The sequence below is a fragment of the Salmo salar genome, chromosome 01 (genome assembly GCF_965601325.2).
Source record: "Salmo salar chromosome 01, fSalSal1, whole genome shotgun sequence".
NCBI classification, from domain to species: Eukaryota; Metazoa; Chordata; class Actinopteri; order Salmoniformes; family Salmonidae; genus Salmo; species Salmo salar.
Genome location: NC_138291.1, coordinates 85,431,510 through 85,575,688, shown reverse-complemented (window position 1 = coordinate 85,575,688; position 144,179 = coordinate 85,431,510). Strand labels below are relative to the sequence as shown.

The window sequence follows — 144,179 nt, the reverse complement described above, 5'->3', positions numbered from 1 at the left end:
AGCAAGGATTAAAAAAAATAAGTATAAAAACCGAGATAACTGCATTATATAATAGCTAATAGCTTATTAGGCTAAATATTGACATCACTTTCATGTATAGTACCTTCAGAAAGAATTCACACCCCTTGACTTTTTCCACATTTTGTTGTGTTGCAGCCTGAATTTAAAATGTATTAAATCGAGATTTTTGGTCAATGGCCTACACACAATACCCCATAATGTCAAAGTGGAATTGTGCTTTTATACATTTTTACAAATTAATAAAAAAAATGAAAGCTGAAATGTCTTGAGTCAATAAGTATTCAACCTTTTTGTTAAGAAAAGCCTAAATAAGTTCAGGAGTAAAAATGTGCTTAGCAATTCACATAATAAATTGCATGGACTTGCTCTGTGTGCAATAGTGTTAAACGTGATTTTTGAATGACTACCTCATCTCTGTACCCCACCCACACAATTATCTGTAAGGTCCCTCAGTCGAGCAGTGAATTTCAAACACAGATTCAACCACAGAGAACAGGGAGGTTTTCCAATGCCTCGCAAAGAAGGGCACATATTGGTAGATGAGTAAAAATGTAAAAAAGCAGACATTGAATATTCCTTTGAGCAGGGTGAAGTTATTCATTAGACTTTGGATGGTGTATCACTACACCCAGTCACTAAAAAGATACAGGCGTCCTTCCTAACTCAGCTGTCAGAGAGGAAGGAAACAGCTCAGGGATTTCACAATGAGGCCAATGTCAACTTTAAAACAGTTGCAGAGTTGAATGCCTGTGATAGAAGAAAACTGAGGATAGAGCAACAATATTGTAGTTACTCCACAATACTAACCTAATTGACAGAGTGAAAAGAAGGAAGCCTATACAGAATATAAATATTCCAAAACATCCTGCATCCTGTTTGCAATAAGGCACTAAAGTAAAACTGCAAAAAAATGTGCAAAGAAATTAACTTTATGTCCTAAATACAAAGCGTTATGTTTGGGCCAAATTCAACACAACACATCACTGAGTACCACTCAATATTATGGCAGGTTATGTCAAGTTATGTCAGCTATTATAGCATATTATGACATTGTTATGAATGTGTCATAACATGTTATGACACTGAGTGTCAAGTAAAGTGTTACCCAGTTTGGACTTAAATCGGTTTGAAAATATATGGCAATAATTGAAAACCAACTTGACAGAGCTTGAAGAATAAAAAAAAAATATGTGCAATTATTGTACAATCCAGGTGTGCAAAGCTCTTCGAGACTTACCCAGAAAACTCTTACAGACTTACTCATAGGCCTAATTGCTCCCAAAGGTGATTTTAACTTGCATTGTCTCAGTAGTGATGAACACTTATGTAAAGAGAAATGTCTGTAATTGAATAAATTATTTGTATCAACCTTGGTTGAATGCACTGACTTAAAAAATATTATTTAAAAATACACTGCTCAAAAAAATAGGAACACTAAAATAACATCCTAGATCTGAATGAATGAAATAATCTTATTAAATACTTTTTTCTTTACATAGTTGAATGTGCTGACAACAAAATCACACAAAAATAATCAATGGAAATCCAATTTATCAACCCATGGAAGTCTGGATTTGGAGTCACACTCAAAATTAAAGTGGAAAACCACACTACAGGCTGATCCAACTTTGATGTAATGTCCTTAAAACAAGTCAAAATGAGGCTCAGTAGTGTGTGTGGCCTCCACGTGCCTGTATGACCTCCCTACAACGCCTGGGCATGCTCCTGATGAGGTGGCGGATGGACTCCTGAGGGACCTCCTCGCAGACCTGGACTAAAGCATCCGCCAACTCCTGGACAGTCTGTGGTGCAACGTGGCGTTGGTGGATGGAGCGAGACATGATGTCCCAGATGTGCTCAATTGGATTCAGGTCTGGGGAACGGGCGGGCCAGTCCATAGCATCAATGCCTTCCTCTTGCAGGAACTGCTGACACACTCCAGCCACATGAGGTCTAGCATTGTCTTGTATTAGGAGGAACCCAGGGCCAACCGCACCAGCATATGGTCTCACAAGGGGTCTGGGGATCTCATCTCGGTACCTAATGGCAGTCAGGCTACCTCTGGCGAGCACATGGAGGGCTGTGCGGCCCCCCAAAGAAATGCCACCCCACACCATGACTGACCCACCGCCAAACCGGTCATGCTGGAGGATGTTGCAGGCAGCAGAACGTTCTCCACGGAGTCTCCAGACTCTGTCACGTCTGTCACATGTGCTCAGTGTGAACCTGCTTTCATCTGTGAAGAGCACAGGGCGCCAGTGGCGAATTTGCCAATCTTGGTGTTCTCTGGCAAATGCCAAACGTCCTGCCCGGTGTTGGGCTGTAAGCACAACCCCCACCTTTGGACATCGGGCCCTCATACCACCCTCATGGAGTCTGTTTCTGACCGTTTGAGCAGACACATGCACATTTGTGGCCTGCTGGAGGTCATTTTACAGGGCTCTAGCAGTGCTCCTCCTGCTCCTCCTTGCACAAAGGCGGAGGTAGCGGTCCTGCTGCTGGGTTGTTGCCCTCCTACGGCCTCCTCCACGCCTCCTGATGTACTGGCCTGTCTCCTGGTAGCGCCTCCATGCTCTGGACACTACGCTGACAGACACAGCAAACCTTCTTGCCACAGCTCGCATTGATGTGCCATCCTGGATGAGCTGCACTACCTGAGCCACTTGTGTGGGTTGTAGACTCCGTCTCATGCTACCACTAGAGTGAAAGCACCGCCAGCATTCAAAAGTGACCAAAACATCAGCCAGGAAGCATAGGAACTGAGAAGTGGTCTGTGGTCACCACCTGCAGAACCACTCCTTTATTGGGGGTGTCTTGCTAATTGCCTATCATTTCCACCTGTTGTCAATTCCATTTGCACAACAGCATGTGAAATTTATTGTCAATCAGTGTTGCTTCCTAAGTGGACAGTTTGATTTCACAGAAGTGTGATTGACTTGGAGTTACATTGTGTTGTTTAAGTGTTCCCTTTATTTTTTTGAGCAGTATATATATATATATATATATATATATATATATATATATATATATATATATATATATATATATATATATATATATATATATATAATGTTCAGGGGAGCCCAATTGTAACGGCCATCAAAGGGAATAGACCAAGGCGCAGCGGGTTGAGTGCTCATTTTAACGTTTATTTTAATAAACTTGAACACGTAACAAAAACAAGAAAACGAATGACAGCTACACAGTTTTGCAGGCTAACCCTAGCAGTGCAAAAACAACTTCCCACAAGGGACAGGTGAAAACAGGGCTACCTAAGTATGACTCTCAATCAGCAACAACGATGTACAGCTGTTCCTGATTGAGAGCCATACCAGGCCAACACAAAGAAATACACAACATAGATATAGCATAGAAATACAAAACATAGAACACAACCAAAACCCCGGAATACTCTAAACAAACACCTCTCTACATAAACACATATATCAACACACCCCGAACCACATAAAACAAACACCCCCCTGCCACGTCCTGACCAAACTACAATAACAAATAACCCCTTTACTGGTCAGGACGTGACACCAATTGAGACCAGGGTCTCATTGACAATGGAGCCCTGAGAATAAACAACTCAGAAAATAAAAAACAAACTACAAGGTACAGTAGATACAGGCACACCACATCTCAACAACACAAATAAACCATCACAATCAACCACAACACCGATAAACCCTCACAATCAACCACAACCCTAATAAATCCCCACAATCAGCCACAACACTAATAAACCCTCGCAATCAACCACAACACTAATAAACCCTTGCAATCAACCACAACACTAATAAACCATCACGATCAACCACAACACTAATAAACCCCCAAAATCCACCAACACTAATAAACCATCACAATCATCCACAACACTAATTAACATCACAATCAACTACAACACTAATAAACCCCCAAAATACTAATAAACCATCACAATCATCAACAACACTAATGAACCCTCACAATCAAACACAACCCTAATAAACCCCCACAATCAACCACAACACTAATAAACCATCAGAACCAACAACAATACAAATAAACCATCACAATCAACCACAACCCTAATAAATCCCCACAATCAACTACAACACTAATAAACCCCCAAAATACTAATAAACCATCACAATCATCAACAACACTAATGAACCCTCACAATCAAACACAACCCTAATAAACCCCCACAATCAACCACAACACTAATAAACCATCAGAACCAACAACAATACAAATAAACCATCACAATCAACCACAACACTAAGAAACCTTCACAATCAACCACAACACTAATAAACCCTCGCAATCAACCACAACACTAATAAACCTTCACAATCAACCACAACACTAATAAACCATCAGAACCAACAACAATACAAATAAACCATCACAATCAACCACAACACTAAGAAACCTTCACAATCAACCACAACACTAACAAACCCTCGCAATCAACCACAACACTAATAAACCTTCACAATCAACCACAACACTAATAAACCATCAGAACCAACAACAATATAAATAAACCATCACAATCAACCACAACACTAAGAAACCTTCACAATCAACCACAACACTAATAAACCCTCGCAATCAACCACAACACTAATAAACCTTCACAATCAACCACAACACTAATAAACCCTCGCAATCAACCACAACACTAATAAACCTTCACAATCAACCACAACACTAATAAACCCTCGCAATAAACCACAACACTAATAAACCCTCGCAATCAACCAAAACACTAAGACACCCTCGCAATCAACCACAACACTAATAAACCCTCGCAATCAACCACAACACTAATAAACCCTTGCAATCAACATCAACACTAAGAAACCCTCGCAATCAACAACAACACTAAGAAACCCTCGGAATCAACAACAACACTAATAAACCCTCGCAATCAACCACAACACTAATAATCAAATCAAATGAAATTATATTGGTCACATACACATGGTTAGCAGATGTTAATGCGAGTGTAGTGAAACGCTTGTGCTTCTAGTTCCGACCATGCATTAATATCTAACAAGTAATCTAACAATTTCACAACAACTACCTTATACACACAAGTGTAAAGGAATGAATAAAAAGGAATGAATAAGAATATGTACATATAAATATATGGATCAGCAATGGCCGAACGGCATAGGCAAGATGCAGTAGATGGTATAGAGTACAGTATATGCATATGAGATGAGTAATGTAGGGTATGTAAACATTATATAAAGTCGCATTGTTTAAAGTGACTAGTGATACATTTATTACATCCAATTTTTTATTATTAAAGTGGCTAGAGATTTGAGTCAGTATGTTGGCAGCAGCCACTCAATGTTAGTGATGGCTGTTTAACAGTCTGATGGCATTGAGATAGAAGCTGTTTTTCAGTCTCTCAGTTACAGCTTTGATGCACCTGTACTGACCTCGCCTTCTGGATGATAGTGGGGTGAACAGGCAGTGGCTCGAGTGGTTGTTGTCGTTGATGATCTTTTTGGCCTTCCTGTGACATCGGGTGGTGTAGGTGTCCTGGAGGGCAGGTAGTTTGCCCCCGGTGATGCATTGTGCAAACCTCACTACACTCTGGAGAGCCTTCAGGTTGTGGTCGGAGCAGTTGCCGTACCAGGCAGTGATACAGCCGACAGGAATGCTCTCGATTGTGCATCTGTAAAAGTTTGTTAGTGTTTTTGGTGACAAGCCAAATTTCTTCAGCCTCCTGAGGTTGAAGAGGCGCTGTTGCGCCTTCTTCACCACGCTGTCTGTGTGGGTGGACCATTTCAGTTTGTCCGTGATGTGTACGCCGAGGAAATTAAAACTTTCCACCTTCTCCACTACTATCCCGTCAATGTGGATAAGGGGCTGCTCCCTCTGCTGTTTCCTGAAGTCCACGATTATCTCCTTTGTTTTGTTGACGTTGAGTGTGAGGTTATTTTCCTGACACCACACTCCGAGGGCCCTCACCTCCTCCCTGTAGGCCGTCTCGTCGTGGTTGGTAATCAAGCCTACCACTGTAGTGTCGTCTGCAAACTTGATGATTGAGTTGGATACGTGCATGGCCACATAGTCATGGGTGAATCAGGAGTACAGGAGAGGGCTGAGAACGCACCCGTATGGGGCCCCAGTGTTGAGGATCAGCGGGGTGGAGATGTTGTTTCCAACCCTCACCACCTGGGGGCGGCCCGTCAGAATGTCTAGGACCCAGTTGCACAGGGAGGGGTCGAAACCCAGGGTCTCAAGCTTAATGACGAGTTTGGAGTGGTGTTAAATGCTGAGCTGTAGTCGATGAACAGCATTCTTACATAGACTATCACAATCAACCATAACACTAATAAACCATCACAATCAACCACAACACTAATAAACCCCCAAAATACAAATAAACCACCACAATCAACTATAACACTAATAAACCATCACAATCAACAACAATACAAATAAAACCATCAAAATCAACCAAAACACTTTGTAATGCGATGCTACTGGCGGCAGAGAAGTCAGGCGCAGGAGAGCGGAAACTGATTTACAACGGTTGTGTTTAATAACCATAAATCACCGTCAACAGAATAAATACAATAAATGGGTGAAGCAAAACCCAGTAACTACCAGCATACCGTGCACAAGCACTACAACAAACAATTACGGACAAGGACATGGGGGGGGGGGGGACAAAGGGTTAAATACACAACATGTAATTGATGGAATTGGAACCAGCTAAGATGGAAGACAAGACAAAACCAATGGAAAATAAAAAATGGATGGCTAGAAGGTCGGTGACGTCGACCGCCGAACGCCGCCCGAACAAGGAGAGGGACCAACTTCGGCGGAAGTCGTGACACACTTGCAAACCTCAGTGAATTCATCCCTCATCATTGTTCTAAACTGCCCTATTGGCACCAGGGATTCCAGATTGCAAATTATTCCAAACATTTGGGGCATTGAAACTAAAGGCTGATTTACCTATGTTGGTAGTGACACGAGTGGCTGCTAAATGACCAAAATGTGAAAGTGAAATGTTTTACAGTGTAACCAATAACATAAAGGTCAACATATTAGGTCTATGGCAATGTCGCTTAACTTTATACTTCATGTTTAATGATTTGAAGAATTTGAATTGTTTCATTATTTTATTGTAGAATATGTCAAGGACTTACTTGAAGTCCAGTTCCTGATTTGTTGAGCAATTACGAAAACCATTGTCATCATATCCTGTTTTAGTTGACATTGATATTTTTTATAGCGATTAGGGAATGAGCGACGTTGACTTTGGCTTTATTCATTCTTGCTCACAGTTTACACAAACTGAAGATATGTAGAACTGACATAAACATTGCATACAAAATAGCATGAGAAAACTCTTGGAATACTGTACATAACACATGGCCAACATAATACAACATCTTAGAATACATAACACATGGCCAACATAATACAACATCTTAAATACATAACACATGGCCAACATAATACAACATCTTAAATACATAACACATGGCCAACATAATACAACATCTTAAATACATAACACATGGCCAACATAATACAACATCTTAAATACATAACACATGGCCAACATAATACAACATCTTAAATACATAACACATGGCCAACATAATACAACATCTTAAATACATAACACATGGCCAACATAATTCAACATCTTAAATACATAACACATGGCCAACATAATACAATATCTTAGAATACATAACACATGGCCAACATAATACAACATCTTAGAATACGTAACACATGGACAACATAATACAACATCTTAAATACATAATAGGGTACAGAACATTTCTCTTGATGGGATAACTGTATTGTATGAAAAAGGGCTTTTTAAAGAAGATGACTTTGAATAGGCATAAATCATTTAAGAGCTACAATGAGCTCTTCAGCCTATATTCTGGAATAATTTTCAGCATGGGACAGCTCCTGTAATAACACAGTTAAGTTTAACTTGTGCACTGGGGGGTGTTTTGGGAAATGGGTGTGACATCTTCTGCCATTGTTTTTATTATGCATCGTTAAAACACTTGTAACCCTAAATTCCATCGCTATCGGGAAACCAGGACCTGGGCCCGCATCCACAGTGTCTCAGAAAATGTCCTAGGAATCCTGTTAAAATCTGTTTGAAGACAACAACAAAAACCTTCAGCTTAGAGTAGGTTTTAGGATCATGTTTTGACAGTTTAATACCAGGTTTGTATCTTATATCATGCTTCCCTTTTTTGCATTCAAATGTACTATTTAAAAAAACGGAATCTATGGCATTATTTAGGATGCCTAAGACAGAAGCTTATACTATACTAAATAAAAAGAATTATTTGAACAGCAGTGCAGAAAGTGTGGTTTCACATAAAACAATTCTCTAAATAGTGTTTTCAACTAGATTCAACCTCATACCCTTGTGTCCCTGATTGTTCCATAGCTCCCTACTCTACCTGATACGCTACTGGTCAAGTGAAACTTTTTGTACAAAATCCTAAATATATTTGTAAGTATGGTGTCCAGTAAAGGCCAGTATTTGAAAGCAGCTTGTAATCGAAGAAAGCACCCCGTGATCAAATGAAGCTTCGGACGTCACATACTTCTGATGAAGTGATACATGCATCGGCACACTGCTTTGAAGTTAGCAGCTTAGCGATTTCAACGCATACCTCGGAGCTCTGGTATCAAACGTAACATCACTACTGCTAACACACTCGTCACTCCCGTTTAACAACTCTAAGGCCTAGAATAAACGCTATATAGAAATAATAACACTCAAATTGAAAAATCATGAAACTAAATAATATGGTTTTCTATCATCCTAATGGAGGTGTAGATTACCTCTCACATTCCAGTATTCAAACTTGGAAACAAGGCGGCATGGGATTTCTGTTAATGCAACTCCATGCAAGTAATGGCAATGTCCGCTTTAGGTATAATGCCAGGAGTCGCTTGTGGATTTAACAGCTCTAACTCAGTTCCACCTCTGACCCAGCCAAAACAACCGCTATGCGGATGTCGGCTAATTGGGATCTGATTAAATAGAGCATTTAATTGCTTTGGCACATTAGTCGTCAAGTCACTTTTACGCTGAACAAAAATATAAACGCAACATGCATGAATTTAAATAAATTCATTAGGCCCTAATCTATGGATTTCACATAACTGGGAATACAGATATGCATCTGTTGGTCACAGATATCTTTAAAAAAAGGTAGGGGCGTGGATCAGAAAACCAGTCAGTGTCTGGTGTGACCACCATTTGGCTTATGCTGTGCGACACATCTCCTTCGCATAGAGTTGATCAGGCTGTTGATTGTGGCCTGTGGAATTTTGTCCCACTCCTCTTCAATGGCTATGCGAAGTTGCTGGATATTGGCAGGAACTGGAACGCGCTGTCGTACACGGCAATGGGCTTCCCAAACATGCTCAATGTGTGACATGTCTGGTGAGTATTCAGGCCATGGAATAACAGGGACATTTTCAGCTTCCAGGAATTGTGCACAGATCCTTGTGACATGGAGCCATGCAGTATCATGCTGAAACATGAGGTGATGGTGGCGAATGAATGCCATGACAATGGGCCTCAGGATCTTGTCACGGTATTGCTGTACGTACAATTTGTCATTGAGAAAATGCTATTGTGTTCATTGTCCGTAGATTATGCATGCCCATACCATAACCCGACTGCCACCATGGGGCGCTCTGTTCACAACGTGGACATCAGCAAACTGCTCCCCCACACAACGCCATACCCGCTGTCTGCCATCTGCCCTGTACAGTTGAAACCAGGATTCAACCGTGAAGACCACATTTCTCCAGTGTGCCAGTGGCCATCAAAGGTAAGCATTTGCCCACTAAAGTTGGTTACAACACCAAACTGCAGTCAGGTCAAGACCCCTTTCGGTTGTGCAAACCCACAGTTTCATCAGCTGTCCAGGTGGCTGGTCTCAGATGATCCCGCTGATGAAGAAGCCCGATGTGGGAGTCATGGGATGGTGTGGTTACATGTGGTCTGCGATTGTGAGGCCAGTTGGATGTACTGCCAAATTCTCTAAAACAATGTTGGGTGGGGCTTATGGTAGAGAAATTAACATTCAATTCTCTGGCAACTGCTCTGGTGGACATTCCTGCAGTCAGCATGTGAATTGCACACTCCCTCAAAACTTGAGACATCTGTGGCATTGTGTTGAGTGACAAAACTGTACATTTTAGAGTGGCCTTTTATTGTGCCCAGCACAAGGTGCACCTGTGAAATGATCATGCTGTTTAATCAGATTATTTTTATGCCACACCTGTCAGGTGGATGGAAAGGTGAAATGCTCGTTAACAGGGATGTAAACAAATTTGTGAACAAAATTTGAGAGAAATAAGCTTTTTGTGCATATGGAACCTTTCTGGGATTTTATTTCAGCTCATGAAACATGGGACCAACATTTTACGTTGCATTTCTATTTTAGTTGAGTGTAACAATGTGATATTGCCCTCCAAATTGATCACTTTAATCATTATTTAGGTTATTTCAATAATCAAATGAAAAATGTGTGATTATTTTGTGTTTAGGCATATCATGTGAAATAGGCCTCGTGAAATCATTGTCAAAATTGCAAGAGATAGGCTGTTCCATGTAGGTCTATGGATTGATAATATAGAAATATCCAAATATTCTTTCAACAACTACAAAGCAATTGCATGTGGTGCAGGAACCACTGACTCACTGCCTTTTTCTATTATCAAGACACCTGCTGGTAACTCTTAACTGGTTAGGAGTTCTAATTATCTGTCGACTAGGTGGGACTCTTATGACTTATGACTTAAGAGACTTAATGCATAACTTTTACCGATATTACTAGGAGTAAAATGTCTCTATTCTCAGCATTTATGAACTTTTTTCTACCCTGATATGCTTTGTGATGCTGGGTTCCAATGCACCCAATGTATACTGCTCAAAAAAATAAAGGGAACACTTAAACAACACATCCTAGATCTGAATGATCTGAATACTTTTTTCTTTACATAGTTGAATGTGCTGACAACAAAATCACACAAAAATAATCAATGGAAATCCAATTTATCAACCCATGAAGGTCTGGATTTGGAGTCACACTCAAAATTAAAGTGGAAAACCACACTACAGGCTGATCCAACTTTGATGTAATGTCCTTAAAACAAGTCAAAATGAGGCTTAGTAGTGTGTGTGGCCTCCATGTGCCTGTATGACCTCCCTACAATACCTGGGCATGCTCCTGATGAGGTGGCGGATGGTCTCCTGAGGGATCTCCTCCCAGACCTGGACTAAAGCATCCGCCAACTCCTGGACAGTCTGTGGTGCAACGTGGCGTTGGTGGATGGAGCGAGACATGATGTCCCAGATGTGCTCAATTGGATTCAGGTCTGGGGAACGGGCGGGCCAGTCCATAGCATCAATGCCTTCCTCTTGCAGGAACTGCTGACACACTCCAGCCACATGAGGTCTAGCATTGACTTGCATTAGGAGGAACCCAGGGCCAACCGCAACAGCATATGGTCTCACAAGGGGTCTGAGGATCTCATCTCGGTACCTAATGGCAGTCAGGCTACCTCTGGTGAGCACATGGAGGGCTGTGCGGCCCCCCAAAGAAATGCCACCCCACACCATGACTGACCCACTGCCAAACCGGTCATGCTGGAGGATGTTGCAGGCAGCAGAACGTTCTCCACGGCGTCTCCAGACTCTGTCACGTCTGTCACGTGCTCAGTGTGAACCTGCTTTCATCTGTGAAGAGCGCCAGTGGCGAATTTGCCAATCTTGGTGTTCTCTGGCAAATGCCAAACGACCTGCACGGTCTTGGGCTGTAAGCACAACCCCCACCTGTGGACGTCGGGCCCTCATACCACCCTCATGGAGTCTGTTTCTGACCGTTTGAGGAGACACATGCACATTTGTGGCCTGCTGCAGGTCATTTTGCAGGGCTCTGGCAGTGCTCCTCCTGCTCCTCCTTGCACAAAGGCGGAGGTAGCGGTCCTGCTGCTGGGTTGTTGCCCTCCTACGACCTCCTCCACTTCTCCTGATGTACTGGCCTGTCTCCTGGTAGCGCCTCCATGCTCTGGACACTACGCTGACAGACACAGCAAACCTTCTTGCCACAGCTCGCATTGATGTGCCATCCTGGATGAGCTGCACTACCTGAGCCACTTGTGTGGGTTGTAGACTCCGTCTCATGCTACCACTAGAGTGAAAGCACCACCAGCATTCAAAAGTGACCAAAAGATCAGCCAGGAAGCATAGGAACTGAGAAGTGGTCTGGGGTCCCCACCTGCAGAACCACTCCTTTATTGGGGGTGTCTTGCTAATTGCCTATAATTTCCACCTGTTGTCTATTCCATTTGCACAACAGCATGTGAAATGTATTGTCAATCATTGTTGCTTCCTAAGTGGACAGTTTGATTTCACAAAAGTGTGATTGACTTGGAGTTACATTGTGTTGTTTAAGTGTTCCCTTTATTTTTTTGAGCAGTGTATTTAAATATTAGTATTTTAAAAAACACTTTTCAAATATATGCAAATACTTTCCAAGTGTATTTACAAATGCATTACTAAATAATGAACTACTTGTATTTTCCCAAAAATTATATCTAAAGACTTACTTCAAAATCTATGTGAAAGTAATTGAAATACCTTAAATACTGTATTGAAGCCAGGTCTGCCACCCAGTGAGAGGGAAGTGGTGATGTCACGCTTTTGGCCCCATAGAAGAATCTCATTCTATTGACCCAAGTTCAGAGGGGTTGGGTTAAATGCGTAAGACACATTTCTGTTGAATGCATTCAGTTGTACAACTGACTAGGTACCCCCTTTTCCTTTCCCTTGTGTTATTTGAGTCGTCTCTGACTGCTTACCAATTGATACACCTTACAGCTCTGTTATGAGACTGCCTATTTTCTTGAACTCGCTGATGCATAAATAGTTCATAGAGTTTATAAAGTTCTGGTCAGTCACTACTGTATATTTACTTGAGGCTTTTTGGCAGCCCTGTGAGGAAGCAGTTCATAATATGATGGACAAGTAGCAGCATCCTGAGAGCAATGCAGCAAACACGGGGCGAAGTAGAGTAGTCACCGACGTGTGGGTTGCTGGGTTTTTTGTGTCTGTTTGTTAGAGTAGAGAGAAGTCAGGTAGACTGCACACCAAAGCTACTCTCAAGCACAGCAGCAGTTCTCTGGTTTGGAAGCAGCCCAGCTATCCAGCCAGAATTACACTGCGGTTTTCTACACATAAAGTGGAGCGGTTCCACATTCTGGTGGGTGAATGTAATGAAAGGCTGACCGGGACATGATGTGGGGCAGAGAGGATGAAGAAGTGAGGGTGAAAGCGAAGGAGAGGGAAGAGAGAGGGAACAGTAATGGTCATGGGAGCAGCGGACATAGAGGACACTGCAAGGTTAGAAACAGGTCACATTATAATCAAATCAAATTTTATTGGTCACCTACACATGGTTAGCAGATGTTAATGCGAGTATAGCAAAATGCTTGTACTTCTAGTTCCGACAGTGCAGTAATATTTATAATATAATATCTAACAATTTCCCAACAACTACCTAATATACACAAATCTAAAGGGGTGAATGAGAACATGTACATCCCTCCATCATGATGTAACGATGGAGGGAAGGAGAGAGAAAGTAGAGAGAGAAGCAGATACACACAAAAAAAGAAGGGTTATTTGGGAAGGATGATGGGTTCTAGGGTTCTTTGGAAAGGATGATGGTTCTTTGTGGAACCATACTGATCCAAAGAGCACTTTGAGCTCTTCAATAGTTCTTTGAATTTCAAAAAAGGGCTATTTTTTTATTTTAGTTATAATCTAAATTTAGGGTCGTTATGCCATTAGAATATTATGGGGCGTGGTTTGCGCACAGCTCTTTTTGTGCAACTGAGTGAGAGTGCCATTCCAGTTTACCTAATCTGTTGTGTTATGCCATTATACATTATTTATGACTATGGCCACTAGTGGTGTCTTGTGGAAGACTCAAATATGGCCTTGTGTCAATTGAGATGCTACCACTAGTGATGGGGAAACGAAGCTTCTTGAAGCATTGAGACTTTCTAGTCAGTTCTGTCGGAAATAGGTTCATTACTCGAGGCTTGGATCAACACAGTGTACACTAGTGGCACCTGCTGGTCAAAAGAATTTAGAGCAGCCAAATGATTATAGATGACGTCCCACATGCCATAGCGCGTGTAAAGAATAGCCTTTTTGTCTTCTACCAAAGCAATACCGAACCAATCAGGTGGCTGTTCGACGAAACAAAGCTTTGGACGTCATTGATCACATGCTTCTGATAAAGTGATACAGGCATCGGCACACTACTTTGAAGTACACTTCTTAGCAATTTCGATGCATGCCTCGGAGCTCTGGTATCAAACGCAACATTACTAGCTACCACACCTGATTCAACTTGTAAATTAACACAATAATAAAACCTATGGAATTATTATTTACTCCCTTTTTCATGGTATCCAATTGTCAGTAGTTACTGTCTTGCCTCATTGCTACAACTCCCGCACAGACTCAGGAGAGGCGAAGGTCGAGAGCCATGTGTCCTCCGAAACACAACCAAGCCGCACTGCTTCTTAACCTGTTGGGTCTAGGGGGCAGCATTTGCACGTCTGGATAAAAAAAATGTACCCGATTTAATCTGGTTACTAATCCTACCCAGTAACTACAATATGCATATACTTATTATATATGGATAGAAAACACTCTAAAGTTTCCAAAACTGTTTGAATGGTGTCTGTGAGTATAACAGAAGTCATTTGGCAGGCAAAACCCTGAGACATTTTCTGACAGGAAGTGGATACCTGATGTGTTGTATTGACTTTAAACCTATCCCATTGAAAAACACAGGGGTTTAGGAATATTTTGGCACTTCCTATTGCTTCCACTAGATGTCACCAGCCTTTACAAAGTGTTTTGAGTCTTCTGGAGGGAGATCTGACCGAACAAGAGCCATGGAACGTTGATGTCCCATTAGACACCTGGCGCGCTAGTTCATGTTGGGTACCCTCGTTCCAATACGTTATAAAAGAGTATGCATTCGTCCACCTTGAATATTATTCATGTTCTGGTTAAAAAAGGCCCTAATGATTTATGCTATACAACGTTTGACATGTTTGAACGAACGGAAATATATTTTTTCCCCTCGTTCATGACGAGAAGTCCGGCTGGCTTACATCATGTGCTAACGAGACGGAGATTTTTGGACATAAATGATGAGCTTTTTTGAACAAAACTACATTCGTTATGGACCTGTGATACCTGGAAGTGACATCTGATGAAGAGAATCAAAGGTAATGGATTATTTACATAGTATTTTCGATTTTAGATCTCCCCAACATGACGTCTAGTCTGTATCGCAACGCGTATTTTTCTGGGCGCAGTGCTCAGATTATTGCAAAGTGTGATTTCCCAGTAAGGTTATTTTTAAATCTGGCAAGTTGATTGCGTTCAAAAGATGTAAATCTATAATTCTTTAAATGACAATATAATATTTTACCAATGTTTTCTAATTTTAATTATTTAATTTGTGACGCTGACTTGACTGCCGGTTATTGGAGGGAAACGATTTCCTCAACATCAATGCCATAGTAAAACGCTGTTTTTTGATATAAATATGAACTTGATAGAACTAAAAATGCATGCATTGTCTAACATAATGTCCTAGGAGTGTCATCTGATGGAGATTGTAAAAGGTTAGTGCATCATTTTAGCTGGTTTTATGGTTTTGGTGACCCTGTCTTTGACTTGACAAAACATTACACACAACTCTTGTAAATGTACTGTCCTAACATACTCTAAATTTATGCTTTCGCCGTAAAACCTTTTTGAAATCGTAAAACGTGGTTAGATTAAGGAGATGTTTATCTTTCAAATGGTGTAACATAGTTGTATTTTTGAAAAATTTGAATTTTGACATTTATTTGGATTCAAATTTGCCGCTCTTGAAATGCACCTGCTGTTGATGGAGTGCACCACGGGTGGCACGCTAGCGTCCCACCTAGCCCCAAGAGGTTAACACAGCACGCATCCAACCCAGAAGCAAGCCGCACCAATGTGTCAGAGGAAACACCATACACCTAGTGACCTGGTCAGCATGCACTGCACCCAGCCCACCACAGGAGTCACTAGTGCACAATGAGACAAGGATATCCCTGCTGGCCAAACCCTCCCTAATCCGGACGACGCTAGGCCAATTGTGCGCTGCCCCATGGGCCTCCCAGTCACGGCCAGCTGCGACAGAGCCTGGGCTCAGACCCAGACTCTGGGAGCCTTAGACCACTGCGCCACCCGGGAGGTGATAACATATGGAATTTTAACAATATAATATGGATAACCAGAAAAAATAACTTTGTATAGTTATTCAAAATGTTTTTTTTTTAGAACCTTTGACATTGAGAATGGTTCTTTATACAACCATTCTCCATCAAGATTCCATAAAGAATGATAAAAAAGGGTTGCTCTAGCACAAAAAAGGGTTGTAATGGTAGCAGAACCCTTGTTGGTGCTTTATAGAACCATAGGAAAGGGTTATTTATAGCATATTAAAGCTTCCATTTAGAATTGTATGAGCATGGTTCTTTATAGAACCTTCAAAAAATGGTTACATTCTGAAAACATTTAATATGAAATGGCACGACATAACAGATTAGATCAAATGGAATGAGACTCTCACAGTTGCACAAAAAGAGATATGCGTGAACCACGCCTCAAAATATTAGAATGAACTGCTGACCCTACTTTTTAATTATCACTATAAGAGGAAAGAACTCTTTTGTGAACTGCATCGAACAATTGAAGGGCTCAAAGGGTTCTTTGAGTCATTATGTTTCCACTTAGAACCATCACCTTTACCAAAGAACCCTTGAGAAAACCTTTTTTCTTAATATGTATTGGGAGTGTTTATCCTGTCTTGTTGCCCACACCTCATCCTGATGCTGCCCTCCTAACAGAACAGGACAGACCCCATGAAGAGTAAATGTAGCCTAGCCCACCAGCTAAGAGCTAAGAGCCCCAGTCTGCTCCCCCACCAAGAGTCTGGAATGCAAATAGTTTCCACTCACTTTTTCTATTCTGTTAGAATAATAATTAAAGGGGATGTTGTCAGTTAGGAGTGGTGAGTGGTCCTGATGGCTTCCTCTCTGATCTCAGCAGGACCATAATTGAGAAGAACCATCAGGTCAGACCACTCTCTGTAAAGAAGAGAGAAACACACTAACCCTGTTGTTGCACTGGAGTCCAATGGACTAGATAGTTCCAGTTCTGGAGTAAAAACAAAACATTTAGCAGTTACTATATACCGTCACAAAATGCAGCGACTAGGCCAGGGTATGCCTTTCATCGTCGGGGGACTACATTTCTTTCTGTTCTCTTTTTTTTATTTGGTGAGATCAATGTTTACACTTTCTATTATTGTTTATTATTTCATATGAATATTGATTTTTGGCCACACCCGGCCAGCTGTTTTATAACTATTGTTATGTCTCTTCTGCTGCATACTGTGCAGCAGTCATATCAGTCCATAGGCTGAGGGTCTGTTGTGAGAGAGCATCATGGACTACTTACTGCAAAGAACCAATTAGGGAGCTAGGGAGGGGTTCGCAAGTGCACTCAATTCAGACCCCTTGACTTTTTCCACATTTTGTTACGTTACAGCCTTATTCTAAAATGGATAGAATAAAAAAAGTCCTCAGCAATCTACACACAATACGCAACAATGACAAAGTGAAAATGTGGGCGGCAGGTAGCCTAGAGGTTAGAGTGTTGGGCCAGTAACCGAAAGGTTTCTAGATCGAATCTCTGAGCTGACAAGTTAAAAATATGTAATTCTGCCCCTGAACAAGGCAGTTAACCCACTGTTCCTAGGCTGTCATTGTAAATAAGAATTTGTTCTTAACTTTGCAAAAAACAGAAATACCTTATTTACATAAGTATTTCGACCCTTTGCTATGAGACTTGAAATTGAGCTCAGGTGCATCCTGTTCCCATTGATCCTTCTTGAGATGTTTCTACATCTTGTTTGGAGTCCACCTGTAATAAATTCAAATTGATTGGACATGGTTTGGAAAGGCACAGAACTGTCTATATAAGGTTCCAAAGTTGACAGTGCATGTCAAAGCAAAAACCAAGCAATGAAGTTGAAGGAATTGTCCGTAGAGCTTTAGACAGGACTGTGTGGAGGCACAGATCTGGGAAAGGGTACCAAAACATTTCTGCAGCATTGAAGGTCCCCAAGAACACAGTACCCTCCATCATTCTTAAATGGAAGAAGTTTGGAACCACCAAGACTCTTCCTAGAGCTGACCACATGGCCAAACTGAGCAATCGGGTGAGAAGGGACTTGGTCAGGGATGTGACCAAGAACCCGATGGTCACTCTGACAGAGCTCTAGAGTTCCTCTGTGGATATGAGAGAACCATCCAGAAGGACAACCTGCAGCACTCCACCAATCAGGCCTTTATGGTAGAGTGGCCAGACGGAAGCCACTCCTCAGTAAAATTAACATGACAGCCAACTTGGAGTTTGCCACAAGTCACCAAAAGGATGCTCAGACCATGATAAACAAGATTCTCTGGTCTGATGAAACCAAGATTGAACTCTTTGGCCTGAAAGCAAAACGTCAAGTCTGGAGGAAACCTGGCGCCATCCCTACGGTGAAGCATGGTGATGGCAGCATCATGCTGTGGGGATGTTTTTCAGCGGCAGGGACTGGGAGACTAGTCAGGATCAAGGGAAAGATGAACAGAGCAAAGTACAGAGAGATCCTTGATGAAAACCTGCTCTAGAGCGCCCAGGACCTCAGACTGGTGCGAAGGTTCACCTTTCAACAGGACTATGATCCATAAGCACACAGCCAAATCAATGCAGGAGTGGCTTCGGGACAAGTCTGGATGTCCTTGAGTGGCCCAGCCAGAGCCCGATCGAACATCTCTGGAGAGACCTGAAAATAGCTGTGCAGCAACACCCCCCATCCAACCTGAAAGAGCTGGAAAGGATCTGCAGAGATGAATGGGAGAAACTCCCCAAATACAGGTGTGCCAAGCTTGTAGGGTCATACCAAGAAGACTCGAGGCTGTAGTCACTGCCAATGGTGCTTCAACAAAGTACTGAGTAGAGGGTCTGAATACTTATGTAAATGTGATCTTTTCGTGTATTACATATTTTTTATAAACTTGCTGAAAATTTCTAAAAACCTGTTTTTGCTTTGTCATTATGGGGTATTGTGTGTAGATTGATGAGGAACAATTTAAAAATAAAGCTGTAATGTAAAAAATGTGGAAAAAGTCAAAGGATCTGAATACTTTCCAAAGGCACTGTGCCTGCAGTTGTCCCACCTAGATATCTTATTAGATGAACTCATCAAATGCAAGTCACTTTGGATAAGAGCATCTGCTAAATTACTTAAATGTCAATGTAGATGTAAAATAGATTCAGAAAACATAAGGAAGCAGCAGCAATGTGTTCATTCTTTCCAAACAGAGCAGACAGGGGTGATGCACTCCCTTTGGTATGGGGCCGGGGCCTGACAGGGCCGTTCAAAGGGAGGAGAGAATGGAGAGGTTCTGCTACTAGTTAGCATACATCTGCTGCTCCATGAGATGGACATGAGCCGCCCGGACCTCAGAGGCCACGCAGCGGGCAGACTAACGTTGAGAAATTAAATACAGAACAGCAGCCACTTACAGAAACACACAGACAGACAGATAGACACACACACACACACAGACAGACACCCACACAGTAAACATGGAAGACACAGGAGAAGCTAAACGAGAGCTGGTTGCATGTCTGGTTTCCCTAGCTTTATAAATTGTGAGAGGGGAGCCAAGATGTGTTGTTACCATGTGCCCCTGTACCACTCTATACATTTTACTCCCTAACACATAGTGAAGGAAGAGCTCCTTGCTTCATCCTACTTTCCTTATCTCTGAATCCCTGTCTCTTTCTCGCTCTTGTTTTGAACACTTTCAACATTTATTGGTCAGTTACATCACATTAATTTTCCTTTGTGCTCTCTCTCTCTCTCTCTCTCTCACATCATATTAATGTTCCTTTGTTCTCTTTCTTGTCTCTATTTTCTCACACTGCACATACTATAAGAGGAAGTTTGTGCTGAGAAGGTAAGTTTGACAGCACACAGCTCTTCGACTGGTGTTTTGACAAGGAAATTATACTCCAACTTTATGGAGTAAATTGTAGCAGCTGCCTCTTCTATTTCATTCATGTTCTCACAGTTCTAATATATTCTCTCTCTCTCTCTCTCTCCCCCGTCTCACATAGAAACACCCAGAGAAGAATGCACACACACGCACACACAAACACACACACGCACACATGCACGCACACACACGCACACACAAAACCTACAGTAGCAGGTCCCTTCAGACCCTCTTCTCTGACAGAGGTTCATCAATAACTCCAGTCTAAGAATACTTGCTTGATACCACACACTGAGGTATCAACCTGCCCTAGACCATGAAACACTGACACACACTTAGGTATCAGCCTACCCGCTAATAACTATTGAAACCATTTCAAGGCCATAAGTACGGCATTACATTATTTTACAGCAAATGTTCCAGTGTAAAAAAAACAAATAAATGTACATGCAGTGTTAAATCAGCACTCTGTTGATTTATGCGTCTGTGGACGCATATAGACACCAGAACAGCGTAAACTAATCCAATCAGTTAGTACGATTTTTAATAAAATGTTTGTTCAAGTTTAAAATGATTAGGTAGTCTACTCACAATGATCCTAACCCTGCCAGTCATTCTGGTTGCAGGTGAATAAAAATCCAATCGTTGGATATCTGTCACGCTTGTCGTCGGTTAAAGACGACCAAAACGCAGCAGGTATGTGAATGCTCATCTCGACGTTTTAATAAGTACCAAATGAACACCAAAATAACAAACAGGAATACGATCGACAAAAAACAGTCTGGCAAAGCATAAGGCTAACACAGAACAATCTCCCACAAATAACAAACACAAACACACCCTAATATATGGGACTCTCAATTAAAGGCAAATAGACAACACCTGCCTTCAACTGAGAGTCCCAACCCCAATTAACCAAACATAGAAACAGACACACTAGACTAAACATAGAATACATGAAAACCAAACAGTGCCCAAAAACCCCGGAATACTTAAATCAAATGCCCCTTCAACAAACACACCACCCCGAACCACATAAAACGAATACCCTCTGCCACGTCCTGACCAAACTACAATACCAAATAACCTTATACTGGCCAGGACGTGACAGTACCCCCCCCCCCCCCTTAAAGGTGCTAACCCCGGAAGCACCTTAACAAAAATAACCCCAAGCAACACCAAAAAAGAAAAATTCCCCCCTACTAAAGGGAGGGAACGGAGGGTGGCTGCCGTCAACGACGGCACTGTGCTACACCCCCCCTCCCCAACCCACCTATCTCTGGAGGTGGCTCCGGCTCTGGCCGTTCCAGGCTGTCGGGGTAATCTGGCAGTTCGGGGCGGTCTGGCAGCTCGGGACAGTCTGGGTAGTCTGGCAGCTCGGGACAGTCTGGCAGCTCGGGACAGTCTGGGTAGTCTGGCAGCTCGGGACAGTCTGGCAGCTCGGGACAGTCTGGGTAGTCTGGCAGCTCGGGACAGTCTGGCAGCTCGGGACAGTCTGGCAGCTCGGGACAGTCTGGCAGCTCGGGACAGTCTGGGTAGTCTGGCAGCTCAGGACAGTCTGGCAGCTCGGGACAGTCTGGGTAGTCTGGCAGCTCGGGACAGTCTGGCAGCTCGGGACAGTCTGGGTAGTCTGGCAGCTCGGGACAGTCTGGCAGCTCGGGACAGTCTGGGTAGTCTGGCAGCTCGGGACAGTCTGGCAGCTCGGGACAGTCTGGCAGCTCGGGACAGTCTGGCAGCTCGGGACAGTCTGGGTAGTCTGGCAGCTCGGGACAGTCTGGGTAGTCTGGCAGCTCGGGACAGTCTGGCAGCTCGGGACAGTCTGGGTAGTCTGGCAGCTCGGGACAGTCTGGCAGCTCGGGACAATCTGGGTAGTCTGGCAGCTCGGGACAGTCTGGCAGCTCGGGACAGTCTGGGTAGTCTGGCAGCTCGGGACAGTCTGGCAGCTCGGGACAGTCTGGGTAGTCTGGCAGCTCGGGACAGTCTGGCAGCTCGGGACAGTCTGGCAGCTCGGGACAGTCTGGCAGCTCGGGACAGTCTGGGTAGTCTGGCAGCTCGGGACAGTCTGGGTAGTCTGGCAGCTCGGGACAGTCTGGGTAGTCTGGCAGCTCGGGACAGTCTGGCAGCTCGGGACAGTCTGGGTAGTCTGGCAGCTCGGGACAGTCCGGCAGCTCGGGACGGTCTGGGCAGTCCGGCAGCTCGGGACGGTCTGGGCAGTCCGGCAGCTCGGGACGGTCTGGGCAGTCCGGCAGCTCGGGACGGTCTGGGCAGTCCGGCAGCTCGGGACGGTCTGGGCAGTCCGGCAGCTCGGGACGGCCTGGGCAGTCCGGCAGCTCGGAACGGCCTGGGCAGTCCGGCAGTTCGGGGCGGCCTGGCCACTCCGGCAGCTCGGGGCGGCCTGGCCACTCCGGCAGCTCGGGGCGGCCTGGCCACTCCGGCAGTTCGGGGCGGCCTGGCCACTCCGGCAGTTCGGGGCGGCCTGGCCACTCCGGCAGTTCGGGGCGGCCTGGCCACTCCGGCAGTTCGGCATTTCTGGGCGGTCGGGCCACTCCGGCATTTCAGGGCGGTCGGGCCACTCCGGCAGTTCAGGGCGGTCGGGCCACTCCGGCAGTTCAGGGCGGTCGGGCCACTCCGACAGTTCAGGGCGGTCGGGCCACTCCGGCAGTTCAGGGCGGTCGGGCCACTCCGGCAGTTCAGGGCGGTCTGGCCACTCCGGCAGTTCAGGGCGGTCTGGCCACTCCGGCAGTTCAGGGCGGTCTGGCCACTCCGGCAGTTCAGGGCGGTCTGGCGGGCAGCTCTGACGACTGTTGACTAGCGGGCAGCTCTGACGACTGTTGACTGGCGGGCAGCTCTGACGACTGTTGACTGGCGGGCAGCTCTGACGACTGTTGACTGGCGGGCAGCTCTGACGACTGTTGACTGGCGGGCAGCTCTGACGACTGTTGACTGGCGGGCAGCTCTGATGACTGTTGACTGGCGGGCAGCTCTGATGACTGTTGACTGGCGAGGCTGGGTTTACGCACTTGAAGGCTAGTGCGAGGAGCGGGAACAGGACGAGTCGGACTGGGTTGACGCACCTCCGGGTCCGCACGAGAGACAGGAGCTGGAAACCCAGGGCTATGGAGGCGCACAGTCGGTCTTGATCTTACCTCCTGCACAACCCGTCTTGGCTGGATGGAACTAGTAGCCCTGTACGAGCGGGGTGCTTGTACAGGGCAGACTGGGCTGTGCAGGGGCCTGATGGTAGCCATGCGTAGAGCGGGAGTTGGGTAGCCTGGTCCTCGGAGGCGTACCGGCGACCAGATGCGCTGCGCAGGCATCCTCCTACCAGGCTGGATGCCCGCTCTAGCACGGCACCTGCGAGGGGCTGGAATAACGCGCACCGGACTGTGCGTGCGTATGGGTGAGATAGTGCGCTCCTCAGCGAAACATGGCGCCCTCCACCCCATACGCTCCTCCATATAACCACGGGTAGTTGGCTCTTCCTATGCCTAGCCAAACTACCCGTGTGCCCCCCCCCCCAAAAAATTATTGGGGGTGCCTCTCGTGCTTCTCCCTCAGCGCGTCCATGGCCTCGTACCTCCGCCTCTCTGCCTTGGCTGCCTCAATTTCCCACTGCGGGCGGCGATAATCCCCAGCCTGGTGCCAAGGTCCGGCCCCGTCCAGAACTTCCTCCCAGGTCCATTTCTCCCGCCAGTCCAACTCGAAGTCCCTCTGCTCCTTCCTCTGCTGCTTGGTCCTTAGTTGGTGGGAGATTCTGTCACGCTTGTCGTCGGTTAAAGAGGACCAAAACGCAGCAGGTATGTGAATGCTCATCTCGACGTTTTAATAAGTACCAAATGAACACCAAAATAACAAACAGGAATACGATCGACAAAAAAACAGTCTGGCAAAGCATAAGGCTAACACAGAACAATCTCCCACAAATAACAAACACAAACACACCCTAATATATGGGACTCTCAATTAAAGGCAAATAGACAACACCTGCCTTCAACTGAGAGTCCCAACCCCAATTAACCAAACATAGAAACAGACACACTAGACTAAACATAGAATACATGAAAACCAAACAGTGCCCAAAAACCCCAGAATACTTAAATCAAATGCCCCTTCAACAAACACACCACCCCGAACCACATAAAACGAATACCCTCTGCCACGTCCTGACCAAACTACAATACCAATTAACCTTATACTGGCCAGGACGTGACAATATCCCAACCAGGATTTTTGGAAAAGCTGGGCGTTTTGGGAAAGTTGTTGGAATTTTCAACCCTATTTTCAGGCCTGGTGTTTCCTGCAGTATGAACTAGGGTACAAGTATGTGCTTATAACTAAAGGTACAAAGTGGTACCTTACTGGGTACCACTACAGTGACAAGTGTTTGTACCCCTTTAAGAACAAATCCAATCTGAGAGTGTAATACAATGGCCTGAAACTAAGTTTACAGGCCACATCTGGCCTGCACGTCCCATTACACTAGCTTGCAAGGTGATTTATAATTCCTATCAAATTCCAGCCAGAGTAGGGATATCCAACTTTTGGAATTTTTTTATCACCCGTAACCTTTATTCAGAATGACTTCCAGGGTTGGGACTAGGGTTGAATGGCGGGAACCCGGTTACCGAGATTTACCGGGATTTACCGCCCAAAACCACTCCCTTTTCCCGGAATAACTGTGAGAAACCGGTAAATTATGATAAATTATTTATATGAACAGCATGGTGTGAAATGGAACTGTTAAATTATATGCAATGTCTAAAGCTGGCTTCTATACTACCTCTGCATGATGAATCAACGCTCAAGGTGGGGACAGACAGCCCATCTCAGTATGGAGCGGAGGTCACAATGCATGTAGACTAATCATCTCATCATGGTAACTTTTTTCTTGTGACAGGTAGGCCTACATTTTCTGCAGCATAGACTATGCTACAGTAACATAAAGACAGAATGCGCGTCTAATTTATCCATCTCCATCTGGCTTTCAAGTGTCACCTTTAAAAAATGGTTTAATAGCCTTAATTTCTCAGAGCAAGAATAGACTGTTGAGTTTCAGAAGAAAGTCCTTTATTTCTTGCCATTTTGAGCCTGTAATCGAACCCACAAATGCTGATGCTCCAGATACTCATCTAGTCTACACAATGCCAGTTTTATTGCTTCTTTAATCAGAACAACAGTTTTCAGCTGTGCAAACATAATTGCAAAAGGGTTTTCTAATGATCAATTAGCCTTTTAAAGTGATAAACTTGGATTAGCTAACACAACGTGCCATTGGAACACAGGAGTGATGGGCCTCTGTACGCCTATGTAAATATTCCATTAAAAATCAGCCGTTTCCAGCTACAATAGTCATTTACAACGTTAACAATGTCTACACTGTATTTATGATCAATTTGATGTTATTTTAATGGACTTTTTTGTTGTTGCTTTTCTTTCAAAAACAAGGATATTTCTAAGTGACCCCAAACTTTAGAATCTATGGGCTTTTCTGTTTTGTGTTGTGCATTATGTACAGTAGACTATATCATGTACAGTATGTGTTTTGATAATGGCACAGTCATTTGGGCTTTTTTGGTCTTGGGCTTATTAAATGTCGTTAACGTAGGGCTAATAAAATGTATTTAATATATGGCTCATCAGGCTCCGGTAGCATCAGGTTTGAATTTTCATGCTGATCAAAGCCTGACATTTGTACCCTTTATAATGCTTTTGAATGGCACTTTTGGTTTTGGTGGGAAATACCAGGTTACCCAGGAGAAAAGTGATTTATTCTCAGGATGGAATATTTGTAAAATACAGAGGAAAATATTCAACCATAGTTGGGACATGTAAGGTATGAGACTATGTAAATAATTTAAACTGGAACAACCATTTCAGTAATGGGTGCAATAAAGCCAAGTAACATATTGGATTAGTTTAGAAAATGCTTGTAATTTATATTTGAGTTGCGTAAGATTAATTAATTAATTCATCAATACATGTACATGCACACACATAGATATTGAAACAAGCAATTCTAAAAATCAACCTGCAAGAGAGCATGCTGGGAAATAGGATAATGTTGAACGTGGTATTGGTTAATTAGTGATGTGTATGAGTTTCAGGCCTTCTGTATTAGGATAAAACTAGGCCCTCAAAATAAGGCCTTATGAAATGCATCTGGTATTGTGTTAGGCTCTTACCAAGCCAAGAAGTACATAACAATGGAGAGAGAGAGAGAGAGAGAGAGAGAGAGAGAGAGAGAGAGAGAGAGAGAGAGAGAGAGAGAGAGAGAGAGAGAGAGAGAGAGAGAGAGAGAGAGAGAGAGAGAGAGAGAGAGAGAGAGAGAGAGAGAGAGGCTTTCGTAAAAATGTAGTATTGATTTCCCATGGAATGCATCACGTCCAGTGGGCAGACAGACTCACACTTAAAGCAGTTTCAGGTTCATATAAAAAGGGATATGTTTTTCTATGTCATGTCTCATTTGCTTGTTCAACAATCAAAACCAAAACCCATTGTGCCCAATAATTGACTCCAGTCCTGTGTGTGTGTGTGCGTGCGTGTGCGTGCATGTGTGTTTTAGCGAGACAGCTGAATTGATTTACACAATGAAGTGTCTGTAATCATTGCAACAACCCCTATCAAAGCCTGAACGGAAGGCAAGGATTCAGTTACAATACCCCCAGCGTGCCTAATATTCCACCACCAAATCATGTGTCTGCGGCCTAACAAGAAACACAACCAAATAAGCTCTTTCATTCTCTCTAATGAGTCAGAATGCTTTATTCCTAACCCACCATGGCTTTCTACTGCTTTGTTCTAATGGGTTAGATTTACTGTTTTGGTGGTGAGTTCAAAGCCACAGCCGTAAATTCTTCATTTAGAAAAAGGACAAGAAGGTGAAGTGAACTTCCCTGTTACAGAGCTGAAATGTTTATATTTCTGTTTCTTTTATGGCTTCAGACGGATTAATAAGACAAGCACTGGAACTCCCTCAAAGCTCGGCCTTGACTGTTCTGGTCTGACTTCTTGCTAAACTTACCATGGAGAAAGAAAAATATGATGATGATTTGTTTATAAAAAGCTAAGGTTATAGCTAAAGGGCTTTTTGGACAGGCCTTTGAAACTCCTGGGGGCACAGAGGGAGGGCTGGTTTGGTAGGTGTGCTGACTGATCCTATCACCCAAGTCATAGCCAATCTAACCAGGGACATGACCTCAACCATACCTAAAACGACCAATATGTTGTAGCTAAACTAAACTAAATCTTTGTCTAACTAGCAGCACCCCAGATCTTCAAAACCAGTCACCAGCTCATGGTGAATCAACACTGGTCACACTGCAAGAGATACACTTTTCCATGACATGAAATAGCTATTTATATGCAACTTAATGTAATTTCCATGAGTGCCATTTATCATGGACTACAATATGACTGTGACTCTGAACTTCCCGGACAAAGATTGTGACGATACTGCTGGACCATATGGACCAGCAGAGCATGATAATAAACACTTTGTTACTCAATGTTTAGTTTTATTATATCAACACGTTTTAATGATTTAAACAGTGGACTGAAGTCACTGGACAACAAAGCAAATGTTTCTAAATGTTTTTTTAGATAGCCTACGATTTTACAAAACAACTCACCGGAGGCCAACATCTCTTATCAAAGTCTCAGTCTGTAGTGAGGTGTTTGCTGATGAGGTATGTGATAATTTTTATACAGGCTTTATAATCAGCAGCACATTAAATAGGGGCACTGATTTAGGAGTGTATCGTGTGATTTTAATAAATATTGTGCAAGCTAAGACAGGGTAATTAAATGATATAATGTGTGGGAGTAATGGGTGCAATTGTGGGAAAATATCATGGAAAATATTACAGGTAGTTGGAATCCGAGAGATATTGTTAGAATATATTGCACTCGTGATGACAACACGTCCAGAAAAACATGAAATCATGAAATCTCACCGCATAAACCACACAAACACACACACACACGTTTTGTCCTAATGAGTTGGTTTGGCTGGAGTTAAGTTACAGGCATGAGCGCACACTGGGACTTCACCCCAGAGAGAGCATGCCCAGCCCAACCCCAACTGTGTGTGTGTGCGTGTGTGCCTGTATGGGTGTGTGTGTGTGTGTGTGTGTGTGTGTGTGTGTGTGTGTGTGTGTGTGTGTGTGTGTGTGTGTGTGTGTGTGTGTGTGTGTGTGTGTGTGTACCCAGCCCGGCACCAACAGCTCCCGGGCTCAGTGATTTACAGTGTCATCCATCCAGGTTTGATTGATGGGACAGAGGTGACCACGTGGCCACAGTCTGGGTCATGGAACTCACCCAGGATCACAGGTCAGAAGTCTCTTTAACCCTCTCTCTCTGTATTTCTACTCTCTCTATTTATCTCTCTGTATTTCTGTCTGTCTCTCGCTCTCTATTTCTGTCTGTCTCTCTGCAACTGCCATATAATATGGCTGCCGCAGGGTATCAGAAGCCAAGGTGGAGAGTGAGAGAAGGAGGGAGAGGAAGAAAAATACAAAAAAGTGTGTGAGAGAGAGAGCAAGAGAGAGAAAGAGAGGAAATAAAAGGAAAGTGAGAGACAGAGAGAAAGGCAGTAGGGTGAGAGAGCTAGTAATTACATGCAGCTGCAGTGCTTAGTTGGGGGTATAAATCTGTAACCACATCAGAAATTATCCATAAAATTTACAGTTTAGGAAAACCATGTGTGTGGCTCCTTAACACTCTTTAACCTACAGAGGCCTATGTTACACTACACTGCCCCGGAAGAACTGGAGGTGGTTGGCAACCAGGACCTCTTATACACAGGCTACATGTAAAAACTACAAAATGAGGGTTCCTCAAAGGTTCTTTGGGAAGAGTGATGGGAAGAGTGATGGTTCTATGTACAACCATTATGACTCAAAGAACTGTAAGCTCTTCAATGGTTCTTTACAGTTCACAAAAGGGTTATTTGCTCATTTAGTGATAATTTTTAGAGGAGGTGGCTCATTAGAATATTTTGGGCTGGGGATTGTGCACCACACTTTTTGTGCAACCGTGAGTGAGAGTGTCATTCCAGTTTATCTAATGTGCTGTGTTATGCATTTTTAAAGATGAATATGGCCTGGACTGTTTTGTAAAAGATTTGCGGATGGCCTTGATTTGTGGATGGCCTTTCTTAATTCTCTCCTCACGGACCCCCAGCTGTTCCAGAGGTAGCTCACTTGATTCAACTTGTCAATTAACACAATAATAATACCTATAGACTTTTTCAATATATCATATTAAGTAATGACAATGTATTTTAAACTTCACGCAAAGTAAAATGCTTGTATAACCTAATACATGATTTTATCATTAGGAGTGGAAAAAAGGTGCTTGTACTTGAACATTGATAAGCCCACCAAAGACTGTGTTAACGGTAAGTAATCAAATAAAGACAACACTTGTAAAAGTCTATTTCAAACCATAGCCTGCTGAATTTGCAAGATAACTTTTCTTTCATTTTGATTTCAGCACAAATTAAAATGTGGCACTGACTCACCAATGGATTGATGTTGCGGCATTGTCTCAATGAATAGTTTGGCTTTCCAACTAACCATGCTGGGTTGTTTGGTTGACCCAATTTCTGGGTTGCAGGCGTTGGGTCACTTAGTTGGGTTATTTTCTTGAAAAACTTCTGGGTTATTGATGCTGGGTGCTGGGTTATTGGTGCTGGGTTATTGACATATGACCCAGCGGGTCAGATCAGAAGACTAGAGGCGTAGTTTAGTAGGGGCATGGCATTCAGACAGTTATTTTTAGCCACTCACGAGAGTAAATGTCATTCCTGTTCATCTATTATGTTGAATAGTTATCACGTTACTGTCAAAGATTGACATTTTTGTACCTTGTCTGAGTGTCTGGGTTCCTTAAAAGCCTAGGTAAATCCCATTGTTGGGATACAATAACACCTTATTATAATATGTAATAAATCATCTTATTATTATAGAGGAGCATGGTAAAAGAATTAAGGAAAATTTCAATTTGCAGTGTAAACTTAACATGAACAGGAATTACATTTACTCTCACAGGTGGCCAATAAGTGCTATCTGAAAGCCACACCCATAATAAGCCACACCTCCTGAAAATAACCTAAAGATTGTGTTAGAAAGACCCATCTGCTAGGTCAACCCAGCTTTTGAGAAGAAAATACCCAACTGATGGTTAAATTAATCCATGTTTAGGTAATCCCAATAACCCAACTTGTTATTCACGCATCCAACTGGCTGTGTCAAAATAACCTAGCGTGTGTCCTGTCCAATATTTACCCAGTGCTAGGTTACCAAATAACCCAAATTGGGTTGTTTTTAACCCAGCATTTTTTGGGGGGAGTGTTCTTCATGGCTCGTCCCAGGTCGTTCTGATTCTGGCCAGACCACCACACTGACTATAAAGTATTACAGCGTTACAATGTTACAGTCATTATGTCTACAGGGACCAGTCGCTGTATTGGCTTGTTTCCACACGATCTATGACTCTACCTTTCTCCCTGGCTTACTCTCGCTCAACAATACTCTCACTTTCCCTCTCCTTTTTTTCCTCTCACTCAACAATTCTCTCTCTCTCTCTCTCTCTCTCTCTCTCTCTCTCTGTCCCTTCTTCGCTCCCCCCTTTCTCTCCTCCCAGCTAAACATCCCTGTGTAGCAGATAGATCCAAGGCCCATAAATCTCATAGCCTTTCAGCACAGTCTCTTTATTGCCTTTCCCTCGACACACATCTCACTCCCACAGCCATGGCTTCTCCACATGTCCTCATCCTCTTCTCAGTTCATTGACTCAGCACTGCAGTTCAGGGCTTCCAAGAATGAGTTCAAGACAGCAGGGTATATTTTCTTCTCCTTTTACTTTTTAACCACTGTATTTCTGACCTGTCCACCAGTTGTCTGCAGTCAGCCAATACCATCCTGGCTTGGAGCCTGCCCTCCCTTCCTCTCCCCTACTTTGGCCTGGCCTGCATCCAGTCTTGCCCTGCCTCTGGTGACCTCTGACCTTGCTATGGGTCATTATGGGTCTTATTAAAATAAAAGAGTGAATGTCTTGAGATGAGAGCTCAGAGGATCTCATCTCACTCCATCCCAGTGCTGAGTAACCCAGTTTACCAGAGGTACTTAGACCAAGCGCATAGTCTTAATTACTATTATGTAATTCCTGAACCACAGCAGGGTTGGATGCAGGGCTATGCTTCCGTGTCTTTATGAATGATCCAGAGTTTGCTGTTACTGTCTTTTTCTGTCAGTTCCTACCACTACAACACTAATACCGTATCATAGTGAAGACATACAGCTCTAACTGGGGCTACTGTGCATTCCTCTCTACGCTCACCAAGTTGCATGACCAAACTGACCAAATTACCAAACCGTTGCTTCACTTGTTCTGGCCGTACCTCTCAAAGTCATGAATAAGCTCAGCGTCATACTACTGTACAGTATGTCTTGTGCATCTAAAGCAAATGTACTTAGCATGAGAAAAGGCAAATTCTGGAGATTATTTGTAGTTGTAGACACAGAGAAGGAGAAGAGTGGTCCTGTGTGTGTTTCCTGCCAGATGGTTTTTCTATAATTTTCTACTCGTTCCTCTGGTCCAGGCAGCAACTTTGGGACAGATACCTTTTTGATACTCAACTGGAGATAAGTATCTGATGTGGGTTTTTAATGATAAGCATCATGTCTCTGCAGTGGTACTGTAAGAGCTACTGCAGCTCAATTAAAGATGTAAAAGATATATGTAACCTCTCTCACCACAAGGCTCAGATGAATCAGCATGGGATTATCTGTGAAAAGAACATCTCAGTAAATTAACTTGTATGATATTCACTTGTTAGTTGAAAAACAAAAGGCTAGGGTTATTAATAATAGATATATTAAGGTTATGAATGATTGACTCAAAGAAAATACAACCACACACTGAATACAATTTCACTTGAATACATTATGAATAAAAAATGATCAGTTACACAAATACAATTATTCACAATGTAGAAATGAAAAACAGAACCCCCCCATCGGGTACTAGAGTGCACTCTTTAAACTCAGTCTAACTTTGGCGCACGTTGAAGCTCAATTCATGTGTGATTAAATGATTCAGCAAATGAATGGAAACCGAATGTTACTCACGGTACTGTAGAAAACCCCCTGAAACAATAATTCCAAGGCTGATGCCTATTTGTAATCCATGGTGGAAAATGCCCTGCATGCAACAGTAAATATGTCCAGTGTCACAATAGAAGTCATCAGGTTGTCTTGGAACAAAGCTGTCCTCTCGAGCTCTCGATCCGAGAAAAGCCAGGCTATTTCTTGATGAAGTGACGATTGCTGGTTATATTCTCCACAGCCGTACAGGTAAGTTCGACAGATAGATATTAAACTTTACTTTCTCTACACTTGAAACAAGTGAGTAAAATTAAGCAACAGTATTTTGCTAAATGGAATTTGTATCTTCACAGATGTAAAAGTTCCAGCTCAACAATGGTGTTCATCTCTTTTCTCTCCTCACATCTCGAGCTGTCATGAGTCCGAGTCACCGTCAACAGCGAACCCAAAGTTCACACAATTGGCCCAAAAATGTAAAAGGGCTTCTGACTGGCTAAACCAAACCAGGTTACTTTAGTTCACATCAACGTAAAGATCAAACTAATCAAGTAGACGGTATATTAGAGAATTCAACGCACAGGAATTTTCAAATGATTGACATGACGACTCTTTTGAAGTTTGCACATGTTAGGGCCTACATAAAGCTGTCCCAACAGCAGAGCTTTCTTTTCAGCACCATGGAGTGAATCCTTAACACCACTTGGTCATGTCCTTCATCGACAATTTTGACTACTTCTGGAATAGGCCTGGCTAATTTGTGGAAGACGGAATTCACCTGGGTGAAAATGGCTCCCGGCTGTTGTCATCAAACATTGGAAAGGTTCTTGGTCAACTAAATGGATGTGAAGACAATATTAGCATTGCATGTACGTCAGTTTTTACCATCTCCTCTTTGGTCACTGTGAGAGTTCCACATGTTGTATCTGAAAGTGGTGACATGCCAAATGGTGCCAACCGGAGAAATGTAATTTCTATTCCTACTTTATTTTATTTTCCTAGTAGGTATAATCCAATCTTTGAGTCTTCTGGTGTTCTGAAATCTCAAAGTAATCTGACTTGTATTGAAACTCCATATGAATTTAAATGCAGAAAAGGTTTGACAATTTTACTTCTTAATATTCGTAGTTTATTACCTAAAATAAACCATGTCAAGATCTGGGCCTCTCAGGCAGACCCTGATATTTTTATTGTATCTAATTTATAAATTCTGAGGTTGCTATGGATGGTTACAATGTGTTTGGGGCTGATAGGAAAGGCAAAGGTGGTGGTGTTGCTATTTACACAAAGAATATTATTTCTGTGTCTCTGTTAAAGGCTACCTCCATTCCTAAACAATTTGAATTGTTGGCTTTAAGTCTTCAGTTGGGTTCAAACTCAAAATAACAGTTATAGGAATCTATCGTCCACCCTCCGCCAAGAAGTGTGTACTAAACGAACTGACTGATTTAATTGCCATTTTTACTACTCCAGAGGTGTGGATAGCCGGAAATGTTTATCTTGCATGGGGAACGCAGGATGCCTACTGTTTAAATGATTAGTACAACATCTAAATTTGACCCAGCTGATTACAAAGACCATTCGTCCAAACTTAAAGGACCCTACGAAATCTACTTTGATTGACCTCATATTTACAGATACTCCAGAGAAATATGCTGGGAGTGGGGCTTTTTCTTTGGATATTAGTGACCACTGGCCCATTGTATGTGTCAGGGATATATGGATGCCTTGATCCAAACCGTGTTTTATCAACAAGAGGAATTTTAAACATTTCAATGAAAATGCCTTTTTTGTGACCTTTATTTTGGTGACTTTGACTGTATTGCATCTATACCTGACCCAAAGTTGGCTCTGAACCACTTCTCAAATGTTTTCAATTGTATTGTAGATAAACATGCTCCATTTAAAAAAACTGAGAAATAAAAATCTATCTTGCCCTTGGTTCAGTCTAGAGCTATCTGAAGTCATACACAACAGAGATGCTGCCTGGGTCAAAGCTAGATTCACAGACTCAGGCCCAGACTGGCGGTCTTTCAGGCGATTGAGAAAACTGTGTGTAAAACTAGTAAAAAAAGCTAAATCGGATTATTATGTTAATACACTATCTGAATGTACAGGGAACCCAGCTACATTTTGGAAAGCTATTAAATCACATTGTGTCTCCTCTTCTCTCCCCCAATAAATTGATTTAGATTCTGGCCTTATTACTGACAAAATTGATGTCATTAATGCAGGAATACCTGGGATAGGATAAAGTAATCCTTCTAACCCCCCCCTTAAAAGATTTAGATGCACTATTGTAAAGTGGTTGTTCCACTGGATATTATAAGGTGAATGCACCAATCTGTAAGTCGCTCTGGATAAGAGCGTCTGCTAAATGACTTAAATGTAAATGTAAATGTAATTTTATCACTGCGGGCTTTATATTTGAATATATTTGAAAAAAGTAGTTTGGATGTAGATGGTCAAAATCTATTGAATGATTCTGAAAATGCTGGTCAGGAGTTTTCTTTTCGGAAATTTACCGATAAAGAAGTCCTGGACGCTTTGTTAACATTAGACAAAAATAATCTGATAATTTGGAGCCTGGTCTGCTTAAGTGTGCAACTGCCTTTATTGCTGGCTCAGTAGCCCACATTTTTAATTTAACATTGTTATCGGGAAGTATTCCAAAAGCATGGAAATCCACATATGTGCTGCCAATCCATAAGGGTGGGGATACAAATGATCTTGACAACTATCACCCCATTTCAAGACTACCTTGTTTAGCTAAGATTTTTGAATCCTTGGTTAATGTACAACTTTGTTCCTTTTTATCTGATAAATTGTATTCTTAATGTAAACCAATCAGGGTTTAGGACAGGGCATAGTACTATCACAGCAACCACGCTAGTTGTTAACGATCTTGTCAATGCCTTGGATGCTAAAAAGAGCCGTGATGCCTTGTTTATTGACCTGTCAAAGGCATTCGACACTGTTGATCATTCTGTTTTGCTGAAGAAATTATCAAGAGTAGGCTTGGGATATACAGTCTGTTTATGGTTTTAGAATTATCTTAGCGACAGAACTCAGGCCATCTTGATGGGGTTAAAATGTGAATTTCTTGCGCTTCAAAAAGGTGTTCCTCAGGGTTCGAATTTGGGTCCATTATTGTTCACTTTGTATATTAATGACATAGAAAACACTGTTAATACTTGTAACATTGATCTCTATGCAGATGACACAGTTTTGTACTCCTGTGCCACCTCAGTGCAGCAGGCCATTCGTGAACTTCAGCATGACTTTGATTCAATTCAGAAATCACTTACAAATCTTAAATTAGTGTTAAATACAAGTAAAACCAAGCTCATGCTGTTCTCTAGGTCACAAAATATTGACCCTGAGGACCTGCATATTTGCGCTATAAATGGAGTCCAAATTGAGCTTGTTTCTCAATATAAGTATCTGGGTGTCTGGATTGATGACAAGTTTTCCTTTGTAACACATATTGAAAATCTGACAAAAAAGTTAAGATATTTAAGTTAAGATCCAAGATATTTTCTTTATATAGAAATAAATGATGCCTTAGTATTAAAAATAGGAGAAAGATTGTTCAAACAACGATTTGTATTGGATTTGGGAGACATTGTTTACATGCATGCGACAACCTCTGTTTTAAAACCCTTGGACACAGTCTATCATTCCACAATAAGTTTTATCACAGGGGACAATTTTAAAATTCATCATTGTGGTCTGTATAAAAATATCGGATGGACCTCTGCCTGTAAGAAGAGAGCGGCGTTCTCTTTCATTTATTTACAATTCAATCTTTCAGAAACTCCCTCTATATGTAGCATCATTAATTAAGAATCATAAGTTAACAAATCCATTCACAGGAATGGATAACACTAGAGATCCCTCCAGTCTCCACAGATTTGGGAAAATCTGTGTTTAGTTTTTTTGCCCCTAATTTGTGGAACAATATGCAGAGTTCACTAGAGTTAGAGTTGCTGGTGCCACTTAGGCAGTTTAAATAATTGATTGCGGACCTCTATGTAGTTGAATGTGATTGATTTTATTGAATATGTTAACTTTTGTTTATTGTGCTGAATTATATTGTTTTATACACATATTGTCACATCCTGACCAGTAAAAGAGGTTGTTTGTTATTGTAGTTTGGTCAGGGCGTGGCAGGGGGTGTTTGTTTTATGTGTTTCGGGGTTTTTGGTTTATGTTCTATGTTAAAATATTTCTATGTCCGTGTCTAGTTTTTCTATTTCTATGTTTAGGGTTTTTGTTTGACCTTCAATTGGAGGCAGCTGTTTCTTTTTGCCTCTGATTGGAGGTCCTATTTAGTAGAGGTTTTTCAACTTGTGTTTGTGGGTGGTTGTTTTCAGTCTAGTGTTTTGTACCTGACGGAACTGTTAAGCTGTCGTTCGTTTCTTGTTTTGTTTACGTGTTCAATAAAAGTAAAAAATGAGCACTCAACCTGCTGCGCCTTGGTCTACGCCCTTCGATGTCCTTTACGCATGTGTATGTTGTTTTAATATTCTGTTCTTATTGTAATGTGTACAGGGCTCTCTTGTAAAATAGATTTTTAATCTCAATATGACTCCCTGTTTAAATAAAGGTTTAAAAAACAACAGCACCTGGCTGTCATCGAAGCCTTGTCTGGCAGCGAAACAGTTAATTCAGACTAATTTACTGGCTTTTTAAAAAACATAGATGATATGGCTGACTTGCTTTAACAAATGTGGTTTCTACTGACAATTTAGATGTACAAACTATTGTACAAGGGAATGATGAGCACATAAGAGGCAATCCGTAATTTAGATTAAGACATTAATGAGCGATCGAAGATTGACGTAGTTAATATAACTATTTATTCAGCACTTTTGAAATGTACATGGACAGAATTCAGAACATGGAACGTTCTTACAATATTCTCCCTGTCCACCAACTCAGAACCGTAGGATAAATAATGGTGGCATATAAGCAGACGATGAAAGATCATATGACATTTCTCTAAAACAGGCTATAGACTACATGTGTGCCACCAACTCAGAACAGTAGGCTAAGATATGAGGGGAAAGGGACCCAATTATTAGGGTGAGGTACATGGGCTACTAACAGCTTACTACACAACATACACTTAGTATTACTTTCTTAGCTACAGTATACATACTGTATCTCCCTGGCATATTTGTTACGTGCCTCCTAGTAGGAGGGAGGTGCAGGAATCAGGAGCAGGAGAGCAAGGAAGTCCCAATGGCACAATCGTTTATTTAAGGAGTCCCAACTCAACAACAACATGGGGGGAAACACACCCAAACGAAGTCGCCACACACAGGGAAAGTAACGCAACACACGGAGGAGAAACCTCTACTCCTAAACACATTTCAAAATGATACAACTACTGTGTGAAAAAAAAACCCGTGGTGCAGACACGTGCCCCTCACAAAGTAACACAACCAAACAATCCCGCACAAAGACTAGCAGGCAGCAGAGGTAAATAAACCCACCGAAATCAACTAATGGGACACAGGTGTGACAAAACAGACAGACACAAATGAAAAGGAAAAATGGATCTGTGGCAGCTAGTAGGCCGGCGACGACGACCGCCGATCACCGCCCGAACAGGGAGAGGAGCCACCTTCGGTGGAAGTCGTGACAATATTACATAATTTATACAGCACCATACAATATATTTTTGCACTTGTTATGCTGTGCTCACTTGAACAGGAAGGTGGTGTGGCGGTCCTTCTTGTGGGCAAATTTTGTCATCAAAATTTGTCATCAAAGTCTGGCATTCTCTGGATTATGGTGCTTTCAAGACAACTGGGGAAAAAACAAGGTTGAATCATGACTTCAGATATTTTCAGTTCGTAGCTCTAGAAAGAGGCCTGAGTTCCCTACTTGGAATGCCAATGTATCCAACATTTTCTGGCCCATGGTGTTGCATGTGAATGTTTATCCTTTTAAGCTTGGAAAAGAGACCCTTAAACCTGGACTTGGACCACACACCCTCTCCAATGAATAGCAGGCTAGTGATTGCTTTTGCAATGCTTGCAGTTCACCACTGATTCCTTCCAAACCATTCATTGTTGAATTTGTGATTTCCAACTTGTTGTGTAAAGTTTATGTCCAATAGCCGATGAGCACAGATGCGTTTTATCTATAATTTATCTTCCTATGACAATGATTGAAAAGGATTTGCCAGTAGATTGTCGACTTGATTCATGATGATGACTGCTTGTTTAGCTAAGATTTTGTCCAATCAAGCTATGGTAGATATAACGTGATTTGACGTAATTTTATCTGTGGCCAATTACCTTGAGCCTTCTCGGATGGGCACTTTTGATGTAAATCTATGGCAGCACTCAAGGGGCTTGAACATTCTAGGACTCTGTAGATTTCTGCAGTGACGTAGTGTCCCATGAGTGACAGAACACTGAGCCAATCCCAGCGCAACTAGAGAATATTACCAATCCCTACGCTCTGTATTTCCCTCTGGCTGCCACACCATCACAGAAAGCACTGTGCTTGGCTGAAACACCTACATTTAGGAGCTGCCTTACTCAAGAATACAAAAAAGAGACTGTTTGTATGCTTCTTTATTTTTTTTTTACATTGTTTGCAAACTGATATGTGACATGTATTAATGCCAAAATAACATGCTAAACAAGCTTTGCCCCACCTGCCCTGAATGATGGGTTGCAACTGATTACATAATTTCATATGAACAAGTCCAGAGAAGAACACAGGGAAATAAATCCCACTAATGACACCATCAGGCAGAGAGCAATGTTTAACCGGCTGACAAATAAATTAAAGGGGTGCCTGCGACTACAGGTCCAATACAACCTGCATTCTCAGGCTGGGTTTGGTCAGAAACGTTGCTGGGTTGGGGTCAGAAATGACGTCTACTATGTTTGGCCACTGACATAATGCATCAGCCTGCTCACGTTTTAATGTCGGTGCACCTTTCCTAATTTTGCATGGGTACACTGGGAGATGGGGAAAAGATATATCAAAATGTGTCTTGATACAAATACAAGATACTCTAAAAACAAATGTATCCAATGTATCCAATGTATCAAACTAAAACACTATAAAAAATGGTGTAGAAAAGTATTTTGTATTTTGAAAATAGAAATTACAGGTCTTGAAATATATTGTTACAAATTACATTTGATTATAGTTCAGGCCAGTGTAACACAAATTCCAAAATACTAAAAAGTAATTCAAAAGTAATTAAATGCGTACACTACCGGTCAAAAGTTTTAGAACACCTACTCATTCAAGGGTTTTTCTTTATTTTTACTATTTTCTACATTGTAGAATAATAGTGAAGACATCAAAACTATGAAATAACACATATGGAATCATGTAGTAACCAAAAAAGTGTTAAACAAATCAAAATATATTTTATATTTGAAATTCTTCAAACAGCCACCCTTTGGCTTGATGACAGATTTGAACACTCTTGGCATTCTCTCAACCGACTTCACCTGGAATGCTTTTGCAACAGTCTTGAAGGAGTTTCCGCATATGCTGAGCACTTGTTGGCTGCTTTTCCTTCACTCTGTGGTCCGACTCATCCCAAACCATCTCAATTTGATTGTGGTCAGGGGATTGTGGAGGCCATGTCATCTGATGCAGCACTCCATCACTCTCCTTCTTGGTAAAATAGCCTTACACAGCCTGGAGGTGTGTTGGGTCATTGTCCTGTTGTCCCACTAATCCCAAACTAGATGGGATGGAGTATCGCTGCAGAATGCTGTGGTAGCCATGCTGGTTAAGTATGCCTTGAGTTCTAAATAAATCACAGACAGTGTCACCAGCAAAGTACCCCCACAGCATAACACCTCCTCCTCCATGCTTTACGGTGGGAAATACACATGCGGAGATCATCCATTCACCCACACCGTGTCTCATAAAGACCCGGCAGGTTGGAAACAAAAATCTCCAATTTGGACACCAGACCAAAGGACAAATTTCCACCAGTCTAATGTCCATTGCTCATGTTTCTTGACTCAAGCATCTCTTCTTCTTATTGGTGTCCTTTAGTAGTGGTTTCTTTGCAGCAATTCAACCATGAAGGCCTGATTCACGCAATCTCCTCTGAACAGTTTATGTTGAGATGTGTCTGCTACTTGAACTCTGTGAAGCATTTATTTGGGCTGCAATTTCTGAGGCTAGTAACTCTAATGAACTTGTCCTCTGCAGCAGAGGTAACTCTGCGTCTTCCATTCCTGTGGCGGTCCTTATATGAGCCAGTATCACCATTGCACTTGATGGTTTTTGTGACTGCACTGGAAGAAACTTTCAAAGTTCTTGACATTTTCTGGATTGACTGACCGTCATGTCTTAAAGTAATGCTGGACTGTCATTTTTCTTCGCTTATTTCAGCTGTTCTTGTCATAATATGGACTTGGTCTTTTACCAAATAGGGCTATCTTCTGTATACCTTGTCATAACAAAACTTATTGGCTCAAACGCATTAAGAAAGAAAGACATTTCACAAATTAACTTTTAAGAAGGCACACCAGTTAATTTAAATCATTCCAGGTGAATACCTCATGACGCTGGTTGTGAGAATGCCAAGAGTGTGCAAGGCTGTCATAAAGACAAAGAGTGGCTATTTGAAGAATGTCAAATATAAAACATATTTTGATTTGTTAATCACTTTTTTGGTAACTACATGATTTCATATGTGGTATTTCATAGATTTGATGTCTTCACTGCTATTCTAAAATGTAGAAAATAGTAAAAATAAAGAAAAAACGTTGAATGAGTAGGTGTTCTAAAACGTTTGACCCGATAGTGTATTTCAAATACAATACATGCTGCCCAGCTCTGGGTACATAAAAAATATCCCTTGAAGGGGACACCAGTCACACGGAGTTGGACTTTAAACCCAAGTATGCCCTCAAGTCAGTCATTGTTGAAGTGATGTTTAATGTACTACGAGAGTTTCCATCAGTATTGCACTTTCAGTCATGTCCGGTAAATAGTTGTCTGTGTGGCTACTGGACTATAATCTCAACCTAGCAGTTCACTGGCACAGCCGATGAACAGTAAGTGGTAGTTTTTCATCTATTTCTTTGTTGAAATGAGCTTTACAGTCTGGGCATTGACAGTGCTGGCTGTGGTGGTGGAGTGGGATCGAGTAAACCATGAAAGTACATATCTAGTGACATTGCAGCCTAAAAATGTTTCAAGGGGCTCTTTGCAGTTTTGGGTGTAAAAAACTAGTCAATACTATTTACTCTCCAAAGAGAGTAATTTATGGAGTAATTTCTGGTCACTCACATGCAAATTGACAGACATCGATGAGCATAGTCTCACGTTTGCCTCTCTTGCTCTGCTACATCTGTAGACATCACTGTTTGTGACACTATCACCAGTCTGAATGTCTTGGTAGCACTTTAGAATAACTTTCCATTGATATGCCACTAATAGATCATTTGTAGGGCATGTGTTCTGTCTTTCTCACTCTTGCACTGTCTCTCCATATTTAAAAAAACATTGTTTGTGAATGAGCAACAGGGTGAGCGTCATGCCTCATCAGGCAGTCTAAACAACGCCGCACAGCGCTGCGTTCCTAACTGATCACTGTGTTGGCTGCATGTCACAGACCTTTGAATACTATTTCCAGCAGCATATCACCCTGCATCCCACTGCTGGCTTGCTTCTGAAGCTAAGCAGGGTGGGTCCTGGTCAGTGCCTGAATGGAAGACCAGATGCTGCTGGAAGTGGTAATGGGGTGCCAGTAGGGAGCACTGCTTAAAGGATATAGCAACGCCCCAGTGAAGGAGACATTGTGTAGGGTGCTGTTTTTTTGGATAGGACATTAAAATGAGTGTGACTCCCTGTGGTCACTAGAGATCCCATGTAACTTATCGTAACAGTAGGGGTTTTAACTTCTTTGGGATAGGGGGCAGTATTTTCACGGCCGGATAAAAAACGTACCCGATTTAATCTGGTTACTACTCCTGCCCAGAAACTAGAATATGCATATAAGTAGTAGATTTGGATAGAAAACACTCTAAAGTTTCTAAAACTGTTTGAATGGTGTCTGTGAGTATAACATAACTCATATGGCAGGCCAAAACCTGAGAAGATTCCATACAGGAAGTGCCCTGTCCATGATGGTATGGGAATTTAGCCAGGACACCAGGCTTAACCTGTTGAGGAGTTATACTGCTACACCATCAAAAAGTTATACTGCTACACCATCGAGAGCATCCTGATCGGTTGCATCACCGACGGTATGGCAACTGCTCGGCATCCGACCATAAGGCGCTACAGAGGGTAGTGCGTACGGCCCAGTATGTCACTGGGGCCAAGCTTCTTGACATCCAGCACCTATATACTGTCAAAGACTGCAGTCACCCAAGACTATTCTCTCTGTTCCGCACGAAAAGACCTACCAAGCACCAAGTCTAGGTCCAAAAGGCTCCTTAACCTGTCTGGGCTAGGGGGCAGTATTTTCACGGTCGGATGAAAAATGTACCCAATTTAAACAGGTTACTACTCTGGCCCAGAAACTAGAATATGCATATTATTAGTAGATTTGGATAGGAAACACTCTGAAGTTTCTAAAACTGTTTGAATGGTGTCTGTGATTATAACAGAACTCATATGGCAGGCAAAAACCTGAGAAGATTCCAAGCAGGAAGTGAAAATGTTTTGAATTGTAGTTCTTCTTTTGATTCTCTATCGAAGCTACAGTGTCTGTGGGGTGACGTTGCACTTCCTAAGGCTTCCATTGGCTGTCTAAAGCCTTCAGAAAGTGGTTTGAGCATTTTCCTGTCACTGGGCAGATAATAGAAGCTCAGTTACTGAGTGGTCTGCCTGCCAACAAAGGGATTGGATATGCTCGGTCCCGCGAGCGCGCCCCTCCTTATTTTTCTTCTTGAATGAATATGCTATTGTCCGGTTGGAATATTATCGCAATTCTACGTTAAAAATACCATAAAGATTGATTTTAAACAGTGTTTGACATGCTTCTAAATAAGGTCATGGAACATTTTGACTTTTCGTCTCTCGTTCCGCTCTCGCATCATGCTTTTGGATAGTGACCTGAACGCACGACCAAAACGGAGGTATTTGGACATAAATATGGATTATTTGGAACAAAAACAACATTTCTTGTGGAAGTAGCAGTCCTGGGAGTGCATTCTGACGAAGACCAGCAAAGGTAATACAATATTTCTAATACTAATTCTGAGTTTAGGTTGCACCGAATTTGGCGGGTGTCTGAATAGCTCACCGTGATGGCTGAGCTATGTACTCAGAATATTGAAAAATGTATATATATTTTTTTTAAGCTATTTCAAAATCTGACAGTGGTTGCATAAAGGAGTAGTCTATCTATAATTGTTATGTATTTTGTTAACGTTTATGATGAGTATTTTTGTAAATTGATGTGCACATTCACCGGACGTTTTGGTGGGAATACATTTTCTGAACATACACGCCCCAATGTAAAATGCTGTTTTTGGATATAAATATGAACTTTATCGAAAAAAACATACATGTATTGTGTAACATAATGTCCTAGGAGTGTCATCTGATGAAGATCGTCAAAGGTTAGTGCTTCATTTAGCTGTGTTTTGGGTTTTATTGACACATGTCCTTGCTGGAAAATGGCTGTGTGATTATTTTTGTCTATGTACTCTCCTAACATAATCTAATGTTTTGCTTTCGGTGTAAAGCCTTTTTGAAATCGGACAATGTGGTTACATCAAGGAGACGTGTATCTTTAAAATGGTGTAAAAATAGTTGTATGTTTGAGAAAGTTGAATTACGACATTTTGTTGTTTTTGAATTTGCCGCCCTGATATTTCACTGGCTGTGTCCCGCAGGTGGGATTCTAGCGTCCCACCTAGCCCATAGAAGTTAACAGGTTCTACCCCCAAGCCATAAGACTGCTGAACAATGAATCAAATGGCCACCTGGACTATTTACATTGACCCCCCTCCCTTTTGTACACTGCTGCTACTCACTGTTTATTATCTATGCATAGTCACTTCACCCCCACCTACATATACAAATTACCTCGACTAACCTGTACCCCCACACATTGACTCGGCACATGTACCCCACTGTATATAGCCTCATTATCATTATTTTATTGTGTTACTTTATTTTAAAAAATTTACTTTCATATTTTTGAAAATATTTTCTTAACTCTATTTCTTGAACTGCATTGTTGATTAAGGGCTTGTAAGTAACCATTTCACGGTAAGGTCTACACATGTTGTATTTGGCACATGTGACAAATAAAATTTGATTTGATAAAATATTATATTTTCTCAGTCAACTTACCTTGTAAAAATTAGTTTTAATAAATAATAATCATAATAAATACATTTAGTGTTTGCTTTAGTCTACCTGGAGTGACATAGGGGTGGGCTTTGCTCTTCTGCAACCATTATATTAGTTCCATTGCACCAGGCAAGCTCAATCAAGCCCAGATACAGTATTTGAAATTATTTTGAATACTATTTGAACCCAGGTCTGGTGTGTTGTTAATGAGTATTCTCATCCACCACCATATAAATTAAAACAATTCCCTGAGCTCTGCTCTGACTTAACTGCATGGATGGAAAGCTCTCTCTCTCATCATAACAATCTCATGAAGAATTTCTAGTTCATGCTAAAGTACGTAGCATACTTTTTCAAAGTGTTCTGTGAATCTGCTGATTAGGGCTCCGTCCCAAATGGCACCTTATTTCCTGATATATTTCATTTGGGCCCTGGTCATAAGTAGTGCACTCTATAGAGAATAGAGTGCAATTTGGGTCATATACTTAGGGGTCGTTCCAATATGTCTAAACCAAGCTGGTACACTCCAAAGCCACAGAGACACTTAGAGTGAATGGTATTTTTAGTACAGCTGGGGCTGGAATCAGATCAGTTCAATTCAAGTATTTCCAAAATAGAGAGAGGGAGAGAGAAAAAAAAGTGGTGAAACTATTTTCGCCCGCTGCAACCAAACCGTTTACACAAACATTATGCACAGATGAAAGATCGGGATATGAAAATGTTGATCATATTTCTTCACACGACATTCTAAGAACAATAACTACTCAATGATGTAATATGTGTATAAAAAAAACAAGATGTAAAGAAAATGTAAAACTAAATTAGACAAACTCAAGAGACAAGTTTGAACCCAAGAGCGGTCCGGCCTTTTCAATTCAATTTCAATAACTGTGACAACACATGCCCCAGTCTTTTATTGAGATGCAGAAGAAGCTCTTTATACCTATATCCAACGGCTAGTAAACAGCAGTGCAAATGGATCTAGGAAATAGTGTTTTGTTGGTCAATTGCAGGCACTTAGATTTTATAGGTTCAAACTCTTAAGGGTGGCACCCATAAAATCAAGTGTTTACAAACCTTTTAAAACACATCATTTGTGATTAGAGTTAAATAGGTTAATATAGTTTGTTAAGTTGTTTGTTTAATTGTTGTTTATTAAATGCACTGTTAACCAAGAGGCTTTGAAATGAGCGCTGTTAGGCATACATTAATGACTTAATTCACCTGGTGATGTAAAGTATTAGGCCTACATTTTACAATACTATTACATAATGAATCATATGGTTACAACCAATGTTATTGATGGTTGTTGTTGGATGGAATAAATACAGACAAGAAACAGAAAACAAAACAATGGAAGCAAGAAGTAATAGAAGAACGAAACAGCAGGAACGAGATGTGAAACGCAACAGAACACAAAAGAAAACAGAAGCCTCAGAAGCTGATGCTTAAACGTAAACTTTTTAGAATGTAGCTCTTTTGTTGACGTAGTTTAACGTAATTGCACATGGTTAAAGGGTACATGTTTAGATGTTCACAATAGTTCACACCTGGCACATTTAGCCCTATCCTAACCTCATCAAGTGGCATTGATTATTTCCTGTAAAAATTCTCCATCAACCTGTCAAAGATCTTAAACTTTTTTATCACCAAACCAATGTAATTTCTTAAGATGGGTCAACTCAGCCACCAGAGGAATATATATTTAAACCTCCAAATTCAAGGTTTACTTTTGTTCCACTTTACTTGGTCTGTCTCAAGTGCAGAGTGCCAATATTGCGTGATCATTGCATCCTTTAGGTCATCTTAGACAAATCTCGTTTTCGCATATATCACTACAAAGTTTTTGCTTATCCGTTTAACATGCATCCATGTGCTTTTACTGAGAAAAAGTACATCAGCTGTCTCAATTTGTTTCCCAAAGTTGTTAATAAAGGTAACAAACAACAGGGAACCTAAAACGGATCCTTGTGGCACACCTGAGAACAACTCTACGGTGTCCGACTTACAACCAGCTTAACACACTGTGTTTCATTTGACATGTAGTTCACAAACCACTCCAGAGCATGACCAGTAATCTCAACACACTTTAATCTCTACACCAAGACAGTATAGTCCACATTGTCAAATGCCTTTGGCAAGTCTATGAATACAGACACACAATGCAGCTTCCTATCCAGGGCACAGTGAACATCATTCAAAACCTTCAACGTTTCCGTGACAAGGCTATGGCAAGATTTGAAACCTAATTGCATACCACTCAAAATATTGTTTTCCTGGAGGTAGGCCTTAAACTGCTTATTGATTAGGGACTCCAATACCTTTGTCAGAACAGACAACTTAGATATGGGCCGATAGTTATACAGTAGAGTGGGATCTCCTTGCAAAAGAGGTAGGACAAATGCTGATTTCCACAACCTGGGGATTACAATACATTCTAGGGTGAGGTTTAAAGTGCATGTTACGGGGGAGCAATGGTGTCTGCAGCTAATTGTATTAGGCAGGGGTCTAGCTCATCAGGGTCACAGGATTTTTTTAACATTAACAGCTAGCTAGCTGCAAACGAGTGGCTACTGTTACCTAACGCCTCTGTCCCGAACCAAGCACCAGCTATCCTTGAGGTAGCTTTGAGCTAGGCCCATATACCAGCTAATTCTAGTGCTACAATACCTCCTTTGCCAATTGGCCTGGACCCTTTATTGTCGACACGGAGCCCCGCCGATCCATCACGACTGGACTGCCGACGTGAATGTGGCATCAACAGGCTGTTCTGTTATGATGTCGCTGAAGAACCATCTACTAGCCCCGGCCAACTAGCTTTTCTGAACGCTGTGTCCCCTGCTCGCCTTGCGTAGTAGTGGCTACCGAACAGCACCCTGACTCACCTATTGCTGCTCTTTTGACCCTATGATCACTCGGCTACACAGCTGATGCTCCCTGGACTGTTTCAATAACACAGAACCTCATTTTTTTTACCTGTCGGCCCCAGCATCGAACTCAGGTCCTGTATGTACCTAACGGACCCGCTCTGCCCATTCATCGCCATTTAGCCGTTGATGTCTTAGCTCTCCTGATCAACACCTGTGAATGCTTTATGCCTTTCTCTAATGTCATTATGCCTTGTCTTCTGCTGTCTTGGCAAGTTTTTACTGTTTTATTTCACTGTAGAGCCTTCAGTCCCGCTCAAAATGCCTTAGATAGCTCTTTCATCCCATCCCACATACATGCGGAGACCTCACCTGGCCTAACTTGTCCCTCCAGAGACGAAACCTCTCTAATCGTCACTCAACGCCTAGGTTTACCTTCACTGGACTCACATCCTACCATACCCTTGTCTGTACATTATGCCTTGAATCTATTCTATCACACCCAGAAATCTGCTCCTTTTATTCTCTGTCCCCAAAGCACAAGATGACCAGTTCTTATACCCTTTATCCGTACCCTTATCCTACTCCACCTCTGTTCCTCTGGTGATGTAGAGGTTAACCCTGGCCCTGTAGCCCCCAGTTCCACTCCAATCCCCCAGGCGCGATAATTTGTTGACTTCTGTAACCGTAAAAGCCTTGGTTTCATGCATGTTATCAGAAGCCTCCTCCCTAAGTTTGTTTTATTCACTGCTTTAGCACACTCCGCCAACCCTGATGTCCTAGCCGTGTCTGAATTCTGGCTTAGGAAGGCCAACAAACATTCTGAAATTTCCATCCCCAACTACAACATTTTCCACCAAGATAGAACTGGAAGGATATTGACCTCATTCCGTCAGTAGAGGATGCCTGGTTATTCTTTAAAAGTTAGGAACCAATACACACAGGCAGTTAGGAAAGAAACGGGCGGGCCTCCTTCACTCATGCTGCCAAGCATACCCTTGTAAAACTGACTATCCTACCGATCCTTGACTTCGGCGATGTCATTTACAAAATAGCCTCCAACACTCTACTCAGCAAACTGGATGTAGTCTATCACAGTGCCATCCGTTTTGTCTCCAAAGCCCCATATGCCTCCCACCACTGCGACCTGTATGCTCTCTTTGTCTGGCCCTCGCTTCATATTCGTCGCCAAACACACTGGCTCCAGGTCATCTATAAGTCTTTGCTAGGTAAAGCCCCGCCTTATCTCAGCTCACTGGTCACCATAGCAGCACCCACCTGTAGCACACGCTCCAGCAGGTATATTTCACTGGTCACCCCCAAAGACAACTCCTCTTTGGGTGCCTTTCCTTTCAGTTCTCTGCTGTCAATGACTGGAACGAATTGCAAAAATCACTGAAGCTGGAGACTTATATTTCCATCACTAACTTTAAGCATCAGCTGTCAGAGCAGCTTACCGATCATTGCACCTGTACATAGCCCATCTGTAAATAGCCCACCCAACTACCTCATCCCCATATTGTTATTTATTTTTGTGCTCCTTTGCACCCCAGTATCTCTACTTGTACATTCATCTTCTGCACATCTATCACTCCAGTGTTTAATTGCTAAATTGTAGTTATTTTGCCACTATGGCCTATTTATTGCCTTATCTCCCTAATCTTACTACATTTGCACACACTGTATATATACTTTTCTATTGTGTTATTGACTGTACGTTTGTTTATCCCATGTGTAACTCTGTGTTGTTTGTGTCGCACTGCTTTGCTCTATCTTGGCCAGATCGCAGTTGTAAATGACTTGTTCTCAACTAGCCTACCTGGTTAAATAAAGGTAAAAACATTTTTTTTAAAAAGGCCTTCTGCTTACCCGACCTAGAATTCCCTGCAATCAGATGTATTACCTCCCAAGAGAATTCTCGTCAGTTATCGTCACAGCTCTGTACATTCCCCCTCAAGCAGACACCAAGGCGGCCCTCAAGGAACTTCACTCTCTATGTAAACTGGAAACCATATATCCTGAGGCTGCATTTATTGTAGCTGAGGATTTTAACAAATCAAATTTGAGAACAAGGCTATCTAAATTCTCTCAGCATATTGATTGCACTACGCGTGGGGGTAATACACTCGATCACTGCTACACTAACTTACGTGATGCATACAAATCCCTCCCCCGCACTCCCTTCTGCAAATCCAAACACAATGCCATCTTGCTCCTACCATCTTATAGACAGAAACTCAAACAGGATGTACCAGTGACTAGAACCATTCAACGCTGGTCTGACCAATCGGAATCCACGCTTAAAGATTGTTTTGACCACACAGACTGGGATATGTTTCCGGTCAGCCTCAGAGAACAACATCGATCTATATGCTGACTCGGTGAGTGAGTTGATAAAGAAGTGCATTGGACACATTGTACCCACTGTGACTATTAAAACCTCCCCTAACCAGTAACCATAGATGGATGGCGGCATTTGTGCAAAACTGAAAGCGCGAACCACCACATTTAACCATGGAAAGAGATCTGGGAATATGGCTGAATATAAACAGTGTAGTTATTCCCTCAACAAGGCAATCAAACAAGCGAAATGCCAGTACACAGACAAAGTGGAGTGGCAATTCAACGGCTCAGACATGTGACGTGTGTGGCAGGGTCCACAGGAAATCACAGACTATAAAAAGAAAACCAGCCACGTCACGGACACCGACGTCACACTTCCAGACATACTAAACACCTTCTTTGCCCGCTTTGAGGATAATACAGTGCCACCGTTGTGGCTCGCTAAGGACTCTCCTTCTCCGGAGAGTCCTTAGGAGGGGGGCTCTCCTTCTACATGGCCAACGTGAGCAAAACATTTAAACGTGTTAACCCACGCAAGGCTGCTGGCCCAGACGGCATCCATAGCCGCGTCCTCAGAGCATGCGCAGACCAGCTGGCTGGTGTGTTTATGGATATATTCAATCGCTCCCTATCCCAGTCTGCTGTCCCCACATGCTTCAAGATGGCCACCATTGTTCCTGTACCCAAGAAGGCAAAGATAACTGAACTAAATGACTACCGCCCCATAGCACTCACTTCTGTCATCATGAAGTGCTTTGATAGACTCGTCAAGGATCAAATCACCTCCACCTTACCGGCCACCCTAGACCCACCTCAGTTTGCATACCGCCACAAAAGGTCCACAGACGATGCAATCGCCATCACACTGCATACTGCCCTATCCTATCTGGACAAGAGGAATACCTACAGTTGAAGTCAGAAGTTTACATACACCTTAGCCAAATACATTTAAATTTAAACACATTTCCTGACATTTAATCCATTTAAACACTCCCTGTCTTAGGTCAGTTAGGATCACCACTTTATTTTAAGAATGTGAAATGTCAGAATAATAGTAGAGAGAATTATTTATTTTTGCTTTTGTTTCTTTCATCACATTCCCAGTGGGTCAGAAATGTACATAAACTCAATTAGTATGTGGTAGCATTGCCTTTAAATTGTTTAACTTGGGTCAAACGTTTCAGGTAGCCTTCCACAAGCTTCCCACATTAAGTTGGGTGAATTCCTCCTGACAGAGCTAGTGTAACTGAGTCAGGTTTGTAGGCCACCTTGCTCACACACGCTTTTTCAGTTCTGCCCACACATTTTCTATAGGTTTGAGGTCAGGGCTTTGTGATGGTCACTCCAATACCTTGGCTTTATTGTCCTTAAGCCATTTTGTCACAACTTTGGAAGTATGCTTGGGGTCATTGTCCATTTGGAAGAACCACTTGTGACCAATCTTTAACTTCCTGACTGATGTCATGAGATGTTGCTTCAATATATCCACGTAATTTTCCTCCCTCATGATGCCAGATATTTTGTGAAGTGCACCAGTCCCTCTTGCATCAAAGCACCCCCACAGCATGATGCTGCCACCCCCGTGCCTCACGGTTGGGCTGGTGTTCTTCGGCTTGAAAGCCACTCATTTTCCCTCCAAACATGACAATGGTCATTATGGCCAAACAGTTCTATTTTTGTTTCATCAGACCGGAGGACATTTCTCCAAAAAGTACGATCTTTGTCCCCATGTGCAGTTGCAAACCGTAGTCTGGCTTTGTTATGACGGTTTTGGAGCAGTAGCTTCTTCCTTGCTGAGCTGCCTTATGTCGATATAGGACTTGTTTTACTGTGGATATAGATCCTTTTGCACCTGTTTCCTCCAGCATCTTCACAAGGTCCTTTGCTGCTGTTCTGGGATTGATTTGCGCTTTTGCACCAAGGTACGTTCATCTCTAGGAGACAGAATGTGTCTCCTTCCTGAGCGGTATGACGGCTTCGTGGTCCCATGGTGTTTATACTTGCGTACTATTGTTTGTACAGATGAACGTGGTACCTTCAGGCATTTGGAAATTGCTCCCAAGGATGAACCAGACTTGTGGAGGTCTATAATCTTTTCTGAGGTCCTGGCTGATTTCTTTTGATTTTCCCATGATGTCAAGCAAAGAAGCACTGACTTTTAACCTGTTAGGGCTAGGGGGCAGTATTGACACGGCTGGATAAAAAATGTACCCGATTTAATCTGGTTACTACTCCTGCCCAGTAACTAGAATATGCATATAATTATTGGCTTTGGATAGAAAACACCCTAAAGTTTCTAAAACTGTTTGAATGGTGTCTGTGAGTATAACAGAACTCATATGGCAGGCAAAAACCTGAGAAGATTTCATGCAGGAAGTGGCCTGTCTGACAAGGTGTTGTTCTTCTTGTCTCTGTTTATTGAAGAGTGAGGATCTTAGCTGTAACGTGACACTTCCTACGGCTGCCATAGGCTCTCAGAAGGCGGCAAAATGCTGAATCGTGGCTTTGCAGGCTCTGGCTGAAAAAAAGTAGCGCGTTTGGGTAGTGGCTGGTTACAGTACTGTGAGACTCAGGCTCGTGCCCGCGTCGACTGAAAGCTTTGTTTTCTTTCCTCTGTTTAGCTAAATGGAGATTCCCGGTCGGAATATTATCGATTTTACGAGAAAAATGGCATAAAAATGGATTTTAAACAGCGGTTGACATGCTTCGAAGTACGGTAATGGAATATTTCGATTTTTTTGTCACGAATTGCGCCATGCGCGCGACCCTGATTTACCATTTCGGATAGTTTCTGGAACGCACGAACAAAACGCCGCTATTCGGATATAACGATGGATTATTTTGGACCAAACCAACATTTGTTATTGAAGTAACAGTCCTGGGAGTGCATTCTGACGAAGACAACAAAAGGTAATCAAACTTTTGTAATAGTAAATCTGATTTTGGTGAAGGCTAAACTTGCCGGGTGTCTAAATAGCTAGCCCGTGATGGCTGGGCTATGTACTTAGAATATTGCAAAATGTGCTTTCACCAAAAAGCTATTTTAAAATCGGACATATCGAGTGCATAGAGGAGTTCTGTATCTATAATTCTTAAAATAATTGTTATGCTTTTTGTGAACGTTTATCGTGAGTAATTTAGTAAATTGTTAGTAAATTCCCCGGAAGTTTGCGGGGGGTATGCTAGTTCTGAACGTCACATGCCAATGTAAAAAGCTGGTTTTTGATATAAATATGAACTTGATTGAAGAAAACATGCATGTATTGTATAACATAATGTCCTAGGGTTGTCATCTGATGAAGATCGTCAAAGGTTAGTGCTTCAATTAGCTGTGTTTTGGGTTTTTGTGACATATCTCCTTGCTTGGGAAATGGCTGTGTGGTTATTTTTGTCTATGTACTCTCCTAACATAATCTAATGTTTTGCTTTCGCTGTAAATCCTTTTTGAAATCGGACAATGTGGTTACATTAAGGAGAAGTGTATGTTTAAAATGGTGTAAAATAGTCGTATGTTTGAGAAATTGAAAATGTGACATTTTTGCTGTTTTGTATTTCGCGCCATGCTATTTCACTGGCTGTTTAATAGTGTGAGACGGTCATGTCCCACCTTGCCCAGAGAAGTTAAAGGATTTTGGGATATGAGTGATGGCCATATGACTTCCATATTCCAACCTGAGGATTCAACTGTGAAGATTTTCACAGACAGCGGTCCCAAACCCCTTTATCATGCAAAACTCAGGAGTTTTTCTCCTGTGCTGCGTATGAGAGAATGGCTTAAGATACAGCTAGCGCTCTGTCAAATTGAACAGGCCCTGAGTGGTACAACCATGCCAGGCTATGCCTTGGAAGAGCTTGTGTGGGGGCGCAATGATTTGAAAGCCATAAGGATCTCTTCAATGGCGTATAACCCCAACTCCAAAGTGACAATTTTAGCATGTGAACAATTTGATAGTACAAATGCGACGAAGTCTGTCAGTTCATATGTATTTTCCAAAGCCTGCAAGGATGTAAACTTTTTTATGCCAGTGTTTAGCTTTAAATAGATTGATTACCCCATATTCATAACCCTGGACAGTCTTTTCCAAAATCGTGAACAATTACGTCGCTGGCCGCTTCTATCCTTAAGACATACCCAGGATCTACATGCAAGACGTTTGATCTATCCATGGAGTGAAAACTTACGGAGCCTTGACGGATCGTGCAAGAGAGCATGTCTTGACGAGGGGGAATTGGAAACTGACGGGGGGTCAGGGACAACCCTATAACCGGGCCCTTTATCTGTAAGAAAGGAATAGTAATAATGTTAAGTAATTATAGCATGTTTAAAAAGGTCTGTACTAAATATTATGAATTAAATAAAGGGATTTAAAAGCTGAATCTCACCTTTAACGAAGGGACTCTGTCTTTTCGTTCTATCATCATGCCATCCGGAAAGACGTGTCCGTGCGCGGGGGGTGTGCGTGTGCGGGGCATGTATGTGTGTGTGTTTCAAAACAAAAAGAGGGTGGGGGTGTGTGTCTCTGCATGGGGCGTTTGAAACCAAAAAGGTGTGTGAGGCTGTTTAGGATTGTGTGTGCGTCTCTTCAATTGGGTTTGGCACTTTCGTTTTATTACCCCACAAGCCTTTCAAAATACGTATTTATCTCACCCCCAATGATGTGGGGGCTAAAATGTCAAACAACCCAGACAGAATATATCTCGTCTCGACAACCTCCTATAGTTTAAAACAAATGTTATTTCTAATCAGCGCCCCCAAGCTGTGCTATGAAGCATAAATGCAATACCGGCAGACAGAATATGTCGAGACACCCGCCTGTGGTTTTTTGGGGTCTCTAGACATTCTGGGGTACTATATGACCATTTTTGCATACAGGATGTCGCCCGAAAAAACGGCACCCCCGCTCTGTAAACTCATTACAGAATATCTCTCCTTAGAGCCACGACCGCGGAGCGAGGCTAGTGAAACAGATACTAGCCATTCTGTACGAACGGCAAAAGCGCAACTCCAGACACCAGGCCCAACATCCCAGAGGAGTTATTATCCCAGAACAGCTAAAAGATCATCTGTGAATCCGTCCTAATGGAGCTTTCTGAAGGTGAGTTAGTGAAAATAATATATTAGATTTGGAGGTATTTTCAAGGAATTGTATGTATATTACAATGTGATATTATTGTAATATTAAACAGGAGTTATATGTTTTTTTAAACCGGGGACAGCAATTTTTTAGGTAATATGTCAAATGCTCGTATTCTTATAAGTTAAAATGTATCTATTTCGTATAAATATAGGTTAATATTATATAACGTTTGCAGGTTATCAATCTTTTACCCAGTTGCTCCGGGGAATAAATTATTTGGAACAGCCTTCGTTAGAAGGGGATTCAGTGGAGCAAAATGCATGCAGCCAGTCCCCATCACACTATTGTCGATGTAAGTCCAATAATAAAATCCATAAGAATATTTATACATTAAAAACAAAAAGTGTGCACCCTATATTAAAAGCTATTTTTGTGTTTACAGCTGACAGACCGCAAAGAAGGATCACGGCTGCATTATGTACTCTGAACGACTACGGAGGAGACGATGCTATTCTCCCGTTCTGTACGAACGTTTTTTCAAACAATGCGGTGTTTTATGTGATGATACTTGATACTCTGAACGAACTGTTAGACACGGCAAGAGATTATGGCGAACCTCGTGATGTCTTACATTTGTACATTTGTGGAGATAGCATGCAAAACACTGTATCTCTTATTTTACCCAATGGCGAAGCAGATTTTGAACAATTTATAGCCCTGCTGGAACGACTTGTTCAATCACATTTATCTGTCATAGCCGATAGGACCCTCGAGCTTGTGGTGCAAATAATATGTCAACCCCTGGGTGGTGGGGGGCAGAGAAGGAAACTAGATAGCCTTATGCAATCAGAAATCATAAACAATAAAAGGGCATACCTCATAAACGTTCACAATCCCGGTAAAATAAGCTATGCTTTGCAATAGGCCTAGCACATTTACTCAACCCTGGATGTACGGATCTAGCGGCGTTACAAAAGGCTAGAGAGCTCCAAATGGCCGTGTGTCTAGGTATAGAGGATGCGGTGGCATTCTCTGACATAGTCAAATTTGAAAACTTTCTGAACATCAAGATTGTGGTTTTGTACCTAATGCAGCTCTCTTGAAATTCCAAAACACCCCAGAACCTCATCCTCAGATTCTGTACTTTTATGTGCAAAACGACTTTTATTATGCTATTACCAACATCACAGCGTTTTTAGGCGCACCATATGTGTCCAGCCTGTCATACAGGCTACACCCGAAAGGGGGGGGGGCACTCGTGCCGTTATAACTGTTCAGTATGTCTGGATGAAAATTGTCCGATGCATCCCTTAAACCTGACACCCTGTGCGGATTGTCACTGCACATGTCGTTTGGCCTACTGCTACGAAAAACACAAAATTGAAACATGCACCCCAAGGCCTGTAAATCTGTAAGCAGTTGTGACATTAACAAGAAATGTCCAAAATGTCAGTGCAATTACAACCTTAAAATAAACAGCCCTAAACCTCATGTGTGTGGAATCATACATTGCCCAATTTGTAAAGGGCCTTTGAAAAGCAGAGACGCTGAAGTGGTTCAAGAAGTGCCACACGAATGTTATATTCAGCCCTTGGCTGAATATGAACATTCAGAGAAATACATTTTTTATGATTTTGAGACTAATCAGCAATCAGGTGTTCATTTGCCTATTTTTGTATCTACCATGACTTTCAAGGGTGATACGTGGTCGGCAGAGGGGCCCAATTGTGCACTCCTCTTTCTAAAATACTTCAGAAAACCCCAGTACAGAAACTTCACGTTTATAGCGCACAATTCTAGAGCCTATGATTCATACCTTCTTTTGAATCCTCTGATACAGCAAGGCGTTGCACCCAGTGTCATAGCTCAAGGTAATAAAATCTTGTGTTTTGTAGACCCCGCCTTCAACCAGAGATACATTGACAGTTTAAGTTTCTTACCCATGAGATTGGCTCAAATGCCTGAGGCCTTGGGTTTTGAGAACTCTGTGAAATGCTGGTTTCCCCATTTTTCACATCTGAGGAGAATCTACATTGTATTGGATCTTATCCCAGATCCTAAATGTACGGGTGTGATCAGATGTCTCCCAAAGAGCGAGAGAGATTCATGACATGGTACGAGACAGTATGTCACAGCACTTTTGATTTCCACAAAGAGATGGAGTCATACTGTGACAACGATGTAGTTATACTTCGTGAAGGATGCCTCAGATTCAGAGAAGAGGTAATCAAAGAGGCAGGCATTGGTCCCTGGAGTTGTACAACTATTGCATCTGCATGCATGAGTACCTATCGTACACACTTTCTACCTACAGCATCTATAGCTATCCCCTCACCTGAAAACTACCGACGCCAATTCAAGTCATACTCTAGTGGTTCCATTCAGTGGTTGAAGTACTTGACCCAGGATAAAGACATTTTTATTCAACATGCTTTGAATAGGGGTGAGAAGGCGTTTGGGCCTTATCATGTAGATGGATACACACAGATTGACGGTGTTGAGACCGTGTTTGAGTACAACGGTTGTTTCTTCCACTGTTGTAAATATTGCTTTGTGCCACAGGCCATGTGTGTGACTTTTGGGGAAATGTGCCAAGAGTTTCAAGACAAATTGGAATCTTTACAGGCTACTTACGTGTTCAAAGTGAATGTGACGTGGGAGCATGAGTGGACCACACTCAAAAAGTCTGATCCTCATGTTTGAGCCTTCCTTTCCAGCTTTGACACACCAGAACCCTTGGAACCACGACAAGCCTTGTATGGAGGCCGTACCAATGCTTTGACATTGTGGTATGTAGCGCAACCCGACGAGACAATAGGATATGTAGATTTTACATCCCTTTATCCTCATGTAATGAGTTCCTCATGCTATCCTATGGGGCATCCTGAAATTATTCACCGCGACTTTGACTTACCCCAAAACTATTTTGGTCTGATCAAAGCAACTGTCTACCCTCCTAGGGGTTTGTTTATACCAGTGTTGCCTTACAAGGGACCTCAAGGAAAACTTTTCTTTCCCCTTTGTCACACCTGCAGTGAAAACAACAACCAGGAAAAGCCTTGTGACCACTCAGATCAAGAAAGAGCCCTGACAGGTGTATGGGTCACAGTTGAATTCTCTAAGGCTCTAGAGATGGGGTATCGTGTGGCCAAAATCTTTGAAGTGTGGAACTTTTCCAGGAAATCAGACACTCTTTAAAAAGAGTACATCAAGACCTTCTTGAGATGCAAGCAAATGGCTTCAGGCTATCCTGCATCGGTCACAGATCAAGAGAGCAAAGACAAGTACATTCAAGACTATCACGACAGAGAAGGCATACTTCTTGACCCTGACAGAATAGAGGTCAACAAAACCAAAATAAACGTGTCGAAATTGTACTTAAACTCTCTTTGGGGGATGCTTTCGTAGAGATGCAATATGCTAACAATGTTGATCATTAACCTGTCTGGGAACCTCGGACGCTTGCGTCCCACCCTAGTCAACAGCCAGTGGAATCGCGTCGCGCGAAATACAAATACCTCATAAATGCTATAACTTCAATTTCTCAAACATATGACTATTTTACACCATTTTATAGATACACCTCTCCTGAATCGAACCACGTTGTCCGATTTCAAAAAGGCTTTACAGCAAAAGCAAAACACTAGATTATGTTAGGAGAGTACCGTGCCAAAAAAATCACACTGCCATTTTCAAAGCAACTAGCATGCATCACAAATACCCAAAACACAGCTAAATGCAGCACTAACTTTGACATTGACAATCTTCATCAGATGACACTCCTAGGACATCATGTTACACAATACATGCATTTTTTGTTCGATAAAGTTCATATATAAAAGCAGCATTTTACATTGGTGCGTGACGTTCAGAAAATATTTTCCCTCAAATGCTTCCGGTGGATCAGCGCTAAAATTTACAAAATTACTATTCGAAAACATTGTTCAAATTTAATATTGTCATTCAAAGAATTATAGATTAACATCTCGTGAATGCAACCGCATTGCCAGATTTCAAAATAACTTTACTGGGAAATCACACTTTGCAATAAACGAGGTGGTATGCTCAGAAAAATAGGCTTGGCGATACATGTTAGCGCCATCTTGGAAACATCTAAAATCAAATATACTATTGTAAATATTCCCTTACCTTTGATTATCTTCATCAGAAGGCACTTCCAGGAATCCCAGGTCCACAACAAATGTAGTTTTGTTCGAAAAAGTTAATAATTTATGTTCCAATAGCTCCTTCTTGTTAGCGCATTCCGAAGGCTACTCATAATGTACGAGGTGCGCTGGACTTGTCGTCACGAATGTGCAAAAAATATATATTTACGTTCGTTCAAACATGTCAAACGTTGTATAACATAAATCTTTAGGGCCTTTTTCAACCAGAGCTTCAATAATATTCAAGGCGGACAATTGCATTGTCTTACTAAACGTTTCGGAACAAAAGGGTACCCATGGGCGCCCGCATCATAGTAGTAATGGCCCTCTATGACCAACTTTCCAAGCCTCTCTTTCGGTCAGTTTCTACCATAGAAGACTCGAACCACTTTGTAAAGACTGTTGACGTCTAGTGGAAGCCTTAGGAAGTGGTAAATGAATCCTAACTCACGGTGTGTTTTATAGGCAAAGTGTAGAAGGTGATTCCACAAATCAGATTTCCACTTCCTGCATGGAATCTTCTCAGGTTTTGGTCTGCCATATGAGTTCTGTTATACTCACAGACACCATTCAAAAAGTTTTAGAAACTTTGGAGTGTTTTCTATCCAAATCTACTAATTATATGCATATTCTAGTTACTGGGCAGGAGTAGTAACCAGATTAAATCGGGTACGTTTTTTATCTGGCCGTGCAAATACAGCCCCCTATCCCCAATAGGTTTTAAGGACCCCGAAGAATAAGGAATGCCCCACTTACTAAAAGATTCAGGGTAGTCTATGACAAGAGACTACTTTTACCTGATGGGACCACATTGCCCTTTGGCTACTGACTTATGCTACAAGCCTCAGTGTGTCTTAAAGCTTAAGATATAATGGCTGCTGTAGAAGGCTTTGACACCCGGTTGCAACTACCATTTTCGGCCTTAATCGCAGGCCCCTCCAACAGTGGTAAAATTTGTTTTGTAAAAAGTATTTTAGAGAATTCTGAACATGTGTTATCTCAGAAGCCTGACAATATTGTATGGTGTTATTCGTGTTATCAACCTTTGTATGATGAACTGTTGAAGAAAATAAAAATCAAGTTTGTTGAAGGAATACCTGAATCCCTGTCTGATGATGAACTTTTACCTCCTCATAAAAACAATCTGCTGGTTTTGGACGATATGCTATTTGCAGGTAGCGAACATCCTGAAATTGCACGAGCTTTTACCCAATATACTCATCATAGAAACCTGTCCGTGCTTTACTTGGTGCAGAATGTGTTTCAACAAGGTAAAAATAGCCGTACCATTAGTTTGAACGCCAATTACATGGTTTTGTTCAAAAACCCTAGAGACAAACTACAAATTAACACTCTAGCTCAGCAGATGTACCCGGGAAGGAAATCCTACTTTATGGAGAGCTATGAGGACGCAACCAAAGCGCCATTTTCTTATTTAATCGTGGATTTAAAAGCAAATACTCCAGACCACCTGAGGCTCCGAACCGGCCTGTTCCCGTATGAGTGGCTGGCTGCGTACATTCCTAAAAAGTAGCCACTATGTCTCTGCGTTTAAAAAGAAACCTGCCCCTCTTGAGAAGCCTAGTTGGGGCTACAGCTAAAGAACGGAAGGCCATCTTGGGTCACTGTTCTTCAGATCTCATATTATCCCTATGTGAGATTGCTTTGAATCTTCTCAAAGGACGCATTCCACTCACCCTGACCCAATAAAAAAAAATAAAGAGACAAAAGACTGCGATCAAACTCTTTGCCAATAAAAGGGCCAGTCTTCAAAAGAAAATACATAGCATACAACAGTCTGGGGGTTTTCTTCTGCCTTTGCTAACTATAGCTGTGCCCTTCATCATCAGCCTTATTGTTGCCAGACGTGGGGGTTGAACAGAGTGTGATGGCAAATAAAATGTACTTGGTGCCTCAACAAGAGTTGGATAGACTTAAAAAAACAAATGCAGGGTCCTGAAAATTTCAGACAAACAGCGGAAAATGATTTGGATATGGCCATGAATGATATTTTGAACCGAAAAGGTTGAACCCCTATGATAAGGTCCAGAAATACACAAACCTCTTACAAAGGTATTTGGCCTTGGATAAACAAGGTGAGAGAGAGACCAACCATTTAACGCTTTCCCTACTGGAAACTTTAAAAGATGACGCGCCTAGAGATAGCCAAGCCCCTGTAATGCCTGTACCTGCGATCTTACCGGCTAAATATCAAATGCATGTCGAAGATAATTTTATGCATGATATGTTGACACATGTTCCGGCACGTAACAGGAATTACGAACAAGCTAATAGACTCAAAGGGGACCGCTACTTGGAATGCCAAAGGAGAATTTATCCTTCAGGGTGCTGTTGTCAAGGGTTCACATATGCTTGACTTGCTTAAAAGTACCACAGCATCCCACAAGGTTGCTGATGACAGAAGACCTCCAGGGTGGCATCAGTTTCTTAAGGCCCTGGGAATCCTCAACATTCCCCTCTCGGGTGTAACCAACTATAAGCTTCGTCAACAGATTCAAGCTTTAAAACATAAACCTTCAATGAGCTACAGCATCCCTAAAGATGTCCCAACAACCCCTCCCCCCTATGAAAGGGATGATGATAACACATTTATCCCCATGAACGCCTCCGGACCTTTTCCTAATCCTGATCTCTCGGGGTGGTTAGACTTTTGAATGACTTTTGAATGACTATGACTAAATTCAATACATTTTATTAGAAAAATTAAGCAATTTAACATTTGTGGCATTCTTGAAACATTTGACGTGAGCATACGCCTTGATTACATGGTCTTAAAGGACACATATTTGAACACTTTTGATATTTTCTAACAAAACAAGCTACAATGTTATCATTACTTCTTAAATCATCATTATAAAGAGACATAACATCTTCAAAAGAAACTCCCCGGGCTCTATGGCATAGGTAGAATACACAGTGTTGACCACATGTAGTGGAAAGGTTATCTTGCACTTGTTTGATGCTGTAGTATATCTTTGATCCATTTTTGGTCAAAAAATCTTTAATAGATTTGGGGAAATGTGAAAAACCGGGGGGAAAGCCATAGGAATCAAAAAAAGTTGAGATTTTTCTTCCTCCTTCATCTTTCACAGCTAGCCAATGTTCACCCGGCATGTGTTTAGGATGGGTATTGACAATAAACATGGCCGGCCGCTCTGGCCATTTCTCAATAGGTAATTCATCACAAGCCCACGCTCCACAAAATTGTTTTCCAATCAAGCGGGTAATGAGCCCCTGCAACTCTTGGGTATTCATGTCTTTGCTCAACGATCCTTAATAATAATCCACTAAGACCTGTCTTAGGGCATTCACTTCCAAGATTGAATCAGAGCATGCATAAACAATCATGCTAACTGTACAGGCTAAAGGTGTACGGAAACGCATTTTCAGCCTGAGGTTACCTTGGGACACCACAGACAGATTTCCTGAGGTGTCATCATCAGGGGATAAATTGAAAGCATACAATGTGTAACCCTCTACAAGATCATTTCTGTCAATAGGTAAAGAGAGATCTTTTAGATGCCTCCCGGTAGCCAGGAATAGATTGTAAAATTCTTGCACAGATATGTTGTTATTAAATTGCGGTTGGAAAGCCTTAGCAGGGACCTGACGTCCATCCTGACAGAGAGCTACATACTCTGCATTGAAGTGTTGAAAATTAAATGGGTTTTTATGTAAGCTGCCCATATTAGAGGCGTGATCAACCAAACCTATAACCATGTAGCGGGGTAAAGGGCCTAGAAAAAAGTTTTCTTGACTGCAGATTCTACTGCCCACAGGTATGCTAAAGGTTTTCATGGTAATTCTTTGGAAAGGGTAAAGGGCATTTCCATTAATCAAAACCTGTGCGTGACCCAGACGAACTGCCGGAGATACAGACACTTTTTTAATAAAAAGCGTTGCCCCCAACACTTTTAAACTAAAGTCACCGTCTTGGGCAGACATCAGACAAAACTCATCCTTATTTAGTCTTAAATTTTAGTCTTAAATCAACCGAATTTAAGAGTAAACGTTCTTGAAAGAAAATGTCAGAGTGTATAAGCCCTAGCAGATGAAACTCTCGAGATTCGGCACAGTAGCGAGCGCGTGCCGCCAGTCCTTTGTTTGCACCGGTGGAAGGGTCTATCGAGTCCATAGAGACTCCTGCAGTATCCTTGCTAAACAGCCTGGCGCTGCACAAAGGCGGAGGTAGCGGTCCTGCGGCTGGGTTGTTGCCCTCCTACGACCTCCTCCGCGTCTCCTGATGTACTGGCCTGTCTCCTGGTTGCGCCTCCATGCTCTGGACACTACGCTGACAGACACAGTAAACCTTCTTACCACAGCTCGCATTGATGTGCCATCCTGGATGAGCTGCACTACCTGAGCCACTTGTGTGGGTTGTAGACTCCGTCTCATGCTACCACTAGAGTGAAAGCACCGCCAGCATTCAAAAGTGACCAAAACATCAGCCAGGAAGCATAGGAACTGAGAAGTGATCTGTGGTCCCCACCTGCAGAACCACTCCTTTATTGGGGGTGTCTTGCTAATTGCCTATAATTTCCACCTGTTGTCTATTCCATTTACACAACAGCATGTGAAATGTACTGTCAATCAGTGTTGCTTCCTAAGTGGACAGTTTGATTTCACAGAAGTGTGATTGACTTGGAGTTACATTGTGTTTTTTAAGTGTTCCCTTTATTTTTTTGAGCAGTGTATATATATATATATAATACTAATAATATATTATATATGTAGAGAGTCTTTGGAGGGCCTAAGGTGGAGTTTTACAATCGTTTTACCATAAGTAAATTCGATGTTTTAGTTCTGATCCATTTTAAGCTCAACCAGAGTGTTTTCAATATATTTCTTGCTTACAGGTACATAGTGGGGCTTGTCGTAGGTGACAGTGACTACGTCTCCATCCTTTCCCTCTATATGAACTGTTCTCAGGAGGGGCACACAACTGTCTCCTACCCTTTGATAGGATATGATGTCGGTATACACAAATATGTTGTAAAACCCTGCATGAATATCCGCAGGGGATGGAAATAATTTATCTTTCACGTACGTCCATTTATTGGGACCCAGCCCCAACATGTAGGCTAAATTACCGGTGGTCTTTATACCCCTATACGCAGCCCCTGAGATTTGTACACGTTTATGAATAGGGTTGTAGATCAAGAGTATTTCCGTATTGTTCAGGGTTAGGAGTTTATTCAACTCTGAGACGATCCTGTCAACGGTTCTATAGAACCCTTTTGAAATCTTTATAAGTTTCGCAGGTTCCGATATCCTTTTGCAATAAAAATCCCGGTCCTTATCCTTGATATTATACCAACTATGGGGGTATGTAATCTCGCTGAGACCTACTTCCCAGGCCTTGGATAACTCTATAGGCTTTGGAAAATTGGTTGTATAATTCGAACTTTGGTTATTACGATATATATGTGCAGACGCATTACTGGGGAGGGTCAGGTAGAAGCCGCTATGTTCCATGATGCACTCCTGTGTACACGCGAATGATGTTGTATTTATCATGCATGAGGGTTTAAGTTAACCTCTATGGGCTAGGTGGGACGCTTGCGTCCCACCTACGTAACAGCCACTGGCAGCCTGTGGCGCGATTTTCAAAACCTTAAAAATCCTATTACTTCAATTTCTCAAACATATGACTATTTTACAGCTATTTAAAGACAAGACTCTCGTTAATCTAACCACACTGTCCGATTTCAAAAAGGCTTTACAACGAAAGCAAAACATTCGATTATGTCAGCAGAGTACCAAGCCAGAAATAATCAGACACCCATTTTTCAAGCCAGCATATAATGTCACCAAAACCCAGAAGACAGCTAAATGCAGCACTCACCTTTGATGATCTTCATCAGATGACAACCCTAGGACATTATGTTATACAATACATGCATGTTTTGTTCAATCAAGTTCATATTTATATCAAAAACCAGCTTTTTACATTAGCATGTGACGTTCAGAACTAGCATACCCCCCGCAAACTTCCGGGGACTTCCGCAAACTTCCAAAAACTTCAAAAATAATCCATCGTTATATCCGAATAGCGGCGTTTTGTTCGTGCGTTCCAGACACTATCCGAAATAGTAAAGAAGTGTCGCGCGCATGGCACAATTCGTGACAATAAAATTCTAAATATTCCATTACCGTACTTCGAAGCATGTCAACCGCTGTTTAAAATCAATTTTTACGCCATTTTTCTCGTAGAAAAGCGATAATATTCCGACAGGGAATCTCCTTTTCGGCAAACAGAGGAAAAAATCCCAAAGGCGGGGGCGGTCGGGTCATGCGCATAAGCCCAGTGTCCCTTGATCGGCCACTTGAGAAAGGTGATAATGTGTTTCAGCCTGGGGCTGGCTGGAATGACGACATTCTGTTTTTTCCCGGGCTCTGAGCGCCTATGGACGACGTGGGAAGTGTCACGTTAGAGCAGAGATCCTTAGTAAATGATAGAGATGGAAAAGAAGTTCAAGAAATGGTCAGACAGGCCACTTCCTGTAAAGGAATCTCTCAGGTTTTGACCTGCCATTTGAGTTCTGTTATACTCACAGACACCATTCAAACAGTTTTAGAAAATTTAGGGTGTTTTCTATCCATATGTAATAAGTATATGCATATTCTAGTTACTGGGTAGGAGTGGTAACCAGATTAAATCGGGTATGTTTTTTATCCAGCCGTGAAAATACTGCCCCCTAGCCCTAACAGGTTAACACCCGATGCCTCCACCACATCATGCTCTAATCCCCAACTGTTGAACTTTTGGGGACAGTTTTTCGAACGGACCAACACCCATTTTTTACCCTTTTCTCTCTTATGATCTACAATCTCCTCCACGTGAAAGACTTTGTCTTTACCCATCTGTACCTTCTGTAGTTCCTTCTCATAAAACTCATAAAGCTCTATAAGCTCCCCGTCATAATCTTTTAACTTGTAGACAGGGGGTATGCTCGGTAGACATTCGGTAACGGTAAACACCTCATCGCTGCAGCCTTGCTCATATTTTTTGTCAAAAACACCCCTCAACTTGGGTATACGTACCAAGTCCCCCACTATGAATTAAAAAAAAAATTATCTTACAGTTAAGGGGGAACAAACCATACAGATTTTTAAAGACTTGAAAAGAGTTTTCAGAAGAGACCTCGGAGGGCTTCATCCGTATACTCTTATGGTAGCTGTAGTTGTAACCCTTTACTAAATCTTGAACTATATCGATATATCTATGCGTGTTGTGAGCTGTAAAATATCTCCACATCCGCTCCTTCAGAGTTCTGTTAAAGCGTTCAACAACTGAAGCTTTCAAATCCGAGCTTGTAGCAAAATGTACTATATTGTGCTTCTTCATGAGTTTCTGAAAAGTATTATTTAAAAAATGATTTTCCGCCATCAGTCTGCACTTTCTTGGGGACTCCTCCTTCCGTCAAGATAGAGCCAAAGGCCCTGGTCACCTCTGCCCCGCTCTTATTTTTTAAGACCCTTACAAATGCTATTTTAGAGAAAATATCTATAACCGTTAGCATGTATCGATTTCCATCATTTTTATTTGCAAGGGCCTGCATGTCACATAGATCCGCCTGAAACTGGGACAAGGGATGAGTAGAAAAAACTATATTTCTTGGAAATTGTTTTCGTACAGGTTTATGCAGAGTATAAGCATCCTGCTCTGCTAACCACTCATTCACCTGAGCAACGCCTAACCGGTTACCTGTTTCTTCGGCTATAGCTCTCTGTAAACGCTCCTTACCCCCATAAGACCCAGAGTTAGAGGGGGTATAATACATGTTTTTCAACATCTGCTCCGCCATCCTTCTTGCGTCTCTGAGGTACAATAACGTTAATGAGCCACTTTCAAATAACGACAACATTTCATTTTAATTTAGAATTTTTATTTTTGCAAACATCAAGTATTACGTATACAGACAATTCAGGATTCGTTGCAGGATACTTGTCCCCGTTTTCTCAACGATCCAAGCATGCAACACCCTGTATATTTGGTTTAGATTTACAGGCTTGTGTCGCTGAATTTTTAAAACACACACATCCGCTACATAAGTATATAACCAACAAATATGATACATGTTACAATTAAACGGTGTTTCAAAAAATCTTAGACAAGGTTGTTTCTAGTTCTTCAGAATCATCCACAAGACGGGAGACCAGTTGTGTCCATTGTAGACTCTCGCCCATATGTCGTACATGATTCATGATTTGCTCCATTTTTAGCACACACTCTACAATAGCCCATGTATTGTGGGTTGTGTAGAACGATACATTGTTCACGTTATTTTCAATAATTTGATGCATCACATTTGTAAGTTCTCTCAAAAGAAAAAATGTATTTATTCTCTCTAACATCGTATGCATATAGTTACCCATTGCTTTACATCTAAATAACAAATATGTATTGTCACTCAATCTCTTGGGGTTTATTGAGCCAGAAAGTCATCACATCAGCCACCACAGCTTCCCTGTATTTGTTGTCGTCCACGAGGGTGTGTCGGAATTCTTTGAGTTTCTCGTGGATGTAGATTGCCTCCTTCAGTTCATGTAGGAAAGCCTCTGTTACCCCGTAAACATTGGGAATAGACGGCACAAGACCCATAGACTCCAGGGCTCTGACCAGCGAAGGTATAAACCTGCAGGACCACAGTCTTTTCACCAGCTCCTCAAAATGGTTGAAGAAGTAGAATCTTGGGGGCTCGTATAAACACGGATGCCGGTGTTGGCTGGGGTGATTGATCTCACAACTGATTCATTTTTGTCTTATATACTCTCCAATCACCACATCTAAAAGTGTGGCTACAGAGGCCTTGATGGTGTCCACAAAAATAGTACTGACCACCCGATCAAACACATCCTCAGGCTGTATATATGTAGGGGGTGTCGGGGGTCTTGCCTGGGGGGAGTAGAATGGTGGGCTGCAAGGCATAGAGTCCTTAGGGTCTGGCCCCCATGACGTATCGGAGTCCTGGTATGTTGTATGAATATCCATGGTGTATGCTGAAATGAAGAACCGGAGGCTTTATGGGCACTCCTTTTATTGTTGAACCAGTCCTTTGGGTATCAGGGCGTGGTTAACCTCTTAGGGCTAGGGGGCAGTATTTACACCGCCGGATAAAAAACGTACCCGATTTAATCTGGTTACTACTCCAACCCAGTAACTAGAATATGCATATACTTATTAGATATGGATAGAAAACACCCTAAAGTTTCTAAAACTGTTTGAATGGTGTCTGTGAGTATAACAGAACTCATATGGCAGGCAAAAACCTGAGAGATTCCTTTACAGGAAGTGGCCTGTCTGACCATTTATTGGCTTTCTTTGACATCTCTTTCCAAAACAAAGGATCTCTGCGGTAACGTGACACTTCCCATGGCTCCCATAGGCTCTCAGAACCCGGGAAAAAGCTGAAGGCTGAAACACATTATCGCCTTTGTCAAGTGGCCGATCAGGGGACAGTGGGCTTAGGCGCGTGCACTGGTCTCGCCCGTCTTTCTTTTTTTTCCTCTATTTACCGAAACGCAGATTCCCGGTCGGAATATTATCGCTTTTTTACGAGATAAATTGCATAAAAATTGATTTTAAACAGCGGTTGACATGCTTCGAAGTACGGTAAGGGAATATTTAGAATTTTTTTGTCACGAAATGCGCCATGCTCGTAACCCTGATTTACCATTTCGGATAGTGTCTAGAACGCACAAACAAAACGCCGCTGTTTGGATATAATGATGGATTATTTGGGACCAAACCAACATTTGTTATTGAAGTAGAAGTCCTGGGAGTGCATTCTGACGAAGAACAGCAAAGGTAATAACATTTTTGTTATAGTAAATCTGATTTTGGTGAAGGCTAAACTTGCTGGGTGTCTAAATAGCTAGCCCGTGATGGCTGGGCTATGTACTTAGAATATTGCAAAATGTGCTTTCACCAAAAAGCTATTTTAAAATCGGACATATCGAGTGCATAGAGGAGTTCTGTATCTATAATTCTTAAAATAATTGTAATGCTTTTTGTGAACGTTTATCGTGAGTAATTTAGTAAATTGTTAGTAAATTCCCCGGAAGTTTGCGGGGGGTATGCTAGTTCTGAACGTCACATGCTAATGTAAAAAGATGGTTTTTTGATATAAATATGAACTTGATTGAACAAAACATGCATGTATTGTATAACATAATGTCCTAGGGTTGTCATCTGATGAAGATCATCAAAGGTTAGTGCTGCATTTAGCTGTGGTTTGGGTTTATGTGACATTATATGCTAGCTTGAAAAATGGGTGTCTGATTATTTCTGGCTGGGTACTCTGCTGACATAATCTAATGTTTTGCTTTCGTTGTAAAGCCTTTTTGAAATCGGACAGTGTGGTTAGATAAAGGAGAGTCTTGTCTTTAAAATGGTGTAAAATAGTTAAATGTTTGAGAAATTGAAGTAATAGCATTTTTAACCTCTTACATCTAGACGTTCCGCTAGCGGAACACCTGCTCCAATATCCAATGATAGGCGTGGCGCGAATTACAAACTCCTCAAAAATACAAAAACTTCAATTTTTCAAACATATGACTATTTCACAGCATTTTAAAGACAAGACTCTCCTTTATCTAACCACACGGTCCGATTTCAAAAAGGCTTTACAGCGAAAGCAAAACATTAGATTATGTCAGCAGAGTACCAAGCCAGAAATAATGAGACACCCATTTTTCAAGCTAGCATATAATGTCACAAAAAACAAAACCACAGCTAAATGCAGCACTAACCTTTGATGATCTTCATCAGATGACAACCCTAGGACATTATGTTATACAATGCATGCATGTTTTGTTCAATCAAGTTCATATTTATATCAAAAACCAGCTTTTTACATTAGCATGTGACGTTCAGAACTAGCATACCCCCCGCAAACATCCGGTGAATTTACTAAATTACTCACGATAAACGTTCACAAAAAACATAACAATTATTTTAAGAATTATAGATACAGAACTCCTCTATGCACTCGATATGTCCGATTTTAAAATAGCTTTTCGGTGAAAGCACATTTTGCAATATTCTCTGTAGATAGCCCAGCCATCACGGCTAGCCATTTAGACACCGACCAAGTTTAGCCCTGATCAAACTCCGATTTACTATTACAAAAGTTTCATTACCTTTGTTGTCTTCGTCAGAATGCACTCCCAGGACTGCTACTTCAATAACAAATGTTGGTTTGGTCCAAAATAATCCATCGTTATATCCGAATAGCGGCGTTTTGTTCGTGCGTTCCAGACACTATCCGAAATGGTAAAGAAGGGTCGCACGCATGGCGCAATTCGTGACAAAAAAATTCTAAATATTCCATTACCGTACTTCGAAGCATGTCAACCGCTGTTTAAAATCAATTTTTATGCAATTTTTCTCGTAGAAAAGCGATAATATTCCGACCGGGAATCTCCTTTTCGGCAAACAGAGGAAAAAATCACAAAGACGGGGGCGGTCAGGTCACGCGCCTAAGCCCAGAGTCCCTTAATCGGCCACTTGAGAAAGGCGATAATGTGTTTCAGCCTGGGGCTGGGATGACGACATTCAGGTTTTTCCCGGGCTCTGAGCGCCTATGGACGACGTAGGAAGTGTCACGTTAGAGCAGAGATCCTTAGTAAAAGATAGAGATGGCAAAGAAGTTCCAGAAATGTTCAGACAGGCCACTTCCTGTAAAGGAATCTCTCAGGTTTTGACCTGCCATTTGAGTTCTGTTATACTCACAGACACCATTCAAACAGTTTTAGAAACTTTAGGGTGTTTTCTATCCATATATAATAAGTATATGCATATTCTAGTTACTGGGTAGGATTAGTAACCAGATTAAATCGGGTACGTTTTTTATCCAGCCGTGAAAATACTGCCCCCTAGCCATAAGAGGTTAAGCTATTTGAATATCGCGCCACGGGGTTAGACTGGCTGTTGCGTAGGTGGGACGATTTGGTGCCACCTACCCTAGAGAGGTTAACGCAGCCACGTACTTAGTTTTCTTCGGGGTCTGACCCTTCTGAGGATGACCCTTCTTGGGGTTCCTTTGAATCATAATCCTCAGGATTTGTATATATTATGCACTTCCTTAGCCGAACAATGCTCTGCCGCTGTTGGCTCTGTACAAAAAGAGCGTCCAACAACTCGAACATTTTCAATTCCATTAGATCCCAACTTTTAAAAGGAATAAGCATGCGCAACCTAAAATCTCCAGTCAGGCCACCATCACGAATGTTTTGGTTACGGGTTTCCTCATTGCTGATATAGAACTCCACGCATCCACAAGGAAGTCCATTCTTTCTCTGTATTTTCACCCTGTGAAATTCTCGTCCTGAGGAGTCTGGGGTACCTTCCCAATGGGTCTTGTAGCCCGTGAACACGCTATACCCCTTTGTGATAACTCTCAGTTCGGGACACACAACCTTGAGAAAAGCCGGCCAGTCTTGAACCCCGTAGTCCACTCCTAAAGTCTGGTCTGTATATTCTTCACCTTCGGCTACGGTATAGAGTTTCACTCTACAGGCCTGGTAATCAAACTGATACCCCCATTGCTGTACATTAGACATCATCACTTGATCTTTCAGTGCAGTTGCGGGTGGTATTTGGGTTCTATACACCTTAGAAACCGCTTTTTAGGCGCATCATATATTGTTGCTTTATACTTGGCCTTTTCTCTATGTTTCAGCCGCGGTCCTGCTTCCATTGTTACGGTAATCACTGCTTTGCCACTGATCACAAAATCCATGTTTATTTTTAAAATCTTGTTTAGTGTTCTGGGGCTGCATGTGTTGTTCTGGGTCTTATTTATAAGGCGTCTGCCGCCAGCACAATCCCCCCTGGACATTCCTGCTTCATAGACAACAACCCTAAGAGCAATAAAATAGGTGGGGTGGGGAGCCATCCTCTTTGAAATGTTCAAACACATCCCCCCCCCCCCCCCAGTTCAACGAGGTCCCTACACATCAACCATCATGACAACTTCAAAGGAATAGATGCAATATAGATATAAAATAACACACACTCTAACACGTAACAACAGGAACAGGATGCACCTATATGGCCATAACCACGTGACACCTTCCCGCCAGGATGTCCTGACCGGATGCCCTTATTTGGGCATGTATGCGTCATCGGACATAGGGTCATAAATCAGACATTTGACGCGCGCCGTCTACTTTATTCTCTCTCACATCGAAGGGACAGCTGTGGAGAAGGTGAAAAGTTCCTCGGCATACACATGACAGACTAACTGAAATGGTCCACACACACAGACAGTGTGGTAAGAGGGTGCAACAGCACCTCTTCGACCTCAGGAGGCAGAAGAAATTTGGCTTGTCACCCAAAACCCTGACAAACTTTTACAGATGCACAATCGAGAGCATCCTGTCGGGCTGTATCATGGCCAGGTACGGAAACTGCACCGCCCTCAACGACAAGGCTCTCTAGAGGGTGGTGTGGGCTTCACAACGCATCACCGGGGGAAATCTACCTGCCCTCCATGACACCTGCAGCACCCTATGTCACAGGAAGGCCAAAAAGATAATCAAGGACAACATCCACCCAAGCCACTGCCTGTTCACACAGCTACCATCCAGAAGGTGAGGTCAGGACAGGTTCATCAAAGCTGGGACCGAGACACAGAAGCTGTTTTTCAATCTCAAGGCCATCAGACTGCTAAACAGCAATCACTAACTCAGAGAGGCTGCTGCCTACATTGAGAACCAATCACTGGCCAATTTAGAAAATTGATCACTAGTCACTTTAAACAATACCACTTTAAATAATGCCACTTTAATAATGTTTACATATCTTACATTACTGATATCATATGTATGTATATATGTATATACCATCTATTGTATATACATATGTATATACCATCTACAGTGAGGGAAAAAAGTATTTGATCCCCTGCTGATTTTGTACGTTTGCCCACTGACAAAGAAATGATCAGTCTATAATTTTAATGGTAGGTTTATTTGAACAGTGAGAGACAGAATAACAACAACAAAAATCCAGAAAAACGCATGTCAAAAATGTTATAAATTGATTTGCATTTTAATGAGGGAAATAAGTATTTGACCCCCTCTCAATCAGAAAGATTTCTGGCTCCCAGGTGTCTTTTATACAGGTAACGAGCTGAGATTAGGAGCACACTCTTAAAGGGAGTGCTCCTAATCTCAGATTGTTACCTGTATAAAAGACACCTGTCCATAGAAGCAATCAATCAATCAATCAGATTCCAAACTCTCCACCATGGCCAAGACCAAAGAGCTCTCCAAGGATGTCAGGGACAAGATTGTAGACCTACACAAGGCTGGAATGGGCTACAAGACCATAGCCAAGCAGCTTGGTGAGAAGGTGACAACAGTTGGTGCGATTATTTGCAAATGGAAGAAAGACAAAAGAACTGTCAATCTCCCTCATCCTGGGGCTCCATGCAAGATCTCACCTCGTGGAGTCGCAATGATCATGAGAACGGTGAGTAATCAGCCCAGTACTACACGGGATGATCTTGTCAATGATCTCAAGGCAACTGGAACCATAGTCACCAAGAAAACAATTGGTAACACACTACGCCATGAAGGACTGAAATCCTGCAGCGCCCGCAAGGTCCCCCTGCTCAAGAAAGCACATATACATGCGTCTGAAGTTTGCCAATGAACATCTGAATGATTCAGAGGACAACTGGGTGAAAGTGTTGTGGTCAGATGAGACTAAAATTGGCATCAACTCAACTCGCCGTGTTTGAAGGAGGAGGAATACTGCCTATGACCCCAAGAACACCATCCCCACCGTCAAACATGGAGGTGGAAACATTATGCTTTAGGGGTGTTTTTCTGCTAAGGGGACAGGACAACTTCACCGCATCAAAGGGACAATGGACGGGGCCATGTACTGTCAAATCTTAGGTGAGAACCTCCTTCCCTCAGCCAGGGCATTGAAAATGGGTTGTGGATGGGTATTCCAGCATGACAATGACCCAAAACACACAGCCAAGGCAACAAAGGAGTGTCTCAAGAAGAAGCACATTAAGGTCCTGGAGTGGCCTAGCCAGTCTCCAGACCTTAATCCCATAGAAAATCTGTGGAGGGAGCTGAAGGTTTGAGTTGCCAAATGTCAGCCTCGAAACCTTAATGACTTGGAGAAGATCTGCAAAGAGGAGTGGGACAAAATCCCTCCTGAGATGTGTACAAACATGGTGGCCAACTACAAGAAACGTCTGACCTCTGTGATTGTCAACAAGGGTTTTGCCACCAAGTACTACGTCATGTTTTGCAGAGGGGTCAAATACTTATTTCCCTCATTAAAATGCAAATAATTTTAGAACATTTTTGACATGTGTTTTTCTGGATTTTTTGTTGTTGTTATTCTGTCTTTCACTGTTCAAATAAACCTACCATTAAAATTATAGACTGATCATTTCTTTGTCAGTGGGAAAATGTACAAAATCAGCAGGGGATCAAATACTTTTTTCTCTCACTGTATTGCACCTTGCCTATGCCGCTCGACCATCGCACATCCATATATTTATATGTACATATTCTCATTCACCCCTTTAGTTTTGTGTGTATGAGGTAGTTGTTGGGAAATTGTTAGATTACTTGTTAAATATTACTGCACTGTCAGAACTAGAAGCACAAGCATTTGATACGATTTTTTGTGTGTGTCTGCTCACGTGTGTGTGTGAGGCAAAAACATCTGTATGTTTAAAAACAACACAGAGATCTTGGGTGTCAATTATTTCTGTTGGCTTGCAGTGTAACGTACTCCAGACAGCAGCCTTGATGGAGCCAGTGATGCGCCAGCAGGAGGAGAGAATATTCTCATATTGACTGGGCCACAGCCTTTTTACAGCACATACAGTCGTAGAGAACACCTCAAAATCATGCGGATCAAAGAGAACACAGAGGTAGTGTACGTCCTCAGAAGCAAAGAGCATCAACGGGAGGCATAGGCAAACTTCTTTCTCTCCTAATGTTTAACACATGGGTAAAGCTAGTGACCTGCAGTGAACCAGAACTAGTACAGACAGTGTAAACATTAGTGAGGGTGGCCGACAAGCCTCCTGCCACAACCAGGCGTGTTTGTTTTTGTGTTTATTTGTTTGTTTGATTGTTCAGGTTCTTAGAAATGGGGGTTCTTTCTGAGTCATTACAGACCAAATACCTTGAAGACACACCCACCTGTTGAACACCCACCCACCTGTTGAAGACACATCCACCTGTTGAACCACATCCACCTGTTGAACCACATCCACCTGTTGAACACCCACACACTAGTTGAACACCCACCCACCTGTTAAAGAAACACCCAACTGTTGAAGACAAATAGAGTGGGGGAAAGTGAATTATGAGACTACAAGACTCTTTCAAAAACTTCTCCACAGGCAAAATGAACATCTAGCAGCAAACCTTTTTGGACACACACTTATTTAGCTTTGGTTCGTCATAAGAAAGTAAAAAATATGAACAAATAATAATAAAACCATAAAATAAATTATATAGACGCAAATAGATGGAATTAAACTGGTGGCTTGAAAAGAGGTCTGTAGGAGACGCAACAGAGGAAATAGTATAGTGGTTTTGAGTACAAACATTGTAAAAAGGGTGAGAGGGATATTGCCTTTAGACTGAGCAAAATGCACATTTTATGAAACCACATCATGGAATATGAAACTCTGCTACATATATTAAAGCTAACAAAATGTTGTATATTGTGGTGCGTGGTATAGAGGAGAGGAGTTGAATGGAGGTCCACATTATTTAGTAGCTTAAATCCAATATTACTACATTAAAAGTCATAACAACTTCTTTATACAATCTAGGCCATGTCAATACACAAGGACATTCATAAAAACACAAGATATACATACTGTAGGTCTATGTATTGCATGGAGAGTTACAGGAGAGGGGATGAGAGGGAGGAGAGGGGAGAAGAGGGAGAAAAGGGGAGGAGAGGGAGGAGCTTATCACTCAGCAGTCTGCTATTCATGTAGTTCTGTGAATCTCTTTTATTGAAAACAAATGATTTCTACTTTCCTGGAAATTAGGTGATTTAAAAAAAATTGTTCTTCAGACCCCCCGCGAACGCACACAAACGCACGCACACACAGACACTTCGTCTCTCAGAATATGAAATCATGCCCATAAAATTGGCAGTGTTACACAGACACACATATTCTCAGACAGAAACCCACAGGAATCTGTCTGAGGGCCTTCTACTGAGTTACAACAAGGGAAATAAAACAACTAATCATGTACAGAGAAACATGATATGCCTCGCTTTTCTCTTCTCAAATGTTTTCAAGAGGTGTTAAACAACTTGTGCAGCTTTGTTTGTCTCTCCCTTTTAAGCGAGCACATGGAATTATATTACTTGGCTAAACTCATTCAATTCCCCCACCAAGCTCACCTTAAACCTCAGTGGCCTCCCACGGGGGCCATTGACAAAAAGTGTCCCATCCATGTCTCCAAGGCGTTGCAATGAGATCATGTTGTTCTTATCCTCTATACAACTGGGGTGAAGATGGGTGTCAGATTCTGGTGGCCATTGAAATCCATTTCCTATGTCGACCACAGCAACACAAGCCAATACTTGGGTCGTTCCACAAATAGAGTGCCTTTTATGTCCTTGTGACATTGTGTGTGCATTTTGATATAACACTACATATAACAGTTTGATCACGTACAGGTACCTGACAAAATAAATGAAACATTGGAGTAAATGAGGGATACAAAGTCCACACTGGTGTGGTTCCTGAGTGAATTAAGCAAGTAACATCCCATCATGCTTAGGGTCAAGTATAAAAATGCCCAGTTGCAGATTATTTTGGCTACCATGGCTAGATGAAGAGATCTCAGTGACTTTGAAAGAGAGGTCTCAAAGGCACAGATGGGGTTTTGTGTGCGCTTGCATGTCAACCCAATTGAACACTTATGGGAAATTCTGGCACCTGAGACATCGCATTCCTCCAATAGTGTTCCAGAGCAAGGCGCATTGAAGCTGTTCTGGCAGCTCTTGGTGGCCCAAAACCATATTAAACTTTTACAGTGACATTTACTGTATCTGACTGTTTCTGAAAGAAAAAAACTATTACACATTGTTGTTGACCCGTAAACAGATCATTTGAATTCAGTAATGTTATGCGTTAACTTTTTCCTGAACCTAAATATGCTGCACTGCCTGCACATTTTTATACATTGTCTAATATATCTACTCAAACAAATGAAAACTACAGTGGTAGCCTCTGCACTTCAAAGCAAAAGATCAGCTGTTAAATTTGAATGTATATTATAAACTGCGCTCCCTTATAAAATGAACCCACCATGGCCAGAAAAGGTGGGCTGAATTTACTCTGCAATGAGTTATGAAAATATGCATTATGTTTATAAATTAAATATTGTTTACTTTAGACATTTGACATTACATTAGGCTATTCAGACGTAGACGTAGAGAGAAAAGGTGAACCATCTGTTTTAGCGATAAACTGCTCTCTGGATCAGATCACATGGAAACAAATAGTTAAAAATAGCTTATCTATTTACCACTGTGAAGTGAGTCCAATTAAATGAGAGATGCGATGTTGTAGGCTGCAAGCTACTTCACCAGTATGAAAATATCACGGTCAGAAAAAGGGAGGAATTTACTTTATTTTTACTCTTCTTACTAATGGCAAATGATTGCATCTTGTTATTATATTTAGATCGACTTGTTGTTTTGCTGTGAATACACATCATGATATCCCCCATTTGCACAAAATACTAGGCTACTGGCAATGCAATAATTCAACCACTAAAAACTGTGCGTGTGCATGGTCTAACGTTTGCGGGAAGCTAAGCACATTCAAATCAAATCAAATCAAATTTATTTTTATATAGCCCTTCGTACATCAGCTGATATTCTCAAAGTGCTGTACAGAAACCCAGCCTAAAACCCCAAACAGCAAGCAAAGCATGTGAAAGAAGCACGGTGGCTAGGAAAAACATTCTCACATCAAGTTCAGTTTTTATAAATGACAACTTTTTGTGTAAAAACTGGTACACGCATGTTTTAGGGTATAGTTTGTACATACGCAACATTATATACGCAAGCAACATCTACTCAGGGATTTCTAAAGCTACCCAGCTTCAGTTCGCTTCACATTCACCATCTGTAATACCACGTTTGATATTGCTCGTCAGCCTGACGCTAACTCTAGCAGGCTTTTAACTACAAGTGCTTGTCGCACATGGCTAGTTGAACGCCAAACTCTTCACTCTTCAGCCACGTTCAAGGTCCTAAATGATATCATAACCGCCATCAATAAGAGACATTACTGTGCAGCCGTATTCATCAACCTGGTCAAGGCTTTTGACTCTGTCAATCAACACATTCTTATCGGCAGACTCAACAGCCTTGGTTTCTCAAATGATTGACTAGCCTGCTTCACCAACTGGTTCACCAACTACTTCTCTGATAGAGTTCAGTGTGTCAAATCGGAGGGCCTGTTGTCTGGACCTCTGGCAGTCTCTATGGGGGTGCCACAGGGTTCAATTCTCGGGCCGACTCTCTTCTCTGTATACATCAATGATGTCGCTCTTGCTGCTGGTGATTCTCTGATCCACCTCTACACAGACGACACCATTCTGTATACCTCTGGCCCTTCTGGCCCTTAACTAACCTCCAGGCAAGCGTCAATGCCATACAACTCTCCTTCCGTGACCTCCAACTGCTCTTAAATGCAAGTAAAACTAAATGCATGCTCTTCAACCGATCGCAGCCAGCATCACTACTCTGGACGGTTCAGACTTAGAATATGTGGACAACTACAAATACCTAGGTGTCTGGTTAGACTGTAAACTCTCCTTCCAGACTCACATTAAGCATCTCCAATCCAAAATTAAATCTAGAATCAGCTTCCTATTTCGCAACAAAGCATCCTTCACCCATGCTGCCAAACATAACCTCGTAAAACTGACCATCCTACCGATCCTCGACTTCGGCGATGTCATTTACAAAATAGCCTCCAACACTCTACTCAACAAATTGGATGCAGTCTATCACAGTGCCATCCGTTTTGTCACCAAAGACCCATATACTACCCACCACTGCGACCTGTACGCTCTCGTTGGCTGGCCCTCGCTTAATACTCATCGCCAAACCCACTGGCTCCAGGTCATCTACAAGCTAGGTAAAGCCTTGCCTTATCTCAGCTCACTGGTCACCATAGCAGCACCCACCCGTAGCACTCGCTCCAGCAGGTATATCTCACTGGTCACCCCCAAAGCCAATTCTTCCTTTGGCTGCCTTTCCTTCCAGTTCTCTGCTGCCAATGATTGGAACGAACTGCAAAAATCACTGAAGCTGGAGACTCATATCTCCCTCCCAAGCGTTAAGCACCAGCTGTCAGAGCAGCTCACAGATCACTGCACCTGTACATAGCCCATCTGTAAATAGCCCATCCAACTACCTCATCCCCATTCTGTATTTATTTATTTATCTTGCTCCTTTGCACTCCAGTATCTCTACTTGCACATTCATCTTCTGCATATCTACCATTCCAGTGTTTAATTGCTATATTGTAATTACTTCGCCACCATGGCCTATTTATTGCCTTACCTCCCTTATCCTAACTCATTTGCACACGCTGTATATAGACTTTTCTACTGTATTATTGACTGTATGTTTGTTTATGCCATGTGTAACTGTGTGTTGTTGTATGTGTCTAGCTGCTTTGCTTTATCTTGGCCAGGTCACAGTTGTAAATGAGAACTTGTTCTCAACTGGCCTACCTGGTTAAATAAAGGTGAAATTAAAATAAATTAAAATGGAGACAATGCCACAACATCAATCCATGGGCAAGTCAGTGCCACATTTTCATTTATGACGAAATCAAAATGAAATAAAGGCAATGGCTTTTAGAAGAGGCGTCTTTATTTTATTACTTATCGTTAATGCCATCTTTGGTGTTCTTATCAATTGTATTGTATTTTATTTATTATGGGTCCCCATTAGTTCCTGCCAAGGCAGCAGCTACACTCCCTGGGGATTATTCGGAATCCCCTTTAGTTTCTTCCAAGGCAGCAGCTACTCTTCCTGAGATTCAGCAACATTAAGGCAGTTATATACAATTTAAAATATTACTTGACATTACATTTCATAACACTTTCACAACACATTAAATGTGTTCCCTCAGGCCACTACTCTACTATTACATATCTCCAATACAAAATGTATGTGTAGAGTGTGTCTGTGCCAGTGTGTGTCTCTTCACAGTCCCTGATGTTCTATAAGGTGTATTTTATCCTGTCTTTTTTATCTGATTCCTCTGCTTGCATCAGTTACCTGATGTGGAATAGAGTTCCATGTAGTAATAGCTCTATGTAGTACTGTGCACCTCCCATAGTATGTTCTTAACTTGGGGATTGTGAAAAGACCTCTGGTGGCATGTCTTGTGGGGTATGCAAGGGTGTCCCAGCTGTGTGCTATTAGTTTAATCCGACACCTCGGTGCATTCAGCATGTCAACACTTCTTACAAAAACATGTAGCGATGAAGTCAATCTCTCCTCCACTTTGAGCCATGAGAGATTTACATGCATACTATTAATGTTAGCTCTCCGTGTACATTTAAGGTTCAGGCGTGCTGCCCTGTTCTGAGCTAATTGTAATTTTCCGAGGTCCCTTTTTGTGGCACCTGACCACAAGACAGTAGTCCAGGTATGACAACACCTACAGGCTCTAGCCTGTAGGACCTGCCTTGTTGATTGTGTTGTTAAAAAGGCAGAGCAGCTCTTTATTATGGATAGACTTCTCCAAATCTTAGCAACTGTGGTATCAACATGTTCGGACCATAACAGTTTACAATCCAGGGTTACTCCAAGCACTTCAGTCACCTCAACTTGCTCAATTTACACATTATTTATTACAATATTTTGTTGAGGTTTAGGGTTGATAATGGTTGATAATGTCAAAAGCCACACTGGCATGTCATGCCTGGTTGTTAATCTTGCCAATGAAACAATAATTAAAGTAACTGGCAACATCAGTGAGTTTTGTGACGAATGAGCCATCTGATTCAATGAATGATGGAGCTGAGTTTGCCTTTTTGCCCAAATTTTTGTTAAGGTGCTCCAAAGCTTTTTACTATCATTCTTCATATCATTTATCTTTGTTTCATAGTATAGTTTCAGTACAATTTGCAGTACAGCCAATTGGTTGTGCAGACAGAATTATTTGCCATTCCTTTTGCCTCATCCCTCTCAACCATACATATTTTCAATTACTCATCAATCCACATGGATTTAACAGTTGTTACAGTAATCTTATTAATGGGTGCATGCTTATTAGTATCTGTAATAAGCAATTTCATAAATGTGTCAAGTGCAGCATCTGGATGCTCCTCATTACACACCACAGACCAACAAATATTATTTACATTTACATTTACATTTACGTCATTTAGCAGATGGTCTTACCCAGAGCGACTTACAAATTGGTGCAATCACCTTATGATATCCAGTGGAACAACCACTTTACAATACTACATCTATATCTTTTTGGGGGGGGAGGGTTAGAAGGATTACTTTATCCTATCCCAGGTATTCCTTAAAGAGGTGGGGTTTCAGGTGTCTCCGGAACGTGGTGATTGACTCCGCAGTCCTGGCGTCATGAGGGAGCTTGATCCACCATTGGGGTGCCAGAGCAGCGAACAGTTTTGACTGGGCTGAGCGGGAACTGTGCTTCCGCAGAGGTAGGGAGGCGAGCAGGCCAGAGCTGGATGAACGCAGTGCCCTTCTTTGGGTGTAGGGACTGATCAGAGCCTGAAGGTACGGAGGTGCCGTTCCCCTCACAGCTCCGTAGGCAAGCACCATGGTATTGTAGCAGATGCGAGCTTCAACTGGAAGCCAGTGGAGTGTGCGGAGGAGCGGGGTGACATGAGAGAACTTGGGAAGGTTGAACACCAGACGGGCTGCGGCGTAGGGGAGTAATGGCACAGGCAGTAATGGCACAGGCAGTAATCCAGACGGGAGATGACAAGTGCCTGGTTTAGGACTTGTGCCACTTCCTGTGTAAGGCAGGGTCGTACTCTGCGAATGTTGTAGAGCATGAACCTACAGGATCAGGTCACCGCCTTGATGTTAGCGGAGAATGACAGGGTGTTGTCCAGGGTCACACCAAGGCTCTTAGCACTCTGGGAGGAGGACACAATGGAGTTGTCAACCGTGATGGTGAGATCATGGAACGGGCAGTCCTTCCCCGGGAGGAAGAGCAGCTCCATCTTGCCGAGGTTCAGCTTGAGGTGGTGATCCGTCATCCACACTGATATGGCTGCCAGACATGCAGAGATGCGATTCACCACCTGGTTATCAGAAGGGGGAAAGGAGAAGATTAATTGTGTGTCGTCTGCGCAGCAATGATAGGAGAGACCATGTGAGGATATGACAGAGCCAAGTGAATTGGTGTATAGCGAGAATAGGAGAGGGCCTAGAACTGAGCCCTGGGGGACACCAGTGGTGAGAGCACGTGGTGCAGAGACGGATTCTCGCCACGCCACCTGGTAGGAGCGACCTGTCAGGAAGGACGCAATCCAAGAATGAGCCGTGCCGGAGATGCCCAACTCGGAGAGGGTGGAAAGGACGATCTGATGGTTCACATTATCAAAGGCAGCAGATAGGTCTAAAGGGATGAGAGCAGAGGAGAGAGAGTTAGTTTTAGCAGTGCGGAGAGCCTCCGTGACACAGAGGAGAGCAGTCTCAGTTGAATGACCAATCTTGAAACCTGACTGATTTGGATCAAGAAGGTCATTCTGTGAAAGATATCAAGAGAGCTGGCCAAGGACGGTACGGTCAAGAGTTTTGGAGAGAAAAGAAAGAAGGGATACTGGTCTGTAGTTGTTGACATTGGAGGGATCGAGTGTAGGTTTTTTGAGAAGGGGTGCAACTCTCGCTCTCTTGAAGACGGAAGAGACGTAGCCAGCGGTCAAGGATGAGTTGATGAGCGAGGTGAGGTAAGGGAGAAGGTCTCCGGAAATGGTCTGGAGAAGAGAGGAGGGGATAGGGTCAAGCGGGCAGGTTGTTGGGCGGCCGGCCGTCACAAGTCGCAAAATTTCATCTGGAGAGAGAGGGGAGAAAGTGGTCAAAGCATAGGGTAGGGTAATGTGAGCAGGACCAGCGGTGTTGTTTGACTTAACAAACGAGGATCGGATGTCGTCAACCTTCTTTGTAAAATGGTTGACGAAGTCATCCGCAGACAGGGAGGAGGGGGGAGGAGGATTCAAGAAGGAGGAGAAGGTGGCAAAGAGCTTCCAAGGGTTAGAGGCAGATGCTTGGAATTTAGAGTGATAGAAAGTGGCTTTAGCAGCCGAAACAGAGGAAGAAAATGTGGAGAGGGGGGAGTAAAAAGATGCCAGGTCCGCAGGGAGGCTAGTTTTCCTCCATTTCCGCTCGGCTGCCCGGAGCCCAGTTCTGTGAGCTCGCAATGAGTCGTCAAGCCACAGAGCAGGAGGGGAGGACCGAGCCGGCCGGGAGGATAGGGGACATAGAGAGTCAAAGGATGCAGAAAGGGAGGAGAGGAGGGTTGAGGAGGCAGAATCAGGAGATTGGTTGGAGAAGGATTGAGCATAGGGAAGAGATGATAGGATGGAAGAGGAGAGAGTAGCAGGAGAGAGAGAGCGAAGGTTGCGACGGCGCAATACCATCTGAGTAGGGGCAGAGTGAGTAGTGTTGGAGGAGAGCGAGAGGGAAAAGGATACAAGGTAGTGGTCGGAGACTTGGAGAGGAGTTGCAGTGAGATTAGTAGAAGAACAGCATCTAGTAAAGATGAGGTCAAGCGTATTGCCTGCCTTGTGAGTAGTGGGGGACGGTGATAGGTTGAGGTCAAAAGAGGAGAGGAGTGGAAAGAAGGAGGCAGAGAGAAATGAGTCAAAGGTAGACGTTGGGAGGTTAATTAAAGTCACCCAGAATTGTGAGGGGTGAGCCATCCTCAGGAAAGGAACTTATCAAGGCGTCAAGTTCATTGATGAACTCTCCAAGGGAACCTGGAGGGCGATAAATGATAAGGATGTTAAGCTTGAATGGGCTAGTGAACTGTGCCAGCATGGAATTCAAATGAGGAGATAGACAGATGGGTCAGGGTAGAAAGAGAAAATGTCCACTTGGGAGAGATGAGGATTCCAGTGCCACCACCCCGCTGACCAGATGCTCTCGGGATATGCGAGAACACGTGGTCAGACGAGGAGAGCGCAGTAGGAGTAGCAGTTTTGTCTTTGGTAATCCATGTTTCCATCAGTGCAAAGAAGTTGAGGGACTGGAGGGTAGCATAGGCTGAGATGAACTCTGCCTTGTTGGCCGCAGACCGGCAGTTCCAGAGGCTGCCGGAGACCTGGAATTCCACGTGGGTCGTGCGCGCTGGAACCACCAGGTTAGAGTGGCAGCGGCCATGCGGTGTGAAGCGTTTGTGTGGCCTGTGCAGAGAGGAGAGAACAGGGATGGACAGACACATAGTTGACAGGCTACAGGAGAGGCTACGCTAATGCAAAGGAGATTGGAGTGAAAATTAACTAAACAACTGGGGAAGCGAGAGAGCAGGGCCTCCCTCACTAACCATTCACTGAAACACTCAAATAAACTTTTCCAACTTCCACTTTAGAAATTATAATTGATGTAAACTACAATGTTTCCAGGAATAGGCTCAAACTTAGTTTATTCAGCTAGATAGCTTGGTACAGTATTCTTCCGTGAAACCCACCCAGTACACCGTATCCTATGACGCCGTAGCTAACTAGCATGCTAGCATCCAATAACACATGGTTAGCACCAATACTTGGTTACAACAAACTACCAATGGATCATTCGTGTCCGTGTCTAGTTCCTTTCGGAATGCAGAAGTAATTAAACGTTGGCTAGCTAACACAAAGTCAGTCCTGCTAGCTACACAAGTGGACTACACACCTCGAAAGTTCAGAAAGTTAAGCTTACGTTGCAAAAATCTTATTGACTAAAAATGATACAGTACTGCTAGCTGGTAGAGTTGGCTAGCTAGCAGTGGCTGGGTTTACCTTTAACTTTGATACAAAGACAACTATGTAGCTAGCTAACATTACACTAATCAAATCGTTCCGTTGTAATGTATTTAGTTTCTACAGTACTGCTATTTGGTAAAGTTGGCTAGCTAGCAGTGGCTGTGGTGTTGACGCCGTTTGGAAAACGGCGCGAACGAACGAATACAGCTGGCTAGCTAACCTTGTTAGTTTCTCAATGTTAGTTTCTCAAAGCTACACCTACACCTTTAGCTACACCTTTATCCTTGATGCAAAGACAACTATGTAGCTAGCTAGCTAACATTACACTAATCAAATCGTTCCGTTGTAATATAATGTAATGAAATGTAATATTACCCGCGGAGCGAAGTACAGCACGACTACTCACTCCAGCATCCAGGATGTGTACTACATCAACAACATAGGAATCACTACAAAACATATTTTATGACCTCTTATACACTATATTAGGCCCAGCCTTTGCAACTTTGGTTTTCCTAGATATGGCTACTATATTGTGATCACTACATCCGATGAAATTGGATACTGCTTTAAAGCAAATTTCTGCATCATTAGTAAAGGTGTGATCATACATGTTGATGATTTCATTCATGTGCTGTTTGTAACTACCCTGTTAGGTTGACTGAACCAGGTTGCTGGCACTAGATACAGTTTGAAGCTTTTTCTTGAGTGCGAAGCTGATGAAAGCCAGTGAATATTTAAATAACCCAGAAAATATACAGTTGAAGACGGAAGTTTACATACACCTTAGCCAAATACATTTAAACTCAGTTTTTCACAATTCCTGGCATTTCATCCTAGTAAAATTCCCTGTCTTAGGTCAGTTAGGATCACCACTTTATTTTAAGAATGTGAAATGTCAGAATAATAGTAGAGAGAATGATTGATTTCAGCTTTTATTTCTTTCATCACATTCCCAATGGGTCAGAAGCTTACATACACTCAATTAGTATTTGGGAGCATTGCATTTAAATTGTTTAACTTGGGTCAAACATTTCAGGTAGCCTTCCAAAAGCTTCCCACAATAACTTGGGTGAATTTTGGCCCATTCCTCCTGACAGAGCTGGTGTAACTCAGTCAGGTTTGTAGGCCTCCTTGCTCGCACACGCTTTTTCAGTTCTGCCCACAAATGTTCTATAGGATTGAGGTCAGGGCTTTGTGATGACCACTCCAACAACTTGATTTTGTTGTCCTTAAGCCATTTTGTCACAACTTTGGAAGTATGCTTGGGGTCATTGTCCATTTGGAAGACCCATTTGTGACCAAGCTTTAACTTCCTGACTGATGTCTTGAGATGTTGCTTCAATATATCCACATACTTTTGCTTCCTCATGATGCTATCTATTTTGTGAAGTGCACCAGTCCCTCCTGCAGCAAAGCACCCCCACAACATGATACTGCCACCCCCGTGCTTCACGGTTAGGATGGTGTTCTTCGGCTTGCAAGCCTCCCCCTTTTTCCTCCAAACATAACAATGATCATTATGGCCAAACAGTTCAATTTATGTTCCATCAGACCAGAGGATATTTCTCCCTGGCGGTTTTGGAGCAGTGGCTTCTTCCTTGCTGAGCTGCCTTTCAGGTTATGTCGATATAGGACTCCTTTTACTGTGGATATAGATACTTTTGTACCTGTTTCCTCCAGCATCTTCACAAGGTCCTTTGCTGTTGTTCTGGGATTGATCTGCACTTTTCGCACCAAGGTACGTTCATCTCTAGGAGACAGAACGCATCTCCTTCCTGAGCGGTATGCCGGCTGCGTGGTCCCATGGTGTTTATACTTGCCTACTATTGTTTGTACAGATGAACGTGGTACCTTCAGGCATTTGGAAATTGCTCCCAAGGATGAACCAGATTTGTGGAGGTCTAAAAAAAAAATCTGAGGTCTTGGCTGATTGCTTGACATCATGGGAAAATAAAAACAAAGAGGCACTGAGTTTGAAGGTAGGCCTTGAAATACATCCACAGGTACACCTCCAATTTACTCAAATTATGTCAATTAGCCTATCAGAAGCTTCTAAAGCCATGACATAATTTTCTGGAATTTTCCAAGCTGTTTAAAGGCACAGTCAACTAGTGTATGTAAACTTCTGACCCACTGGAATTGTGATACAGTGAATTACAAGTGAAATAATCTGTCTGTAAACAATTGTTGGAAAGATTACTTGTGTCGTGCACAAAGTAGATGTCCTAACCGACTTGCCAAAACTATAGTTTGTTAACAAGAAATTTGTGGAGTGGTTGAAAAGCGAGTTTTAATGTCTCCAACCTAAGTGTATGTAAACTTCCGACTTCAACTGTACGTCTCTATTGATATCACATACATTATCAAGAATTTCACACACGTTATCCAGATACTGACTATTTGCACTTGGTGGTCTATAGCAGCTTCCCACAAGAATGTGCTTTAGATGAAGCAGGTGAACCTGTAGCCATATTACTTCAATTGTTTTTAACATGAAATCGTCTCTAAGCTTCACAGGATGTGGTTCTGAATATAAACGGCAACACTTCCACCATTGGCATTTCTGTATTCTTGGTATATGTAAATAAGATATATCCTACCACTGCATAATGAAAGGTATTATCTAAGTGAGTTTCAGAGATTGTCAGAATATAAATGTCATTTTCTACTAGCAAATTACTGATTTCATGAACCTTGTTTCTTTAGCTACACATGTTAACGTGGCCTATTTGTAGCACTTTTCTTTGATTCTTGATTGTTTTCATTGCTTTACTGGGAAGCTTATCAGAAGTAGACATGCTCATGTTATTTATGTTAGTTCAGGGTGAGCTGCACACAGTGGACTTCCTATTAGGGCACACCGCCTCAGTGCTAACAGTATAACTCTGGTTCATAGGTGCATGATTACTGCATGCAATAGCTGTAGGATCAGCAGAGGGATTCAGGCCAATTAGAGGGACATAAATTAAGTAACTTACATTGTGTCTTCCAACATCCCTGGGATAATGTACATTTGCTGAAGCATTATGATAACTCAGTGACACAATGGTAGGGATTAACTGAGCTGGGCTTGTGTCATTGATTAGTCATTTTCTCAACGCAGCCTAATAACCATGTGACAGGATCCAGGAACCCAAATGATTTGGGTGGATCCCATCCTCCTTATAAAACAAGCTTTGTTTCCAGAAGGTATCAAAACTGTCAATAAATGTTACACCCACAGAGCTGCAATAGTCACGTAGCCAGTTAAAGAGGGCTAAAAGTCTGCTGACATGTTTAATTTCCACGACAGATATGATGGGGCGTTTGTTGGTGTCAAGCAGAGACAATCAGTTATTTTAAATCCATCTTCAGCTGTTCTGAGTTGCCTTTCATAATGTAATTGAATCCAATAAGAACTATGATAGATTCAATTTCCTGATGCAGCTTATTGATGTCCTGTTCTCATGCTTCTGGATTGTCACGGATTCCCCCAGCACTGCTGCTCATTCCGTGCACCAGCTCTGGAGGTCTGCGTCACCGGCCTGTAGGCGTCACTAAACTGTTTCATTACGCACACCTGGTTCCCATTTCCCCTGATTGGTAATTGTATATATATGCCCTCTGTTCACCATTGTCTTGTCGGTTATTGTTCCCGTGTCCGTTGGTCTTGTGAGTACTTGTGCTTTGTTGTTTCGGCTTTCGTGCTGCGTGTATTGTGTACTCGTTATTACGGGTCTCGTCCCGTGACTTGTTATTATGAGTCTCGTCCCATGTATTGTTATTATGGGTCTCGTCCTATGTATTTATTAGAGGTTTAACCTCACTCTTTTGTTTTGGTTACATCTCTGTGTTTTTGTATACATGTTGGTTTTGGGCTTTGTCCCCATGCCTTTCATGGCATGTTGTATTTTTGCATAGAGTATTAAAAGCCCCTATTACATATTCCTGCGCCTATCTCCAATCATTTATAGATTGTGACATGGATAGCACAACGTTTTTGCTCCAGGGACTGAGACATTTCTCACCATTAAACTGCCAGGTACCACGGCCGGAGAAGAGGATGGAGAAATCCGCCCATTCCTTCCCCTCACACCTTTCATGGACCCATGAGAAGCAGGATAACATACGTTGGCTGCTCCCAGCAATAGGTCCAGACCTCCCACAGCAGGCAGTGCCCCATCAGATCCAGAGAGAGGGAAAGGAGCCGAACTCAACGACAAAGCTGCTGCTGCTGGATTCATCGTAGTTGGAGTCAGCACAGACGACGCAGACACAGGCAGTCCCAGCGATGAAGGCACAGGTACATCAGGCACCAGGGCTGCGACACTATTTCTCATGACAATCTTCTCCGGACCTCTCACAGACACTCCAGTCTGCTTAGCAGCATGCCGCTGCCTTCGGTTTCCAGGACTAGTTGCATGGGACCAGCACTGATTGGAACAATCCTCTTGCTATTCTCCATCTACTCCACTACAGGATGGAGTAGGGGAAGCAGATGGAGATGACTTCCTTGGCAGGCAAGTTCCAGGTAGCACAGGCCATTCAGATAGGGATAGATGACAAGGCCGGGATACATCCATCAAGCCTCAGCGGCGTCCAGCCACAGGAGTTGAGAACAAGAGTTCCAATTTACAGAATTGAAATGTATTTGCTAAGGATAGACATCTCATTCCTGTAATCCTCCGCAAGCAAACAATTGCCGCATTGGAACTCCGGATTGTCAATATTGTCCCGGACAAGAGCGTAATAAACACCGCTTCTACAGCGCTGGAAACATTTGTTAGCTATTCCAGGTAAAATGGGCTCCATTGCAACTTAACTAGCTGACTAGTTGATAGCAGGCATTGACACAAACTGTTATGAACAAAATAAAAGTAAAACTGCCGAAACAACAGGTCAAGGCGCTGGAGGTTTCCAAGTTCGTTAACAGGAGTTTGTGACTGGAAACCACAAGCAACTTTGTTTCCCACTCTTATTGATAAAATAATTGTATTAAGTCATACAAAAGTTTTACTGTACATGAAGTTTAAAATGCATTCTGTCATTACAAAATGTTAAATGTGATATATTGCAATTTTTCATACACAAACATTTGATTAATAAAATATTTAATCAGTTGTCTTCCTCAGATGAAGGGGATGATGTAATTTTTGCAAGAGGGAGGGAATCTGATTACATTGGTTCTCAACTCGTTGCTCAGTCATTTCATTCAGGGTAAGTGGAGTTAGCTGTGAGTTGACCCAGAGCAGGTTAATTCTGAAGGATTCGTTGCCATAGAAATTTACCTGGCTAAAATGTGAGCCACTTTTGTATGATCAGTTATCTCGAGTTGAACAAAGTTGCCTCGCTAACCCCTCAAACCTGCTTTTTAGGATACTGCTCTGGTGTTTTGTGTTGGAAAACAGCGTTTCAAGCATAACACGTCAACCCTGTAACTATAGATAACTAAATATGTTTTTACAAATTTAAAAAATATGTTTGCAACTTTGGCTCAGGTTTGTCTGAATGTGTGGCACGTGTTATGGAAAATTGGCATAACATCAGCATTAGGGTTTCTTTTTCATCCCAAAATCTAAGTCACAACCAAAACCCAGAACCTGATATCACTAAAACAAAAATGTTTTTCAGCACCGAATTGGAAAGAAAACAACATTTGTTTTGGTAGAGTGTACCTTGATAGAATTTTATCACCAAGACCAATCCAATTGTTCCAAACTACTGTTGCTGCATATCGTGCTGTGGAAAGCCTTGTGATTAAAATGTTGCTGTTTTGTCTATGAGAGTTGCGGAACTTGGCAAATAAAGCATTCCACTGAAACAACTCAATCATGGTAGTTTTAGTGTAGACTTCATGTGTTACAAAACTAATGCTTGAATGATTAAGAACACTGACATTATAGCCACTAAGCCGCTGAACTTATGTTCACATTCATGAAGCATTTTATTACACTTACCATCGGCATACCAGACCTGGGTAGAAAGTGTGTGTGTTTCTATTCCACAATGCAAAATCAACAGTTGATGTTACTAGACAGTCTTACCATACCAATTGTAGGCTGTATAATATTTAAGGTTATGGTAAACATAGTCAGACACAAAGGCTTACTACAGCTATATGTGGCCACAAATTGATCATGAAGTAAAAACCACAGGTCAGTCTCTCCACTTTGTGCACATGTAGCTCTGCTTTGTATTAGGAACTCTGTGGACTAAACAATTGACTATGTGGACTAAAGTCAATTCCCTATTCATGACAACACCCTCTGAGGAGGTGTTCAAATGAGGACATCAAATTATATGAAATGATATTTGTCACTATGTGCAGAGGCATAAAGGAGTATTGGGAAAGCTAACTAGCTACTTCTATTGCAATATTACATAAAGAATCATTCAATTCCAGTATAGAGTATTATTCTCACAATTTCCAGACAGTGGCCCAGCTAATTTTAGGCATTTTTGGCCACAGGCAGATAATCCCAGTTAACTACAGTACAGTATGTGTCTTGTTCAGGTAATACCAGTTAACTACAGTATGTGTGTTCAAATAATCATAGTTAACTTCAGTACAGTATGTGTGTTACATGTCATCAACATCACCAGGATTGAAGTCACACTAACCTGAAAGTTCTCTCATTTCCATTGCCTCATATCTCCCCGTCCTGTGGCCCCACAACAGCAACAACCCACCTGGGTTATCATAGCCGTGTGTGTGTGTGTGTGTGAACGCACACTAAATCAAGCTAATCTCATTAAACAAAAGATTACAGAGACACGTTAGTCAATACATTTCCATGTTGAAACCTGACCTGAGTTACATTCTATTATATAGAAGAGCACCAAACATTTGACTGAGTCACTCATGTCACTCTCTAAGGAGTGTCAGATTGGCAATAAGGGTTTCACTGTAATTTGTTAGATAAAGAGAGAGGCACATGAGGGAGAGAGGGAGTTTTCTACTCTTTGTTTGGTCAAATCATGGTGAATACAGGTGTAAAAGCTCTCATTTTCAACCATTGTCAGGAAGGTTGTTGAACAATTGGAAAAAATATGTTTTGACTCATTTCACATCTGGAAGAAGAAAGAGGTATTTTAGTTTCTCACCCTTGCTAATGGACTCTCCTAATTCCCCTGAGTGGTAGTAGCCTAGAACTATAGTTCAAGGTCAGTGCCTCATACCCCTTGCCTTATTCCACATTTTGTTGTGTTACAGCCTAAATTCAAAATGGATTACATTTCAATTTAAATTCTCACCCATCTACCCACAATAACAAAGTGAAAACAGGTTTTTAGACATTTTTGCACATATAATTGGAAATTAAATACAGAAATATCTCATTTACATAAGTATTCACATCAATACTTTGTAGAAGTACCTTTGGCAGCGATGACAGCTGTGAGTCTTTCTTGTTAAGTCTCCAAGAGCTTTCCACACCTGGATTATGCAAAATATGCCCGTTATTCTTTTCAGATTTCTTCAAGCTATGTCAAATTGGTTGTTGACCATTGCTAGACAACCATTTTCAGGCCTTGCCATAGATTTTCAAGTAGATTTAAGTCAAAACAGCCCATTTAAAAAAAATACAAAAAACATTCACTGTCTTCTTGGTAAGCAACTCCAGTGTAGATTTGGCCTTGTGTTTTAGGTTATTGTCATGATGAAAGGTGAATTTATCTCAAAGTGCATGGTGGAAAGCTGACTGAACCTTTAGGATTTTGCATGCGCTGAGCTCCATTATATTTCTTTTTTATCCTGAAAAACGCCCCAGTACCTAATGATTACAAGCATACCCATAACATGATGCAGCCACCACTATGCTTGAAAATACGGAGAGCGGTACTTAGTAATGCGTTGTATTGGATTTGCCCCAAACATACTGTAGCACTTTGTATTCAGGACAAAACAGTTAATTGCTTTTTTGCATTTTTTGCACTATTACTTTAGTATTGCATGTTTTGTAATATTTTATTCTGTACAGGCTTCCTTCTTTTCACTCAGTCAATTAGGTTAGTATCGTGGAGTAACTACAATGTTGTTGATCCATCCTCGGTTTTCTCCTATCATGGCCATTAAAACTTATTCGGGATCTGTGTCCCTTCCACGGGACGGTTGAGCTAATGTAGGCTAATACGATTAGCATGAGGTTGTAAGTAACAAGACAATTTCCCAGGACATCTGATATTGGCAGTAAGCTTAAATTCTTGTTAATCTAACTGCACTGTGCAATTTACAGTAGCTATTAAAGTGAAGGAATGCTATTGTTTGAGGAAAGTGCACAATTTTGAACATGAAAAGTTATTAATAAACAAATTAGGCACATTTGGGCAGTCTTGAGAGGCATTATGAACAGACATGCAATGGTTCATAGGATCAGTCAAACACTTTGTGTGTACCCTGCTGCCATCTAGTGCCAAAATCTAAATTGCACCTGGGCTGGAATAATACATTATGGCCTTTCTCTTGTATTTCAAAGATGATTCAAAATAAGGGTTGGTTTTTTCTTTGTATTGTCTTTTACCAGATCTATTGTATTATATTCTCCTACATTCCTTTCACATTTCCACAAACTTCAAAGTGTTTCCTTTCAAATGGTACCAAGAATATGCATATCCTTGCTTTAGGGCCTGAGCTAAAGGCGGTTAGATTTGGGTATGTCATTTTAGGTGAAAATTGAAAAAAGGTGCAGATCCTTAAGAGGTTTTAAGGCACTTACATTACATATAAACAAAAGATACAACAGTAGATCATATTACACCACTATATATCTACAATACAAAATGTATAATACCACCATACAATATTACAATGTACGTGTGTTAAGAGTGCGTGTGCTAGCGCTCGTGTGTGTATGCTTGTGTCTGTACTTTTATGTGTGTCTGAATCACGCTTCACCAGCTGGCATTCAGACAGATGAAACTGGTTTGGCGGATGCCAGGAGAAAGCTACATGTCACAATGCACAGTGCCAACTGTAAAGTTTGGAGGAGGAATAATGGTCTAGGGCTATTTTTCTTGGTTCAGGCTAGGCCCTTTAGTTCCAGTGAAGGGAAATCTTAGTGCTACAGCATACAATAACATTCTGGATGATTTTGTGCTTCCAACTTTGTGGCAACAGTTTGGGGAAGGTCCTTTCCTGTTTCAGCATTAAAATGCCCCCATGCACAAAGTGAGGTCCATATAGAAATGGTTTGTAAAGATCGGTGTGGAAGAACATGACTGGCCAGCACAGAGCCCTGACCTCAACCTCATCAAACACCTTTGGGATGAATTGGAACGCGGACTGTGAGCCAAGCCTAAAAGCCCAACATCAGTACCCGATCTCACTAATGCTATTGTGGCTGAATGAAAGCAAGTCCCCGCAGAAATATTCCAACATCTAGTACAAAGCCTTCCAAGAATAGTGGAGGCTGTTATAGCAGCAAAGGGGGGACCAACTCCATATTAATGCCCATGATTTTGGAATGAGATGTTCAACAAGCAGGTGTCCACATATTATTGGTCATATAGTGTATTTATAACTAACCCAAAATAGTTAATCTGTGTCGTTTACAGCGGGATTAAATGATTAAACACAGTGGGCAGAACAAGCAAAGTGGAATTCAATCTTGCACTAAATTCAATCTTGCACTCCTACTAAACCTAGTGCACTGTGTTCGTAGCATATTATAGTTTTGGAAACAGAAAAATGTATTGAGATACGATGTTTCATCAATGAGAAAATGTGCAGAATGTCGGCACCGTTTCACCTAGTTCCATCCTCTCCCAATGCCTACAACTGGACTTCCTCTCACTACCATATTTGGTGGTGAGAAAAGATTCTAAATGGATGCTTCAGCTTTATAGCCTGTGTGACGTGTTTGGGTTACCCCTTCTGTCTGTGCCTGTATCTTTGTAGTGACTGGGTGTATTGACACACCATTCAAAGTGTAAATAATAACTTCACCATGCTCTACGGGATATTCAATGTCTGTTTATTTATTTTGCCCATCGACCAATAGGTGCCCTTGTTTGCGACCCAATTGAAAACCTCCATGGACTTTGTGTTTGAAATTCACTGCTCGACTGAGGAACCTTACAATTATCTGTATGTGTGGGGTACAGAGATGAGGTAGTCATTATAAAATTGTGTTAAACACCATTATTGCACACAGAGTGAGTCTAAGCAAATTATTATGTGAATTGTTTAGCATGTTTCTACTCCTGAACAAATGTGTTATTAATTTCCACATTATGGGGTATTGTGTGTAGGCCAGTGACAAACAATCTAAATGTAATCAATTTTACTGTCACCCCCTGATCTTTATAACCTGTCTTTGTGCTTATCCCCAGTGTATTTATACCTGTGTTCTCTGTTTGTCTGTTGCCAGTTCATTTTGTTCGTCAAACCTACCAGTGGTTTCCCCCTTGTGCCTGTCTGTTTCTACTTCCTGTTTTCTAGTTTTCCCGGTTTTGACCATTCTGCCTGCCCTGATCCTGCCTGCCGTTCTGTACCTTGTCACATCACACTGGATTATTGACCTCTGCCTGCCCTGACCCCGAGACTGCCTGCCGTTCTGTACCTTTTGGACTCTGATCTGGATTACTGACCTCTGCCAGTCCTTGATCTGTTGTTTTTTCTGCCCCCTGCTCGAGTAATACACTTTTGTTACTTCGACACTGCATCTGGGTCTTCCCTAAAACGTGATAGTACGAACTGGCCATGATTGACCCAGTAGACTCGGACCAGCTTCGCAACGCCATTTCCTCCCAATGAGCCACCATTGGAAGGCACGAGGAGTTGCTTCATGGTCTGATGGAAGGGTTCCAGACCTTGGCCGAATACCATGACCAAGCATTGAACGCATTGCTGGAGCAATTCCACGGGTTGTCTGTTAGGAAGCATACCATGACGGTAACCTCCCAGACCCTCAGTAAGCCGGCTGTTAGCAGCACTGCCTCCCCAGCCACCTCGGTTTCCCGGGAACCCCACTTACCTCCCCCGGAACACTTTGATGGAGAGTTGGGCACCTGCCGGGTGTTTCTCACTCTGTGTTCCTCATCATCAAGCTGCAGCCCCCCGCTTACCCCTCGGACTGCTCTAAGATAGCGTACCTCATCACGCTAATGTCCGGGAAGGGTCTTGTCTGGGTTACGACAGTATGGGAACAACAGTTGGCCATATGCTTCAGTCTGGAGGAGTTTGTGGAGGAGTACATCTAGACGTTCCGCTAGTGGAACACCTGCTCCAATATCCAATGATAGGCGTGGCGCGAATTACAAATTCCTCAAAAATCCAAAAACGTCAATTTTTCAAACATATGACTATTTTACACCATTTTAAAGACAAGACTCTCCTTTATCTAACCACACTGTCCGATTTCAAAAAGGCTTTACAGCGAAAACAAAACATTAGATTACGTCAGCAGAGTACCCAGCCAGAAATAATCAGACACCCATTTTTCAAGCTAGCATATAATGTCACAAAAAACAAAACCACAGCTAAATGCAGCACTAACCTTTGATGATCTTCATCAGATGACACGCCTAGGACATTATGTTATACAATACATGCATGTTTTGTTCAATCAAGTTCATATTTATATCAAAAACCAGCTTTTTACATTAGCATGTGACGTTCAGAACTAGCATTCCCACCGAACACTTCCGGTGAATTTACTAAATTGCTCACGATAAACGTTCACAAAAAACATAACCATTATAGATACAGAACTCCTTTATGCAATCGCGGTGTCCGATTTTAAAATAGCTTTTCGGTGAAAGCACATTTTGCAATATTCTGAGTAGATAGCCCGGCCATCATGGCTAGCTATTTTGACACCCACCAAGTTTGGTACTCTCCAAACTCAGATTTACTATAAGAAAAATTGGATTACCTTTGCTGTTCTTCGTCCGAATGCACTCCCAAGACTTCATCACCCAATGTTGTTTTGGTTCCAAATAATCCATAGTTATATCCAAATAGCGGCGTTTTGTTGTGCTTTCAAGACACTATCCGAAGGGTGACGCGCCCGGCGCGTATCGTGACAAAAAATGTCAAAATATTCCATTACCGTACTTCGAAGCATGTCAAACGCTGTTTAAAATCAATGTTTATGTGATTTTTCTCGTAAAAAAGCGATAATATTCCGACCGGGAGTCGTTGTTTTCGTTCAGACTGAAAATGTAAACATGGAGTCGTCTTGTGCACGGGCGCCCCAGTCTCATTGTTCTCAGATTGACCACTTACCAAATGCGCTACTGTTTTTCAGCCATGGCCTGCAAAGTCATCATTCAACGTTCTGGCGCCTTCTGAGAGCCTATGGGAGCGTTAGAAAATGTCACGTTACAGCAGAGATCCCCTGTTTTGGATAGAGATTGCAAAGAAGGCCAAGAAATGGTCAGACAGGGTACTTCCTGTACAGAATCTTCTCAGGTTTTGGCCTGCCATTTGAGTTCTGTTATACTCACAGACACCATTCAAACAGTTTTAGAAACTTTGGAGTGTTTTCTATCCAAAGCTAATAATTATATGCATTTTCTAGTTTCTGGGCAGGAGTAATAATCAGATTAAATCGGGTACGTTTTTTATCCGGCCGTGAAAATACTGCCCCCTATCCATAACAAGTTAAAGTACATTTTCGATGTTCCATTGTCCAGGAGAGAGGCCACCCGGAAGTTGCTTCAGCAAGACCCCTGCAGTGTGGCAGACTGCGGTGGCTTTCCGCACGTTGGCAGCTGAGAGTGCCTGGAACCCAGAAGCGCTGTTCGACATGTTCCTGCACGGAGTTTCGGAGGAAGTAAAGGACAAGCTTGCAGCCCGGGAACTACCGACGGATCTCGACTCGCTCATGCCATTTGACCATTCGGATCGATGGGCAGCTAAGGGAACGGAGGAATAAGAGGAGATTAGATTTCACTCGCCTGCCCAAGGATTCCACCTCACCTCCGAGGCATCCCGGAAGTCCCCGACGACTCCATTGCCAAAAGAACCCGAGGCTACCCGAGTTCCCCCGAGAGTCTATGAAGACTGCCGATTCACCTCTTTCCAAACAAATGCAACTAGGTAGAGCTAGGCTGTCCCCAGCCGAACGGCTATACAGGCTTCACACTAAGAGTTGCCTGTATTGCGGGACTACTGGTCATTTCGCCTCCACATGTCCACTAAAATACCAGGCTCACCGATAGGAGCGAGTGTACTGGTGGGCCATACAGATAACTTTTCCTCTCCCCATACTCACACCCATTTTCATACCTTTTCGCTGTGAACCAATCGAAATCTCTCTGGGTACTCATTGACTCTGGGGCCAATGAGAGCTTTATGGATGCTACCCTGGCATCCGAGCTGGGCATGCCCACTCAGCCCCTCTCCATTCCCATGGATGTTAGAGTGCTGGACGGGCGCTCTATAGGCCGGGTCACCCACAATACCACCCCCATCCACCTACGTGTGTCAGGGTACCACAACGAGATGATCCAATTCCTGCTCATTAAGTCTCTTCAGGTTCCCGTGGTATTGTGATTCTCTTGGCTCCAGCAACACGATCCCCTTATTGACAGATCAGCTGGTGCCATCATGGGCTGGAGCCCGTTCTGCAATGATCATTGCCTGAAGTCAGCGGGACATCTTCCTGGGGGCTCGAAAGTTGCCCCAGACCTCTCCGCCATTCCTGCGGCATACCAGGACCTCCGAGAGGTGTTCAATAAGGCCCGGGCCACTTCGCTTCCACCGCAACGATCCTATGACTGTGGGATTGACCATCTCTCAGGCACCTCTCCTCCCCGAGGACGACTGTACTCTCTGTCGGGTCCGGAGACCAAGGCTATGGAGACCTAAATTGAGGACTCCCTAGCTGCAGGGTTCATCCATCCTTCTGCCTCCCCCGCCGGCTCAGGGTTCTTCTTTTTGGGGAAGAAGGACAAAACCCTGCGCCTGTGCATCGACTACTGGGGCTTCAACTACATCATGGTGAAGAACCGCTACCCTCTACCACTCATCTCTTCGGCCTTCGAGCACCTCCAGGGGGCCACCGTGTTCTCCAAGCTGGACCTACTGAACACCTACCACCTGGTGCGGACACAGGAAGGGGACGAGTGGAAGTCTTCCTTCAACGCGGCTAGCAGTCACCACGAGTATCTGGTCATGCCATTTGGCCTTACCAACTCACCATCTGTGTTCCAGGCTCTGGTTAATGATGGTCTCCACATCCGACGCATACCTCATCTTCTCCTGCTCTGCCCAAAGAAACGTGCTCCATGTCCGACATATTCTCCAATGCCTCCTGGAGAACTAGCTTTTTCTGTAAGCAGAGAAATGTAAATCCCATCGCTCCACTATCCCCTTCCTGGGTTACTTCATCACTGCAGGGAGTGTATAGATGGATCCCGGGAAGGTGAAAGCAATGGGAGTGCCCCCAGCCTACGTCCAGGGTGCAGCTGCAACCATTCCTGGGATTCACCAACTTTTATCGCCGCTTTATCCAGGGTTACAGTGCTCTGGCTTCCCTCCTGTCTGCACTCACCTCTTCAAGGTTCCGTTCACGTGGTCCCCAGCTGCTGACCGGGTGTTCCGGGATCTCAAACATTGTTTCACCACAGCTCCCATCTTGGTTCATCCTGAACCGTCCCGCCAGTTCCTGGTGGAGGCTGATGCTTCGGATGTCGGAGTGGGGGCTGTCCTGTCCCAGCATTCTGCCATGAACCTCAAGCTACATCCCTGCACGTTCTTCTCCCATCGCCTCAATGCCATGGAAAGGAACTACGATGTGGAGAATTGTGAGCTTCTCATGGTGAAGATGGCGTTGGATGAGTGGAGGCACTGGCTGGAGGAGGCTGAACATCTTTTCATTATGTGGACCGACCACAAGAACCTGGAATATCTTTGCACTGCCAAGCTTCTCAATTCCAGGCAAGCTATCTGGGCCCTGCTTTTCACCTTGTTCAACTTCTCCCTCTCATACTGACCGGCATCCAAGAATGTCAAGCCGGATATGCTGTAACACCACTATAGCCCCATGGCTACTACCCCGGAACCCGAGATCATCCTCCCCACCTTGTGCCTGGCGATGGCCCTCAGCTGGGGAATAGGGAAGCAGGTTCGTGAGGCATAGCGTTCCCTGCCACCCGGGCTCCCTTCCGACCCTGGCCTTTGTGCAACAATGCTTTTGGTGGCCTACCATGGTTCCTGACATCTTCGCGTTCGTTGCCGCATGCATGATCTGTGCGCAGAACAAGACTCCTCTGCAAGCTCCGGCTGGTCTCCTTCAACCTCTGCCTGTCCCTCACCGTCCCTGTTCTCACATATCCCTGGACTTTGTCATGGGTCTCCCCCCGTCTAATGGCAAAACCACCATCCTGACAGTAGATTCCTCTCCCCAAGCTACCCTCTGCCAAAGAGACTGCCCAGCTCATGGTGCAGCATGTCTTCAGGATCCATGGACTCCCAGTGGACATGGTCTCTGACCAGGGTCCTCAAATCTCATCCCAGTTCTGGAAGGCGTTCTGCACACTCATTGGGTCATCAGCCAGCCTGTCCTCCGGGTTCCATCCCCAGTCCAACTGTCAGTCGGAGCGAGCCAAACAAGACCTGGAGACAACTCTTGGCTGCCTGGTCTCCGCCAACACCATATAGAGCCAGCAACTACTGTGGGTCGAATACGCCCGCAACACTCTTCCTTGCTCTGCCACGGGTCTCTCGCCCTTTGAGTGTTCCAAGGGGTATAAGCACCTGCTCTTTCCTGAGCAAGAGGTCGGCATACCTTCGGCCCAGATGTTTGTCCACCGCTGTCGTTGTACCTGGAAGAGAGCCCTGTCGGCCCTTTTCAAGACCACCTCCAGGTATCGGCGACAAGCGGACCGCCACCAGACTCCGGCCCCCCGGTATTGTCTCGGGCAGAAAGTATGGCTGAATTTTGTCGCAGGGACAATTGTTTCGCAATTTAAACAATTCCCCATGTTTTATGGGAATGTTCTTTTGCCCAAATAGTTTGGAAAAAAATACAATTGTTTTTTTATTTTTAAAAACATTGCTTATGAAGGGGTAGCCAAATTTGAACTAAAAATTTTGGAAAAGGTGCAATTATTAGAATTAGTGACTCTGGTGTCCCTTATCAAGACAAAACTTTGGGAGGCCAGATGTGGTGCGCTCAATGACACTCAAGTGGTCACCGACGGGATTGGTTCAATTTATAAAACAGGACATTTGAAAAAGAATACAATTCGAAAGCGTGGCTGCTGCCACTCTAACCTGGTGGTCCCAGCGCACATGACCCACGTGGAGTTCCAGGTCTCCGGCAGCCTCTGGAACTGCCAGTCTGCGGCCAACAAGGCAGAGTTCATCTCAGCCTATGCTACCCTCCAGTCCCTCGACTTCTAGGCACTGACGGAAACATGGATTACCACAGAAAACACTGCTACTCCTACTGCTCTCTCCTCGTCCGACCACGTGTTCTCGCACACCCTGAGAGCATCTGGTCAGCGGGGTGGTGGCACTGGAATCCTCATCTCTCCCAAGTGGACATTTTCTCTTTCTACCCTGACCCATCTGTCTATCTCCTCATTTGAATTCCATGCTGTCACAATCACTAGCCCATTCAAGCTTAACATCCTTACCATTTATCGCCCTCCAGGTTCCCTTGGAGAGTTCATCAATGAGCTTGACGCCTTGATAAGTTCCTTTCCTGAGGATGGCTCACCCCTCACAGTTCTGGGTGACTTTAACCTGTTAGGGCTAGGGGGCAGCATTTGCACGTCTGGATAAAAAAAATGTACCCGATTTAATCTGGTTACTAATCCTACCCAGTAACTAGAATATGCATATACTTATTATATATGGATAGAAAACACTCTAAAGTTTCTAAAACTGTTTGAATGGTGTCTGTGAGTATAACAGAACTCATTTGGCAGGCAAAACCCTGAGACATTTTCTGACAGGAAGTGGATACCTGATGTGTTGTATTACCTTTAAACCTATCCCATTGAAAAACACAGGGGCTGAGGAATATTTTGGCACTTCCTATTGCTTCCACTAGATGTCACCAGCCTTTACAAAGTGTTTTGAGTCTTCTGGAGGGAGATCTGACCGAACAAGAGCCATGGAACGATGATGTCCCATTAGACACCTGGCGCGCGAGTTCATGTTGGGTACCCTCGTTCCAATACGTTATAAAAGAGTATGCATTCGTCCACCTTGAATATTATTCATGTTCTGGTTAAAAAAGGCCCTAATGATTTATGCTATACAATGTTTGACATGTTTGAACGAACGTAAATATATTTTTTCCCCTCGTTCATGACGAGAAGTCCGGCTGGCTTAGATCATGTGCTAACAAGACGGAGATTTTTGGACATAAATGATGAGCTTTTTTGAACAAAACTACATTCGTTATGGACCTGTGATACCTGGAAGTGACATCTGATGAAGAGAATCAAAGGTAATGGATTATTTACATAGTATTTTCGATTTTAGATCTCCCCAACATGACGTCTAGTCTGTATCGCAACGCGTATTTTTCTGGGCGCAGTGCTCAGATTATTGCAAAGTGTGATTTCCCAGTAAGGTTATTTTTAAATCTGGCAAGTTGATTGCGTTCAAGAGATGTAAATCTATAATTCTTTAAATGACAATATAATATTTTACCAATGTTTTCTAATTTTAATTATTTAATTTGTGACGCTGACTTGACTGCCGGTTATTGGAGGGAAACGATTTCCTCAACATCAATGCCATAGTAAAACGCTGTTTTTGGATATAAATATGAACTTGATAGAACTAAAAATGCATGCATTGTCTAACATAATGTCCTAGGAGTGTCATCTGATGGAGATTGTAAAAGGTTAGTGCATCATTTTAGCTGGTTTTATGGTTTTGGTGACCCTGTCTTTGACTTGACAAAACATTACACACAACTCTTGTAAATGTACTGTCCTAACATACTCTAAATTTATGCTTTCGCCGTAAAACCTTTTTGAAATCGTAAAACGTGGTTAGATTAAGGAGATGTTTATCTTTCAAAGGGTGTAAAATAGTTGTATGTTTGAAAAATTTGAATTTTGACATTTATTTGGATTCAAATTTGCCGCTCTTGAAATGCACCTGCTGTTGATGGAGTGCACCACGGGTGGCACGCTAGCGTCCCACCTAGCCCATAGAGGTTAAACCCCTACAACTCATCCAGAACGCCGCAGCCCGTCTGGTGTTCAACCTTCCCAAGTTCTCTCACGTCACCCCACTCCTCCGCACACTCCACTGGCTTCCAGTTGAAGCTCGCATCTGCTACCAGACCATGGTGCTTGCCTACAGAGCTGTGAAGGGAACGGCACCTCCGTACCTTCAGGCTCTGATCAGGCCCTACACCCAAACAAGGGCACTGCGTTCATCCACCTCTGGCCTGCTGGCCCCCCTACCTCTGCGGAAGCACAGTTCCCGCTCAGCCCAGTCAAAACTGTTCGCTGCTCTGGCACCCCAATGGTGGAACAAGCTCCCTCACGACGCCAGGACAGCAGAGTCAATCACCACCTTCCGTAGACACCTGAAACCCCACTTCTTTAAGGAATACCTGGGATAGGATATAGTAATCCTTCTAACCCCCCACCCCCCCAAAAAAGGATATAGATGTACTATTGTAAAGTGGTTGTTCCACTGGATATCATAAGGTGAATGCACCAATTTGTAAGTCGCTCTGGATAAGAGCATCTGCTAAATTACATAAATGTAAATGTAAAAATAGATAAGTGGGGCATCATGTCAGTCAAGAATAGATGGAAAGGGGTATTCCCTTCATTGTAAACGGTTTCTATAGTATATATACTGCTCAAAAAAATAAAGGGAACACTTAAACAACACATCCTGGATCTGAATGAAATAAATAATCTTATTAAATACTTTCTTCTTTACATAGTTGAATGTGCTGACAACAAAATCACACAAAAATAATCAATAGAAATCCAATTTATCAACCCATGGAGGTCTGGATTTGGAGTCACACTCAAAATTAAAGTGGAAAACCACACTACAGGCTGATCCAACTTTGATGTAATGTCCTTAAAACAAGTCAAAATGAGGCTCAGTAGTGTGTGTGGCCTCCACGTGCCTGTATGACCTCCCTACAACGCCTGGGCATGCTCCTGATGAGGTGGCGGATGGTCTCCTGAGGGATCTCCTCCCAGACCTGGTCTAAAGCATCCGCCAACTCTTGGACAGTCTGTGGTGCAACGTGGCGTTGGTGGATGGAGCGAGACATGATGTCCCAGATGTGCTCAATTGGATCAGGTCTGGGGAACGGGCGGGCCAGTCCATAGCATCAATGCCATCCTCTTGCAGGAACTGCTGACACACTCCAGCCACATGAGGTCTAGCATTGTCTTGCATTAGGAGGAACCCAGGGCCAACCACACCAGCATATGGTCTCACAAGGGGTATGAGGATCTCATCTCGGTACCTAATGGCAGTCAGGCTACCTCTGGCGAGCACATGTAGGGCTGTGTGGCCCCCCAAAGAAATGCCACCCCACACCATGACTGACCCACCGCCAAACCGGTCATGCTGGAGGATGTTGCAGGCAGCAGAACGTTCTCCACGGCGTCTCCAGACTCTGTCACGTGCTCAGTATGAACCTGCTTTCATCTGTGAAGAGCACAGAGCGCCAGTGGCGAATTTGCCAATCTTGGTGTTCTCTGGCAAATGCCAAACGTTCTGCACGGTGTTGGGCTGTAAGCACAACCCCCACCTGTGGACGTCGGGCCCGCATACCACCCTCATGGAGTCTGTTTCTGACCGTTTGAGCAGACACATGCACATTTGTGGCCTGCTGGAGGTCATTTTCCAGAGCTCTGGCAGTGCTCCTCCTGCTCCTCCTTGCACAAAGGCGGAGGTAGCGGTCCTGCTGCTGGGTTGTTGCCCTCCTATGGCCTCCTCCACGTCTCCTGATGTACTGGCCTGTCTCCTGGTAGCGCCTCCATGCTCTGGACACTACGCTGACAGACACAGCAAACCTTCTTGCCACAGCTCGCATTGATGTGCCATCCTGGATGAGCTGCACTACCTGAGCCACTTATGTGGGTTGTAGACTCCGTCTCATGCTACCACTAGAGTGAAAGCACCGCCAGCATTCAAAAGTGACCAAAACATCAGCCAGGAAGCATAATAACTGAGAAGTGGTCTGTGGTTACCACCTGCAGAACCACTCCTTTATTGGGGGTGTCTTGCTAATTGCCTATAATTTCCACCTGTTGTCTATACCATTTGCACAACAGCATGTGAAATGTATTGTCAATCAGTGTTGCTTCCTAAGTGGACAGTTTGATTTCACAGAAGTGTGATTGACTTGGAGTTACATTGTGTTGTTTAAGTGTTCCCTTTATTTTTTTGAGCAGTGTATATCATTGTATTCCGTAGGTAAAATTGAGGTGTAGGCTGGGCCTTTGTACATATTTGATAAGCACTAAGGTTTATTTGGAGTTCACTTTGGCATATGTGTATGTTTTTATTTGTGAGTTGTTTGTATTCTTTTTGGAGATTATTGGAGGCATGCTGGTCTTGAATGTAGGCCTATAATGCTGGTCAGGTTCCACAGAACAGCACTTTTTTGAGGAGTTTTATTTTTGTATTGTTACGGTGCTCTTTAATACTGTTTTTATGAATCCATGTTGTGTACAACGTAATGCACTGAATTTGTAATTGTATTTGAATGTGAAATGAAAATAAAAAATATTTTTCCCCAAAAATAATAATAATAATTAGTTCCTCAAGAGGCTAGGTTGTTAAACGTGTGTGTGTCTGACTATACATTTGTTTTTATTTCTGTTGGGTTTTTCTTTCAAGTTTAGTTTCAGTTAGGTTTTAGATATAAAAACATTTACATTTTGCTTTTATGTTATGTCAATTCAATTTGAGTGTTAAGTGACAGAAAGATGTCTATGTGTGGGAGGCTAGAAGCCGTTTATGTGTTTTTTTTTTGGGGGGGGGGGGGTTGTCACTTCTTGCCATAGTGGGGCAATAATGCATAAGGTGATGAGTCAGGTCATGAGTTATGTTTAAAGGTAGACTCAGCGAGAATACTTGGATGCACAAAGTAAACAGTAGTGGGTCAATTTCCGTAACAACCAGAGGGGTATACTAAGATACAAGCTAGATCTACTCAGGATTTTCTAAAGCTAGCCAACTAAAGTTAGCTTCACATTCCAGCTTAGGCTTCATCTGTATTATTCCGGTGATATTTCCCATCTGCCTGCCGTTAGCAGTTACAAGCCTGCTAGTGTTAGAGTGGCTAGTCGAATGTCAAACTCTTCACTGAGACAATGCTGCAACATCAATCCATGCCACATTTTCATTTGTGATGAAATGAAAATGAAAGAAAAGTTATCTTGCAAATTCAGAAGGCTATGATGTGAAATAGGCTTTATTTTATTACTTATCGTTACTGCCATCAATGCACAAGCACCTTTTCTCCCACTCCTATCGATAAAATAATTGTATTAACACATATAAAAGTGTTTCAACTGCATTCTGTCATTACAAAATATGATATGTATTTTAACATTACTATTTTTTAACACACAAAAAAAAAAAATGATTATTGGAAAACCCAATGTAGATCTAACTTGATTCATAGTATAACCCTCTGGCTAAAAGGTGAACCACATTTGTGGTACCAGTTATCCCTAGTTGAACTAAGAGTTGATCAAAGTTACCTCACTAACTACTCAAACTACATTCGTAGTATAAGGCTCAAGAGACTTGAAGCGTGAGGCTAAACTTCTTCATTGTTTTGGTCCTGTAGCTACCACTTGTAGCAGAGTGAAGCGCTCCCGTGCACATGTGCAGATACTCTGTGTGACAGCAAAGTATTGCATCATGCTCATCTCAATGGGTGCGTTCAAGCAGACCACTTTTGTCAAGTTTATGGTCACCGCCTTTCAAAGTCTGTAGCATTCTGCGGATAAACATTTTCAGACTTGCCGACTGCATGAAGTTTACAAAAATGATGTGATCAAAGGTCACAAAGTTTTGACTGCAGTCGACTGCAAGTTTCTGCAGTTGCTCCTCAATGACTTCATCCTGCAGCCATCGCCTGCAATGTGGGGGAATCTTTTGTCAACAAATAATCAGGGTGTTTTTGTTTGACCCACCCAAACGTGACCAAAGACATGACTGAAACAGGAACCAATTTGCCATGATTTATGTGTACAGTGGATATATTCAAATAAATTTGAGGCTCTCTCTCACTGATTTATTTTATTAAAATATTATGATTTCAGTTTGTGAGTATGTGATATGGGGGTGAGAAATGTCTATTTCAACATTAAAAATAACATGTTTTATAAACAATGGCAACACTGCCATTTGATCTGAGCCTTGGTGTTAGAAAACAACATTAGTGTCCAACTTTCAGCTGTCATAGATGCACCTCCCCCGACTTCATTCCTTGACTTTTGTCTCCAGTCGGCTGCTTTAGCCTTAGCACTCAAACACGCCCAATATCTGCTGTTCTGCTCATGGCAAATTCATTTCACTGAGTCTATCTTTATATGATGAAGTCACTGTGACCAACCAGATTCAGAAGCTTGAATACCCCATTAGAATAAAAAAATGCTTGAAAACCCCATCAGATTTTTGCCCCCCCCCCAATTTTTTTTCAAAATAATTCATGGTTTTTCTTTCATTTAATTTTGTTTTGGAGTCAAACATAATAGTTTCAGTATAGTTTTAGTTTTTCAAACAGATTTGTTATTTTATTTCAGTTTACTAAATCGTTTTTTGAATGATTTGTTTTTAGTTTACTATAATAACCTTGACACACACATGCGCACACACCTTAGGGGAGGTGTTATTCTTTACTTTGTGCAGCTACAGGTGGGTTGATTCATTCTTGCAGGCACGGACGTTGTTGCACCTGTGCCAGTCTCTGCTCTGGTAGCAGTCTCACTCACAGGTAGACGGACTCCGGACACTGATTCATCAACTACTTTTGTAACAGGTATGAAACAACCATGCATTCTCTCTCTCTTTCTCGTTTTAGTCCCATACGAAAAAAATACATGTCAATATATTTAACGTCACATAAATAAATACTTGAGATACATTTGCATCTTTGCTAATATGATATTCCAGAAATGCATGGCTATGACATCTAGTCTACAGTGTGGCCAAAGTGGTTCCTAATACGACTTCTTAAATCAGCCATGAATCCCCCTTGTGACATGGGGAATGGAAGCTTGTTGTGTGCAACAGGGAGGGGCAATTTAATGCAAGATTCCCAAAACGTTTAATTATTTAAACATTTCTGGCCTGTCTATCTATGGGTAACAGGGTTGAAATGTTATGCTTAACCTGCTCAGTTTTTCACCACAAAACACCAGAAAATGGCCAAAAAGATTATAATCAGCTCACCTGCTTTTACACTATGATTTGACTGTCAGATGTTCAATGTTTCTTTTGAAATAAATATTTAAACCATTTTAGAAGGAGAGTTCAGTTCACGTAACAGGTTTGACCTTAAAATGAGGGAGGGACAGACATAAATGAATTACTAATCACATTAAATAAATAACAATCTTCAGAATTAACTTTGTCAAAGCAACAAAATAACTTGGGCTTTACAATGATGTTGAAAACTTAAGAGCATTTAATAAAATAAATATATTATAATGTTTTATTGTCACATACACCGGGTAGGTGCAGTGAAATGTGTTGTTTTACAGGGTCAGCCATAGTAGTACGGCGCCCCTGGAGCAAATTAGGGTTACGTGCCTTGCTCAAGGGCACATAGGCAGCTTTTTCACCTTGTCGGCTTGGGTATTTGAACCAGTGACCAATGTTCTAACAGCTAGGCTACCTGCCGCCCTATTTTGGGGGGTTAGTGAATTCAAATCTTCCTAGAAGTCAGAGAGTGTGCACGGAGGGACACGTCAAAATGCTGCATTTCTTTGCACTTTAGCATGTCTTTATTCATATTGAAAATCCGATGTATTGAATTGTTCATGTGGTCTATATTAAAGGGCACTTAATTTCATATAATAGTGTCAATTAAATATTGGTGTCATGTATCTGTGCTTTACTACTTTTTCACCAAGAAAGCAAATCTATACACAGATTAGTGCTTGTGTTTGTTGGGTGTCAACATTTTGTTTTCATATTTAAGTGTTGAGACACAACAACTAAGTAAGGCTAAAGTGTAAACTGACAACTAGGATCTGACAGCTAAGATCTGCTGACAACAACAACAAAGGAAAACCTGAGAGAGAACATGTTGTAATCTAAGCTATTTAATTACAGACCTACCATGCATGACTGGTTTTACAAAAAAGGGTAGTTGTCAAGGGTGATAGGTAAAGTTTTTTGATCAAACATCTTCCTTTGAACTTTTATTCAAGGTTAAAATCTATAGTAAGTATCAGAATATCTGCCCCTACATGTTGTTGCATTTCTGAGATGTCAAAAAAACAAGACAGACAGAAGATAAGTAAACAGAATTATTACATCAAGGTACAGTCAGTATTTTGTCTGAATGTCTAGAAAGGTGTAAACAAATATTTATGTAAATACCTCTCTGGGTGAATGACAGTAATTGCCATTTGTTTGTTTGTCACTAAACCACAGGAAAGACTTTGCTTTATGAATACGGGTCTTGCACGCCTAGTAATATGATGTTCTAGAATGCTCTAGATTGCCTGGCCTCAGAGGAACTGAAGGTTAAAAGGGGTGACAGAGGGCCCAGGGCAGAACAGGGGGCTGGGGCCACCTGCGTGAAGTACACCGTTCTGTGCCAGTGAACCCTGGATGGAGTGGCAGAATGTTATTAGTTGAATATTAAGTGAGCATGTAATGGAGTTGTAAGCAAGGGCCCTGAGCGGTACAGGAAATAAACCCTGTTTGTTGGCCAAAGTGTTTCCCCTTGTTTTATCCCTCTAGTCCAGTTGTCCCTGAATCGGTGACACGCAGCTGTGTGCCATTGTGGAACAATGGCTAACCTAGCCTGGTCCCCAAATCTTGCCATTGGTGTGACAATGACCGTAGGAGTTGGCAGGAAACCACAAACAGATCTGAGATGAGGCTTGAGCTAAGCTTTATGCTATGATTCCCTGTCCTGCTCGCTTAGGATCTGTGTTAGAGGAAAGTTTACTATAGGGCATAGCCTGCTTTGCTTTGGCTGTGTGTACTTTATGTAGGTGTCAAGTCAGCTGTGCTGTTTTGTACACAGAAGGCATAAGTTCCAGCAACAGGCTAGAGGCTAAATTGCAGGTGAATTGTGCAGGCATTGGGTGCAGTAAGGCAAAGGTTTTCAGCACAAACATGCATTCTGTAAGGGCACCAGCTTTGCGGAATATTACTGCACACATGCAAGCGATGTGTGTGCGCTGTGCACAGCAAGGACAATCAGAGATTAATGGAGAAAATAGGTACACAAAATAAGAAAAAAAATGGTTTCAATATATTTAACATCACATAAAAAAAATGTTTTTGTAACATTTGCATCTAATGCCTTAAAATGTCTTCCAGAGATGCATACAGCACCTTCAGAAAGTATTCATACCCCTTGACTTATTCGACATTTTATGTTACAGCCTGAATTCGAAATATATATATTTTTAATTCACCCACACAATACCCCATAATGTGAAAACAACATGTTTTTTGAAATTTTTTATAATTTATTGAAAATGAAATCTCATTTACATAAGTATTGACAACCCTGAGTCAATACTTTGTAGAAGCTCCTTTGGCGGCGATTACAGCTTTGAGTTGTCTTGTGTATGTCTGTATCAGCTTTGAGTTGTCTTGTGTATGTCTGTTACAGCTTTGCACATGCGGATTTTGGGATTTTCGCCCAATTTTACTTGCAGATTTTGTCAAGTTCTATTAAGTTAAATGGGGAGCGGCGGTGAACAGCAATATTGAATTTTAAAAGCCTGCTATATGAAATGAAGTGCCCTTCAATATAGACCACAGGGAGAATTCAATTAATCAGATTTTCAATATAATTAAATACTTGCTAAAGTGCCAAAATTCAGCATTTTGAAATGTCCCTCCGTTCACCCTCTGTGACTTCTAAGATAATGTTAAACCACTAACCCCCCAAAATACTTTCCACAGATTTTCAATGGGATTCAAATCTATGCTTTGGCTGGGCCACTCAAGAACTTTCACATTCTTGTTCTGACATGGTGTTTTGAATTCAGGCCAAATAGTAAAATGTTTGTCTCATCAGACCACAGAATCTTTTGCCTTGTGTTCTCAATCTTTCACGTGCCTTTTCGTAAAACTCCAGGCGTGCTGTCATGCAGGGGCGGAAATCCCGGGGGGGACGGGGGGGGACACGACCCCCCCATCCTGGGAAAAATATGATTTGTCCCCCCCAATATATCACTGAAACATAACTATGTAATTTAAATAATATTAATAATACGCAATGAAAGCAATTGTGCTGATTATAGACACTTAATAGCGCGTTTTTAAGTTTCAAAAGATTGCGACCCCCCGCCCTTTGCCTCACAATGGTTTGATCCACTGCCAGTTCCTTAGTTTGCACGTAACTGCCGTGAGGTTCATCCAGTCAATCGCGCACACACACACTAGCTGAATATGCAGAGCTAGCGCGCAAATATTAACTATTAAGCTAGCTAGTACCTATTCCATTTATGTGGCGTCATCAAAGATGGAATCAGCATGCAGATGATGTAAGTTAGTGCTTCAAAGTCCCTGTGATAAGGTTAGCGATAAACTGAAGTCCAAACTGAACAAAACTACACTCTCTTCTACCATTGTCTTAAATATATTTAATGGTCTCGTTGCAAAAGCTAAATTTATTTCACCTTTATTTAACCCGGGTAGCAAAGATTATAGCAAACACCACTGAAACTGAATTGGTGCTCGCTAGCTTTGCAAATTCAGCTATTGTTGGAAGCCAGCCAATATGAAACAAACTATTAAAATTACAAAAGGTTGCAGCATATGTTGTGTAAATGGTGAACTCATACAGCTGTCAACTCTTGTCATTTTAATCCGTTTCACATTTGCTAGCTACCTTTTAGATCGAAGCCCAAATAGAATGATTGAAGATGATAGAAGCCCATCTCCTACTGTAAATAACCTACACACTGTGTGTGTAGCCAGCCAGCCAGCCAGGTAGAAAAATGGCAGAAAATGGCAGAAAAATAAAAGACGGACATCAGAGTATTTTTCAATACACCAAAACGCATAGTAAGAACCCTAGTAGCCTAATATCTCAAAGACTAGTTGATAAAATGTTCATAAGAAAGAAATGAAATTCTAATGGAAATGTTTCACAATGATGTCATTAGGCAGAGCAGGCAACAGATGGCACACAGACAGCAGAGTTGGGGACAGATATGCAGGGACAGACTGGCAGAGACAGGGAGTCTCAGGTAAGTTTGTTGAGTCTTTGTTTGGCAACATTATGAAAGGTTCTCAATTTTTTTTACTTGTAAAATAGGAACATAATTGGAAAATGCCATGGATACCCCCACTCTCAACTTAAACTGGTGACTGAACTAAGATTTGTTAAAGGCAATGGTATTGCTGTTCTGATTAGTTGTGTAGTTTTGGGTACCGGTAGTTAGGAGTACGGCAAACACCTTATTTCTTTGGTTCCTCAATATACATTTACCATATTACAATGTAGGCTATGTGTTACAGCACTACTTTTGGTGTCCCCCTCAGGAATTGCTCTTGAGAAAATGTAATGTAATTGTCCCCTCCAAAGTGGATATCAGATTTTCGCCCCTGCTGTCATGTGCCTTTTTCTCAGAAGTGGCTTCTGTCTGGCCACTCCCCCATATATCCCAGATTGGTGAAGTGCTTTAGAGACTGTTGTACTTCTGGCAGGTTCTCCCATCTCAGCCAATGAACTCTGTAGTTCTGTCAGAGTGATCATTGTGTTCTTGGTCATCTAAAAGCAACTACATTTGTTGGTCTTTACAATTATTGTAAAAACTTTGAGTATTTTGGGGGATTAGTGGGTTAACATTTTCCTAGAAGTCACAGAGGGTGAATGGAGGGACATTTGAAAATGCAGAAATTTGGCACTTTAGCAAGTCTTCATTCATATTGAAAATCTGAGTTATTGAATTCTCCCTGTGGTCTGCACTAAAGGGGATTTCATATAACAGGCTTTTAAAATGCAATATTGGTGCATAATTTCTACTTAACATATCAAAGGAATTCAAAAGGCACTAATTTCGAGGAATGACCCAGTACAGGTTAAGTTCTACCCATTGGATGTTGGTTGCAATGCTTTTGTCAAATTGATATATGCATGTGAAAATATATTCTAAAGTACATTCTTTAATGTATTTCAGAATTTACTGTATTTTGAAATAAAAGAACAATTCATTCTGATGCATATAACATATATTATGATATACATTATATATATTTTTTTAAATAAGTTATTTGGCCAATTCTAAGTCCCGAACAGTAATTCGTATTCCCATGTAAAATAGCCTTTTCAGTCACGGAAATATCACACATATTTGTTTTGGTTTGAAATGTTCCAAATTCTCTCATGGTTAACTCTCAGGAAGTCTGAAAACACAGGCTAAGTGGGCGGGGAACTTATATTCAGGAACTCACCTTGACTGACAGTTCTTTGAAACACCTTCGTCAAGCAACTTGGAAGCAGTGAGCAGTGTTGCAGTAAAATCATCTCAAGCAAATTTGGTGGCACACAATACAACTCAAACACTGAAATTGCATTAATTTTTTGCATATACATCTGCTGTTTGGCATGTCTCTTGTGATGCATTTCACAGCAGCACTGACAGATGTGTTGACATGACAACTGCATCAGAGTTTTTTCTCCTTATGGGTGGTGTGGAGAACAACGCCTTTCTGTGTCTAAGGATAACCCTGAGACACGATGCTCTCTCTCTCTCTGTGTGTGTGTGTGTGTCTCCCTATACCTGTGGCCTAAAGCAACTACAGTTATGTTGTGAGTGGTGTATATGTCCACAAGGACAACTGGGCTATTTCAGCTGTAAATGCATTATATATTTGTCACGGGCGTTGTAAGGATTGGACCAAAATGCAGCGGGAGTGTGTATACTCATCTTTTTATTAGGCAAAAAGAAGGAAAAACAAAACAAAACACACGTATACAAAAACAACGACGATAAACAGTCCTGTAAGGCTTACAGCTATACAAAGAACAACTACCCACAAAAACCCCCATGAAAAACACCCCTACTAAATAGGACCTTCAATTAGAGGCAACGAGGAACAGCTGCCTTCAATTGAAGGTCAAAACAATAAACCCGACATAGAAATAGAAAAAATAGAACATAGAAATACAAAACATAGAACACAACCCAAAAACCTCGACAACACAAAACAAACACACCCCTGCCACGTCCTGACCAAACTACAATAACAAATAACCCCTTATACCGGTCAGGACGTGACAGTACCCCCTCAAAGGTGCAGACCCCGGAAGCACCTCACACAAAACATAAACACACTAAAAAATAAACCCCAAAACAAAAAAAATTATCCTAACTAAAGGGAGGGAAGGGAGGGTGGCCACCGTCACCAACGGTTGTTGTGCTACACCCCCCCCTCCCCAACCTCCTACTACAGAGGTGGCTCAGGCTCCGGCCTTACTCCCCAACCTAACCTGTCCACCCCCGCTAAATGCTTATTATATTTTACCCCTCCTGAAGTCTCTGGGATATGGCGCATCGCTGAAGACCTCGGGCTGATGCGCGTCGCTGGAGACCTCGGGCTGATGCGCGTCGCTGGAGACCTCGGACTGGAGGGCCAACTCTGGGAGCTCTGGACGGGGCACTGTTGCTGGAAGCTCTGGACGGGGCACTGTTGCCGGAAGCTCTGGACGGGGACTGCGCACTGTAGGCCTGATGCGTGGGGCTGACTTAGGAGGCGCCAGACTAGGGACACGCACCACAGGGCTAGTGCAAGGAGCAGGAGCAGGACGAGTTGGACTGGGCTGACGCACTGGAGGACTGGCGCGTGGGGCTGGTGCTGGAGGTACCAGACTGGAGACACTCACCCCAAGGCTAGTTCGAGGAGCGGGAACAGGACGTACTAGACTGGGCTGACGCACTGGAGGCCTGGTGCGTGGTGCTGGCTTTGGAGGTGCCAGACTAGAGACACGCACCTCAGGGCTAGTGCGAGGAGCAGGAACTGGATACACCGGGCCTGCACAACCCGTCCTGGCTGGATGGTAATAGTAGCCCTGCACGAGCGGAGTGCTGGCACTGGGCGAACTGGGCTGTGCAGAGGCCTGATGGCTGCCGTGCGTAGAGCAGGCATAGGGTAGCCTGGGCCTAGGAGGCGCACTGGTGGCCAGATGTGCTGCGCAGGCATCCTCCTTCCAGGCTGGATGCCCACTCCAGCACGACACTTGCGAGGGTGTGGGATCGCTCGCACCGGACTGTGCGTGCGCATGGGCGAGATCGTGCGTACTTCCGCATACATCGGTGCTCTCCTCTCCACACGCTCCCCATAATAAGCATGGGGAGTTGGCTTAGGGCTCACCCTTGGCCCAGCCAAACTACCCGTGTGCCCCCCCCAAAAAAAAAATAATATTGGGGGTGCCTCTCAGGCTTCCTTGCTAGCCGGGACCCAGCATAGCGTTCTCTGTCCTCTCCAGCCTTCCTCCATGGTCCTTCTCCCGCTAGTATCTGCTCCCAAGTCTCCTTATAACTCTGCTGCTGCTCCTTCCTCTGCTGCTTGGTCCGTTTGTGGTGGGTAGTTCTGTCACGGGCGTCGTAAGGATTGGACCAAAATGCAGCGGGAGTGTGTATACTCATCTTCTTTTTATTAGGCAGAAAGAAGGAAAACCAAAACAAAACACATGTATACAAAAACAACGACGATAAACAGTCCTGTAAGGCTTACAGCTATACAAGAACAACTACCCACAAAAACCCCATGAAAAACACTCCTACTAAATAGGACCTTCAATTAGAGGCAACGAGGAACAGCTGCCTCCAATTGAAGGTCAAAACAATAAACTCGACATAGAAATAGAGAAAATAGAAAATAGAACATAGAAATACAAAACATAGAACACAACCCAAAAACCCCGACAACACAAAACAAACACACCCCTGCCACGTCCTGACCAAACTACAATAACAAATAACCCCTTATACTGGTCAGGACGTGACAATATTATTCTATAATATTATTATTATGTTATATATAGACTTACTGTATGTGATCTCTGATATAATCTAATTAACATGAACAGAAATATAAACCTACTTGACAAATATCAGGCATTGTATATGGATGGTACTCTACTCGGCCTCTGTGGAAATACCCTATTATGACGCTTCATAGAGAACAGTTCAAACTGGATAGAAATCAAAGAGAAAGTGTGAAACTTACTGTAATCTGACCACATGGTATCTTGATTCAATTAAACTGAAATGAAGACCTTTATTGTGGTGCATAGGCTACTCATGTTTTATTGCCTATTTTTCACCAGTGTGCTGTAGATTCCTTCCTATATTCCTAGCTTCATCATTAAACATGTTTTCAAATGCAGTACTACACTTGTTTTAATAGATTTAGATGAATAAACAGATTTTACTCATTGAAATCTATTTGTATGAAACTATCAACATTAGGAGGGAATAAAACACTCAGGGGCACGTTGGATCTTTGATGCTTTTATGAGATAAACACCCACATGAGACAAGATAGAATTATCCTTATTAAACTTAATGCATTTTAAGGTTCAAAGCCGGGAGATGAACAAAACATTACCAGGGACTTGGTGCCTGTTAACATATTTGAAGGGGGCTGTTGTGAACTTCTTTCCTTGTTCACCATATTGTCCTGGGAGGAGTGGGCCTTAATTAAGCGATATTGAACCTGACTGAGGCCTGCATCCCAAATTGCATCCTATTTCCTGTATAGAGCACTACTTTTGACCAGGGCCCATTTGAACAATGGAAAAAGGCTCTGATCAAAAGTAGTGCACTATATAGGGAATAGGGTTCATTTAAGACGACTAATGGGTAATGTAGGTTGATATAATAAGGGCTGATCGCTACATAGCGTAGCTGGGGCTAAGAGCCTCTGCTTTTCGTGCACTGTGTGTACACAGCTCACAACTGTCTTATTAACAGTGAGTTTATAACAGTAAAAAATACTTTTCGTCATAAAGCACTTTCAACCTAATTTACTACACAGTATGTTGTGTTAAGTCCATTTGGATTTGTGTGTTTTGTTTTCCGTTAGAACATCTTGACCATAGTCAGTGTAAATATGTGTTGCTTTAGGCAAAATACATAGAATATACTGCTGTGATTAAGAGTTTTATGACCAGTGAAATGTGATTAAAATGAGCGTTATTATACCGTATAACAGTCTAACAGAAGGAGGATTAACTTTCAAAAGGAGACAGTTATGGTAATGTGAAGATGATGCACAGACATACAGTAGGAGTTTCCATTCAATAATATATTATTGTCAGAATTATAACATTGTGGTTTCCAAAATCATAATGTTTTGTTTCCTTCTTTCATTTAAAGATATTTACATTTTGGAGAAGAACGGGTTACAGAAAGTTAGTAGAACCTTTTTTCTGTATAACCTTATATTCTGGCAATGGGGGCTACATTTTTAGCGAAGAGGAAGCTACATCTTTTGCCAGGAGGAAGCAGAGTTTGAGACCATAAAGTCTGGTTGACTCAGATAGGCGAAGAAGAGGAGTGATTGCGCTCGGACGGAAAAAGAGAGAATGCTTTCAGTGGTGTGTGTGTTTGAGTAGGGAGGATGCTCTCAGTGGTTTGGCTGTGATGGAGCCTTCTTCTGCCCGTGATCGTTCCAGTTTCCACATGAATTCTTCTCCTCAGCCTCAGTCTAACCTAGACCAATTCAGTCCTGTGGTGCTTCCTTTACTGGCTTGTAGACAACACAACACTTTTGACTCCACCCAAATAAAAGTCACTTCAACAGAGGGCCATGCACTGCCTTGCATGCACAACCTCATCCATCATGCATTTCGAGTTACAGGTTTAAGATGATTACAGAATTATTTGTCCAAGTACACTGCAAAATCGAATTACCGTTGAATTTGTAATCTGAAAGTAATACTATCCAACCACTGGCACCTGACTCAAAACGTGTATTTTTGCTGGTTCTACAAACAATCAACATGTCACAAAATTTAAACCACCCTAGTTACTGTAAGTGTTACATGTTTCTCCTTAGGTGACCTTGGTAAGACAAAGATATAAGTTACAGGAAGCCCTGTGAGTGGCAGGGCAATAGAAACAAACTGCAGTAGGGAAAAATACACCTCTGCATAATCATGCCACATGATACTTCCAAGTAGCTGAAAACACCACAGAAAATGAATGGGGCCAACAGGGTCTGTTGCCATGGGTTTTTGCATCTCTAGGCAACTGCCTCATTATGATAAACGGTATTGACACAGTGCATGGAGGCAGGAAAAAAGGGAATCATAGATGGTAAACATTCCCAGATTAAAATTTAAAATAGCAGCAAAGTGCACCATGGGAGAAAAGACAAAATATGAAGAAAACTGCTTCCATGAAATTATGAACAACCAGCTGTGGAAAAAAGTAGGCAATAAAGTGTCTGCCACTCCCTTCCTCTCTCTCTTTCCCCTTGTCAATTTGCCTTGTCTCAAAGTTTTCACTGTCAACAAAAAAGCGTCCTTAGCTTTCTTCTCTCGATCACTAATGCACTAATCACTAACGCATGTACACTGAACAAAAATATAAACGCAACATGTAAAATGTTGGTCCCGTGTTTCATGAGCTGAAATAAAAGATGCAAGAAAAAAAAGCTTATTTCTCAAAAATGTTGTGCACAAATTTGTTTACAACACTGGTAGTGAGCATTTTTCCTTTGCCAAGATAATGCATCCACCTGACAGGTGTGGCATATCAAGAAGCTGATTAAACGGCATGATCATTACACAGGTGCACCTTGCACTGGAGACAATAAAATGCCACTCTGAAATGTGCAGCTTTGTCACAAAACACAATGCCACAGATGTCTCAAGTTTTGAGGGAGAGCGCAAATGGCATGATGACTGCAGGAATGTCCACCAGCACTGTTGCCAGAGAATTGAATGTTAATTTCTTTACCAATGTAATTTTACAGAATTTGGCAATATGCCCAACCGGCTTCACAACCGCAGACCATGTGTAACCGCACCAGCCCAGGCTTCCACATCCGGCTTCTTGACCTGAGGGATCGTCTGAGACCAGCCACCTGGACACCTGATGAAACTGTGGGTTTGCACAAACAAAGAATTTCTCCAAAAATTCGTCATCCTCACCAGGGTCTTGACCTGACTGCAGTTTGGCGTCGTAACCGATTTCAGTGGGCATATGCTCACCGTCGATGGCCATTGGCAGACTGGAGACGTGTGCTCTTCACGGATGAATCCCGGTTTCAACTGTACAGGGCAGATGGCAAACAGCGTGCATGGCATTAGCTGATGTCAACGTTGTAAACAGAGTGCCCCATGGTGGCGCTGGGGTTATGGTATAGGCAGGCATAAGCTACGGACAACGAACACAATTGCATTTTTCAATGGCAATTTGAATGCACAGAGATACTGTGACGAGATCCTAAGGGACTATTGTCCTTTCATTCATCTGCCGCCATCAACTCATGTTTCAGCATGATAATGCACATCCCTGTCACAAGGATCTGTACACAATTCCTGGAAGCTGAAAATGTCCCAGTTCTTCCATGACCTGCAAACTCACCAGACATGTCACCCATTGACCATGTTTGGGATGCTCTATATCGACGTGTACGACAGTGTGCCCCAGTTCCAGCAAATATCCAGCAACTTCGAACAGCCACTGAAGGGGAGTGGGACAACATTCCACCGGCTACAATCAACAGCCTGATCAACTCTATGCAAAGGATATGTGTCAAGTGTGCATGAGAATAATGGTGATTACACCAGATACTGACTAGTTTTCTGATCCACGCCTTTTTTTTTTAAAGTATCTGTGACCAACAGTCATGTGAATCCATAGATTAGGGCCAAATTAATTTATTGATATGAGCTGTAACTCAGTAAAATCATTGAAATTGTTTCATGTTGCGCTTATGTTTTTGTTGAACCCTTCTGAAATGTTAGGACCTTGTCAAGCTGTAGTAACCAACAAAAAAAACACAATTGACAATGATTTCTGTGTCATTTGGAGGAATGAAAATGAATCTAACTTTTTTACACTAGTGCGGCGACTAAGCAAAAATACTCAATTGTGCATTTCGCGATAAAAGCACCAACGTTGGCACAGAGGTAAATGCAAGTAGCCTGAAAAGATGTAGCCACCCCAGATTTGGCCCCTGGGGGGCATTGCAGTCACTATAACAAAAAATAACTAAGGAATTGAAATACATAATTTGCCTTAAATCAATGTATCTGGTGAGAGTCTCATCTTTGAGATTCAATTGGAACTGAGCTGATAGCTCATAGCATTCGAAAGTTAGATCTACAAGTCTGATGGCACCGGTGCCCATATCACCCATATTGGAAGGCATCTTTGGTCGTATGTCAGATTAGCTCAATCACCAATATCTCAGCCTCTAAGTATTACAGAAAAACAACATTTTGAATAAATAACAGACATGCTCATGAAAATAATTTTATCAAAATAACTGTTAGAAATGTAAAAAAAACATACAAAAACATGTTTTTTTACATCAAATTTGACTATAAATGTGTGAACAATTTTTTTAATCTGCTTATTTTGGAGAATTTAAACCATTTACTTGTTTTATAAAAGGTTAACTACAGTCAATGTCCGTACCCCCGAGAAAACCGAATTAGCATTATACAAAAAAAGTAATTTTGCATGAGCTGCGTCTCAATCCACCGATGGCCTTCCACATCTGCGCTGGAAGGTGGCCGAGCTACAGTGGTGTAGATGTAAGATCTTTCTTATATCTCTCAGATATAGGACAGACACTTCAAAACAAACTTCCTTTTGATGTATTTTTTTACTGTCTGTTTTTCCATGTATGAATCTGTTATTCAATATGTTTCTATGGGCTAATAACAGTAAGGCAAACTTCTATGTTTCATCAAATATTTTCTTTATATATGTTTTTGATACCTAAAGTGGTCCTAAAATTCTAAATACAATATCTAAATGATCCTTGGTATGACCAGCTTAAAACAATTCCACATGTTAGGAGCCCCCCTCGTAATTTCAAATAAGCAAAAAAGTGTGATGAGTCTGCACTGAAAAATATGTAGCATAAAGCTTACTTCCTTTTTCATTTTTTAAATTCATTTCACTGCATCAGAGATAGTGTACACAGACATTTCAGCTTTGCAGCCTTCTTCAGTGTGTAGGTAGAAGTTTTTTGTAATTCAAAACAGCATTTATGGGGAACTGGTTAGCAGCAGGTGCTTCTAATCAGGATAGATATTTTATTTTACATCTCAGTCGACCAGACAGGTCATACAGGCCCTAGTTTTGTCACACCTGGACAACTTCCCAGTTATTTGGTCATGTGCGGCAAAGTGGGATATACAGTGAGCTCCAAAAGTATTGGGACAGTGATAATTTTGTTGTTGTTTTGGCTCTGTACTCCAGCACTTTGGATTTCAAATTATTTGATGACTATGAGATTAAAGTGCAGACTGTCATCTTTAATTTGAACAAATTTTCATCCATCCACCGTTTAGAAATTGCAGCACTTTTTGAACGTAGTCCCTCCATTGTAGGGGACCGAAAGTGCAGTATTGGGACAAATTCACGTATACATATGTGTATTAATGTAGTCAAAAGTTCTGTATTTGGTCCCATATTCCTAGCGCTCAATGACTACATCAAGCTTGTGACTCTACAAACTTGTTAGATGCATTTGCTGTTTGTTTTGGTTCTGTTTCAGATTATTTTGTACCCAATAGAAATTAATGGTAAATAATGTATTGTGTCATTTCGGAGTCATTTTTTTGTAAATAAGTATAGAATATGTTTCTAAACACTTCTACGTAATGTGGATTCTACCATGATTAATGATAGGCCTGAATGAATCGTGAATAATGATGAGTGAGAAAGTTACAGACGCACAAATATCATACCCTCCCAAATAAATGCTAACCTCCACTGCTATTGTAATGGTGAGAGGTTAGCATGTCTTTGAGGTATGATATTTGTGTGTCTGTAACTTCCTCACTCATCGTTATTCATGACATACTGTACATCAGATTTCACTAACATGTTTGATAGATTTCTTTATCGTTCATAGTTAAATAAGTGTGGATTCTGAAAGTCAGAATTTAACGAGGTGTCTGATGATAGTATAAGCCAGTGATGACAATAGACTTGATGCTTTTACAGCTATCATTGAAAGTAAGTAAATCGAAAAATGAAATAAGCTTTACTGCTACTCCTTTTTGAGTGTGGACCATCACTCTTTTTTGCTTCCAAAACTTTCAGAAAATATAAACTGTTACTGCTTGATAAACTGTCTCTTTGAAATCATTACCAAATTGGGGTCAGAGAGAGAGCAACCATGTTTTAACTCAACTGCTTTCCGTCTAAACATTTTTTTTGTCACGCTCTGACCTAGAGAGCTGTTTTTTTCTCTGTCTAGTTAGGTCAGGTTGTGATAGAGGGTGGGCATTCTATGTTTGCATTTCTATGTTTTGGCCGGGTATGGTTTCCAATCGGAGGCAGCTGTCTATCATTGTCTCTGATTGGAAGCCATACTTAGGCAGCCTTTTTTCCTTTAGTTTTCGTGGTTAGTTGCTTTCTGTTTAGTTTGTAAACCTGACGGAACTGTTGGCTGTCATTTTGTTATTTTGTCTAGTGTTCGTTTTCCATTAAAGTATATCACGATGAGCACTCTACACGCTGCGCCTTGGTCTCCTCTATACGACGCCTGTGACACCCAAATCACCATCAAGTTGATTCCAACCACAGAAACGTTCCATCATAATGATGGAATTGCACAACCTCTCCCCATAAGTGTTCTCATCCCTAACACACAAATACCCAACTCAAATCCACACACTCAAAATTACAATGACCCACCAACAAACCATGTGAGTGTATCTGGATGGACTGTGCTGTTGTAAAACTGTTGTCCTTCAAATGCCACCATACTCTAGTAAATATATTTGTTCAGATATTTTGTAAATTATGTTTGTTTAATTCTTCATTTATAATTTCGGAATCCAGAACCAAATCTCGGCTTGGCCACCGGATCTAGAGACTACGATTCATAACAGTAACATTTTCAGTGTTATACAGTAGATAATACAATCACTAAACATTATTTTCCTGTCTCTCTTCTTCCCAGATCTTACAGGATGAACAAAGAGTACACCGAGGTCAGTCCCTCTGATCCCTCCGTCAACGCCAACACCACCACCCTGTCCGCGGTGAAGGCCGAGATCGACTACAAGCACAAGAAGTGCCGCTACGTCCGCAAAGATGGCAAGTGCAATGTCCTGTTCCGCCATGTTCCTGAGGAGTGGCTCATGTACGTCACCGACATCTTCACCACGCTGGTGGAGATCAGATGGCGCGTCATGTTCCTCATCTTCGCCCTCTCCTACATCTTCTCCTGGCTCTTCTTCGGCATCATCTATTGGGTGATTGCCATGGCTAACGGCGACATGAAGGACCCTACTAATGCCCCCTGTGTGTACGAGGTGAGGGACTTCACCGGGGCTTTCCTCTTCTCACTGGAGACCCAGACCACGATCGGTTATGGTTTTAGAGGGATGTCGGAGAACTGCATGGTGGCGATCATTGTTGTGACTGTGCAGGACGTCATCAGCTGTTTTATTGACACATTTGTCATCGGTATCGCTGTGGCGAAGATGGCATCGGCACGGAAACGGGCGCAGACGGTGGGCTTCAGCAACTGCGCCGTTATTAACTTGCAAAATGGGCAGTTGTGCCTGTCTTGGAGGATTGGGGACTTCCGCCGGCACCACATGGTGGAGGGGAAGGCTCGCGCCCAAATCTTCCGCCCCAACATGCACGCCACGGGCAGGGAAGATGTCAACTACAAGGACCTGGAAATCAAACAGAGTGATTTAATTTTAGCGATACCAACCACCATCTTCCACGTTATTGAGCCAAGTAGTCCACTCTACCGCATGAGCCTAGAGGAGCTTCGGAAAGATGACTTTGAGTTGGTGGTGTCCTTCACCTACACAGACGACTCGACGGGCATCCTGCACCAGACCCGCACCTCCTACACGCCCGACGAGATCCACTGGGGACATCTGTTCCAAGAGATGCTGAATGTAAACCGGAGGTACTACAAGGTAGACTACTCCATGTTCCACCACACTGCTAAGGTCCTGGTTCCGGAGGTCAGTGCAGAGGAGTACGAGCAAATGAAGCTTGGGTGTTACCCACGCCACTCACCGCGCCCCAAGCGCCCATGCATTAATCGCAAACCCCCGACTGTGACTGTAGAACTGGTGAATGGCACCCCAGAACCAGAGGAACATGTAGCCACGGTTGCCACTATTGCAGCAGTTTGTGAGGATCACGGACATTTGTGTCTTACAAGGAACCCCGTTCTGACATAGATGTTCTACTGATATGATGATGCTTACACAGTGATCAATGGCCATTCAGAAACATATGAACTCATGGACAATTTGATAATTTCTTCACAGGCAACAGTAAGAGCAGGCTGTGTTCTTAGTGGATATTTTTGCAGGAAGTAACCCCCCCAACCCGCACACACACACACACACACACACACACACACACACACACACACACACACACACACACACACACAAATGTGGAAACTGCTGTTGTGTTGCTTGCTAAGTTTTTTTGTCAAACTTAGTATCTATGGTGGAGTCACAATATAATACGAACAATTATACAATGTCTGCTCCTCAATATGATAGATAGGCTACTGAAATCAAAGAGATACAGGAAATGAATAAAAATAAGATAATCATGATTTTTATGGAGAGGTTATGGTAACTTTATACTGTCATCTACAACAAGAAAGTACTATATAGAGATTCATTTATTTTCAGAAAATGTTTTGAGGTGTAGGAAAAAATGCTGTTTTATTTTGTGAGTGCTTTGTAAAATATGTACAGTGCCTTCAGAAGTACCCCTTGACTTATTTCACATTTTGTTACAGCCTGAATACAAAATGGATTAAATATTTTTTTCTCACCCATCTACACACAATACCCCATAATGACAAAGTGAAAGCATGTATTTAGAAATGATTGCAACTTTATTTAAAATGAAATACAAATCAAATTTACATAATTTACATAAGTATTCACACTCCTGAGTCAATACATGCTAGAATCACCTTTGGCTGCGATTACAACTGTGAGTCTTTCTGGGTAAGACTCTAAGAGCTTTGCATACCTTTTTGTACAATATTTGCACATTATTCTTTTAAAAATTCTTCAAACTCTGTCAAGTTGGTTGTTGATCATTGCTACACAGCCATTTTCAAATATTGCCATAGATTTGCAAGCCGATTTAAGTCCAAACTGCAACTTTGCTAAACAGGAACATTCATTGTTGTCTTGGTAAGCAACTCCAGTGTATATTTGGCTGTGTTTTAGGTTATTGTCCTGCTGAAAGGTGAATTTGTCCCCCAGTGTCTGCTGGAAAGCAGACTGAACCAGGTTTTCCTCTAGGATTTTGCTGGTGCCTAGCTCTATTCCGTTCATTTTTATCCTAAAAAACTCCCTAGTCCTTGCCGATGACAAGCATACCCATAACATGATGCAACCACCAACAAGCTTGAAAATATGAAGAGTGGTACTCAGTGATGTGTTGGATTTGTTGAAACATAATAGTACATTTCTTTGCCACATTTTTTACAACTTTAGTGCCTTACTGCAAACAGTATGTATGATTTGAAATTGTTGCATTCTGTACAGGCTTTCTTCTTTTCACACTGTCATTTAGATTAGTATTGTGCAGTAACTACAATGTTGTTGATCCATCCTCAGTTTTCTCCCATCACAGCCATTTAAATCTGTTTTAAAGTCAGCATTGGCCTCATGGTGAAATCCATGAGCGGTTTCCTTCCTCTCTGGCAACTGAGTTAGGAAGGACGTTGTATCTTTGTAGTGACCGGGTGTATTGATATACCATCCAAAGTGTAATTAATAACTTCACCATGCTCAAAGGGATATTCAATGTCTGCTTTTTGTATTTTTACCCATCTACCAATAGATGCCCTTATTTGCGAGGCATTTGAAAACCTTCCTGGTCTTTGAGGTGGTCATTCAGAAATAATGTTAGACACTATTATTGCACACAGAGTGAGTCCATGCAACATATGTGACTTGTTAAGGAACTTTTTTACTCCTGAACTTAGTTAGGCTTGCTGTAACAAAGGGGTTGAATACTTTTGGACTCAAGACATTTCAGCTTTTAATTTTTAATTAATTTGTAAAAATGTCTAAAAACATAATTCCACTTTGACATTATGGGGTATTGTGTGTAGTGACACAAAATCTCAACTTAATCCATTTTAAATTCAGACTGTAACAGAAAATGTGGAACAAGTCAAGGGGTGTGAATACTTTCTGACGGCACTGTACATGAGTATGTTGAACACAATGATGTACCAACACATTACAGAAATGTTAAGCACAGTAGAATGAAGTGTTTTGCTTGTTGTGTGGTTAGTTTAAAACATGATACTTTTGCACACACGCTGTGTTCAATACACATTTACATCTGTTGCTTTTATAAACTGATCATTAAAATGATTCACTGCACAGCAAATTGGCCAGTGTTAATTAGTGTTGATTTTTCAATGTAACATTTCTAGTGTTGATTCAGGAATTAAATTAACTCCGTAAGATTTCAATTAAAACTCAGTGGTGTAAAATAATCAGTGTTTGTGTTAATAACCAGAGTTGAACCAAAACCACATCCATCATTATAATATTTACCAGCATGCCCTATTGCAGGTTGATTTTTATAATTGTTTGTTTCAATATCTATGTTTGGGCATGTACATTGATTGATTAATTTATCTTATACTACTCAAATATAAATAACTTACATTTTTTAAAACTAATTCAATCTGTAACTTAGATTTATTACACATGTTACTGAAATGGTTGTTCCAGTTTAGATGCTTTAGGTAGTCTCATACTGTAGCTCAGTCTTCTCAACCCTGGCAGTCATTCTGAATGCGGGTTGCAGGTGAATAAAAATGGGATATCCCCACTCTGGCTGGCTTGAAATTTGTACGCCAGCATAAGGTGACATGTAGGCCTGATGTGGACTGTAAACCATGAGTTTCAGGCCACTGTATTAGGGTAAAACTAGGCTCTCCAAATAAGGCTATGAAATATGTATTGTCTTAAAAAATGTATTTGAATGATAACTTATTTGCTTAGGATGTCACCTGGTGAAAGCCACAGGACTAAAAATGAATGAATGCAACAACCATGTCTCTGTCACTAACAAATATAGTAATGGTGGTAAACTCTACATTTCACTCAAAAGGCACACTGGAATATATGCAAATATATGGGCGGCAGGTAGCCTAGTGGTTAGAGCTTTCGACTAGTAACCAAAAGGTTGCAAGATTGAATCCCTGAGCTAACAAGGTAAAAATCTGTCGTTCTGCCCCTGAACAAGGCAGTTAACCCACTGTTCCTAGGCTGTCATTGAAAATAAGAATTTGTTCTTAAATAACTTGCCTAGTTAAATAAAAGGTAAAATGAACAATTACAAATAAATAAGGTGTCACGGCTTCCATCGTGGATATGAAAGGACAACCAAGGCGCAGCGGAAGTGTGGACACTCATGTTCCTTTAATTTACAAAAAAACAAGCAAAGTATCCACCGAAAAACAATAAACAGTACTTACAATAGTAACAGTGTGGCAGGCTCAACCCACCACAGTGCACACAAACAATTCCCCCCACAACCCCCAGTGACAAACAACTCCTACATATATGACTCCCAATCAGGAACAACGATTCCCAGCTGTTCCTGATCAGGAGTCACAAGACACACACAAGACTGCCACGTCCTGACCCCCAAACTACTACACCAGCTCCATCTGCTGGTCAGGACGTGACATAAGGCTTTACACTAAGCCGTGTGGTAATTTAACACTGGAAATTGTGGACCTGTATAGACTCTGGAACATTGTTAAATTGAACACTCTCTATTTTTATTTTTACTAGATGTAGATGCACTGAAGGTGAGGGTGTTTTGTTGTTGGTAGTTTCATCATTGACAAATCAATCATCAGTGTATCATGAGTGACTAAATGTATTTCCTTGAATATGCAGAAAGTAGTAATAGTCATGACTCATGTTACCTTGTCTCTTAATACGTTACTGAAGTATCATCAGTATTATTTAACTTGGAATTGAATGGGTACATTTCTATTTAGAGACATATTGTGGTCACTGTGGTGTTAGTCTGGCATGCCTCTTTCCACTGGACCCACACTGCAGCCCAATACCCTGAAGCACAATACCTGGCATTTATAGTACCCACCTCCGTGTCATTGGTGGCAGTGCAGAACCTGGCATCTGATGAATCTGGTCCATGTCTGTAAGAACAAAGGCGAGGAATGACAAGGGAACTTTGATGTGAAGGAAGCAGATCACACTGTCTCTGTATATGCCTTTCAGTTGCTTTGATTTTACAGGGATGTTTAAAGCCATAATGTCATTAAGGTAGTATAATATTTTTTTAGAGGATAATAAATCTATCAAAAAACTATAATATTGCCCAAGATATACAAAACATGTGGTGTAACATCTAAAGCAGTTACTGTAACTACACTGTCATGATTGCTCATATTCAGCAAGCTGAACATTGAGATTGATAGGCCTACTTACCCAATATCTTCTTTAAGTCATAGGACAATCATATGAGAGGTCATAAGGCACAAACATGGACACAGATACGGCACCATGTCAATATAGAGTGAATGCAAGTTGATGGACATCTCTCCATGTTTCTCACTCATACTTCCTCCCCACAGCGTCACAGGAGAGCTCATGTGGGGACCAATCATGTTCCAATATCAGTCTCGTGCTCTCCACCTTGTGGCCCCGAGCTGCATGACTATTTTTCTGACTCCTGTAGTTGTAAATTGGGCATGAAAAGCAAACATACGCTGAGTGCCGATGGCCAACTCAGAACTCACACAGCAAGTTCGGGTAGCTAAATATATGACCTGCTATTAATAGAGCCACTGACATATAGCACAAATAAACAGTTCAGTATGTGCAGAAAAGGAGGTAGGATATGGGTCAGAGCTTATCATTAGTAACCATCCTGCTCTCATGGCATCCAACTGAAACAGCTGTGGAGCAAGACAGACAGATCTTGACCTAAAATTAAACTTTTGAGGCATAAACATCCTCAGAACTTTTATAGTGGAGGAAGATAACCCAAATATAACATTGGAAGTTAGAACAACTTTTTCCTACTAAATACATTTGCATTTTACCATAGGCTCTAGATACCATGGAAATATCCTAGATAAACAGATCAAGAATAATGTATATTTAAGTATATTTTACTGAGAGTGGCAAATTTAGGGGAATGTCTTCAGATGGGATAATGTGAAGCAGCAGGCAAATAGATCAACTGTTTCAACTTGTGTATAGGTAATGGGCACTTTTGAAGCCAACAGTGCATAAAAAGTTTGATTCATTCTTTTAATTTCTAACAACTCTTTATTCTTTGACTGTAGCCTAACATTATTGCCTGAACATTGTAGAACATTTAGGAGAGTTTTATAACTTGTCCCGGCGGAGGGGTTTAGACTATAAAAAGATACCCTTTGGGTGAAAATATGTTCCTGTGTTCTGCCTAAAATGAACCCACCATCCCCGGCAACCCTAAAATGAATAATCGATAATCAATATTAATTAACACCACTAAACTACCAAGTTGGTGTTAAGCACGACCGTCCTTATCCAAACCCCTGACATGTCTCCCCAAACACCACTTTCAGTCTGTAGTCTATGGAATTTCTCACACGTTTCAAACAGCAGTGTAAATGTATCAACCGACAATATGAGCGCGTTTTCGTCTCTGTAATACTATTGGCTGGGTATGGACCAGAAGGCGGAGCATGCCGGTATACGCTATTTAAATTGCTCTGGCGAACTATTTGCGAACCACATTATCAAGACCAGTCATTTTAGTGACATGAGGGACTGTCGGTTAACGCTGTCATCATAACAAGGCAACTACTTAAAAACAGAAACAAACGGTTTGAAAAGTGTGGATACCAGAGAGCATAACTTCTGGAATATAATTTAAACTGTCCGTTGATCCGGTCTACAAATGAGAAACTGGTAGGTTTAAAATCCTCTTTCTAGCAATTCGTATCAAACTTTTGGGGAAGTTGATGATGCTGAATGCATGACATGGAAGAATACTGGAGTCTATTACATAACTATTAGCCAACTCAATAGACTCCGTTTTATTTTATTTGATCTCTAGGCCTGTTTGAAAAGCGTGGAACAGTGGCACTTAAATGGATGCGCGGCGCAGGAGAGTAGGGATACGGGCGATTTACACGACAAAGTCATACCTACTGTGGCTGATGGCTTGCAGAGAATATAACTGCTATTCATCATTGTTTATGAATTTTAAATCATTTGATCAAACTATTTAAACCCAGCATAATACGTTAAGTGCGATAAACATGTCATGTTTATGCGTGGGCTGATTCATACATGTATGATGCAATAGGCTACACTTCTTGCAAATATATACAAAACAAACATTTTACATTGGCCATGCAATCATTGTAAGTCATAGGCCCTATATTATCCATGTAAACATATATGCTTGTAGGCCTACAGTTATAACTTGTCTGAATTGAATGTTTGAAAGACGCAGTTGGTTCCCATTTTTTTTAGGCCGCACCTGTTCGTATTTGTAGATGGCATTTGCCTTATTTTGAGTGCCACTTGGAGCCTGGCTGTGGAGACATATTTTATTGTATGTTAAAATGTTAGTCTTAAATTAAACATTGTAAAATACGTTTTTTTTTTGTGTGTGGCTGCAGAGGTATAGTAGCACTGTAACAATTGCAAGACCATCCCTATGCACTCGTGAACAACTGTGCGCTGGCAGTAGGTCAGGGTTACCGTAAATTCTGTCAATTCTGTTTCTGCAGAAAAACTTAAACCATGACATTGTTTCCAGTGAATGTTGGCACTATATATACATCTCTCAGATTAGGCCAGTCCATGAGTACTGTGATTCAATTTTCCACAGAGCATAATTATCCCACTGATCAAAAAGGGTCTGTAATAATAGAATAATAGACAGTTATACTTTTCTATTCTGTTATCATGGTCCCATAGAAACATATAGGAATATCGCTGTTTAGTATCTATTGATCTTCCTAAAAGCAACACAAAATGAAGGACCTTCTCAAACCACAAAATCTAAATTAACAAAGGAAACAAAACAGCCTTATCTATTCAATTTCGACACTAAACTTCCTATTAATCAAGTACTGTGTAAACCAGACAATCATCCTAATTGATATTCATTGAGGAGAGGTTGTAATGCCTACTGACTTTGCATGTCTTATTACTGATTACTGCCAACAATGCAAATTTCCCCAAATAATGCCCACGTTTGATGACAGAGGTGCTCTTAATTCACCAACATGCTATTTGAGATCCAATTTAATAAGAGATTTTAGGACTAATTCTAGGAGCTGATACTGCAGATATCACACTTTAAAGATCGAATCCTTAATAGTGAAACGTCCATGTCCGTTTGTGATATAACAACAACAAAGGGGTTACTGCAAACAATGAACAATGTTTTTTTCCCTCAAACAATCATTGCAAGCGTTATAAAACAGCAGCATATGTACTGCAATTTTTTTTTCCTTGATGCACAACGCTCCCCACCTCTGCTTCGTCAACAAAAACAATAATAGGCATGGGGCGGACAGTGGTGCTGTTTCCCCTAGCGCGGATTCCATCTTTAAACTTACTTAGAAACATGAAAATAAATATCTGAAGTCAGTCTACACACTACAGAAATGTTTGTAAATTAACTAAAGAGAGACTGCAGTCTAATCATAGCTACACATCTCTGATGTGTTTACTCTGAGTAAAAGTAATTATATTTGGGGATTTAAGTATTGCAAGCAAGGGAACACAAAAAAAATATATATTTTCCTGATGCACTCATGTCCCTTTTCATCATTGACTCTCATATCATCAAATCTCCCAAAAGTCTTTACTAAATTCAATACATTTCTTGTAAATGGAAAAACCCCAACCAAACAAAACAAAAGCGTTCACAATGTCCGTTGCAACCATGGCTAGGACATGTATAACAGAGCAGACACAGGCAGGGCTCTCTTTTAATGAGTGGTGTTACAATAGTGCCAGAGTTAGAGCCCTCACGGGACAGCCATTTTGCTGCTGAGAGAAGATGACGTCCCAGAGGACTCTGTGAGTCAACAAGTTACGTTGATGCCCTCAAATGCACACATGAGCCAGAGAAAGAGGGATACCGTGTACACTTTCATGTTCACATTTCCCCACTCATCGGGAAAGTCTCCACAAACATTTGTGTAGTCAAGTCACACAGCAAATGGAATAAATGGTATTTCTGTATCACTGACACCGCATTTAAAAACGCACCATTACTACCTGAAAACACCAAGCACCAAAACACGGTGCCAAAAGCCCTGGTCTGCCCTAGAAAGCCTTTGTAAATTACGATAGACAAAACGGCCAAACAATAAAAAAATGTCGATGGCCGTTTTGGCCTGTAAAATTAGTTTATTATGATCAAGTTCAATCCACACCGTTAATTATTAAAAAGTTTGCTACAAATCAAGATATTTAATTAAATGGTGATCCATTCTGACAACACTTGTTGTCACACAGGACCACATGCTGGCACAGACCAATCACAGGCTGGCAGGCTACGAGGAGGCTTGTGCCCTCATGCACACTCTTTGCACGTGCACCTAAGGGGTTGTGATGTGCTTTCCCGATGAGAGCGCAGATTCAACGAGCCTGTCAAGTGGAGATGGAGGAGCTAACCAATGTCTATGGGGCTTCCGTTATTGACGCCGACGTCATCTAGCAGCGTTGAGTTGACTCTCAGGCATGATGAAAACGATTACATCGACTATGAGCCATTGTTAGTTATGGCCACTTTCTCCATGATCCTTAGCAATTTTTTGGGGTTTTGTTGGTGCCACTCAGCCCCATTCAGCCATATGGCGAGCTTCAAATTCAAATACTTCCGGCTTCATGAGCCGTCGGGAGTTTTCCATTGGAATACGCGGATGAAGTCAGCGCTATCAACATCTACTGGTTTTAATGGGTATGGTTGTGATTAGCAAGGTATGTGAAAATGGACATTAAGAATGCACCAGTGGGCAATGAGGCAGGAGGAGTGGTGCATGCACCGTGCAATGTGACAAACAGGCTGGTGTGGCCGTCTTCACGGTAGGGTTGTCACAATAAAAGTATTGCGATACTCAGAGGTATCGTGGCAAGGAAACAAAACATGAAACGGACAACATTTCCTAAGGAAAATGTTCTAATGATGGAAACGAGAAGCCTTATGTTGTCAACCAGAATCACATGTTTATTTTCCAAGCTATAGCACACAATATGTTACCTACAGTAGGTTTCTTAAAGGACCAAATAGTTTTATCCATGGAAAATTAGGTATCATAGTATCGCGATACTGGTATTGTGACAACCCTACTGTCGTGACAACCCTACTTCACAGAGTGGAAGTGACGGGCCTGCTTGTAAAGCAATATTAAACCAATCATTCATTTTCTGCTTTAACAAGACTGTTATTTCCCCCTCCATGTTGCAACAAATGTGCTGGTAAATAAAACATTTTGAAAGTGACATGTGCATCCGACGATGATCAGTCATCAGTTAACAGTAACGGTAGGTCAAGAACTTGAAAAGACCGAGTCCAAAGAATCCCGTCCATGGGATCCCGTAGAAACACCGTAACCAACAATCCAACAAGAAATGATCTTGTCGACACTGTGGCCAACAAAAACAAATATGCTTTGTGAATGACCATCAGTGGGACCTTACTCCTATTACTCTGTGACCTCTCTCAGTGGAGAGTGGAAAAGCCAGGATCGGGGTTGAATACGGTTGTTATTTTGTCATAACTGAATGAAATATTGTTGGCTTGAGGAGACGTGCTTGTTCTTGCTCTTGGGTATACAGCATTTTATGGTATTCTCAGGCTGCACACACTACATGGTAATCGATGGGATAATGATATAATAATCCATGACAGTTGGTGACTCTTTCATGTACAGAGTTCAGATTGGAAGCTGTTACCTTTAAATAAGGACATCGAGTTCATATTGCTTTTATCATGACTCGTATCATTACTAATAGATTTTTACCTCTGTATCCGTTCTTTGACACCGTCAGTAAGTCTAACACCTTTCTCTCTATCTCTTTTACCCTCAGCATACGTCATTGCTGAGGTCCGGTCGCCCGATGAGAGAGCACTGATCAACTCATCATCCTCAGCCCTGCGGATACCAGAGGCCATCAAGGACCGAGAGAGAGAGAGAGGCTTTGTCTCCTCCTCCCTCCGTCCCCTTGTCCGCCTCACTTCACCACCCCATTTCCTGCTTGAGTTGGTCCCCCTTAGCGTTTCAAAACTGTTTCTCCAACGCTTTTTCCAAAAACTCAGACTGTTTTCCAAAGCAGAAGCAGCGCCACAGCCCTCCCACCAGAACGAGGTGATGGGAAGTGTGCGAGCCAACCGCTACAGCATAGTGTCAACCGAGGAGCACAGCATGAAGTTGGCCACTGTGGCAGTGCCCAACGGGTACGGCAAGGGCAAGGTGCACACGAGGCACCAGCCCCAGAGCCGCTTTGTCAAGAAGGACGGTCACTGCAACGTGCAGTTCATCAATGTCTCTGAGAAGGGCCAGCGTTATCTCGCCGACATCTTTACGACCTGTGTGGACATCCGCTGGCGGTGGATGTTCGTCATCTTCTGCCTGGCGTTCCTCCTGTCGTGGCTGTTCTTCGGCTGCGTCTTCTGGCTGGTCGCCATCTTCCACGGGGACCTGGAGAACGACACCCAGAAGTGCGTCTCCAACGTTAGTAGTTTTACCGCAGCCTTCCTCTTCTCCATCGAGACCCAGACGACCATCGGCTATGGCTACCGCTATGTAACCGACGAGTGTCCTGTGGCGGTCTTCATGGTGGTCTTCCAGAGTATTGTGGGCTGCATCATCGACGCCTTCATCATCGGCGCAGTCATGGCCAAGATGGCCAAGCCCAAGAAGAGGAACGAGACGCTGGTGTTCAGCCACAACGCTACAGTGGCCATGAGGGACAACAAGCTGTGTCTAATGTGGCGTGTGGGGAACCTGAGGAAAAGCCACCTGGTGGAGGCCCACGTTCGGGCACAGCTCCTCAAGTCGCGCACCACTGCTGAAGGGGAGTTCATCCCTCTGGACCAAGTGGACATCGACGTGGGCTTCGACAGCGGAGTTGACCGTATCTTCCTGGTGTCCCCCATAACCATCGTCCACGAGATCAGCGAGGACAGCCCATTCTATGACATGAGCAAGCAACAGCTGGAGACGTCTGAGTTTGAGATTGTGGTGATCCTGGAAGGGATGGTGGAGGCCACGGCCATGACCACCCAGTGCCGCAGCTCCTACCTGGCCAGCGAGATCCTCTGGGGCCACCGCTTTGACCCGGTGCTCTTCGAGGAGAAGAGCTACTACAAGGTGGACTACTCTCGCTTTCATAAGACTTACGAGGTGCCCAGCACTCCGCTGTGCAGTGCCAGAGACCTGGCAGAGAAAAAATACATCCTGTCCAGCTCCAACTCCTTCTGTTACGAGAACGAGGTGGTGCTGGCTAACAAAGGGGAGACGAACGGGGGTAGCGTGGGCCCAGACGTAACTCACACAGACAATATCTCAGACTCTGCGCATCACCAGGCCACTGTGCCACTAGAGCCCAGGCCCCTGAGGCGAGAATCTGAAATATAACTGTGCAGAGACTTCAAACCACCTCACAGAGAATACGTTTCTAATTCTAGAATCACATGTTGTTGTTCTAAAAGGCACATTGAGCTGAGCTGGGCCTTGTGTAAAGGACAGATTCATGCCGACGGTACTGCTGTGGGAACGGGGTAGCCGGGGACTTGTATGTAATAGTTTCTTAAAACAATGTAATTGCATATTACAACAAAAACAGCACTATGAAATGTGCATAGATGAAGGAAAACGTTCTTGAACAATGGTTCCCACAAGAAAATGAAAAGTATACATCTCTTTAGCATCTATGGATAGACAGGAACATGCATCTATATATCATTGGAAGGGATGTTAGCTATAATGACCTGAAATTAGCAGGCATGTCTCTGTGTATCTGTCCAGCAAATAATGAACAAGATGGTTTTAAGAACTATAGTTTTGATTTCTATTCACTGCCCTTTAGTTGAAAAGAAAAATGCTGCTATATGCAAGTTTTCTACTTTCTCGTTTCAGAGGAACTGGGAAAAAACATACAAATATGTCCACCCATAGAGTAAGAGAGACATTTTGAAAGTTCTGCTCTTTCAGAGTGAAAACCAAATACGTTTTTATTTAGCTAATTTGCACTTTTTAATTGATCATGGGCAACCATCTCTAAAGTACTATAAAGTTATTTAATGTTTATCCAAACAATTAAGCTGCAATTCAGCCCTTTTTCCTTATGAGATTGGAATTTATCACCAATTTTCCAGTGAATGCACAACTGATTTTGCCTTTGACTAGAGCCTGATGTTGCAGTGGACTGGGCGATCTTTGAAGGCTTTGGTGAATTGCATCAAAGGAAATGTAGCTCAATGTAGCTTTAACCTATTGGAGAAAATACTATGCAGCTGTTGTAAAATAGCAGAACAAATCCTTTAAAAAAAATAAAACTAAATTATCAATTTGATACCTTTTTTATATGAACTACTACTTCAATACAGTACTTATCCAAAGCAGATATTTGAACCTGTATGTACTTTTGTTATTTGAGCTGGTCTCATAACAGACATACAACATAACATACTGTACATGTAAGGGCCGTTCAATGCTGGTCAATTCAATAGAAGCATGCCTGTTTTCTGTTTTGTGTGAAGGAAATGAGCAGGGTGCTATTAGTATTGACATTTAGCATGAGCATACAAATGTTCTCAAAAAGTGCTGCTACGTTGTTGCATTTTGTAGGGTTTGATAACAGAAGAAGCCAAAGAGTATTATTATCATCATAATAATTGTTGTGTGTCTCATCCATTTGTTAATGGTAGAAGTAGAGCATTTTTCGAAAGTAAAACAAAAATGTAGAGGAAATATTTATTTTCAAACACTCCTTTTAGAAGTGTTCATAGCACTTAATTAGAACTCATTCAGCATAAGACTTAATCAATCTCACTGTGATACAGTCATGATACGCAAAGTTATGTGGCTCTTATGATGAGAGGCTTTCAGTAAAGTGTTACCGTCATTTTCATATTCAAAGCCAAAGATTTAAGCCAGACTAGACTAGATCAGCAACATGTTTTAACTGGTTTTTTTTAGGTGTTAGCACATGCTCAGAAAATAACTCAAGTACAGTGTTACAATAGTTATTTTTCAGTAAAAAACAACAAAACATCAGTTTCGTCTTAGTACTTTAGTCATTCACAATTCTGCCATCAAAAAAAGAGAATATCTTCTCCTAAAGTCTCTTTAAATAAGGAGACTATAAAATACAATGCATCTACCCCTCTATCATACCCTATCAATGTCTTTGCTGTTCATGAACGTGTACTTATATCCAGAGTATGCCTAAGGATTACCATGCCTTGATATCAAATATTATTTTATTTTTCATTTTAAGTTGTTTGTTGTTTTACTTGGGAATCTTGGATTGGAAAACATGGTTTAAACTAAGCCAACAGTACTGTAACCCAGGCATATTAATAAGATGTATTGAAAGCCTATAGAGTTTGCATTATGGCAAATCTATCTCCTATTTCTTTGACTGAAGGCCATTCGGCTACAATGTTCCTTTTCTTGTACATAGACCCCCTCCCTCCCTGTTGCAGTAATTTTGTATCAGAGTCTTCCAGTTGTACTGCAAAACAATGGAATGTACAGATTTTATATTATTAATAATGTTATTATTGTACATGCTATTATTATATTGTTACTTTTTTCAATAAAACCTCAATGAATGATCAAATGATGTTGTGTTCATTGCCATTGTAATAATGATCATAATAATTTAAGATATTGACATACAGTAACACAGTAAACCACCAATGATTTAAAGTTACCTAAAAATCCGTTATTGAGGTCACATAAAAACAAAAGTATTATCTTCCATCAGGGAAATAATACGTTAAATATCTTTCATCAGGCTTCTGGGGTTACTGTAGGGTGTTGTGAAAATCCCCCCTTATCTTCTGTCTAGTACTAAGGCAACAAGCCATTGAATGAACCAGACAAAGTTTGTGATATATTTATGAGAACATCTGTGTCCCTCTGAGAATATGAACAATCCTCATGACAGATATGTCTTTGCCAAATGGCACCCTATCCCCTACATAATGCACTACTTTTGACCAGAGCTCTGCTCCATGGTCGAATGTAGTACACTATATAGGGAGTAGGGTGCCATTTGGGATGCAATATGGAAAAATACAGAATTGGCCAAGGGCCAGTGGATCAGCTCTGGTAGAGTCTGTTTTGAAGGGACCCTGTACATGTGCGTCAGAAGTCTTACCTTCTACAGTAGTGGTTTAGCTTGTGATACTAAGCAGCACCCCTGTCCTACGTCTTGTCGTCTTCCTAGAACGCATTAGGGATTATTATTAAACCAATAGGGATTAGCAGCACCCCTTTCTATTTCTCTCACTCTGACACACTCCACCTACAGTATATCCATCTCTTTCAGTTTCTCTCACTCTGACACAATCCACCTACAGTATATCCATCTCTTTCAGTTTCTCTCACTCTGACACACTCCACCTACAGTATATCCATCTCTTTCAGTTTCTCTCGCTTCGACACTCCACCTACAGTATATCCATCTCTTTCAGTTTCTCTTGCTTCGACACACTTTCCCCGGCACTTTCCTGCTCTGTACATCGCTCATCTTGACTTCCAGTCCACTGTAATTGTATTGATCTTTGTGCTGCTCATAATGACTGTTCCAATTCTTCACAATTAGTCTATTATTCATTGCCACTCATCTATCTGTGGTTTCCAATCAACTTCAGCTACTGTAACTCCCCAGACCATGAGAATGGATTGCTGTATTTCAGGTATGACCAGAGTATGGTCAGACTTTGGGCTACTTTTCAATCCTCCACGGTATCAAGTGTTTTTATCGCTGATTTATCTCTACATCCCGTCATTTACATGTATCTCAACTGTGACATTGAGTGCAAATTTGATTTTATTCTCCAAGATAAAAAACAAATATATATAATTTAAGTTTCTAACATAGTCCATTTCTTTCAATGATCTCTGCACATCAGACGGTCTTATAGTGTCAGGGAAATGTGCAATGATACATCTCAAGGTTAAGCGCACACAATTTCCATAGGAATCACAGAAACTTAATTCTGCCAGGCCCCACTGCACTTTCAAGCTGGCGTGCCCAAGGAGAAGGAGAGCAGATCTCATTGTAATGTTTACCAGTGCTATAATGCACACACTATACTTACAAAATATTTAAGACTCTATGGATTCTCAGGGACTATCTCTGACTCCACTTTTGTCCTCCCAAGTCACGTCAACCTTCCAAATGACAAAACAATCTGTCGAGGGAGGTGCTCTGGCACTGGCACTGGCACAACCACATCCCTTGACTAGCAGACCAGACGCACCTGGCGGGCAGACTGAGGGATAGAAGGCACATCAGTGGCTACTGGTCACACTAGAAATACAAAGTAAGGACCCAACAAACCAATATTTCATTAGTGACAGATATTATGGTTAAACGGGAATCTATAGTAGTGCTCTAAATCACAGGTCTGCTCTGAAGACAAAATTAATGAGAGAAAAAAAACATTGTTTGACACTTTTTAACAGTGTCTTGTGTAATTCCCCTGTCATCATGTCACAAAGACAAAATCCAGTATTGGAAGAGAGGAAAAAGAAACGGATGACAATAACCCTCCACCCCTGCACGTGTGTTCAAGAGAAAAGAGGGATGATGGAGAAAAACAGGATAAAACCGAGCTCCATGGAAAATTCCTAAATTTACAGTTCATGAAGATTGACACTAATGTCAACTTCTGGAGTCTTGACTCTGGAGTCAGTGCTGTGGATGTGTGTGTGTGTTTGTGTTTGATGTATTCTGGCAGCTAAGTGATCTGATTCACTTCCTATCAAACTGGCAGAAGAGAGAGAAATGGAGTCAGATAATAACTCCAGTTCTGTTTTAAGAATCGACTCATTTGTGAAGAATGACTTGGTGGGCAAGGTGGGCGCCAAAAACACCAAGCCCACACCAAGCCCAGCACAGGCTAGCCCACACCAAGTCCAGCTACATCATAATGTAGAGGCGGGTTCTCATTCGAAAATTTGCGGGCGTGGTTTCAGCATATACTCCAATTCATGTTGTTAAGTGAAAAATAAAATGTAAAAACACCATTCAAGCCAATGAGCATTCCGAATGATCTCGGAATGTTATTTTTTAGATATGACCTTGTAGCTCTAAGGTCACAAGCAATTTTTGTGTGAACATCTCTTGGAGTGTCGTTCCAGTTTAAGTGTTCTGTTGTGTGACGTCAAAAAACATATAATAACAATAATTTAAAACCCAAAGTGGACTTGTGATGTTTGTTTGTTTCTTCAGATCAGAGGGAGCAGGCGCTAAAGTGGAATTGTGATGTTGGTTTGTTTCTTCAGATCAGAGGGAGCAGGCGCTAAAGTGGACTTGTGATGTTGGTTTGTTTCTTCAGATCAGAGGGAGCAGGCGCTAAAGTGGACTTGTGATGTTGGTTTGTTTCTTCAGATCAGAGGGAGCAGGCGCTAAAGTGGACTTGTGATGTTTGTTTGTTTCTTCAGATCAGAGGGAGCAGGCGCTAAAGTGGACTTGTGATGTTGGTTTGTTTCTTCAGATCAGAGGGAGCAGGCGCTAAAGTGGACTTGTGATGTTTGTTGGTTTCTTCAGATCAGAGGGAGAAGGCACTCCGTGCGACGCAACTTGGGGAAATACGTGTTTCTTGTTTTGCTCTGTTGAAGGGAGTGATTTTTGTGGTAGCGTGTGTGGAGGACGAGCAATTTAAGTTGAAATTCCTGGTGTTTGTGATGCCTGCCATTTGGTGCAACGCATATCCAGTGTGGAGCATGGTGAAACCGAGATAACACAGTCTATTATTTTAGATTTTTTATTCAGAGTCTCTACCTGACAAAGTAGTTAGAATATATGAGTTATGCTGTTAGAGCTTTTGTACCGAATACACTGCGGTATTATAGGTGTCACATTTATGGTCATGTCGCAGCAATGTGTAGGAGTAGATTCCAAGATGTGGGAAGTGTGCAGGAGGACATGGGACAGAGGAATGTGTAGTTTCGGTTGAAAAAGTTGTGTGTGTCAACTATATGGGTGCCCATGTTGCTGGAGATCGGAAGTGTCTGCTGCGAGAGAGGCAGGATGAGGTGGCCAGGGTCAGAGTAGTGCAGAAGATGTCTTATGCTGAGGCAGTGAAGAAAGTAGAGGAGGGTGGATCAAAGATGAGGGACTCTTAGAGGATCCCTGTGAATAGTAGATCTGTGCCAGAACAGAGGGATAGGCCAATGAATGATATATGTTTCAGTAAGGTTAGCTTCTTAGTGTTCATAGCAATGGCTATCAACTGTACTGCAGAGATGGAACGTAAGTCACAGAAAATAGATTTTGTGGTGGCAGCTGCAGAGAAGTACTTGGATGTACGATATTTGACTTCAGAAGAGTTACAGGGTGTATGGAGTGGTAGTGTTCGGTCCTCTCAGGCCATTGGCTTGGGGTAGGATCAGATAGGGTTAAAGTAGTGTAATAAGGTGCTGGGTTTTAATATTGGATGCCAACCGCCGTTAAACTCCACTGAAGAGGATAAACACTGCCATTGATGAAGTCTGTAAAAAGACTTAGATAAGTGCATGTCAGATAAGATAAACGTTTAAGTGGTAAAAATATGTATATAGTAACATCTCTGTTTTCTTTCTGATGCAATGTAATGGGCAGCCGATCCAAAAGGGTTAGCTTATTCAGGCGAAGTGAGGGCTGCCCACAATGGGCCACACTGGGCCAATGCCTTGGGGGCCAATGTGGAGCCGTATGAGCAAAGGTGCATCGGCCCAATGTGGGAAGCCTACGTGGGGCCAATACTTTAGCCCTTATTGGGCCCACATCAAGCCAATGTCATGTTGGCTGGGTATGTACCGCCAAGGGAGGAGGGCAATAAAAGTGAGACACGGAGGGGGACTTTGGTGGGAAAGTATGGAGCAAGGAGTCAATCCATTCCTGGTTACACCATTTAATAATCCATTTATTCATTGAATTATTCATTTAAAAGTAGTGACTAGGAAAGGCACATTGAGGCTACTTCCTGTTCAAAAGGAAATAATAGTCCAATATTGTTAAGTGCCTTGCAGTGTAGCAGAGTAACGGTTCTGGCTACTGTTGGTGAGCTTCTGATCTTCTATTGTGTCTTTCAACCCACCACCCTCCACCTCCGCACCTCCCCTGTTTATGCAAACAATAAAGTTGTATATGAGCAGAACAAACATCCCAATAGGAAATGTTGGAATAACTTTCATTATACAAACCCATAAGAGACAGAGACCAGGTATCAGCGGCAGTTTATAGTTCGATAATCTTTAATCTAACAAAATTGGACACTTTTTTTGCTCAACCATTTATCAACCAAGATCCGAATCAAAGGACAACAATTTAGAGCTATAAAATGGGGGCAACAACACAAAACAATCCACCTCCCTCCCCAAGCAAACTATGACCGGAAACACCCTTTCTTGCTATTGAACCTGAATGGGAATTTAGCTTTTCAGTGTTTGCTGGATTGAACCTGCCAGACAAAACCTGCCTCAGAAGAGCAGCAGGGTTAGCTAGGTTCCCTTTCACTTTGGGGACGTCAGGGTCAAATCGAAAGGCTTTTTGGCAGATTTGTTTTTAAAAGACAATGTGATTCCATTACAACCAGATTACAAAAGGACCAAAAACTGTTTTTCAGTATGTAATGATGTAATTTCAACCAGTTTTAAACCAGTTGCGCATGTATCATTGGTATGCCCCAATGGTCAGTTCAGTTAGTGCTCATGTTCTTGGACCAGAGTTCCTGACCTGTTCTGTCTGAACGTGTTGACAGTATGTGACAGTGTCGAAGGTTGCAGTGATTTATAATACAGTTGAAAGACGGATGAAGGCAGAGGAGGGGTTAGAAAATACCTGCCCAGTTGAAAAATAACTGCACCTCCAAGTATGAGGATACCTCAGGGTCCACCGAAGAGGGAGATGGGGCAAGTAAATATGTACCTCACAATGATAGACAACAACAAGATGATAGTTGGGTGTCTGGCCTCGGAAAACTACACGCAGTGGATAACTTTGTTTAACCCTTGGCATCTAGCATAAAAAAACTGTTTTATATGTGGACATAAATGTCTGTATATTTGATCTTGATGATCAAATGTGTGAAATACGCCTGCTCATACCAGCGGTCGATAATACACTGTTTTGTGATGCTACCTATCTGAGCCATTCAAACGACTTAGCAAGATGAAAGAGGACATTTTCAAGAACCGGACAGTCCAGGGGCTTCAAAAGCCTAACTAGCTCTGACTCCTCAATGCCGACCTTGAAGCTTTGCCAGATAAAGTTGACTTCTCTTTGGTGTCATGCAAAACACAGTCACCATCAGAGACAAGCCACTCTGTATCAAGACAGCATGCAACACGTTGCTCTTGCGCTAAAAACTTTTTAGTCCTCTTTCAAATTGTAGAGCAGCAGTCAAAAACATGACAAACCACATCACAAAGTCTTAGTCTTTTCGTACTAGTACTAAAGTAGCTAAATGTACTTACTACGACTGTCATATGTGGATATGTGGTTG

At 42.1% G+C, this 144,179-nt stretch overlaps 2 protein-coding genes across 4 annotated transcripts; both read left to right on the top strand.

The window, feature by feature from the left end:
- Positions 1 to 41,284: 41,284 nt before the first annotated feature.
- LOC106611875 (inward rectifier potassium channel 16-like) lies at positions 41,285 to 127,280 on the top strand. Of its 3 annotated transcripts, XM_045723457.2 has the most exons (3): positions 107,861 to 108,058; positions 112,383 to 112,466; positions 123,385 to 127,280. In XM_045723457.2, exons 2-3 carry the CDS (start codon positions 112,399 to 112,401, stop codon positions 124,631 to 124,633), a joined length of 1,317 nt encoding a protein of 438 aa, XP_045579413.1. In that variant the 5' UTR covers positions 107,861 to 108,058; positions 112,383 to 112,398; the 3' UTR covers positions 124,634 to 127,280. The 3 variants fall into 3 exon arrangements, with proteins under 3 accessions (XP_014067992.1, XP_045579413.1, XP_014067977.1); XM_014212517.3 differs by lacking the exons at positions 107,861 to 108,058; positions 112,383 to 112,466 and adding an exon at positions 41,285 to 41,389; XM_014212502.3 differs by lacking the exon at positions 112,383 to 112,466 and having other exon boundaries at positions 107,895 to 108,058.
- Positions 127,281 to 130,213: 2,933 nt separating this feature from the next.
- On the top strand, positions 130,214 to 136,788 carry kcnj2a (potassium inwardly rectifying channel subfamily J member 2a). Its single transcript, XM_014212530.3, has 2 exons — positions 130,214 to 130,390; positions 134,540 to 136,788. Exon 2 carries the CDS (start codon positions 134,821 to 134,823, stop codon positions 136,087 to 136,089), a length of 1,269 nt encoding a protein of 422 aa, XP_014068005.3. The 5' UTR covers positions 130,214 to 130,390; positions 134,540 to 134,820; the 3' UTR covers positions 136,090 to 136,788.
- The last annotated feature ends 7,391 nt before the right edge of the window (positions 136,789 to 144,179 follow it).

Excerpts from the sequence above, each read along its gene's own strand:
- LOC106611875 (XM_045723457.2), top strand. The coding sequence starts at position 112,399 with ATGGCACACAGACAGCAGAGTTGGGGACAGATATGCAGGGACAGACTG. Across the intron at positions 112,467-123,384 it reads GCAGAGACAGGGAGTCTCAG|ATCTTACAGGATGAACAAAG; the intron begins GTAAGTTTGTTG and ends TCTTCTTCCCAG.
- kcnj2a (XM_014212530.3), top strand. The coding sequence starts at position 134,821 with ATGGGAAGTGTGCGAGCCAACCGCTACAGCATAGTGTCAACCGAGGAG.